This window comes from Seriola dumerili, unplaced genomic scaffold, assembly GCF_002260705.1.
Source record: "Seriola dumerili isolate Sdu_G_001 unplaced genomic scaffold, Sdu_1.0 BDQW01000097.1, whole genome shotgun sequence".
NCBI classification, from domain to species: Eukaryota; Metazoa; Chordata; class Actinopteri; order Carangiformes; family Carangidae; genus Seriola; species Seriola dumerili.
The window spans coordinates 1,029,955-1,174,133 of NW_019174352.1; the positions used below are offsets into that span (position 1 = coordinate 1,029,955).

Consider the following 144,179-nt stretch of genomic DNA (forward strand, 5'->3'; position numbering starts at 1 on the left):
AGTCTGCACAATAGATACCCACGATCTACAGTTCGAATTCTATGTTTCTTGTCTCAGCAACAAATTTATGCAAACATCCTTTGGAAAGCAAGATGAAATTTACATCGGAAGTCACATGTTTTTGGCCTCCATTGTATAATTCTCATTTCCAGTGTTGAGAAAAATGTGCTTTTTACAAATATGTCCTTTTATCCGGCTCTAAACAGTGTTGGCAGGCCTGTATCTCTGAGTCCATCTGTGGGTACAAACACCTGTAACATTGGATGTTAAGATGCTTTTGGGAGAAACGACCCCATTAAGTAATCCCACAGCCCATGCATCTCTGAACGCTGTGACATTACGAGGAACTATTTTAAGCTCCAGTTCACTTTTTACATCCTGAAAATAGTTGCTGCAAAGTCGTATTAGCCGGTCTTCGTGGTGCTCTCTTCCAGGAACTGCACAGAGAAAATAAAGCAGAAGCAAAGCAGAGGACATTATTTTCAGATAATCCTTCGACTAAATCAATCACTGTATTTTTTGTCGGGCTGTTGTGATGTCACATCTTACTATGTTTGACTTTGTCCAACCGTAAAATGGTGAAAAGTAATACCCTTGTAACACCTAGAAGAGACTGATGATATTGTTTCTGTGGATTTAGCCGTTAGCTGCAGCCATATACCAAAATGACCTGTGTGTAGCTACTTCATGTCGCTCGATCAGGGACTGTTTTGGGCTTTATTGTCCGTGACATTCAGCAAAGCTTCTCCTAGATCAGCAACTCCGAGGCTACAGCAAGAGAAATCAGATGCACCGTGGCTGCATCGTGACACCGGTCAACACGTTATTACACATGACTGTTAGTGTTGAAATAAACAACAAAACCTACCTGGCTCATAGTGTGGCTTTATTCAGCGTGACTTGCATGACATAAGAGTATTTTTATGTGTAAAGAGCGCAGTTAAGAGACAACTTCCCATTTCGGCTAAACATCTTTTCCACACACATCTTAGGGTTTCATGTATAGTTTCTGGAAGAATAAGATAGGCTGCATACCTCTAGACTGCAGAGCCTGGCAGTGAAAGGCGTGTGTGAATGTGAGTGTTTTTGTGTATGTGCATATTGCCTGTCCCGTCATACTAGTCATGCATATTTGTTTTTAATTGCTGCTTCCGAATCGCTCTGGCATGAACTCCTGCATTAATTATGACAGGATGAAACAGAGACCAGAATGTACAGAGCAACACTGTGCAGCTCAGGTTACCATTTAGTAACACATACCTTCACATTTCCATTCCAGGGAGCAATCAACGGTGGGGGGGGTGGGGGTGGGGGGTGTCTTTAAGGGTCAGTTCACCGACGTTACAAAAAACATATTTTCTCAACGTACCCTTACAGGTGCCTAACTATGCATTTAGGTTTGGTTTTATTTGTCCAGGTTGTGAGATATTCGTTTGAATTAATGGAGGTGAATGGAATCTAATTTGTGGCGTTCACAGAAAAGGTAAATGACATTTTAAATATTCAACAGCGGAAATATGTCCCAGTGACTGAGGATAATCCACAGTGGATGGTTTTCTGCGAAGCTATTTTCTAGAAACAGTGAGGTGTGTGGACTATCAAGAGTATTGGACCCTCCATTCACATCTATTATATTGGGGCTGGGGAAGTAATACATTTACAGTTACAAACTTTCAGTTGCTGGTTATTTTAAAAGCTGCATTTTCCAGCATTTTTAGACTTGATATGCAACTATTTGACAACTTTTAGGCCAAAAAAGATAATATTGTGGTTGGTGCTCAGGGTGTATTTAGCTTTGATACACAGCCCTGTAAAGGACCCAGTTTTTAACACCAGAATATTATTCCTCACATTGTGGGGGTGGGTTTGAAAAAGAATTCAAATCTTAATTTTGGGGAATATAGGTGGCAAAGCAAGGAAGCAGGGAGATAGAGGGATACATTTGAGATCTAACTGCTAGTTCCAATGAACTTTGAATGCCATCATAAATAAGAAAGCTTTAAGGGGCCTATTTATAAGTTTTGCTATTGCTACACAGCTAATGTTAGCATTAACAGCTGTTTACTTACCCGTCATAAAAATACTGAGTTCAGCATCAAACTTCATTCCTTTATTCACCAAGAGCTGTCTACAGTGATGGAGAGCAATGCTAATGTTAACTCGTGTTTTGCTTCTATTTGTATTACTTCTTTTCTTCAGCTAAAGTTAACATGCTAACCAGCTAGCTCCGACACAGTTGGACCATCCCGCCACTTTCCGATACCAAGTCACTGTAGTGTCTCATCTACCCTGAAGACATAGCACTGCTCAGAGGACGCTCGTGGCAAGATTGGTAAGTAAACAGCTGCTAATGCTAACGCTGGCTATGTAGGAATAGCAAAACTTACTAATAGCTCCTTTAAAATGCTCAGAAAAAATAAAAATTTTAATGTCTACAAGTCAATGGGCAAACTCCATCTGCTGATGAAGATCATGTGATATGATTGACAGTTTTTAAACAGCTACTTTTGGACTTTGTTTTGCAAACTTCTCTTCCCAAGCTTAAGTATGAATTTTTCAATTTCAAGTTGGGAAAAATAATTCGTAGAAAATTTACTTAATATAATGTTAAAAATCAAATGAATTAAAAACATTGGGGGTTGTACTTTGTGGGGGCTTGACTACAGCAGTGCTGACACATATATTAAAAACTTCAGCTTTCTATGGGTCTAGATACGTCTAGATGTAATTGTTTCTAGCTGTGTCATGATCAGTTTCATGATATTTCTACCCTTTAAGACATATTCTTCATCTCAAACACCAGTGCTCAACTTAAAGCTCAACCTCTCTCTAGCTGTAACATAGTTTTTTCAGCTGGTTCTCGTTTCCACATCAAGTGTCAGATCATGTCACTAACTGTCTTCATCAAGTCAAACCTACTTCAGTCATCGTCTCTGCAGAGAATTCCAGACATTTCTACAGACAAAGGTTATGATTTTGTGCCAGTTTTCCTTGTACAGTGATGATTATGCCACACCCTGTTGTTCTGTGCTTGGCATGTATAGCACTATCAGAGCCTGTGTCCACAGACTAAGCCTTGAATCTACAGCACTTACTTCCACCTGGGGAAATGATCTTCTGAGCACAGAGAAAAGGGCTCAAATGCAGCAAGTGTTTACCCAACAGACCCTGAGTGTCATGAGCATCAGTGGGGGAATTCCTGAAAAGTGTGTGTAAGTAGAAAAATGCAAACAAGAGGAAAAGTATTTTCCTGAAAAGATACAGCAAGAAGTCTACATTTGCATGTGAACAATGCTTAAAAATTGGCAGTTGAAACATTTGAAATAGCCAAAATACTGAAAGAAGACTGAGGGAAAAGCTGGAGTGGCAGTTTCTGAAGGAGGCAGTTAAAATAGAAGCACAGGAAAAAGTTTCAGTTTAAATGTGTAAGCGCTGAATTAAAGGTCCAATATTTTACACTTTTCCAAGAGGCTCTGAGCTTATCTTTTGATTGGCTGACTGTTTCTGAGTGACTGAATAAAGATAAAGCAGATTTCAAGTAAACACTAAGAGAAACTAAATCCTGCAAGGCTGGATGGTGGGTCGGTGTGACATCACAAAGTTACGGACAGTCCTGACAGCTTGTTTTAAGGCTCAGTTTCTGAATACAGGCCGTAAGCATTTATCTGTGGACTGAGTGCTTTTTCACAGTGTGAATATAGAACCTAGACCTGCTTTATAATAAAAATAGACGCGGAAATCTCACTTCAGACAACAAGGGACCTTTAAGTTGAAGTGTTAATACGAAGGGAAGCATTGAAAAAGCTGAAGTTCAGTCATTCAGTTGAAGTTCAAGTGGAAGTTGAATTGAGGTGGAAGTCAAGAATTTTTCTTTGCTCAGTTCAGTTCAAAGATTCACTCACTATGTCATTTGATCACTCTCTTCCTAAGCTAAGTGGTTGTCATCACTGTTCATATGCAACTCAGTAGGTGAGCACATTGGACATTATCAGTATATTCCTGACAAATGGTGCAAGACTTTAGGGAATAAACAAATGTTTTTCTGTTCACTACATATTCTAATATAATCTAAATATTAGCCTGTGATGTGTTTTGTATAGTTGCAGTAACATCACAGCGAATACCTGTGAATACATCCAGCAAAGCCTGATCCAAACTTTGACACTGTCATGTGCAGGTAAGACATTTTCCCCAAGGGACCGTCTCACAGCTCAGTCTGCCTGCTGATCTCCGTCTCATGTAAATGTGTCAGTCAATATGCCTGCTGTCATCCGACACCGCCCGTTTCATCTCTACACTGACTGGTTTTTAAATCAATCCAGGTTCTTGTTAACCGTTTGTTGAATTCATCAGTAGCTGCATTCACTGTAACGCCTCATGAGTCAGTCCACTTTCCGTCCATGTCAATGCTTGAATATTTGAGTGATCCACGCTGGCAGCTGACACCCACTTTCTCCCATGTATTCAGTGGCAGATTGCGGTTCAGTTACGCTGTCATGTTCATTTGATATCAATAGTCTCCTCTCCTCTCCGCTTTCTCTCTCTCTGTCTCTTATTTTCTCCTGATCAGCCTCTACGAGCAACAGGTTTTCACATGTTGACCCTCCAGTGACCCGTAATGTCAACTTAACCATTTTGTGCACATGAATTTATGTTTTAAAAGATTATGTGTGAGATGAGAAGATCACTCTCACTCTGTTTGAGTCAGGGTGAGATCAGTTTAGTTTAGCATAAAGACTGGGAGCAGGGAGAAAATTGTTCTTATAAATCTGTTTATGCCATGCATAAATATAATATATGACATATACTTCCCTATATCAAGAGTGATGTTGCCTTAAATGTCACCTATAAGGGATTATATTATTACCACATTAATACATCCTCTGGATTTGTGAAGCTATAAGTTCATAGCATATATGGAATACCCATAGAAAAATCTGTATATGTACATATATTAGAAATATCTGTATGATACATTTTCATATGGTATAGCATGTTACAACCATATATGTTAATGATATAAATTTAATTTATTTATGCAGGTTTATTAAAAAATACATATAAAATTCTTCCAGCTTACTGTATATATGTTTTTCTTATTAAATTTCTCATCTAATTATCTTATCTAATTTCTTTTCTTATTAAATTTTTAACACGTCTGTCTTCAAATTCTGGGTAAATGGTGTCAGACTTTTGGACCTGACTGTATATAATATCAACATATATTACAGACTTTGGGTTGGATAAATATTTATGTAAATTTAAGCTTACATACATACATACATGAACTAGACATATATGTCAATATATGAAATTGTTCCAATTTCTAAAAGGTTTCATGTATAAATTTTTACATATGTATTTTATATGTACATATATTTCATATATGGAATTCAATATATACATGAGATACATTGTGTAATTGGTCATCTTTACAGCGCTTACATACGCTTTAAAAGGCACAGGGAAGAAAAGTGCTGGAGGTGAGAACTGCAGGTGCTGAAAGTAGGCTGTACCCAGTAGGCTTGACATGCAGGTGGAAAAGGTTCACAGAGAACAGAGTTCATCAGCTTAGATTCAAGTCAGTTACAGTGGATACTAGTAGTGACCAGTTTTCACGGAGGGAGAAAAACTCCATGATTTATATAATCGTCTTAAACCACTACTTCAGCATAATCCACCTCTCTGCTGTAAAAAGAGGTATGCTCAGTATTTCCAAAAACAATTATCGTAACCAAAATACAGCTAAACTCAGATTCTATTTCAGTTGGCTCTCGTTTTTATTCCCAAAGTGAAAACCGGTCAATCGACGTGCGTCCAAACTGACCACAGCCGCAGAAAAAACACACGTATCTCAAACAAAACAAACTATTGTACAAGCAAGTGAGCAAAAAAAAAGAAATGCTGTAATATATATGTGTGTGTGTGTGTGTGTGTGTGTGTGTGTGTGTGTGCGTGCGTGCGTGTGTGTGTGTGTGTCACCTCCTGGTGCCATGCTTGGCATAGGCAGTGTGAGACCATTCCTTTTACTCAAAACACTGCAATTTATGTAACTTGACATTTAGGCTGCAGGGGATACTTTCAGTGTGTGTGTGTGTGTGTGTGTGTGTGCGTGCGCGTGCGTGCGTGTGTGTGTCACCTCCTGGTGCCATGCTTGGCATAGGCAGTGTGAGACCATTCCTTTTACTCAAAACACTGCAATTTATGTAACTTGACATTTAGGCTGCAGGGGATACTTTCAGTGTGTGTGTGTGTGTGGTGTGTGTGTGTGTGTGTGTGTGTGTGTGTGTGAGAAAGAAAGAGAAAGAGAGAGAGAGAGAGACAAAGAGAGAGAGAGAGAGAGAGACAGACAAAGAGAGAGAATGAGGTAAATGGAGACAAACAAAGAGACAGGATGAGAGAGCGATACGGTTAGGTTATGCAACCTTGGTAGAGTATTTTGCTTGTTTGTTTGTGAGTGTGTGTGTGTGTGTTAGACCCCCTGGTGCTGTGTTGGCAGAAACAGTGTGGGGTGGTATGAGGCCAGTTAGTAGCAGCTGCTCACATCTTTCTACCAAAAACACTGCACTTTATATAACCAGGCCTGGAAAACACATGCTGCAGGGAAAACATGGAGTGAGTGAGTGTGTGTGTGTGTGTGTGTGCGTGTGTGTGTGCGTGCATGTGTGAATCGGTTCAGTGGTAATGTTATTTAACCAGCAGCTTATAAGCATTATCTGTATATATGAGTGCATTAGTGCATTAATGGCCTTTGTGTGCACTTTACAATAATGCGCTTTAATATCTGAGATGCTTAAGAGTTTTAATTAACTGTCTTCATGAGCTCCTAATGACCACAGTCAGCCACAGATGTCTGAGCCAGTGTCAAGTCTTTGCCGTGCATACACAGTTTTTTGATGTTGTTACTCTAGTTTAAAGAAGAAAAAAAATTAAGTAAGAAAGAACAGCCTGTTCTTAAATAATTCAGTACATGCGCGGCAGACTAGAAAAAAAAAAAAGGGTGTCTCCTTTCTTTTAAAGCAGTCTGACAATATAATAAACCCTTTAAAACTTTATGTCTAAATTTAGAAGACTCTATCCAAAAAATATTAAAGCGTTAAAACAATTCCAGTTGAATAAATTAATCTAATGCTCGGTGAACTTTAGTTGAACAATCTTCCACACCCACTAACCTCTAAACCTGTCTAAAGTCAAAACAGGACAAGAGCTGCTGTTAAGTCATATTAAGTTATATATTTTATTTATGTCTTCAGTGCAGGAGTTTTAAATTACATCCAGTTCTTCCAAGTGATACAGAGGAAGTAACTTCTCTGACCAATAAGTTGTGGCCTCAAAGAAAGAGAGAGGTCTGAGTTAATGATTAGTGTAAGATAAATTTTAATTTCATGCCTTTTGAGATAGTATGAGTCACATACCTTTGCTCAGCGTGGTGTATCCTAAGGTGTTGGCATGGAGCCAATGTGAATGATCTACCACAGACACATTTAGTTGATGTTAGTTAAGATATTCTTTTGAATTATGGGCTAATCTCACCTGCTCGTAGTGACAAACCCACAGGCGATTAATCAGCAAACTCTGCAGCTCCCCTCAGCTCTATGGTTTTGTGCAGTCACTATTTTCAGTTTTGGGGCCAAATGCACTGTTTTAGTTCAGTCTCAAAGTCTGGGTGTTGTTTCCAGCCACTGCAGGCAGCTGTTGTCAGTGAAAAAGCTTTGATAAACCTACTGTTCACTACCTCATCAGCATTAAAGTGTTAGCAACTAGCCAGGAGCGAATCCCAGCTGACATTGGGTGAGGGTGGGGTACACCATGGACAATCTCAGGGCTGACATATGGAGACGAAAAAACCCATTCACGCTCACATTCACACCTACTTCAGTTAACTTAAACCTGACCTGCACGTCTTTGGACTGTGGGAGGAAGCTGGAGTAGCCGGGGGGAAACTCACACAGACGCGGGGAGAACATGCAAAGTCCACAGAGAAAGACTCCAGAACCCTGTCAGTTCAATAAAAAACAAAAAAATTCAAATTAGGGCTGCCATCTTAATTATTGAGTAATTCTCTGTAATAATCTATAAAATGTGAGAAAATGATGGACAAATGCCAAAATGATGCCTTCAAATAACTTGTTGTGAGTCATCAACAGTCCACAACCAACAACATTCAATATTCAATGATATCAAAGAGAGAAAAGCAGCAAATCAGATCAGAGAACAAGTTATTTCTGATTCATTTTCCATTTACTGACTAAACCATTAAACGTTTCACCTTCAATACAAATGGACTTATGTTCGCTGTACATCACAATAGCGACAAGAAGCTCTGATATAAAACAAGTCATGTGTGTTTCCTAGAGCTCTTGGTCACGCCCGCATGTTTACGCGTGAGTTGTGTCAGTGTTTTATGTCTTTGTACCAAGGTGTGAGCATGTATGCAGAGACACGCCAGTATCTGCGTATCCATGGTTTTATGTGTGTGGGTGATTAGAGAGGCACGGCAGCGTAAGAGTGATGCAACGTTGTTACGTATGAATGAGCTGCAAACCTCCTGATGAAAAACTGCTAAAAGACAAAAGAACAACACAACAAATACAGAGGCTTACACCCAAACAGCAAACTGAAGAAATGAGTTTCCCTGAGAGCTTCAGGCTGAGGACGTGAATACACAAACAGCTGTCCAGCTTAGACCAAATAGTGTGTGTGTGCGTGTGTGTGCGAGTGTGTGCGAGTGTGTGCGAGTGTGTGCGTGTGTGTGCGTGCATGTGCAGCTGTGTGTTCAGTTAATCCCTGGTGAGACCTCGCAGACATGCAAGACTGAATGTGTGTTTGTGTTTGTGTGTGTGTCTGTGTGTGTGTGTGTGTGTGTGTGTGTGTGTGTGTGTGTGTGTAGTGTTTGTGATCCGGGATGAGACTGTCACATCACGGGTTTGTGTGTCCTCCAAATCACACACACATAAATATATACACACACACACACACACACACACACACACACACACACACACACACACACACACACACACACACACACACACACACACACACACACACACACACACATCTGGCGTCATTGGCATTATTTTAACAACAATACAAGCAACTCATCATCGGTCGGATTAAGAACTTAAAAATAGACAGGAGACGTTCTGGTGGCTCGGCCTGTTTGTGCTCATAATCTGTTACGTTACCTAGTGAACTTTCTGGTCATGTCACAACAGCTCTGGCGCGAGACGTGGCTGGAGGGACGTCTGTCTGCCCTCGCACCTTGAACAGGTAATCCTCATCAAGAAATGTGTGATTTAAAGCAAAACGAGACAGTAAAAAAACAACAACAAAAAAAAAACATTCAATTTGATACAGCAGTGATTTCATTTGCCCTTTTAAGCTGTTTGTGTGTGTTGCCAACACTCAGGGACAACCGTGGGTCACACAGCTGGTGACAGATGTAGCTTAATTTTGTTGTTGTATATTTAATACACCTCATGAGCAGTTAATCCGCTGCTAAAGTGAAACTAAATGAAGGCATTTAACAGAATTTATTATGACAATATTGGAAAACACAGGAGATACTGTGTTTATTTTCTATGGCCTGATTGATATTATGTGTCATGTACTCATCTCTTATGCCGGTGGCAGTGGCGTCTTAACCAACGTCTAATCTCATCTTAAAGAAGTAGAAATTAGTCTCATTGGTATCTGTACAGTTACAAGAACACAGACAACAAAAACATTGTTACTCAGGGATTGTTTGATCCAAGTTATGGAAGCCCAGTGATGACAATATCAACTCAAATCATTCAATCAAAATTTTACATGCCATGTGTGAGTACAGTGTAAATCACAAAGTTAAATAAAAAAAATAAAAAAAGTTTGAAAAAGTTTGAAAAAGTAGGATTTCTGCCAAAATTCAAATAAAAACTCAACTGTAAAAACCCAGTTAGAAACCTGCTGTAATTATGATAAAAATGAAATGTGAATTGCATTTTTTATAGAAAGCTGAAATTCCAAATTTAAACTTGCACCTGGTTGTTGGCCTTTTGAATTATGCTCTGATTTAAGTGCAAGTGAAATTTAAAATGAAATGGAAATGGCAGAATACATTTTTATATGAATAAGTACAGGTTTGTTATCCATCATAACTACTGATCATAATTTAATGGCTAATCTTTCATCGAGGCCAACAGACCAGTGTTTCCCAGCAGGCAAATTTCTGAACTATGCAGTCATATCTGCTGTCACGGCTCCAACCGTGAGCCAGCTCTTCCCTGTGTCTCCCTGTGTTGTCTCCTGTGTGTCTCCACCCCTTTGGTTTGTGTGTGTGTAGGTGCTGTAGGCGTAGCTTACCTTACCTTGCTCTGGCAACTATCCACACCTGTAACCCCAGCAACCACAGCATAAATACTCCAGTTTCAACTCCACTCGTTGCCTGATTGTTCCGCCAACCCTCTTGATAATTATATTTATTTTACACTTCTCCTGTGTTTTATTTGAAGTGTTGATCCATGAGAAGATATATTTGTGCTTTTAAGAACCAAAAACCATCTCAGTGTAGTTTTACATCTCGGCTCTCAGGCTTCTCTCTGGAGCTCTGGCAACAACAAGTGAGTCAGTGGTCAGTGAGCCAATCAGAAGAGAGGAGACTCTGAGCCTCTCTTCTGATTGGCTGACTGTTTTCTGAGTGATAGAATAAAATATAATAAAATATAGCAGATTTTAAGTAAACACTCAGAGAAACCAAATCCTGCAAGGTAGAACGGTGGGTCCAGGTGGGCGGGGCTTGGGGCATGGCTTAGAGAGGCGACTGCTTTGTTGTGACATCACAAAGTTTCTTAACACAGGCTGTGTGCATTTCTCTGTGGACTGAGCGCTTTGATACTTTCACAGTATTAATATAGAACCTAGACCTGCTTTATAATCATAGAAGACATGGACATCTACCTTTATACAATATGGGATCTTTAATTACTCGGATGCTCTGTTTACTCGAGTAACTCTTTGTGTTTATTACCTTTTTAACCTTTCCTGCTGCCCGTCTTGCTGCCTGCCTCAATATGCCATCCACCGCCTGTGACCTCCAGTGTTGGACCATAATCTGTTCCACCATGCCATCAACCCACTGCCATCTGTTCCAGTTGCCGCCTGGGCATCTCCAGTCTTCCACTCAGCTCTCTACAGGCCTCCAGTCAGTCAGTCAGTCAGCCCTCTCCCGCTTCAGCCCATTCCCCAAAAAAGCCTCACAACCCCAACAAACTCACTTCCCTCATTAAACAAAAAAAAAGTTTCTAACATGTTTCCGAGTTCAATTTCAACTTTTGGGCCCAGAAAAAAATCAATAAGTCCTCTAACCTGAACAACCAGTTTCAGTAGTTTTTTTTTTCAACCCTCTGATATGACTCATACGAGTATCTCTTGAAGTCTTGAAAAAATTACTGAGAGGTCCAATCTGCACAGCATAAGCAACTGTTTCTTAGAGAGGTCCCGTATACTGACTATTAACTACAACTATTTTAGATAGATCAATAGAGAAAAAGTCATAAAAAAAACATTACAAATATATTTTCAAGAGTCATTTGTTTTCTTGGGGCATTGAAAGTCTGCACTAATTTCCATGGTAAACCATCCAGTAGTTTTTGAGATACTTCATTTTGAACCGAAGAAATGGCCGGACTGGGGGCTGCTCAGCATCCGAGGCTTAAAAATCCAGCACCCAGACAAAAGCTTCTGCAGGAGCATAAACTCCTGTATCGTTGTGCATTGACCACATCATATTAGATCCCCCTTCATCATTAACCTTTTATCACAGCTTACGTAGAGCACTGACCCCTGAGTAACAAGTCACTTAGCTCATGATTTATTGAGCTTGTCAGTGATATTATTTATTTAAATGGGTTTTTTCACCCCAGGGCAGAATGTGTCTAAATCCACATCCTCTATAAAATCTACCAATACTGACAACTGAGCAAGAGACTCAGATCATAAATAATGAAGCAGAAACAGCTCGTAGGGCCAGAGCTGCTGTTCTGCCATGTCAGTCTGCATTAAGGCAGCGGCTGATGAGGCCAGCAAGGATGGAATATAATCATACATTTTAACTAAGACATTCACAATGTAGTGACAACAGTCGTGAGCAAGTCAAAATGCATTAGCGGGCAAGTAAGAGGCCAAGAGACAAAAAGAAAAGTAGGGGCGCATATGATTTTTTTTTAACAGCATATATAATTTGAGTCTCAGTATAAAAATACAGTTTAAAACCCCATAAAAAACAAACCTCCTTCCTGCTGCAGTGTCTCTGGGTAAGAAATGGGATCCTCTGCAGCTCCAGGGTTGGTGCAGTTACTGCTGTCACTGCCTGTGTTTCGGTAGTACACACTAGAAAGTGACAGGGAACAAGGAAGAGGATGAAATACAAATCAGGATATGAACTTGATTAAAGCCTATGATGCTGTGTATCTGACACATCTGCTGTACCATCAAGATGTTTATTTAAAGGCCTTGAAATCCTATTTTCTAAAGTAGTCTCTCTCTATCAGCGATGGTCCTACATGAATGCACAATTTTCTAATATAACAAAACCTGAAATCTGTGTTTTCAACCTTGCTTTTCTCACTGGTTTGAAGTTTGCTGCCGTCCATTTGAAAATCCATTTTGAAATGCAAAACAAAAACGGGAAGAAACGAGAAACTAGCATCAAAGAAGGTGCCAAGATGCAACAAAAATCTCATAAACACTTTAAAAGTCTGTCACAACATATTAATCAATGACAGTCAAATGATATGATGGAGATGCTGAGAATATTTCTATCGAAAGTTACACCATGTGATTACACCAATTCCATCATTAGCCGTCAACACCACAACTGAGAGAGAAGGTCGTACACGTTCAGCACTCATTCAAACGCACTCGTACAGCGGTAGGTCCTGAGTCAACCACATAAGTATGAATTCACAGAGAAGTACACGTGCTAATGTGACTGATATTTGGTTATTGGTTAGCGGTAGCCTGTGTTTTCATGCATTTTACATAATGTTTTTTGACGAGACCAGAGAACAGGTGTGCACTTGCTGGAATTCGTTAATGTTGCCAACTTGCAACGTTATTTAATAAATGCTACGGGCAAATTAATAACAATAACAGGAACAAGCTTTTCCAGTTGCGATAAAGCGAACCGCCCCTCATAAAAAGGGATCAAACTATGCAATTTCTGCTAGGTAACGGTGGATTCAACATAATTTGTTTGTCACAAATAGTTTTTTTCCCCCAGAGTCTGGGACGCCACATTCAAACACAAAGTCTTACATGAGTGTGACCTTGACCTTTGACCTTTAGCCACCAAAAGTTTTGTGCTTCATAGTTTCATTTTGTGCTATACTTAGACAATTGAACTGCTCTGGCACATTTGATCTGAAACCTCTGTTAGTCTTGTTGAATGTTTGACAGAGCCAGGCTAAGCTTGGTTATGCTAAGCTAGGTTAACGTCTTTCTGACTTCAGCTCTGTACTTCACTCTTGGAAAGAAAGGAAGTAAGAGGCGTACCAAAAAATGTTGAACTATTTCTTTGAGTTTTGATTGGACAGGAAAAACCTCACTTGGGTTGATAAAATGTGGGTACCTTTTTACATAAACGATCTGTCCAATCAAAATGCAGCTTTAAATACATACATATAAATAATTAATAACACAACTGTCTTTGTATTGGGTTGTATTGGATGGAGTGAGATAGAGAGTGAGAGTGAGAGTGTGAAAGCACATTATACACAAGACACTGTGATTTATAGTGGAAGGGGAGGGAGTCGGGCCTTGACGTTTACGAACTTGATGAGCCGGTTCTGTTCTGTTCTATGTCACTTCAATCATTTCTCCGGCTCTGTTCCTGCACTCGTCTGCAAGTCAATTAAGGCAAGCGCCAGCAGGGAGGGCGGAGAGATGATCAATATTTTACAAAAGCAGCTCAGCCAGACAGACAGAGTGGCAGTGATGTCAGAGACAAAAAGACGGAGACTAAAAAGCTCCAGAGACAAAGACCGTCTGAGTCTGCGTGAGAAAGAAATCAAATAGGTTTGAAGGTCTATAGTTATTCTAGATTTATTAGACTTGAGCTACGGGTTTCTATATGTCATCGGAATCTAAAGAGCTGAGTCAAAGTTGTCAACATCATGCATGTGACTTGACTGCTGTTACTGTACATGAGTGTAAGAGTGGAGCTGATTTTGTGAAGTTAAAAAAAAGTGAACTTCAACTCTGACTTGATTCATTTTTCATCAGATCTTTAACTCATTGAGTTTAAAATTCTGACCTTTGGTTATAATGACTCACTGATATGTAGGAAAAGGATGTGATCGCTCTTATGGGGTGAGCATGAAATTCCCATTAAAAGGCCAAAGTCAACAATGTCTTTACAACATTCCTACTGTCTGTGGGTGTCAGGGCTGCCCAAACTTTTGCATACAGCTGTATATGTGAATATGCTTGGTGTTTGGTTTGCCTTTATTATATGAATTTACTTCGGACCGTTCACGACTGGCACTATAATAAAATTATATTTAATCAACAAACTAAAAAAAAAAAAAAAAAAATCGTTTAAGTTTTCTTTATTTTTCTGCAGTGAATTTGTTGGATATGGATTTTTTTCCCCAAACTTTTAGATTTATTGCACTTTTTGCACAACAATAAAACTGTATGACTTAAAGTAATGGAACATTATTTGTACTCACTTGCACAACTTAGAGGATCATCCAGCAGCTTGTGAAATTCTTACTCTTCCATCTGAGTGCGACACAAAAACAGCAGAGAGCGAGAGGGACGTGTAGTTTAGGTGACGATGTTAAAGGCTAAAGGCTCTCTGTTTCAGAACGGTGTGGTCATGTGTCAGAGGCAGAGGGAGCACAATCGGATGAAGTGCTGGTGCATCATCTGTTGGAAAAACAAGAGATGAAAGACAAAGAAGCATATTGGAAATCTGGCATCAAACATGAGAACAGTTTATCTGATGTTGTCCTGACATCAGTACCGTCACAGAGGAAGTGCACTCATCTATTTTAGTCGTTAGTTTTCCAGATGGGTAGGGCCGGGTCAAGTGGAGTGGAACAGTACGCATTACCATCAGCCTAATAGTCAGGAACAGATTTGTGATGAAAAAAACAAAACAAAAAGAACCAACAAAATCCTGTAGAATTAATTAAATGTCTTTGCCTCAGCAGCTTTTAAAGCGTCAGTTCACCCAAATCACATAAAAAATATTTTCTCACTTGTGTCTCCAGGTATTTAGCCATGAGATAGTTTCACTTATACAGTATATGCTGAGGTTTTAAAATACCTGTCTCATATTGGGACTATTTCTTCAGTAGGAAGTCCATCTAAATAAAACAGCTCAAAGCGAGGCCGGTGGGTTATCGAAAGTCACTAACTCAATATTTTTCAATGTTGTGAGAACTGCAAACAAATTCCATTCATCACCATTGCACTGCAGATCTCAGAACAGCATTTAAAGCCAAAACTGCCCGAATGGCTAAAGATAGCTGAAGTTAAGTTCTGGAAATTTTGGCGAAACAAACCCTTTTTTGTGAGGATGATAATAATAATAATAATAATAATAATAACTATTTATATAGAAAACTTGCCAAACAAAGACATGAAAGCAAAAAGAATGATAAATAAAAGTAAAAATAATACAGAAGTAATAAGTGAGGTGAAAACATAACTGCACTAAAACACAAAAATAAAACATAAAACAATAAAAGGGTTCAAGAGAATGAAATTCTGAAAGAGAAATGTGTGTTTGTCACAGAGATTTGAATGAGGAAACAGCCTGAAATCCTCCCACAGGTCATTCCAGGATCGAGGGGCCCTGACTCCATAGAGAGTGCATTCAGGCTCATAAGGGATTAGCATGTCTGACATATAATCAGGGGCCAACCTCAAGCTTGCCTTAAAAGTAATCATTAGAGTTTTAAAATCAGTTTTTACCAGCACAGGGATGCTACAAATGGTTTTATGTGGATTCTTTTCATGGATTTAGTGAGTAGTCCTGTTGCAGCTTTCTGGATTGGCTTGGATAGAGTGTATTGGCTAAAACACAAATACAGCAAGTTACAGTAATCGAACTAGGATGGAATGAAAGCATGGACAGTTTCCAACTTCTTTATGGATAAAAAATATCACATTTTTGAAATGTTTTACAAAGGTGGAGCATTAGTTTGGTATCAAAGAGAACACCTAGATTTCTGCAATTATTTCTAATGCAAGAGGACAGAGGAACCGAGTGGGGGTTAAGGTACTCACTGAAAAAGGCTGGACCTATGTAAAAGGTTCAGATTTATCTGACATGTAAAACAGGATTGTATTTGTGTCGTGTTGTTTAAGTCAAAAGAAAAAAAAAAGGAAACATATGGTGCTACTGAATGATTTGAGGTAACATACATATATATATACACATATATATAATACACCAAATAATAATAGAATAGTAAGGGGCCGAAGACTGAGCCTTGAGGCACTCAATTTCCACAGAGAATGTCAATCAGAAATGTTGGACTAAATCCAATCTGAAACTGTACCTGATATGTCAACCCAATGCTTAAGATGTTCAGTTAAATTCATATTGTGACAAGCTGCAGTGAGATTTAAAGGCAACAAAATACATGTTTGGCCACAGTCGGCTGCTAAAAGAATATCATTAAGAACTTAAGAGGTGAGTCAGTCTCAGCTGTGGCCTGCCCTCAAACCAGACGGAAAATAATCAAAGAGCTTGTTGCCATTCATATAATCAATGAGCTGCTCAGCAACTAATTTTTTTAAGCCCTTGGCCAAGGAGGGGAAGTTTAGATATTCGACAAAATGGACAGGTCAAGAGGTGGCTTTTTGAGAAGAACTTAAACTAATGCTGATTTAAAATATTCAGGCACTAGACCAGATGAGAGTGAGGAGTTTATAGTGGCTAGAATAAGTGAAACGATTGAATGAAAAATGAGTTGGAGGAATGTCGAGTGAACAGGAGCATGATTTCATTGGATTATACTTAAGTACCCTGACCTTAAATACTACTATGGTTCAGGATATGCTATAACAAAGGTCAGGAAGAGTCTGGGAGGGAGGGAGGTGTAATTGCATTCCAAACAACCTGAACCTTATTAGAAAAAAATGTTAGAAATACTTCACATTTCTCAACTGAGGGCTCAATAAAAAAAAGTAGGGGAGGGTTTGTAGTGTGGCTAAGAATGTCAGAGAGGTGTCTGAAGTCTTCATGCTATAATCTTCAGGCGATCGATCAGTCTTACAAGGTGAGTGGAAACGTTTTTTTTAGCCCTCCATTTGCACTCTGCTTTATGACTGATGTCTATCTTTTTCTAGTTTCAAATACAATTACATGTATCTGTTTTAAACCTCATCACTCAAACTGTGATAATACTCGTGGCTTTGATTTTACAGATAGTTACACAAACAGCGTTTCAGTGTGTTTGCAGCTGTGTTTATCGGTTTGGTCGGGTTGTTCCTGCACTGGTCAGAGTTGTGATGGGAGGCATGGCTGCCGCGCTCCACCCAGCGCAGTAATGTTAACCTCTGGATTAAACATCAACCAGGAGTCAACACACACTGCCCGAAGCTGCCTTGACCTCACGTTCCTCACACCTGTCAGAGGCAAACAGACCTGCTAGTGTCAGGGAGAAGAATATGACATTTACCAGGTCTGTGAACGCCTGTGTGTGTGAGGTATTCTGTGGAAAACAGGGACCACAGCAGACAAGATAGCATGGCATCCTTTTCTCACCAGACTCAGAGAGACGAATACTCCCACAAGGAAAAGAGCTGACAGGTTACAGCACTCTGTGTGTGTGTGTGTGAACACTAAAATGAGTTCCCACAGGTGGGTGGCATCTGAGCTGAGTGCCGAGAACTTGTCATTCATATTCCACTAGAATTAAGAGATAGGTGCATCATTACCTGTCTTGCACACGCACGCACGCACGCACGCACACGCACACACACATGCACATGCACACGCACACACAGTTATTTCCATAACCTTCATTCATTCAGCAGATAAAATGTTCTCCTTTTCCCCTGGGCTAATTGTAGGAATATTTGGTGGTTAAGGCTCCAACCCTCCGTACAAGTCTTGTTGAGGAACAGAAGTAATTTGGGATCCTGTGAAATTTAAGAAACATGCCTCTAATTAAAAGCGAAGACACTTCACGTCTGTAAATAAAGTCTCAGTGTTTAGCTTAATGTTGTCATGCCACAGTGTAATATGAGCCAGATGAGGAAGTTGATTAAAATTGGATAAGAAGGAGCTTGTGGTTGAAAGAATGAAAAGCTGTTTGATTGCTATCAGATTTGAGATAAATAGATTTTTAGGAAGAAGAAAAACAAAAAGCTGCCTGTGCCGATTTTAAAATGTGATTTTAATTACACATTTAGAGATCTACTTTTACTTTGAAATTGTGGCACCAGACTACTCTGGACAAGAAAACAAGCCCACCCTTTTACAATCAAGCTAGCAGGGTGGGTCCTCATCATGCACAGAGGTCAGGGCTGGGCTGGTTTACAGCATATACTGCAGCCTCAGATTTGGTACCTACTTACACAACAACACCATTTATTATCCAGAAAGGCGAGCGACATGCTGTTGTGGCCGGTTACAACCACATTAGTGAGACAAGCTCTGATTAGCACAAACAGGCTCATTCACTGTTTGAAAAATAATCACCGGGTGAGAAAAATGCAACTCAAATGACCTGAGTTACAAAAAGAAAGAAAAAACCCCAAAAGAAATCATAAAATTAGTTCATTTGTACAACTGCCAGTAAATCCCATGAAAAGACCAAAACCAACCATGTGTTAGTTCATCACTTAAAGGAGCTATGTGAAAGTTTTGCTATTGGTACATAGCTAAGGTTAGCATAAACAGCTGTTTACTTATCAGAAATACGTTGTGAGTTCAGCCTCAAACTTCATTCTTTTACCCACCAAGGGCTGTCTACTTCAGTGGAAAGCAGCTCCAATGTTAACTCTTTTCTCTATCACGTCTTTTCTTTTACTGAAGTTAGCATGCTAACCAGCTAGCCCTGTTCCAACTCCTCACTTTCTGATAGTGACTCCCTGTAGCCTCCAATCTGCCCTGAACACGCAGCGCTGCTCAGAAGGCGTATTAAAACTTCTCATCTTGTAAACACAACAATGGCCGAAGCTCTTGCCTTGTGACAATAACCACAACCCGCTCCCGGCAAGAAAGCATGTTCGTGACAGGAAGGAACACTCCTCATCCTCTTTGTAGATAACAGCTTACAGCGACCCACAGGATTGTGTAATTTGGACTTTGTGAACCTAAGTAAAACAAATGTAAAGGTGTGACAAATTTAAAGGAATAGTTTTTGGGAAAATGCTTGTTTGCTTTCCTGCGGAGAAATACTGAAGATGAGAAGATTGATACCACTCTCTTGTCTGTACGCTAAAAATAAAGCTACAGCCAGTAGTGGGTTAGCTTAGCTTAGCATAAATACTGGAAACAGGGAAAAAGTTAGCCTGGCTCTGCCCAAAGGTAAAAATATGCTTACTGGCATGGCGACACCTCTAAAACTCACTACTTAAGACGTTATATCTTCATTTAATCCATATAAAAACTGTGGTTTCATAGAGGGTGGAGTACTGGAGTATTTATTTTCAGGGAGCAGCGACAGGCAACCTGTGAGGACAAGAAATCAGTCAAATAAGAGTCCGCCACAGAACTACCTGTAAAAATCCAACTTGTTGTTCTTTCATATCAGTTTGTCTATAGATTAAACAAACTAAATATGATGTGTTATTGAGCTTTAGAGATACTAGTAGGTGCAGTTTGTTACCTTTTGACACAGTCAGGTCGTTTCCCCGTCTCCAGTCATTTATGCTAAGCTGTAGCTTCATGTTTAGCGTACAGACATGAGACTGGTATCAATCTTCTCATCTAACTCTTGGCAAGAAAGCAAATAAGTGTATTGCCAAAAATGTTGAACTATTCCTTTAACTTTTGGTCCAAAGAAATCACCTGTACTGTAACTTGCTTCCACTGAACCAAACACACATCCATCATCAGTACATGTTACTTATCTCTGGAGGAATGAAATACAGCACAATGAGTGACTTTACAGATGATGCTAAACACATGCTACACACGCTATGGCAAGGCTGCACATCTGGACAAGCATGCAGTGTAGGCCACGTACTGTATCTGTGTGCATGAGAGAGTGACCAGGCGATAGGGCGAGCAGCACACAGGATGTTCACTCTGACTCCAGCCTCATCATCTTCGTCACCAACAGATGAATAGAGGGAAACAGATGCTGCCTTTCGCTTTCCTGTCTGCCACTTCCTATTACCTCTGCAGCGTGGGTGTTTATATAAGACATGTGTGAGTGTGTAACGCATTTTGACTTTCCTTTTCTGCTCTCGTCAGCAGCTGGAAACGTTGGTGTGTGTGTGTGAGAAAGGGTACGCCAGACCCAATTTTCCTGTTTCAATTTTTTATTTCTAATTGAGCCAAATGTGTGTATGTGATTATTCTGACATGACCTCCTGCTTGGTGAATCACTTCTCCCTTTTATCTCTAAGCAGGTCATCCATATTCCACGCTCTTAAACCTGGCATCACTTAACTCAGCAGTTGAATAGTAATTTAATCTTTTTTTTTCTGATCCCTTTTACCTCAATAAACCAGGAGCTGTGTCAGCTGCTCTGTTTTAACTTAGCCTTGTTATAATGTAATTGTTAATTAAGGGGAAATGCATGCATCACTAAATTAAAGTGGGCTGCATGACACAAACTAGGTCTTACATAGAGATGATGTGTTACTAAATATTTACACCAAGTGACTGCCAGAAGGATCTGTTTGGTAACGAACTGAATTAACAGAAGGAGCAAATGTTTGCCTGCTAATTAATATATGACTAGTTACATTGGAGAGGGAATGGGATCAACACACAATTACTGTTAACTATTAATGTAAATATAAAATATTTTTATTTTATTTTTAATTACAAATGTTACGTCAATAACGCAAGACAAACCAAGGTCGGGTAGGTTAGCTTAGCTGGATATTTCCCCCTCAACTACACTGTAAGAACACTACATACTGCACAAAACACACACATTTCTCCAGCACATATAAATAAAACAAAGTCATACTTTTACACAGATTTTGGATTATTATCAGTATGGTCCCTAATGTTTCAGTTGACAGACTGGTCCAGTACGTGTTGGAGCTCTTTCAGATAATTTCTCCAGTGTTCCTCTTTTCTCACCTGCCTAAACCAACATGTTTCAACAGTTTTCAGTCAGACATTTTAATGCTGAGATAGATAAGCACTATAGTTACAAATCTAACTCTCATTACTTGTGTTTAACTTGTGTGTTTTACAGGCCACCTTGATTGACGGCGGTGATTCAGAGCTGTTGAAACAGTAGCAGAGCCAATGAAGAATGACAGCACAGGAGGAAAGTTTAAATTTGTCACAAACACTGATCAACGCTGTAAACTATTACTTTACAAATAGCAGAGGTAGTGCGCGTGAGTGGAGTGTGGGGATTGGGGTGAGGACTGAATGTGACTTTACCAAAGTACATCACAGATTTTTCACAGGTTGTTTTGGGGTCTGGAGGACAGAGGTATTGGATTTTCTCAGGAAAAAGGAATGTAATTTGTTGGTCAGTAAATACTGTACCTCCAAGACTTAGGACTGCTGCTTGTTAAACTGAGTAATGAAAGTACTTGTAACTTGCAAAATAAAAGGTAATATGTTGATTATATTTTAAGTAACTTGACCAACACTGCTGCTGATTGCATTTCTTTAGGTTTAATGCTGCCACCTGCTTTACTATATCACTTGTTTGAATCTATCCAGCAGTCACAGAGAACTCTGGGATGACTTCACACACAGACCTTGTGATGATTTACAAATAGCTGGTCAATCCAAGCAATCCAAAATACAGCCACAGAGCTTACATTGCCTGTTTAATGCAGCTTTAAGTCTGGCATCTTAACAATATTTTTCACAATCAGAGCTTAACCAGGTTATTCATACTAAGTTCTGATGTTGTCATACATCGACTCCAAACTGTGGCTTGAAAGACCGGCATTAGAATGATCCATGAAGAGCCAGAGTCACCTCAAATCAATTTCTTGGTTCAGTTTTATCTTTCCACTCTGTATTTCTGTGTCTTATCATGACAACATTTGAACTGAACAGAATGGAAAATGAGACACTCTGAGATTAGCTGCTCATCCACTGTGTTGCAGGGACATCACATTTACAGGGACTCTCCTCCACTTTCCCTTGGAATGAAAGAATGTGATGGTAGATTAGCTCAACAGGCAGGATGTTAGGAAACAGGTGGCAATCATTAACCTCAGGGTCCTGTCCAGCTATGGATAAGAATCCTCTCACTTAAATTTTCCTCCTGTCTAGCAGTGGAACTGTTATTAATTCCTTCCCATCCATATATTTGTCCTATAACTACCTCTTTTTCTTTTACTCTGCCAATCTAATGTGGCATATTTTGTGCACATACAGGTTTAGAGTGGTACAATGTGGCTGTGAGAAGGTGATGGATGCTAAACAAACTGCATTTCCTATTCATGATACCGTAAATCAATGTAAGTGGACTTTGCAGAAAGGCTGAAACAAAAAACTTTTGGGTTCACAAATTCAAATTCTAAGTGCCCATGGTTTCCAGTCACTCATATCAACTTGTTGTTCTTAGATCATGTGACTGACAGGTTGGAATATGATAGGACAGTGGTCTAAGACTCCATCAGGCTCAATTGCTTATCCTTGGAAATTAGATGTTAATGTTTAAATTATTCTTCTTCCATTCAAATAGCCCCTTTAACTGTTGCATGTTTCATTTAGCTTGGTTGGACCTGCCAAATGTTCAGGAATCCTTGCATTTTATGTCAAACAGGAAGAATTCAGCTAGACAAGTGTTAGACTAAAGAAACAAATATAATTTAATATTTTTGGAGTATTTGGTGAAAAAGCAAGGTACTTTGTAACTGATGACTAATTCCTCAGTTCATGACATAACTTTCCACCGAATTTTACTGTGATCTGCTAAGTGCTTTTTGAGACCTCAAGACAAGCAAGCAAACAGACAGTAACAAAAACGTCACTTCCATGCCAGAGCTAATGATGACATGTTATGTGCCTTGTATCCTTCAGCCCCCTTGCATGTCCAAACAGCAATTTTCATGATTCTTCATGTGAAGCATCACAAAGGCAAAACATTTGTCATTGCGACAAATCCTCCTGGAAAAGAAATATCACTTACAACACTGAAAATTTACTCTTGTTGATCATTAGGCTTTAAAAAAAAAGCTACAAACAGGTAGTTCTACTTGATGTGTTTTTGTAGTGTTAAGACCTTGTAAAAAATATACTAATCCTCAACGGAGGATAACAGTATTTTTAGGGACTTAAAGGAAATGTGAGAAAAACATGTGAATGTTAATGTTTGACTGAAATGAGACCTTTCTGTTTTGTTTTACATAAACCTTGCCTTAAAATAGACCCAGTTTCCTGTAAATCCAGTTACAAAATACACATTGCAACAAATTTAAATCTCTAAGTACAAGGTTAAAGCTTAATGTTTCTCATACACTGATTTCATAATGTGATGCACTGAAACTGTGCAAGCGAAATGAGCAGAGGTATGCGACCCCTGTGTCCACCCCCACATTTCTGGCCAGGTTGTGCAGTTTGTCTTTGATCCTGAACTACCAGGTCAAACCATTACAAGGTCAGAGTCCACTGTGTACAATCCACAGCTTTTAATAGGTCACTACTGAAATACCTCACACTGGAAAGAGAGATAGGAGATGAAAAAAAAATGAGTTAAAAGGAAAAGGAAGTTGTAAGAAAAGGGAGAAAATGTTCCATTAACCTGTTTCTTCTTCAGTGTTCACCTGTTCTTTTGTGTAACAGCCTGTATCACTGAGCCAAGTATCAGTGTGTTCTTGTTTCAACCCACACCCTCCCTCTATCTGCTGTAAATCCACTTAACTGTGCTTTCTCTCCTGGCATTACAGATTGATACTAATATTGAATCCAGCTCTCAAATCATGACACTGCAGATGAGTGTTAATGAACAGGGAGACACTTGGATTCACAGATAATACACACAACAGTGGGGACAGTTTGAACATAATGTAATTGTTTCAACACAAGCAGTGACATCACAGTGTGTCTTATCTAAACTAGTATCAACACCAATCATATGTTGAAAACTAACACACAAGCATGCGAAGTAAAAGAATAAGTCCTCTTACCTTAAAAAGAAAATCGTGTCTTCTGGAGGCAGGATGCATTCAAAGTGATGAGACTGTCTGACTTACTAAAAAAAGTAAAAAAATCTCAATTTGATCTTGAGACTTCCTATCTCAGAAATGTACAGATATGAGAGGACTGGAAAACATAACAAGGTTTTGGAGTTCCTGGTGAGTTCTGAGATCAGTCAGTCCGAGCTGCCACAGTAGTAAACAAAAGTATGTTTTTATCCACCATCATTGATTTATTTCCAAATGTCAAATTCAGAAATAAAAACTTAAAATTGAAAAAATGTTTCACTCTTGGCCCCTGAAAAACTGACTCATTATGCAGAGACAGAGACAAAAACACACACACACACACACACACACACACACACACACACACACACACACACACACACAGGGGGATGTCACCAAACTCATACTTTAAGCAAAGTAACAGTCCAAATGTCCAGGAAGACGTCCTCCTAAATAAATAACAAGTCTCCGTTTAAAAGTAAAATATCAATATTTTATTAGTGCAACTATATGAGACAATAAAAAGAGTCGGACTTATCCATTCATGGGTCAAGTGGAAAAATAGGCAGCACTAGCTCAGCACAAAGTAATATCAAACAGTTTCAGGTCTACATGCACATGCATATGTGCACGCACACACACATACAGTGTACTACTTAAAACAATCAGCAGGTTTCAGATTCTGGCTTTAAAGCTCGACATAACCTAGTCTACACAATCTGGGTCACATCAGATGATCTGCAGCTTAAACCAATACAGGTTTACACAGGTGTTTACTGACGTCCCCACATGACCTGTGCACCGATTTCATTTCGGGTTTTTGTGTGAGCTAGTTACTTATCTAGGTCCCAGAACAAACAAGATCATGTGATTTACATAACTAACTAAAGTGGTTTCATAATGTAAACATGTAATAATGTAAACATGTAGTGGATTTTATCCCTTCACCTCTTCAGGGTCAGATCAGCGTCGACTCCCGGACATTCCTGACTGGGACACTGATCTGATGTCTGGACGACAACTCCCTGAAAGAGAAAGATGGGGAAGAGGACAAATAAATGAAAAGCTTCAGACACAGAGCACAAAAGCAACTTGACACCAAAATTCTTAACATCTTTCCAGGTCCTGTATATTCCACATAATTTCTTCGAAACTTTCCTCATAATTTCCTAAGAATTAGCTGTAAATTACTATGATATTTAAAAAAAACAATTTGGTACTAAGTTTAAGGAAAATAGAGAAAGTATTTATTGATGTAAGTACACAGAGGAGGTATCTGCAGGCAGTAATGCAGAGTAAAGCACAGACAGTAATGCATTTTTCTCTTGATTCATTTAGTTACTGGTTACTGTTTCCCACATTAGTCTCAGATAATATCGTCACTCCTAACCACACAACTGTTCCTCTGAAACTGAACCAAGACTCTTTTGATGATCTGCCAAAACCAGTTAATACTAGATGATAAACCACAAACATTTTTGAACACACCCGTCGCCTGCTTAACTGATTTCAGCAGTAAGACAACAGCAATGTGGCATCACATTAAAACAACCTGAAAGAAGACACAACTATACTCAATATGTTTGGGAACAAAATAGATTTAAGCTCTGAAATACTTCAGAGGCCACGTGTCCTTCCCTTCTTCTCATCTCCTTGTTTTAGAAAACAGGCACAGTTCCTTTTCCTATAAGTCAGACAAAGAGTTGATTATAAGCTAAAAGCTCTAATCGTGAAGTGTGAGTTGGTGTGTCTGCTTGCAGAACTCTGATTGAGACCATGGGCTATAAAAGATCTGCACAATGCACCATAGATCAAACATTTTCTGTAACATTACACACATATGACAGCTTTTTTTGGACTCAGTGTGACCTCATCTTTACTGTCAGAGCTGCTTTACTCTGCGCCGTAAACCACTTACAGCACAGCCTGCCTTCATTCCACAAGACAAACACCGCTTCTGTTCTTCAGATTAAAATGTCTGACTTAGACTGTGAGGGTGTGTGAGGGAGCACATGAGGCTGAGAGAAAGATATGAGTGTGTCTGTGGGAGTATGTCTCTTTTTGAGTGTGTGTTGTTTGGCCTGGTTTTTATTGTGTGTTGGAGTCAGTGTGTGTGTGCAGTGATTACCCTGAGCAGGTTAGCTACGGTGGCTTTAGCTGCATGTGACTGGAGACAGACCCAACCTGGTGGTAAACAGCCATTCACTGTGGCCTGCCCTCAGTCTGGCCGTCCCACAATACAAGTCTCTGGAGGTAATTCAATGGAAGAATTGACACTATGGTAATGGTGCTCCTTGACACTGGCCCCCATGACACAAGCGTATGGCCAAGTCTGTCATTGCCAGTAAGCAACACAAGTCTATGGAGCAACCAGCGAGGTGGGCCCCACGCCATTCAGTCCACAGCCTTTAAATGAACCTGAATAATCACTTTTCTGCCAAAAGAAGGTCTGTGAAAAACGAAGGTGTATGTGACATAACAGACAGCCTCCAAGGAAGCAGAACAGCACAAAAAAGACATATGGCTCAAACAAAACCCAAAGATGACCATTTGGAGAATAGTATACACCCTGCCACCCACATAGAAATGCTATTAAAAAAAGACACCTTTGTCACCACCACAATGAAATGGTCTCACACAATCACTGGGGCAGGACCTGCATGGATAAGGACCTGTTCAGTGTGTGCATACTGGCATGATGCAGGAGTTGTTTCCCTCATTTTATGTGGAAACCTGCACTTGTAAAAACAAAGTCCATCTGTCCCTGCAAACATCTACCTTTCATCTCCATTCATTGCATTTCACTAGTCATTAAAAACTTTATAATTTCAATTAAGTAAATTACAGTTATTACCCTTAAGTTGATATATTTTATGTTGTTTAAGGGAGTTGTGCAGCCAGAATTAGACTCTAATTTAATTTAGTCTGACACACTTATTTTGCCATTAAATTGACATTTTTCAATCAATTTTACACTGAACGCAAATTACGGTAACACTTGTAATTTCATAATAAATTCCTAGGAACTGTGCAATTTGGTACTAATTATAAGTTATTAATTTCATTCAGTTTAGTCAGCTGTTTTGAGTTAATAAGCAGCAGCAAGTATATATGCATTCATTATTCAATTATTACTTTAAACTTCATCTTTATCTGTTGTGGTTTGTCTGTCTGCATGTAGACATACAGTATTTCACGTTTTGCATGCTCGGGCTGACCAGCTATACACAGACTCTCCTGGTTACATTATACAATAAATCACAATTAATTCATTTTAGGTGTTTTACCAATGGGACCAACAAAATCAAGTGTTACCAATTATAAAAAGTTCACCTTCAGCTCACAGTTTGTGAGCTCACTATTTCAGCTGCACGTCAGATACAGTAATCAACAGATAACAAGAGGCACTCCCAGAGGAATATGACCATCCTGTTTACACGATAGCATTCATACAAACTACATCTTGAAGATTTTGTCCACCGATTCATTTCTGGGCTGTGACAACATTTGATAACAATCATAAACCACAGATACAGTTCAGCTTCAGCTCTACCGAGGTTGGAGCCACAGTTCCTGTCTGCGATGCATCTGTCAAAAACATCCTCAAACCTGACCCCTCCAAAGGAAAACAATGTAGATGATATCATTTATGTCTATCAGGGACTGCTAAAAGTGAGCACAATAAGCTCTCTTGACATGTTGGGGCCTGACAGACAGACTTGTGTAACCCCAACTGGCCACACATTTGTCTGATGTAGAGTTCCCTATACAGTGGTTTCGCCCCCTGTCATATACAATTGCTTAGTTAATATAGTTTCCATTCATAATGGGCCATAATGGAACTACTAAAACATTTAGACTGGGTGTCGAGTTGGGAGCATGCTACACTGGGGTGGGAATAATTTACACTGAGGTGGCTGAGTAACAGTCAGGTGAATGGAGCTCTGTCTCTCTTGCACACACACACACACACACACACACACACACACACACACACACACACACACACACACACACACACACACACACAGTTATGTGAAGTCTATTGTGTGCCTGCTACAGGAATGGGAAAGTGTTAGCCAGGTAACATCAGTCAGGTGAACTGAGCTCAGGTTGCTTCTGTTTCTCAGAGGCTTTGTGAGAGTGTGTGCACACATACAATCAGGGTACATAAAAGTAAATGGTTACACACACAAAAGATGTACAACATGTACATCACATACAAAAACATACATATTCTGTACATGCATACACATGTATAAATATCCATAAACAGGTGTGGGCAGCACACGCAAAAACACACAAACACCTGAACAAAGGGAATGATTATTACCTCTCTGCTCCAGCAGACATACATCATCTATAATTTAAAATCAATTACACTGTAACAGGAGGCCATAATGTGCTGCAGCAGGAAAACCATTTCCTTAGCAATGAGTCAGTAGCTCTTTTTACACAGGAATCACACTATATTGCCGACAAGGTGACCCTGAAGCTGAAGCAAACAAAGGCAGCATATGCAAACAGCTCTTCCCGAATCAGTGTGACGTCAACATGTCAGTGTCTACTGTGATGTACAACATACACATCTGAGCATAAAGATGTTACTTTCAAACCACAATGGCTGATGAACTGAGTGTGGAGGTGCTTTTATTAGCTGCGCACATTTTGACTACTCTTCAAACACAAGTAAAATTGCTGTGTGCTATCTACAACATGTTGATGCATAGCTTTGATGCTAACTTCTTCAGACATTTTTAAGTCCCCCAGTGGCGAATCGCACACTTAACATGTTATCAAAATGTCACACCCATGTTCCCTGATGTTGGCTTTCCCTTTTACGCAGATGTTGATTCAGAGATTTTACTTTTCAGGAGAAAATAATTTTTTTGGGTGGCGGGTGGCTGATTTATGCATACATGCGGATTCGGATGACATGAGAGCCGGTCGATGCATCACGAATGGCTACATAAAATCAGAAGATGAAATCAGATGCTACTTTTACCTCAACTGCTGTCAACCAAGTGGCACAACAAGAGACTGAAGAGAAAATGATTTAAGGTGAGGGCTGAACTCTAACATCTTCTGTGAAACACACGAGAGAGGGGGAAGCGGCTGGAAATGTATACGACCGGGAAGAGAAAGAGGAGGAGAGCTTTTTTGATGTTTTGTCAAAGCTTTCTGACCTGGCATGTGTTTTTATTAATGTTCTGACAACTCAGTGACAAGCTCCTTCCTCAAATAGAGACAACAGACTCAGCCATTCACCACAAACCTTTACAGCCCCATCTCCCCCATCCTGTCCTCAGCAGGTGTTCATAGTAGGACACAGCAGATATCAGATACAATCTTTGATACGGGCTATAGGAAGTACTGGGAAGTTACTAAAGACTTCTAGCATGACAGTTCATTTAAAGCAAGTGGAATGTAGATCAGGGTAGGAACAGAGTGATTGCTTCCGATGTCCCTTTACAGAGGTCTGGGGGAATTCCTGTATTATCACAGTGGGTAAACAAAGAGGTGGTCTTTTGGTAAAATCAATTTGAATTTCTTTTTGCTGATCAGTTTTGCCTGCCACATATAAATCACATATCTAATTCATTGGATTTTCTATTGATAATATTTGACATGTTGTAGTTGGTGCTCTTTGTCTGTCCAGTCAATGAAGCCATTGCTGTCACTACCAACTTGCAGTTGTTCTATTTAATCCAAACAAACTTTTGCACTAAAGGGGAATGAAAGTCTATAAATACAGCGACAAAGGCACTAAGACAAAGCAACAACCAATAGGAAAATTCCAAAACTTGGACAGCCAACCAATGGTTTAAACTTATCACTCAGTCACGCCGTATTCAGCTGACCAATGGTTGATCACTCAGTCAGTAAGTCAGCTACATTCCTCTTATAAGGTTTATAAGATCATTCTGGCATATTCCTCAAACTGGAACATAAACAACAATGGATATGGGAAGTTGTGGTGAGAAGAGAGGTCAGGTGTTGGGCTGTTGGTGATGAGTTTACAGAAGTAGTGACAGCCTTCATTTCAATACTGGTCAACAACATCATGCCCCTGGTGACTGTACAGTCACTTCAGAAACAGAAACTCTGGCTGCTGGTGATTCAGGACTTGCTGTGAGGGATGTGAAGGAATACAAGGCAGTATCAACAGACATACGGTCAAGATGGCTTAGCGGACTCCAACCTTGCAATACACTGCACATATAGACGAAGATGTGACACATAAATCAGTCAAACAAAACATCCTCATTCCCAGTGCATCAGAGGATTAGGCATTGTCCTTTATCCTGGCTTTGTTGACTTTTATACTTTTAATCTTGAGGTCTTTTACCCTACAGTCATTAACTTTGACCTTTTCCATTCACTGCAGTGACTTGCATTCAAACAGCCCTTTCATTAAGATTTTAGATATGCAGCAACTTATGACATGTGTCTTGGTGAAAACTCAGCATGTATACTTTTCCAGTTTTTCCAGACTGACAGTTCCTTTTTACACTGGAAAAACAACAACGAACATACCTCACAAAGTAATTTATTTTAAGTCTATTCAATTCATCACTTCCCTTCACTGCAGGCATGGGGGGGGGGGGCCTCTCCATTCAGCTTTTAGAAAAATGGTGAGGTGTGGTCCATTCATGGTTCACTCACTTTTACATTTATACCTGCTAGCTTTTGTTCACCTTTCTAGATAAACAGAAAGGCGTGGGCCAAAACTGCCATTCACTTTTGCAGTGCCTCTGCCTTGCATCTGACCCCTCAGTGGAAAACTTTACCCACAGAAATTGTGTACATGCGCAGGCTTTACTAGAATTATGTGATAAGCATAATAAGGCTTAACCAAAGTGGTCATGTTTGAATCAAATTAGAAATACTGAGGTTTAAACTGTCGTAAAGAGCTTAAGAATTCCCTGTAGGGTATATGATGATGATTTATTAGAAGAGCTACAGTATAACAAGAGGTTACATTGGTTTTGAACTGATAAATCAAAACATAAAAAGAGGATTTGGAAAAATGGACATTTAGACTGCAAACTGTAGTTGATGTATGGGCAGAAACTAAATGGGAAATTAAGTTCAGCCAGAGTTCAAACAGCTAATTCACCTGTACTATTGTATTTCTCTTGCAAACCTTCAAGTCTTAGGGTTGAAACAAAGTTGTAGAGCGTGTGTGTTTCTGTAGGGCTTAAGGCTGACGCTTTGATCAAACAAACACCATGGTGTGGGATATCATCGAGCCTTGGCCTTTTCACTAGTGTGTGACCTGAAGAATGCAATCATTCACATGGGTAAAACCTGCTGCAGTTACAGTCATCTCAAACACACACACGCACCAAACAGCAGCCGGGCATCGCTGAGAAATCTGGAGTGATGTAATGAATCATTAAGATTAGAGTGGTGTTGTGTGTCAGGGGAACAAAATTGAAAAAAAAAAAAAAAGGAGCACTTGGACATTACAGGGCAGTGATGATATAGACTGTTATTATCAATTAAACCAGCCACATTTCATAGCAGCTGAGCATGACATGATTACTGCTTACTTGTTTTATGTCACAGGAATAACAAACAAGTTGAGACCAGACATAAGCAAGTTTTTAAAAGGAACGTCTGTTGTGCCTGTCACATTACGCAACTAGTTTTAAGAACACTGTGTACCACACACTGTGTTTTAATATAATTAAATTGCCAGTGCGACAGAGACAATTACACCCTGTCTTCAGGAAAACACAAATGAAAATACAAACACATGTTATATCTTTAGTTTCTGCCTTAATAAAATCTAAATGCTGACAAACTGCAGACAGGAAGGTCTGGAGGGTACGACCAATCAGGTGCCAGTATCTTAGTTAGAAAAGGTTGTCAAATATGCAGTAAGGTAATTAGGCCTTACCTGTGCATTATATCTAATGAGTATCAATAAACATACTAATTGTAGAGACAAAAAGCAGGAGTGGTGATACAAGATTAAATCCTAAATACGTCTGGACAGCATGTCATGGATCAAAGGAGCTCTGAGGACATTGTACTGTCTTTTTTAGAAGGAACTCTTTATACCAGTGTATGACGTACATTACACACTAGATGTTAAGTGAGTGAACTGAATTATTTTATTTAGTCTGAACTGAAGGCCATGGAATGTACTATAAATTATGTAAAGTGTTTATTCATTTATCACTATTTTTGTAGTTACATGTTATTAAACAGTGAATGAGAACATCAATCATGTGCAGTGTGAAAGGACCTTAAAGAGATTATATAATACAAGGAGAAAACATTGTCAGTATATTGCTGCTTTTTATGATTTTAATATTAAACTACTAGATCAAACAGTGATTAAAGCCATGCATGATTTGTTTCTGGTTGTTAGGGGAATGAAGGAGTCACTGAACTGGTCTAAGCACCCAACACCGCAGTAAGGCTTCCACTGTCCCTTTGTTTCTTTAAATAGGATGAGCTGTGTGTGTGTGTGTTTGATCAGTCATCCGTCCCGTATCCTCACTACCCTGTTACATAACACCACTACACCTGCATCTTAACAGTTCCTTTAACAATGGCAGAGGTGGTGCATGTGTGTATATAGCATATCCATGAATGTGCTTATATTTGCCTGAATGATTTAAAACTATTCATGTATATGACCACAGCCGGGATTTATTTTGCATTGTGTTTCATCACATTTGGCACGCACAACATAAATGCACATCAGCACACACATGAACAAGCAGGTTAAAAAAACACATGATCTCATTATGAATGTCACTAATGTTAATATGAACTGAAAGTGTGCACATGTACGTAAAATGTGCACACACACGCACGCACACACACACACACGCACACACACTTCCCCAGGGAGAGGAGATGAGAGGTGAGTACAGGACAGGAGAGTGGCTCCCACACTGCTGAACATACAGTCAGTAACACCAGTGGATCAGATGACAAGCTTCAGCCAACACACACTCCTATTCACACACAAGCTCATGCAGTATGCACAGACTTGAATCACTTTTTTTTTTTAAAGCCCATACACTTCTTGCACACTGCAGGGTCACATATGTTCTGATGCTCTACCTTGGGAAAACCTATGGCTCTAATTGTTTCAGTGACTTTATCCGTTAATACCTGAGCATAATGATCAACTTCTACAAACAACTAGTTACCCTTGCAGCCTTGGCCAGGTGGAGTAATATACACACACACATACAAGGTTTATAAGACATAAGACAACAGTACTCATGTCTAGATATTGAGCCAGCATTTCTTAGCCAGATTATTCCCAAAGCAGAGGTCTCAATTACAAGCTATTAAAGCCCATGAGCATATCTGACTTATTATACTGTAATACAAAGGAGATTAACTTTGCACATACTGTTTCTGTGAAAGGATGCCACAGAGAGACAGTATGCGTGTGCGTGTGTGTGAAAAACAATTTTTGCCATTATTGTTTGTTTCATGTATCAATTTGAAGAATGTTAAAAGAGCAGCTGCAAAAATATACAAGATATAAAATACATGCAGCAAGAAGCATGCAATTTAAAATGTTCTTTATGTTGGGAGAGTACAAGTTTGTGTTCAGTTGTAAAAGACTGCACGTGTGTCTCTTTGGCAGAATACTGGTTGAGCTAGTTACCTGTGCACTGTCATCTGGAAAACGTGTTTTCCTCCCTGCTAGCCTGTCTATCAATGTGCTGTGCACTCAGCAAGTATTCAGCCCCCTCACTTTTTTCACATTTTATGTTGCAGCTTTATGCTAAAAATCATTTAAATTAATCTTTTCCCTCATCAGTCTACACATAGTACCCCATGATGACAAAGCAAAAACTGAATTTTTTATTGAAAGTGAAATATTCTGTTTGTAGACTAAGTGTGTTAAGATTCAATTGAATCTAAAAATCATAAAATAGCTATAGAATGCACGCTGTACTACTTCACCTAACCTAACAGGTTCAAGTCTGACATATGCACAGTAAATGGTTACTGGTTATGGTTTAATTCAAGTCTAATAAGATTCTAATAAAGAAAAGAAATAATTGAGTTGAAAAGCCAAATAACAGCATCCAACTTATCTACTTGCTTTTTTGTTTTCCTTCAGTAATTGTCCTTGACAGCGATAATACAAATAATTACTAATGGATGCATCGCATAAAGACTTCCATCCTTTTCCTGCAGGTATCCTACGTTTACTGTAAAAAAAAAAAAATGAATCCCTGTCACCTCTCTTCGCTTCTGTACTTTGAATGAACTTCAAACACTTCTCCTGATGTGACCTCCTGTATAAATCACAAAGAGAGGAAAAGTAATTCCAGGCTGTGTGTGTCAGGGCAAGCAGATACTGTCCATCACTAAGGTGGTGAAGACAGGAGAGCTTAGCTCATCTTCCTGTACATGTCAGTTGCATTTCCTTATTTCCCACACATAGAAGGAACAAGTGCACATCACTGACTACTCTGTAAATATATATTCCCTAAAAGGCATGTGTATATATAAACAAGTTGTCCTGTTAGTAGTAGAGATGTGTGTACCTCCCATGAGATTATTGGGAGGGGCATATTGTGGAGAAGGTGTGTAACTTACTAAACAGGAAACTACAGGTCTATTTTAGTGCTGTGGTGTACCCACCCTGCCCTGCTGTAAAATACTATGGAAAACACAACAGGATGGGTTATCTCTCTCTGTCTCTCTGTCACTCATACACACTCATCTCATAAACCCATTAGAAAGACCATAAACACATCAGTGTGATCCATTTACCATTAGTCTTTACACACAGGAAAAACACAAACCAGAGAGTCTGATAATCACATGAGAATGTGAGAAGCTTTTGTTTCAAACTTTCATCATAGTAAAAAATATTATGACTAGAACATGGTTATCAGTGGTGAACTGCCCAGCCTTGCTTTAACAATACTAGTGTGGTGACAGGTTGTTTTTCAGCTGAGCAAATGAATACAATGATTTTTTTTTTTCTAACCATGGTGCTGTTTACCTACACTGTATTTCCAAATATCACACATTGGCAAAAACCTTGACAGGTTTCAGTTACCACTGTGCAGTGTCTTCTGTGGAATGGGCATGGATCAAATGTTTAGCATTACATAAAAAACTTACTTCTTACTAATTGACACAACAGATGCTGATCAGCTCACTTGGAATTTTATGGTTTAACAAAAGCTGAAAGGAAACTAGCAGTTCCTGTTGCAGCTGTTGGATTGATCAGTGGGAAGATGTTTGATGTGGGGCGTCACTGTCTGTAAAATAAACACACTTCCTACAAGCAGATCCTCAAACCAGATTAACACAGATTTACATGTTGCTCGTTTGATAGTGTGAAACTTGATATGGTCTGTGATGTGGTTTTCTCTGCTTAATATACTTACTTTGAGCCGGACCACAGCTTTCTGCGACATCCGTCATCAGTCAATAAAAGGGCTTATTTGGCAAGTTTGATCTCGTTAATTACCAGCAAGGTTCTTCCAACTTCCTACCTACTTTGACAATTCAGCTAATCCATTGAAAACTCCAACAAATGTATTTTATATGACTTAGCAAAAATAGATTTGACAGAATAACGATTTTTGTGATTTTACTAAGACAAAAAAATTATTATTTTTTGTATAATTTCAAAAATGCTTTTCTGTATTGTGTGAATAAATAACGTGTATACACCAATATAAACAATGTGTTTTCATCAACTACAATATTATAAAATTCCCTCAAGTCACTTATTAGTGTATAAATTATTCATGCTAGATATATAGAGCTAGAACAGCACAACTAGTTCCATGTCTGGCTAAGCCATAAGCCAGTGTAAAGGTACAGACAGATACAGATGGGAGCAGATTACAGTTCCTGGGATATGAGCTGAGATTCATCTGTTTGATGAGCTTTTACACTCAATACATATGAGCATTTTATGGTTTTGAATGATTTGTATTGTTTCATGTAGCATCTTCAGTTTTAATAACTATGTTTTGTGGGCCTTCACTTAATCTGAGCAATGCACACATTAGTATGCAGCACAAGCATTTGAGGTTCAGTGATGCATTAAGTCAAAAATCACAGCAAGTCTTTGAAAATATAATATAGGATAAATTTGTTTAGTCCCAGCGGGCGGAGATTAAAATGAAAACGGCAAACTAGTATTGGAATTAAATTGTTAATTTCTTGCCCTCGGGCTGTGTGGGTTGTGCTTAATACTTACGACTGTCACCACTTTCAAGGAACCTCCTGTTCTGGTTCCAGAATCTGTCATGTGGAATTACAGAGCTTACATGAAGTGGGGTGAGTGACATGGATGGGTAGAACAGGTCCCATGATGGCTGCCTGCCTGCCTACTCAACTTGTTGGCTTATTCTTGTTCTTCAACTTCTGGCAGTGTCATGTGGGACTTTGTCCAGTTCACACAGCACTTACTTATCTATTTGACAGTGTTGGATAAAATTCATTCACTTACTTGATGAAAGCCATCCTGGTTGTGTTTTGCTGCTTGTGTTGCTCGTCGCTTTGAGAGGGACTGGATGATGGAGGAGTTGAAGACGGGATGGAGGACAGTGGAGGAAGGGTAGAGGAACGGAGCGATGAAGGGAGGATAGAGGAGGAAGCAGGGGTCTTGCTTGATGAGTTCTTTCCATTTCGTAAAAGACGGAGGGACTTGACTCTGATGTTGTGGTTACTATGATGACGGGCCACCTTGCCAACGGGTCCAGTGCCTGCCCTCTTGAAGGTTTGCTCTGATCTGGAAACAAAAAGACACAAATTTATAATTAAACTTTGTAAATGTTGATAAAATCATTCATCAATTGAAGGGTAACTGGACAAGCAATAAAGGCATGATACGTAATAAATGTATCAGATTATAAATTGATTTATACAGTAGCTACCCAAATAAAAGAAAAAAATCACCTACACAATTCAGTTTTTAAAAGGAAATATCTGCTGATGATTTTGAAATCACTCCTACATTTATCTTTGCATTTCCTATAGGTGCCACGCCACCATGGGATGTAACAAGAACTTGAGCCAGCAAGGACCTCAACGTTTGGGCGGTGAATAACGTCTGTGCTCTTGAAACTTTCTAGAAATATATTTTTTTTGTATACTCTTCTTTTTTCCGTAAGATGGAGCACCTTTCGCTGCAGTTGTATTTGTATTGATGATATGGATAATATGCATAAAGAGACTTAAATATAGAAACGTATCACATCCAAATTTCGGCCATGTTAAATGTTTCCGAATTCAAACCCCACGAATGAATAAAGAAACAACAGCAATAACAGGAGAACAATATGTTTCCCTCCATCATCACCTCCCAGAGTGTTGTGATACGCTCTTTATCCTCAGGTGCAGGCCTACCATTATACCACCTGCATAGTGGCTACTGCATTGCGGAGCAGGGATGGGGGTAGGGTAACGCTCAGCAAAACACACAAGAGGATGGGAGCATTGCTAATTCTGTAAGAATCTGAAGCAGGAAATGATAAAGAACAGGCACTGATGCAGCATGTATTTTGAATTCACGAAGATGCAATGTGCTGTATTTCATGTACAAGGTAAAGGAGTCCCTCTTCAGTTGCTCCTTGTTAAGAGCTTATTAAGTTCACTACACCAACCACTCTAAGGTTGGCAGGCTTCCACCTATATATAGTGTTACATGTAAATGAATGCACACTATACACACACACAATGATGCATAACAAGTCTGGATAAAAAATACCTAGTATCAAAACTACTATGCTGAAGTACAACAATGCTTCAAATTCAATTCATTCACAACTATTCTTTGTTGCAATATGTAAGAAAACTATTAAGTATTATAAAGTCCCATCAATTAAAAGGATGGCAGGACAACACACAACACAAATTGCTCCTCTGTTATTATACTTTATATACAGTGGTGGGCTATTTGGCCTACGTTCAGGGGCTGGGATTAAGAGATTCATGGGAAGGTGTGTGAGGACATATATAGTTGCATGTTTTATCAAACAAAAAACATATTATACAATAGCTGAGTTTGTAATATATGGAGGTAAAACATGAGAGAGAAATGTATTTCTTAATGCTGAAATGATGCTGATCCAAGGACTTAAAGAACATCTCAAGGCTGACTTTGGGTCCTGCTCTGAAGATACAAACTATCAAAGAGTACAGCGTGCATATGAACCTGCTGAGGCAGGAAGAAGAGCAGGGGGAATTCTGAGAGACAAATGCCACAGAGGAACGTAGAGCATTCCTACTATTGTTTGAATGTTCTCCTCCTGTTGCTCGCTTCATGTTTTGTCTGCTGGTTTCTTAACAAATTCAACATGTCTGACAAATAATTCAAGACAAGATTCCTCAGTGACAAAGACATAGAGACAGCCAGGATACTTAGACAATACAGTACACAAGAGATATGTCACATGGTCATGGTATAATGTCAAGTCACCGTGGTATTCAGGTAGTGTGACCCTTAAGGCTAAGTAAGGGCACCAACCCCTGAACTTTGACCCCTCCAAAGCAGGACCTACTTAGCCAAGTCAGATATGATCTGAGTTCTCAACATGATTTCATTCTTTGATGTTTGCTGTGGCGGCCATGTTAGCTCTCAAATCCTGCTCCCACCCATCTCAAATAAATGCAAGGCAATGCAAACGGAGTAAAATATTTATTTTAGTCTAATTTAGTTTTAAATAAATATGAGCTCTGCCTAGTTGAGCAGAGCTCAGTGTTATCCTGTTTACCAGGAAAACCACATTTAAATTAGTAATGAAAGACAAGACCAAAGTTTAAATGTTTAAATGCCTGCGCAGGATTCTTTCCAGATAAGTAACACAGCTAAATGATTGTATGACCATGGGAAGTATACTGTAAGTTAACTTATCTACATCAATACATCAAATGTAAAAAGTTACTTTATATAGTTTGGTGTCAAACAGTGGATCCCCACTGTTCCTGTTTCTTTGCCCTGGAGAAAACAGAACGGTGATGTAAACTTTGGTCATTTGAAAGATTTTAGAAAAACCTTCAAACAAAACAATGTTAAAATGGACTTGGAACATTTTTAATGACTGCAAACAGACTTTAAAACATAGTAGAAAGTAAAAGAATAAAACAAAAACTGGATCACGCTTAAATTATGCATAATTTTGCAGTGAGTGTAGTCTGCAGGGGATTTTCCTCACTGTCTTTGTTTTCCCAACATTTCATTTCACACTGGGTCGGTGTGACCGCAAGTCATTTATGACCCTCTCTGCTCTGGAGTCCAGGTTTATTTTGGTTGATTTTTATTTGTGAACGCCCCACATCGGCCTTTTCAAATGCTGTTTTCAGCTAGAATCTACAGGACATACTTTATACATAAAGTTATTTTACTACAAACAAAACATGATCAGTGTATTCATGATAAATACAGGGACTCCAGAGGACTAAATAAACCATAGAATTACATTTATATGACTTTTGGGAACAATATTATTAGATCAGATGTAGTAATATTTCTGTAAAATATTAAACATAGCACAAGTCTTAACTGAAGGTGCACAAGATTAAAAACACCTTGTGAATTTAAATACACATCTTTCTCCACCCTCAAAGATTCCTGTAATGAATAGATTAATTAATTGTGATCTCTAAGTTGTTGAGGAGATTCTTCATAGATTAGTCAATTAAAAGTAATTTTCCCTTGTTCTGCAAAGCTACGGATGTAAGATAGTAACAATAATAACAAAATAAGTAATATCCACATAAAAAAGCAAGGATTAAAGTCTCGAAATATCTTGTCATTCTATACTTGTGCACTGTCGGACATTAAGCAGTTGGCAGCAGAATTCACCTTCAGATGAAACTGATGAAAAAATGTATCAGGGAATTCACTGTGAGAAGAAGGAGGAAGTGTCACTCCAATTTCGATGGCCATTATTTAAGGTTTCAACAGGAAAATAAATTTTAAAATTCATCAGTGATACAGATTCACATGCCATCATTTAAACTGTAGTTATGAGCAACAGGGGAAAGACAGGTCATGTTAGCCTCCGACTTATGATCCTGAGTCAGATATTGGGAAATTCTGTCAGAGAAAATTGGCAAAACCTAGTGAAAAGAACTACAGATATATGTCAACAAATTCACCGCCGCTGGCTGTTACATCAAAATAAAATCCGTTATTAACCCTCATACAATCCATTCAGATAATTTCCTGGAGCTACCTGCTGATTGTTTGTATCTGGTTTCACTTGATAATGAGCTGCTACAAATACGTAGGACAACAAAAGTAGTTAATTTAGGCTGTTCATCTTGAAATAATGTATGCAACCACATTATCCAAAATGCGTATTGGTGTTTGAATGAGCAGGATAATCAAGTTAAACTTTTTCAGTTTTTAACCTCTCCCTCCCTTGTATTTCACCTCTCGCTCAACTTGTCTTGATGATCATCATGTTTGGTTTAATTCTTGTTAAAATTATGTGAGTTCTCAACACCTGACAGAGAGCATTGTCCAGTTCCACCCTCAACCAGTAATTTGTCACCTAATTACAATAATCCTTCTGGTGACCCCTGACGACCCTGCTGACCCTCAGCCTGGTTAAAACAACCTAAACCACTTGACACAAAGTCTAAAAAGGTGAGGAATGACAAGTATGCTTGAAACAAGCACACACACATGCATACACACGAAGGAAGAGCGCGCGCGCGCACACACACACACACACACACACACACACACACACACACACACACACACACACACACACACACACACACATACACACACACACAGATGCATGCATGCATACACACACACACACACACACGCACAGCACTAACACGAGCCTTTTGTTTGCAACAGTGTGCTTGTCAGAGGAAAAAGCAACATTACAATGAGAGGATTAGGAGACTATTATGAAATTCTATGTGCTGCTGGAAGACCAGCTGGTTTTGTTGCAAAGAATCAATACCTGAAGACATCATGAAAAAGCAAAGCTTTCAGCTGGTATATAAATGAATTCAGCAGAAGATGAATTTGTCACACACCTTAAACCGATATATAGATACATGTGAGGTGAATGAGGTGGGCAAACAAAATGTGACAAACAGGATGTAAGGAAGAGGGCAAGAGTAAAATAACTTATCTTTCCAACTTTTTCATTTTATGCATTTACATTATATTTGCATGAAAATAGACAAGCTAAAACAGGCACTTTTGGACAGGCAGGTTCAAATACGTGTGTGCCATATTATGTATTGTTAATTGTTTTGCATGTGCGAGCTCATTTGTTTGCATATGTGCTTTCAAGTACATATGAGGAAAATCTCTAATATGGTAGGAGAAAATTCCCTAAATGATGAAAGAGAAGTTTATCGAATAAGCCCCATAAAAAGAAGAGGTAAAGTGATACACTTTCTGTGGGAATGCCCTGCAGAAAACTCTTTGGTTACAAATGCCCTCACAGAGATCCTTCAGGTTGATGTTCCTATATATCCTATGGTTTTTACACTAGGAGACAAAATACTTGAGTAATCTGTAAGGAAAAATGCATGAGTAAAGGCATGCCATGTTTTGTTTGCCAAGTTTAACCTTTGTCCTCACCTGTCAGATTTCCCACAACCAGCTGTATCTGTCACAGTGACATCACCACTATTCCCCTGCCCTACCGGCTGCTGGGCTCTGCCTTTCTGCTGGCTCTGCCTCCTGGATCTGATCTGAAGGTGGAGGAAACACAGGGAAGGTGAAGCACCTGGATGAGAGCAAAGGCAGATTTCTATGTGACTGGAACCCAGATGACTGGATGCTCGATCATAGTGAGGAGGTGTGTCTTGTTTCACAGTCACCACTCTCCTTAGTTTGTGTGATTAACCAGCATCAATGAGGGGTCGTTGAAAGGATGTGTTTTAATCACTTTTTGGATTTAACCTAGTGTGTGTGATGGCAAATTGGAGGTATACATAAGAGGCTTACTTTCAATCCCACTTATTTCTCTTGAAAAGAAAATAGCACACTGCATTTCTTTATTTGCTCTTTAGTTTTTTTTATGTGGGCCCAGAAATTATACTGATATTTACATAATGCCAGAATATGATGATGGAAGGGGAGTAAAATTAGAAATGTGAAAAGGAAAAACACAAAAGAGGAGAAAATATCTGGATTAAAATTTGCACCATCTTTTCCCAAAACCAAACCTCCTTGCTTTAGTCAGAGTAAGCCAGCAGAGTTGAAGGGGAGGCATGACGGAAGTTAGTTAGTGTTTTCCCCACTGATTTGGCTCATTTATCCACACACTCAGTAGTTGCAACAGTAGCAGTGACAGTGCCAATGGAGCCAGTTAAGGTGGCTATTTACTCCTTCTCAGAATCATAACACAGAGACATGACACATACAGATGGGCAACAAATTGAAGGAAAAACCAACATAAAGTGTCTTAGTAAGGTATTAGACCATTATGTACCACCAGACCAGCATCACTGGAGGGATGATCACTGCTCTTCCAAAACAAATCACCTCATTTGGTGTTTTGATGATGGTGGTCGAGAGTGCTGTCTAACACATCAGTCCAAAATCTCCCATAGATGTTCAATTGGGTTGCGATCTGGCGATTGTGAAGGCCGTACCATATGATTCACATCATTTTCATACTTCTCAAACCATTCAGTGAGCCCTCAAGCCCCATGGGTGAGGGGATTGTCATCCTGGAAGAGACCACTCCCATCAGGATAGAAATGTTTAATTCGTGTTTTCATTCATCTGCTCCCCACCTGTGGAACAAGCTTCCTGACTACATGAGGTCTGCTAAAATAGTCAGCTTGTTTAAATCTGGTCTTAAAACATTATTGATTTCTATGGCTTTCCAATAAATGATATACGTACGTAACCTCAAGCCATGAAGACAAAAAAAAATAACTACAACAAAATAACTTTTAAATGACATGACTGATGGATCAGAATGAATTCAAACCAATGCAATGAAAAGAATAACTGGTCATGTGGTGCTCATTTAGGTGCATGTTTTCGAGAGGTTCATTGTTGGCCATTTGATCTTTTGGACGAGTTGTTGTGGCTAGTAAAAATGCCAACTGTTGCTACAGCCCAACAACAGAGGCCTGCTTTTACAGTTTACTGCTGCACTAAAAAGTCAATCTTTACCTGAGCTTGTGTCAGTGAAGCTGAGGTCCGACTCCTGAAAACTCGTCCAGGTGCAGGACTACGCTGTCTGGGCTTGGCTTGTGTTTGTGAAATCTTCTCTTCAGCCCTCTGACGGCCCATTGGATCTAACAGGTACCGCTGGGCCAGACGCATCACCCGAGTCAGGACACTTTTAGCCCCTGCAACTGTGTCTGCGGGTACAAAAACAATGATTCAATATCTTTTTTACGGAGAATGACATTTAAGGTGGTATAAAAATGCAAATACTCCAACTTATTATAATCACATTCTCTTTATGTAGACATTCAAGGCCTGAGCACCACTCAATTACAAAATCCTGGGGAAAACCCTGTGATGATACTCTGGCGCATGTTGGAGTACCAAAATAAGTTATCATTCCATTACAGGCATACCCCTATTGAAATGCTTGCGTGTGTGTGTGTGTGTGTGTGTGTGTACGTGTGTTTTGCTGTGTGAATGTGTCCTTGTTATACACAAATGAATGTTATCAGTGGCTCACCATATTTACTCAGGGGGCAGAATCTGCCTGCTTAGGCAAGCTGTGAACACAAAGACCCACTTATACAATGTAGTGTCTGTGTTTGTGTGCAAGCACACTCATGCATACGATCACAGACACAGACACTGAAGCCATATCTCATGTTTATAACACAAGGAGTGCATGAGATTTAAACAGTGATTTACTATGTATTGTGTATTGGAAGGAGAAGTAATATGCTGTCCCACTTAAGAACATGAAGGGAAATCTAACTTCAATCTAACTTGATTTAACAACATGACGTTTTCTGGCAACTCTTGGCATCATCGTAGGGGTAACCTATGAAGGAAAATTGTCAAAATAACACCAGCATATCAAAATACATTTGCCTCTTTTTTTCTGAGTTCAAAACTATCAGCAAATCACACTAACGTCTGCTAACAAGATTCTACAGCCATGCTAGCGGCTCTGTGAGGCTTTACTTAGGCACAACAGGACATCAGGGTAAGCGCTAATGTAGAGAGCAACCATGCTAACATGCTGATGCTTAGCAGGTATAATGGTTACCATGTTCAGCACTTTTGTTTGCATTTGGTCACAAACTGAAATGTTGACCTGCTGATGACACTAGATAAAAAGTCAGAGGATCACCAAATGTATTATTCATGAATGGAACATGAATGGCTGAATCAAATTTCAGGGCAATCCATCCATTAGTTGTCAAGAATTCTTATTGAAAAGTATAATATCAAACTCATGGTGCCGCTAGTGGAAAAGTCAGAGGATCATCAGACTCTAAAGTTGCATTCATCCTCTTGATAACATATATATATGTACAAAATTTTATGGTGAAGAATAAGTCCTGAATTTATAATCTGAGCACCATGAATATGAGTAGAAAAGTTCATGCCATTCCATCCAATAGTTGTTGATATATTTGACTGAATTTATTAGGCTTCATCCTCTGGGTACCATAAATATCTGTACAAGATTTCATGGCAATCCATCAAACTATTACAATATTTCAGCCTTGACTAAGGAGGTGGGCCATCTGACCATCCCAAGAACCAGGCCAATATTATGGCTAAAAATATTTCTACCATTTTAACACGGACTTTCTATTTTGAAGAGAACAAAGCACATGCACAGTGCCAGCACAGCAAATGTGGCTAAATCAGAATGATCTGTATAAACAGGCATTTCACTTAATTGACTTACCTGGTTTAAAAATAGAGCACAGCTGGCTATCCTTTCTTTACGTGACAGAATTCGTTTAATTTGGCAACAGTGATAAAAGAGCAACAGTCTTGTTCTAACAAAAATTCTTTGACTTGGGGCAACTCTGCAGAAGGTATTTAGTATGTTTGGGCAAGTGGTGTACTCAGTGTACTGGCAAAACTGGAAGCCTGCGCTTGTTGTACAACAGAACTGCACTTCCGTCCGGTTAACATATTGTTAACAAGGTCTTAAGTTACCCAATTACATACAGTTTAGCTCAAAGATTACCAAAGAATATATTGTAACTGAATTATGATTTAATTCCACTGTTAGTCAGGTTTGTACTTTTCTTTAAGACTGCCCTATGCTGAACCTGCTGAATTGATTTAGTACCAGTGACAGCTTTTTATCTCTATTAGCTGGGATCATTCACCAGTCAGGCTAAGATGGATATGGATACGAGAGGTTTAGACCTGTTGTGTAGACTAATGTTGTAATAACACACATTAAAAACAGAGCAAATGCAAATGCACCCATCGAGAAGCATATGATAGACAAACTCACCTTTCTCAGTATTTTTTTCTCCTTCTGATGGCGCTGATACATTTTCTTCCTCTTTACCTCTGATTTGGCTGGAAAGTGTGTCCTTCTGCTTTTCACACTGTTCTAAAAAGGAAACCATCCAAAATTCAATACACAATAATATGGTTTACACTCTTAGGTGTGCAAGAGCAATAGCTCAATTGCAGTTGGAGCCTGTCTTCTGTAGACACATGCGCTAATGAACACATGAATAAAATATTTTTTTAATCAATTCACTTAAAAATGCTCTGTGTACTTTTCTTAAACAATGAACAAAAGTTATGTTTATATTTAGTGTTACTCACTAAATGTGTGTATTAACCCTAACCCAACCTAACAATGTGTTTAATGCATTCCTTTCCTAATAAAGCATTTGCAAAACCTATTTTTTAAGATATTTTTTACTGGCTTCACTACTGCAATTCTTAGTCACCTCCTCTTGTCTACCTGTGAAATAATATGAAGCCATTGGCAGGAATGTAACACACATCACCCACATACACGAACAAAACAGGGACCAATTATACAAACATACAAAACAGGTGCAAAAATGATGCACAGAGTGATACTATAGTGTGAATATTATTACCTAAAGTTTCAGTTAAGTGCAGTTATTCACTTATATGCCTGGAGTTAGATGAAAAGATTGATACCGCTCTCACATCTGTCTGTCTGTCGGGAGCAAGCAGTTGGTTAACTTGGCTTAGTTTAGTTTAGCATAAAGACTGGAAAGTGATAAAAGCTAGCCTGGCACTCACACACACTGTCCAAAGCTGACAAAATCCACTTACCAGCAGCTCTTTAGAAGGTAATAATTCTAATTACCTGTTCTTACACACAATAATCATTCTATTGTTCCTTCTTGCATAACGCCATCTTTTGAATTACATTCCATAATTGTTTTTTTTTTGTCACAGTTAGGCTCTTAAGTCCCTGCCATTTGTGTTCCTCAAGTCAGATTTAACCAGTCAGTGACTGAACCAGAGCTCACAAAACCAAAATCAATTATTTTCAAAAAACCTCTGATCCAGTTTTTTTAATTGTTAGATTTTTCACTGTTCCTGAGTAAGGCTGTGTGAGTTTGGTCATTTTGGGGGGCAGGTGATGCTGACTTCTAATTTTTCTAGTGTATATCAGTACTCAACACAAGCTTCAAGGAAAAGGCTTCCACCAAACAGGAAGAGCCAGTGATAAAGTGCGTCTCCCGGCTTAGCGTGAGGTTTTTGTAGAGTCCTGAGAAGGGTTATCTTTGATGTTAAAACAACTCAATTTCCCAGACACACCCTCCCGCCTCCTATAGCCCATGGCTCTCTCATGCCCCCCCCCCCTCCGACCTATCTCAATCACTGTCAGACATCGGTTAAGGAGAGGTTCCCTTCCACAGCCAAATGCCAACTTCAAAACACTGACTAGTCACAGCATGTCTCCTCTTAGCCACCCAAGGGCTAACTGGATAGGAACATATGGCATTAGCTCATCCACTCTTTTTTAAGGTGGGAAATTAGTCAGGTTTTGTGTGTCTGACATCACCTGTAGACTCTGTTTATGTCCAAATGTAACCCTCTCAGGGTATATGCAAGAATCCTGAAGTTAAATTCAATACCCTTTCAATATATTTTGAGACCTCAACATTTACTATAAATAGATTCTGAGATTGCGAAACTAAACCTTCTTAGTCTGTAACAACTACTATGGAGCACTGCGTCAATACAACAGAAGTCAAACAGGCTGGGAGGGAACAAAGCTCAAGACAATAAATTGAGTGACTGACCCAAAGGCAAGATTTATCAAAAGTAATGACAGTTATAGGCTCTCACACAGACACGCACACAACCAATTCAGCAAACCCTTGGCATACAAATTCTGTTTGATTTATTACCTTTTTATTGATTGAGTTAATTTGTTTTTAATACTTTTTAGCACCCTGCGGAAAACCTGCCTCTTTTAGCAATTCCACCCTTCTTTTAGAAGATTGGTTAAAAAGTCAGAAAATTCATTAAATATTACTTTCATAATATAGCTTTGCTGTATGTTCTGAGTTTCAACTAATGGACCATAAAGACTATGTATTAAGAATATAATCAGCCATAATTATAATGAGCTCACACATTGTAATATTTCTTTTTTTTTTATATATAGTACATGTTAAAAAGCACTAAAAAGTTACATAAACAAACTGAAAAATCTTCAAAGACGAATGTTTTCACAGAGCCAATATATTCAAATGCGTGCGCACACACACACACACACACACACACACACACACACACACACACACACACACACACACACACACACACACACACACACACACACACACACACACACACACACAGATGCATTAACATTGGTGAGCTCACCTGCACAGTGTCTGTATGACTCAGGGTTGTAATGAGAAGGTCTGAATGAGTGTGTGTGTGATTTACTGGCTTTGTGGAGGTATTTCTACCCTTACTGGAGCTGCCACCCAGCAGTCAGAGTTTCATTCTCACACAGAGTCAATACAACTTTTAAAGTGCTTTTGGGAAACTACATTGCACAGTGTGCATAAAAGTCAGCTATCTGATAAAATTTAATAGTTATTTATGAATTTTGTATAGCCCTTGACCAGTGCAAGTTCACGAGGGGCTGCAGACTATCACAGGATGTATTGGGTGGTAGATAGGTACACCCTGGAGCCAGTGGATCTGAAACAGCATTCTTGCTCTGAGCATGCTATCCAATAATAATCTTTATATATCTTTAGAAAACTTATTTATCTTTAAAATAATATATCATTTAAAAAAAAAGAAGAAAATATTTCATGAATGATGATTAGCCAGTAATACAGTAGAAAGGCAGTTACTTGGATTTAACCCTAACCCTATGTATTTGTCTTATTGACCTACCCTACCCTAAGAGGCTAATACAAGATGTTTGGCACCTTTTAACCATAATTGTAACTGGAGAGGCAAATGGGGTATAAAGAGTTCTGCCCTTCACCACAGAATATCTGTTGTGAATGAGTAGTCTAAAGAGCTGGAATAGACCCACAGCAGAGACCACAAGTAAGAGAAGAGAAGACTTTTTAAAGAGCCATGGCAAATTCTGTGTCGCTAACAAGTTTGACGGACGAGTTCAAGGACAGTTAAAATTTAGTGGGAATGTGGCTAGTGGTTAGACCACTGAGTCTGTACAGATAAGGAGGTATTTGCAGGTAGGAGACACAAACAGAAATTTTAGTAGTTAGAACAGTCTGTAATGCACTGCTGATTTCAAATTTTGAAGTTGGATTCTAGAATATAAAATCTCTGTGATCTGAGCGGATTTCAGAATCTTTTACCATTCCTCTGGGTCTAAGTATCTAAAGGGGACTTTTTGTGCTTTTCTCATTTGTATATTGTTGTCATGTTGGATGTTAAACACAACCAACGTATGTTAAAATGCTCCCTATAAGACGTGTGAAGGAATTTCTTCTACACACAAGGTCAGTCACAGGTCACTATGGTTTATCTCTAGTCTAGTGGGTGTGCAGCTGCTCCACTCCCATCAGCAGTAGCCATAGTAACCAAGGTTACAGCAAAGCTGTTATTGATAACAAGTGTTGGAAGATGTAAACATTTGAGGGAGATTTAGAGGTGCCTTAGTGTCCCAGGGACAGATAGTATGCATTGTCCATATGAGGACAAAAGTCAAAGATGATCGTCAACGTGAGTTCAGTAAGACATGAGATTACATTTAAATATCCAATAAAAGTTTCACACATATGAGAGATACAGAATAGCCTTATTGGAAATATTGAGCCAGGTAGAACATGTGGACTTATATACACCCTTTCCATTACATTACATTAGTTAACCTGTTAACGTCTCTTCTCGGTGCATCAAGCAACAACAAATACTTCTGCTTAAGACATCAAGTGTCTTCTGGAAACTCCTTCATCCAGCTCACAAGATTTTCATCACAAGACAAAGGCACAGGTTTCACTCTGCTGTGAAGGCTTTGACCAAAAATTCTTTTCTACTTTCTGGACCCTCTGACACACTGTTGTGGAATGTCAAGGTATCATTAGACACCATTTGATGATGTATGATTTGTATCTTATGGGCCTCATACAGCAGTGCATTTTTGTCTGGACTTTGCATTTCACCAAGGTGACTGGGTTCAGAAACCTCTGCTCCCCTGCCTGCTGGTCAGGACTATCGATTATGCTGCTACTCAAGGGCAGGCAGTTCCAATTTTATTGGTTCAGAGTGGTGATTCAGAACCTCAAACCAAGTACGTCCCTAAAACCTTTTTTCTTTGTGGCTGATTTTCAGTAGCCCACACATCCTGTTAAATAGATGCTTCTTCATTCAATTCAATTTTATCTGGATTTTATCTAGATGGCCCTAATGAAACAGTATAATATACTGTACATCTTACACTCAATCTGCCATGTTTTACATGTTATCTCAGTGACCTGATGAAGCTTATGTTTGATGAGGTGTTCCTGGAATCACCAGACTCTCCTCACAGCATGAGAGACAATCAGAGAAGTAAGCAATCACTGGGTGGGTGTCGTGCTTCAGTCAAGTGATGACCTAGAGACAGCATAGACCCCCCGAAACAAGAATATGAACCTGAAAATGAGCATAATGTTCCTTTTAACTTACTGTAGTGTCAAATACTACGCCCAGAGTTGTTGTGAGTTAAAACTGGCAAATTTTGCCAGACTGAAGACATTTTTTTCATGCTCTACTTCAGTTTACTGGCTTTTGAAATGGTCTTCTTTACTTTGAAAAGTCACATAAATATTTAATTAAACAAGTTATTTAAACTCATTACAATATAACAGAAACTGGCTTAGGATAAAAGAAAGTGCACCAAATTAATGAATCTTGGATCCTGTTCAGCCTTAATTGCTACCATTGTAACATAACCAGCCTGGCCTTTACATTCTAAACAAACAGCAGCTTGTTGTAGCATAGCTTGTTCTGCAGCATTAAGTGAGAAGATCAAGTAACACTACTTTACTGGGTAGAAGGGCAAAATATAACTATCCAGCCTTTTAAATTAATGTTATAGGTGAAACACAGTGGCAAGAAAATCTGTGAACCCTTTGGAAAAACCAGTTTTTCCTGCATTAGCTAGTAATAAAATGTGATCTGATCTTCATCTATGGCACAAGCACAGTTAAACACAATGTCCTTAAGATAATAACACAAAATTATAATCATTTGTGTCTTCAGTGAACACCAATTAAACCCTCACAATGGAGCTCTGCCATATTCTTAGGCTGTCTTTACATTACTCTTGAGGTCATTCCATTGCTTTGCTATTGGAATAAAATCTGTGCTCAGCAGGTGAACAGCCATCCTGATATTATCCTATAAGATGCCTCCATAAACTTTGGAATTCATTTTCCCCTCAATGATGGCGAGCTGTCCAGGCCCAAAGGCAGCAAAGCCCCAAATCACGAAACTCCCTCCACTGTACTTCACCACCAGGTGATGTTTTCATGTTGATACGAAGTGTTGCACGTTCTTCCTAAACAATTCCACAATTATTAATTAATTTGTTGATGTAATTAGCCGAGGGTTCACATACTCTAAGCTACACTGTGAATGTTTGAATAATGTATTCTATCTGGACAAGAGCAACAATAATTTGCGTTGTTAATTAAAATAGGATGTGTTTGTTCATAATTGTAACTTTGATGAAGATCTGACCATAATTCAGTTCTAATGATATATTTGGAATTATTAACAGATTAATGTATCAGTCTTTCCCACTGAGAGCTGTCAGACTACCAAAGTCTACCAAAGATGAGCCTCAGCCTCTCACTCTAAACAGCTGCAGCCAAAATAGAGATTTACACTAATGCTATAATGACAGATGCTAAAACACACACATACTGTGCAGACAAATATACACACACACGCCGTTCTCATACATTGCAGTAATGACAGGGCTGAAGAAATCTTGGCAAAGCCATTGACAATACAACATCACCTGGACTAATTCAGAGGGCAACTGTGGATGAGACTTAATATCCTACATAATACATAAAGATGAGTTATAAGAGCTTAAAAGAGATGTATTGTAAGTTTTAGCTGAGCTAGCACCTGAAGTGCAGTGTTGGTCAGTTGGTTGGTTGACTGGACCAAAGTGGTCCAGGCTGAGATTGTAAAATGTCACAGCTACAATTAGACGGTTGGATTAAAATAACTTTTGTGATTCCTGGACTTTTAAGCTTAGCGCCACAACTAAAATTTGTCCAGTACTTTGGTTTATGATCAAATATCTGCAAAATGAATCACATTCCCATCAGCCTCAGCTGAACTTTATTTTAAACTCTAATTAGCAAATGTCAGCATGCTAAACTAAAAAGGTAAACATGGTAAACATTATAACTGCAAATCACTGACCAAATCTAAGATTATCATTGTCATTGCTAGTGTTTGCACTTAGCTCAAAGCACCAAACAACAAAATTTGTGGCTGAGATACACGTGAGTAGTCACAGGGAAGTGAAGGGACAGTCAACTATTACACTGAGTACCGGCAGTTTCTGACGCTTTCATCAGCAATAATGAAGTGTTTGCAATAACTTTGAAGGCTTCATTTACTTCCAGTAGACAGCTAGAAGTGAACAATTTTCTTAATCACCGAAAAAGGCCTGCTGACTATGTTTACTACCTAAACCTTTTTTAAGCTTTGTAAGAGTTTAGGTTATTCACTGGATCTGAACTGCAAATTTCAATAAAACTAGAAAAATGAGGATGTTCCAAAACTTTTGACCTGAAGTGTATGACATACTGTACATATGCACAAATGATAAACAATAAAACCTTGAACCTCAAACATGAAAAATATAGCTGAACTGACTATATCTCATCAATACACTATGTAATCAACTACAAGCAGGTCATCACAAGGACATGGTCTATTATGTACTCCCTAAATACTATATTTCACTCATTCATAACAGAGGATCAGGTTCCAGTTTGTGTCAGTCTAAGCTGTAATTGTAGGTATAACTGTTGGCCTCAAAGTCTGTTTTAAGTCACACCCAGCAGGCATAACCCACAAACATACACACAAATATATGAAAACAAATTACATGACACAAACGCAGCGAGGTGGTAACATGAAGCCATTAAATTAAAACATATGGTCAAAATCATAACTCGCACACTCAAACAGTTGAGAATGCTGGTGTTGGTGAGCTCAGCTCCGGAGTTCCTCTATGACTCAGGGAAATAATGAGAAGGTATGAATGACAGTGTGTGTTTTACTGCCCACTCTCTCTCTCTGCCTCTCTTTCCCCATCTCTCTCTCTCTCTCTCCCTCCCTCCCTCTGTCAAAGTCAGTTTCAGATAACAGAGTACTCTGCTGATTCCTCAGTGTTCAGGAATTAATGCTGATGACACACAGCCTTTTGAAGGTTGTGTTTTGGTGTATTTGAAGCGTCTGCTGTCCTCTGGGAGTTGGTGGGGCAGCACACCTGTAGTTGGGATTGAATAAGCTCTAATGTAAGGCTGGCCTCAGCAGATCCTGTAGCCTGGGAGCTCACTGACACTGCTCAGTGGCAGCTTTGAAGTGCTGATTATTTACAAAGGGGGAAAATTAGACAGAAAAAACTAAGTAATCGACAAAGAAAATCTCTTGAGGTATGGAAAAAAAAAAAAGAAAAGGGGAAGATAAAGATGGAGACAAATTGAAACATTCTGCTTATACATTAGCTGAATACCTAACAACCAGGAACAGAGAAACAAAAAGATACGATTTGGATTCACACCAGATGTGTTTGTAACTCAAATGTGACAACTGAAAATGAGACCTTCTTTGCTCTCCAGAAGAAACTGTAATAAACTGGAAATGTAATCTGAGCTGAAAACAAAAGACAAGCCAGGAAACATCAGGTTTTATAGGAGTAAGGACAAAAGATGTTAGGCAGCAGTTCTTGAGATTGGAAAACCTTGCATAACATAATAACCCAAGGGCAAACCACAATTTAGACTGATGCCTCTATTAGCGTTTTTTGATGTGTTCTTCAATGGAATAAACACCATAGAAGTTTCATCATGCTGACCTTAGGTTATATGGACTGAGATCAGATTTGTTTTGTCAGGACTGGCACCAGCTTGACCTAAAAAAGAGGACACCTCTGCAGGGCAAAAAAAACAATATTAGTAACCAATCTAGCCTGATTTGAGTGAATACTATGGAAGTGAAAATACAGCAGGCCCATGACTCAGTTAAAAGAGATTACACTTTTATGAAACTTCATGTAAAGCGCAAAATGAGGAGAGGCATCGCGTCATACAGAATATGCCACATATTTAATGACTGACCCAATGTTTAAAACGTCATCTGAACTATGTCTCAATGTTGGGAAAGGAGTTACAAGGGAGTGTTTACAAGTTGGAAAAGTATGCATTTAGTTAGCTAGTAAATTATAGGCTAAGGTTAGCTTCATGTTCACCAGATGAACATGATTTACCAAACAAAGTTTGCACAGAGCTGAAGTTAGCTGAAAGTTTGTACAGACCAGCTGGATCTGTAGCTTCAATGACTTTGATTCAACAGTAATTTAAAGAGCTAACAGCTACATATTTAGCTTGATTAAAAATAAACTGTGGCATTATGACATCCTCATTAAGTAACACAACTTCCCAATGCTTTGGTCCAGCCAAAAAACTCAATTAACACAACAGCATAAAGCATCATTTAGGCATGTAAACACGAACATCAACAAAGTCAGTGAAAGACATGAACAGCAACCACACTGATGGCAGATTCTGTTAACACCTGAAAACATGTCTGAGCCATTATTGCTGAAGTTTACCACTGTTAAACTATAGGCCATGATCTCTTGGTTGGTCTTTAGCACAGAACAATGAACGGCAATGAGAGTTGGTCAAGGTATTTGTTATTTTAGCCAAAGGACTGTGATGAACCTCCAGTCATCCCATGTCCAGTTTCTGGCACACAACACAAAGGACTGTTTAATTTTTAACTGCAGGGTACAGTGTGCAGAAAAAACAAAGGACTCTATAAAAGACAGAGTCTTAGAAGGAGACAGAGAAAGAGATGAGAAGGAAGAGGGTTTCACTTTTCCTCTGAGAAAAATGGTGCAATAATACCCAGGTGTCTCTTGTATTTAGAGATAAACTGATAACTTGACTAAAGGGGGATTAGTGGGACTCCTTTGAGTGAGATAATGACGTTGTCCACACACTTAAGCAGACAAGCACTCACTCAAATATCCACAAATATGTGCACCATCAAAAACACAAATGTTGAGATGAGACTCATTCTAGCCTATACTCTCCAATCTATTCTACTTTTCTAAATTCTAGTTTTCAACCCAGAATTTTCATTATAAAAAATCTCAGTAAAGTCATGAATTCTCTGCAATGAAACTTATTCGTCTGTGCATACTAACACTGCTTCTACACCTAATGCTACAGCTTTTTATTAGTGTGTGTTAGTGGAGCTGGACGCTGAACAAAGGCGTTTGTTTCTTATTCAGTTGGGCTTAACAAGGTTTATCTAGGATGTAGGCAGGAGGTGAGGACATGTAGTCATTTTATCGGTCTAACTCATCGCTAAACATCAAAGATGTTTATAGTTCAAAGCCCTCAGCAACCATGTTCTGATTCCTCCAAACTCACAGAGGTTAAATAAAGGCTATTACAATGGTGAATGAATCAGCATGTTTTATTTGATGTGACTGGGCTGAAGGAACAACTTAGTTTGCTTCTCCGAGAATTAAAGTTTGGATTTTTGTTTTATTGGATATAACAGATCATTTGTGTATTTATTAGGCCATGGTGACTCAGATTGCAACAGGTCTGTAGATTGTGAGTCTAATTTAACATAAATATTCATGTAGCAGGTTGAGAGTGATGAACCAATGTATTTCGCCTATACTAAGACAAAAAGACAGAAAGGGTAAACATGAGCAAAAACACAAGAGAGGATCAAGACAAAAGAGAAGGAAGATAAATATGAAGGCAGAGATTATGAGTGAGAGGAAGGGGATTTCCACAGAGAGGCCGTGGTCCACTTACACAGAAAAACAATTCAGGGAAGAAAGCTCACTCATTTTAACCCCTGTCTATTACATGATCCTTCCAGGATTTGGGCAATACTGTCAGGATGCTCTAAGCCTTGTAACTAATTTCACTGGCACATGTTCACATGTGTCTATCTGCAGAGTTATAGTGGGAAAATAGTTAGCATTCGGTTGGAGGGGAAGGGTTAGAGTTGGAGAAAGTTTAGCGGCCAACAGATGGAGACAAGTAGATAAAGAGGTTAAAGAAACATGGCCAGGAATTACACTCACACACACACACACTTGCTAACTAAAACACCACAAAAAAGATCAACCAGCCTGCTGCATCAACAATCCACTGTCGCAACAATCCTACTTTTAGTTTACCTTTCAGACCCCAGCACCTTCATTCCCTCTCCACCTCTGTTTGTGAGGGTTTGAAGTTTTGTGATACAGACTCACAATGCCAGTATATTTTATATAAACACCTTCAAGGGAATGACCTCAAAAACAAAAAAGTGTGCAATCTGAGACTGCATGCATTCTGTGGATCAGTTGTGGCCAATAATGTGGAGATCTGAACATACACTCCAGTGAAGTTACCTACCTTTTCATGACTGAATGCACTAATTGGCACTGCTCGACCCCAGACAAAGCCGTGTTCTTTTAACACAATAATGTCTTTCTCTGTGTCTGTAATGCATTTATGCAGATGACGATGTAATTTAAATGTAAGACTCATAATAATCATAAACAATAGTAACATACTCCTTAAAGTAAAATATGATTATATTAAAAGGGAAGTCCATTAGTCATTAGGTCCAAGCAGAGCCTCAACCTGTTCAGGTCTCATCATGAATCCAGCAGCTATTTACATGATCTAATCTAGTCTCATGAGAATCAGACCATGAAAGAGCTCAATCATCACTCATGATTATGTTAAAGAATTCAAAGCTATTTTGTTCAAACCACTTGCAAACACCCATGTCCTCAGGAACAGCAGACACACAAACAGAATTACGGTCAAACACCCACGGTCACATACTCATACAATACTTAAGCACCCAAGGGGATCAACATCTCATCTATGTCTTCATTATTCAGGTAGCAGAGAGCAACTTAATCATTCCTGCTGTTTGTTTTTGAGTCTTTGCTGCCTTGAATGTGTGTGTGAAACTGACAGACAGGAAAAGCTCACAGGAGTGTGGTATTAATTGGTGGTTGGAATATTGGAATACACAGTAATCCTGTGTCTGAAGACAATCGGAGAAAAACACAAGGAGTGCACGTGCAAATATTCACCCACACACACAAAGCTCAAAAAAATTAAAAGTCTCTTTAGTGTGTTGGTAAATCAATGGCTAAAGTGTGAGAAGACCACAGGGCATGGGTAGCAGAACAGAAGGAGCAGGGAGGAAATGTGGATTTTAGAAGGGAGGAGGAAAACATAAGGGCAAAAACAAGACAGAAAAGTAGGCAGTGGGTTCAGAAGTGGGCATAAGTTAGGACTGCAAATTTAAGTTAGCAACTGACATCTAGGTTTCTGATAAAATAAATGGAGAATATTTAGAGAAAAAAGATGTCAGTGGAACCCATTTTTGATTCTTGTGGAAAGAAACTTGCAGAACTTTTCATACAGTGTGTTAAAAAGAAAACTACAGTACTAAGTTAGTTTTCCTAGGACTTTTATGAAATCATTCATGGTTGGTGCTTTTTTAAAACAATTGCCAGCCAAAGTATTTGCATTCAGTAATTACCATTCCACAAAGTTGTTTTCATCATTAGTGGCTGAGTCCTGCATTTCCAAAGTTGGATTCAAATTGGCTTCAAATGTACAGGGGGATTCACAGGAAACGATGCATGCAGCCTCCCAGTTTGTCATTTTATCTCACTGATATACTAGTTCACATTAAATGCTTTCAACGCAGGGTGGCTTTTATTATGAAATAGTGACATTGACAGCAGATCAGTTATAAATATTGCAGAGAGTAATGAACAGTCAGGGGCAGGCGCCATCAACCCAATCAACCATTAATAAAATCTTAAGGATTCCATCTTAAAAAAAGTCCTGATCTGTACATTTAAAATACAAGCAAAGACCACGAGAAAAATAGAGAAATTGAAGCACAAAAAAAAGACAAAGAGCTGAATGGTGCGTATAGAGAAAAGGAATTAAATAAAAGAGAAAATAGGATGGGGATGGAAGGAGGGATGTTGGAGAAAGAGAGACATCACAGAGGAAAGGCGCATAATGGAAGGGAGTGGGCCTGTTTGCCCCTGATCCCCACTGACCTGTGAGTTTTGACCCCTACCACACCCTGTCATTCAGAGCCTGCCTCCTAATGCGCCTTAAGGCCTGCTACAAAGTCAAAGTTCACTCCTAGAGTGCAAAGGTCCAACACAGACTCCAGGGGCTAGGGTACATGAAGTTGGATTCTGCGCAATAATAACGCATAATGCAAGACTGGGTAGGGTATCTGCTGACATCATCACAGTTTTAACACTCTTAAGACAACAAGAGTGGGAGAGAGAAAAAGGGAGAACTGATTAAAAACAAAAGAAAAGAGGGCAGAGAGAAGGACTGAGGGGTAAATAGAGGGTAGGGGAGGAGAGTGGGAGCATAAGAAAGGATCCAAAACAGCCAGATCTCTATCTCTATCCTGCAATTACAGCTGACAAAACTAAAATGATGAGGATTCTAAACAGAGTCTGGGGCTTCTAATTTAAACTCCACAAGTTTAATATTTCATTGTGTCAGTTTATGGTGATGGCCTCTGTGACCGCCTTTTAGACCAGCCCTGCAATTTCTCTGTGGGTCGGTGTGTACACTTCTTTGTGTGTGTGATTCTAGAGAATGGCTGTATGCATGCCACCATTTCAATCTGTGCATTTGACTAGATCTGAACTTGTCCCACTTCTTTTTCCTCTCATTAATTTTCTTTGTTTAAGATTTAAAGTGAAATAAAAAATTAAAAACAAAGTTTCTTCACATCTATTTCTCACTTTGTCATGCTATTTCTGACTTATTGTCATCTCCTCTATTCACTCACACTGTCTCTAACTTTTAAAAATGTGCCTTCTTTCCTATGCATGCTTGCCTTTTTATTTTTTCAATGAAAATTCGATGAAAAATGCAAAAGAAAAAATGTGTGCTAGAAAAGTGCTAATTTAAGTGTATGCAAATCATCATAACCTCTTTAACAAATTATGCCCCAGATTTTAATGGAAGTAAACATAATTAAGAAAATCCTATTAATTATTGAGATCACACCTCCTCTGCTTTAGTTTGAGAGCTGAGTTCAGATTACAAACAAAGCTCTTTATTCACATGCATGAACACAAAACAGAGCATGTTTCCCTCTTTTTCTTGCTCGCACACAAACATATACACAGCACGCACACATATACACAACGTTTCTCCTTTTACCTCAACTATATAACAATACACACAGGATCAAGAACAGCCACAGGGGCTCCACAGGGTGTAACAGCAGAATGGGGCAAGAGGAAGAGAGGGTAGTGCTGGAAAACCTATAAGGCAAGAGCTGGAGTGTGTGACCCCACACACACACATACACACGCACACACCCCCACAACCACACACATAGGAAGGCAGGCTGGCAGGAAAGCCTTCAGGGTCCAACCCTAGAGGAAAGTATTCAGGGGCTTGGCAGGATCTGAGCCAACACTGCTTTCCTTTCTTTTCCTTTAAAAAGATTATCTCCTTACCCTCCCATCTCCTCTTCTACCTGCGGCTTCTAATCCCATCATCTTGCACATTTATACACAAATCACAAATAATTCATTCTTCTCCTAATTTTATCTAATTAAGGAGTGCATGTGCAAACAAGTACGGAATCCCTAACCAGATTCTAATTTTATGAGGGAATATGAGGACATGCAAACTGTTGTTCTCTGGCTGTATTCTTGTTCACCTCCCTGAACAAGGTCCCTCTTGCCCGGTCACTCAGTTTGGCAGGACATCCAGCTCTAGTAAGAGTCCTAGTGGTTCCAAACCTCTTCCTTTTTAGAATTTTTGAGGCCACTTTGCACTCAAAGCTCAAATAGTTTTATACCCTTGCCCTGATCTATGCCTCACTGTACTGAGAGTTCCTTCTACTTCAGGACTTTGTCATTGTCCTGACATGTAGCATAAATCGCTGGACCTGATACACAGTTATGTGCCTTTTTTAACTATGTCCAATCAATTCAATTTGCCACAGGGCGACTCCAATCATGTTATAGACACATCTCAACGATGATTAAAGCAAACAGGATGCACTTGAACACAATCTGTGCTGCCACAGCAAAACAAGAACTTTTTTGAGAGATTTGACATTTTGACGTTTTCACTTTGCCATTATAGATTATTGCCTGTAGAATAATAGTAAAAAAAAATTAAATCTAATACAAAATAAAGTGAGCAAAAATTGAAGGGGTCTGAATATTTTCTGAATCCACTGGACAGAAAGTCAACCATCAAGTGACAAAAGCTTCATGAGAAAGATGAATTATGGAACAAATTCTTCTGCTTAATTTTTTCAGTATTATATCATATTTCACACACATTTCCACTTCCTGCAACCTGCTAGTCAAATGGAAGTTAAAAAGGAACTTGGTAAAAATATCTAGGTCATTGGTGGTGGATAGTAGACAAACAAGCTTAACTTATGACCTCTTTGTCCCACAGGAGTTAAAGACAGAGGTTAGTGAAACAGGTCATTTACCTTCACAGACCTACACAAACAGAACCCCTGACCCTCTCATTCTGCTGGAGGCCCGACCGGGTAATTCCAGCTTATACAGAGCGAGGCAGAGGCTCTCCAACTATATTGTATATGTGATAAAAATTAAAGGCCTTCTTGTGCTTCAGTATGCTAAATTAGATGATACAGGTCATATTCACAGGAGAGGTATCTAATGAGATATAGGGGATTAGACCAGGGCTGATCAAGCAGGTGGCATTCCACTTCAAGCAGCAGAAACAAATGGAGTTGGAGAGGGAGAGAGGATTACAACAAACTCACACAGAGGGCAAAGCTTACTAGAAAGCAGGCCCCAACTAAGGGGTCATAAGTAGGCTAAGTGCCTACAGCTAAGAATCCTTATCCAGGTTAGGGAGGTGACATTCTTGCGGGACTAATAGAAGCAATCCAACCTCCACATCAGCCTCAGACCACAAGACCATAATAAAGATGACCCTCATATTTTTCTACAACCTCCATTTAACCTCTACATTGGGCGAGACATGCTTGTGAAATACAGGATTTCTACCATTGGTAACATCTTTTATCGTAAAAAAATATTAGTAGCATTGCAAAGTTTGCAGATCCTATTACTTTTGTTGTAATAACAAGTTGTCATGCAAACACAGGTTCAATTTATGCAACATGACCAGCATCAAAATATCCAATTAACATAATACATACACTCAGTTGCCAGTTTCTCACATAGACCTACCTAAAATGAATCCTACCTTCATGAAAGTTAATATGTATGGAAAGTAATCTGTTACATCTACAATGCAATAATTACTTGATATATTGAGGTTTAGTGACTTGTTATCAATCAAAAATACCTACAAAGAATGTTGAAAGTCATTTATTTCATCTTGAAAGTATTCTATTTCACAGACACTGTTCTATCTTCCAAAGTTCACTTTACTTTGATGCGGAGGCCATTGATTAAAAGGCTTTTAGCTGTGACAAGCCTTGCAAGGTCCAGAAAGTATAACCTCAGCTGAACTTAAAAGACCTTCTCATTTTGGATACTCTGTTTTTGAGTCACTCAACTGTGACCTATGTGTGTGTTCATGACCCCTAGCACCGACCCTTAGGGTGCCAACACTAGTGCTGCAAAGAGAACACTTTTTTGTTTATGTAGGTCATAAACTCCAGATTCTGACCCTTGAAACATTCTTCATCACCTCTCTTGTAACCTGTTTGTTTGTGTATGTGGTCGCTCCAGCTCTGAACTTAGGCTAATTTATTTTGACCTTTGATTTTAACCTGACCTTGCTTGTTTCAACATGGGCTATCTGCTCCATCTTCAATACCCTCAGGGCATGTTCTCAGTTCTTTGTCCAAGTTGTGCAAAAACCTGCACTTTGATCATATCTACCTCAGCTGTTGTGTTTATCTGAAATAGAAATGAAAGCAAAAGCATGAAAGGTGAAAGACATGAAGTCACTAAGTTTGTACTTTGTGCCTGATCCAGATATCATATTGTGTTGTCATTGTTTTCCCAAAGTATTGCACAGATTTTGATGCAGCCTTGCCCCCTGCCCACTCACACTCTCTCTAACTCTCACACACACACACACACACACACACACACACACACACACACACACACACACCACACACCACACACCCCACACACATGAATATACATAAACTACGGCAGTGAATCTGCTGGAGCCAAATAACAGATGGACAGCGAGGTCAGAAATGGTGTGAATAAGGGGATAAAACACAGAGATTTAGAGAACAGATGGGCATAGAGTTCACTGAGGGGAGGGTTAAGAAACACATCCATACAATATGTGATGCAAAACACTAAATACAAATACTATACAATTTTTGCTAAAATATTCAACAGGATTTGATGCTGGCTTCAAGCGTTTCTTTTTCTCTCTTGTCAAAGTGTCAAAAAAAAAAAAAAAAGCCAAATTTGCCACCATATTGATATGCATGCAGTATATGGCCATCCTGCTGATTCTATTACATCAATAAATTACACTGCACAAATCCTACACAGCCAGGACGGTCATTGAAAGCATATACATTATATTATATTATAAATCATCATAAAGTAAAAAATGTATTGAAGTATGAAATCTGCACCGGCAGTAGGAGGTTGTTTGGGGGCACTGAATAAAATGAATGCTGAGTCACTTTACTGCTTGAGCAGTGGGTGAGCAGGAAGAAAATAGTCTAGGTATCATGGGAGCCTGCTGAGGAGAACAGGACTCTGGCATCTGTTATTACACCGGAGGAGTCACGGAAAAAAGGAGACGTAAGAGGGCAGGAAAGGGAATGGAACAAACGAGAGGAGGAATATGACGGAGGGCAGGAAAGGAGGAAAAGGTGAAAAGAAGGTATGAGAGAACTGAATGAAAAGGAAAATTATGGAGGGGCCTGGGTGGACGGGGAGGGGAGAGAAAAGTGTTCAGAGAAAGGGAAAAGAGAAGGAGAGGTGGAAGAAAGGAAAACAAGCAGAGTGCAATAGGGAAGTAGCCTGTATAGAAGGACAGAGGGACACATCTACCTACTCTCTACTTCTCAGCCTGACTCAGCATAACACGAAGTCACTTCAATTCTGCTGACTCAGCCTGGTGTTGGACAGACCCCAGGGACCCCACTGTCACCGCTGAAAGACTCCACAACAATATCATTCAGATCACTGATTCTTACTGGAGCAATGCACCACACTATGCACACAAACCTTTTCACTTCACTTTTGTGTCAAAAACATATATGTAGTCTGAAATTCTGCTGAAATTTCAAAAGAGTCCTGCAGGAATGAGAGCTGAAACCTGGAAAATAGTTCACATTTTTGCACCTCTGGTTTCAAAGTCAATGGTTTTTTTTCATGGATTTTGATTAGATGCCTGAAATAAGGTCTGTGGTTCCCTAGTAAACCCTGCCCCAGCAACTGTTTGTGCCACATCTGTAGAGGACTGTGAAAAGTTCCTGAAGTATTTTGTTGATAAGATCATCAAAGCATCAAAGCATGAATTACTCCTGCTGGCTCACTTCTACCCTCACCTGAGCCTGCACAATCCACCATGCTGTTAGATGTATTTACCCCCATTGCCCTGAGGGATTTGGTTGACATTGTGTCCCACACTAATCTCATGACTTCTAAATTTGATATTCTCCCTTCCAAGCTGTTCAAAGAGACTTTTGGAATCACTGCCCCTTGGCTTCTTTGAATTGTCAGCAAGTCTCTTCCATCTTGTGTGGCCCCAGACTATATTAAACATTATACATTAGAAATGCTACAGAAACAATGCTACAGAATAACATAGTTGAAAAAGACACCTTCATTTCCTCTTGCCTAAACTTAAACATGCAATTCATTATTTATTTATTTATTTATTTATGCAGCAGCAAGACTTCTCACAAACACTTACACCGGCTCCCCATTCAATACAGAATTCAATTTAAGATTCTATTGATTACTTTTAAATCACTAAACGGTCTGGCTCTGCTGTACATATCAGAACTCCTAACCTCCCTATTCTGCACTCAGATCAGAGAAAGGTTGTTAAAAGTTCCACGGTCTGAGAACAAAATGGGACCATGCTGATACTGTCTCAGCTCCAGCACTGTGGAACTCCCCCTCACTATCAGAACAGCTTTGTTTTTATCATTGTTCTCCCAATTTTTTTGATGTTCTTTTGTTTTATTTCTCTTTTCTTGCCAGATAATGGACATGTTTTTTGAGGTCACAGTGACCTTGACTTTTTACCACCAAATTGGAATCACTTAATCTATATATATGTGTGTATATGTGTGTGTGTTACCTACATGCAACCTAAAAATAGATTTAAAAGGTATGATGATGATGAATTTGATATGTTTTGACAGGACATGATGCCATGTCACATTTCTCTATAGTGGTTTCTTCCACCTCATGTCAATTTTATTTCAACAGTCTAATTTGCTTCAAATGCCTTTACAATCTCTACAGCATATGAGACTCCCTATCTTTAGAACCAATTATCTTTCAGCTCTAAATGCCACATAGACAGAAATTTTTTCCAGCACCAGCTATTACAGTGAGCTGCTAACAACATGCATTTGTTTATAGGACGAGAGGCCCTGAACCGTTAACGGGGGAGTGGAATACATGCCACAATATTTGTAAAAACCCCATGACGATGCTGAGTGTCAGTGACAGAGAAAGTGAGTGAAAGTGTATGACAGAAAGAGAGTACAGGAATGTCGGAGAAGCAGCAAATGAATCAGCTTGTTTCCCCAGCTGCCTTGAGGGCTAGACAGTCTGACAGGCCAGCAAATAAGGATGACTCATCCTGACTCACATAGCCCCACACACACACACACACAAACACACAGGTGGGCACACATACACAAACACAGGGTTATGGATTATCCCCACCATAAAACATGCTTTTGTGGATTTCAGTTGCCCTGAAACGAAACTTCTAATGCCCTATCAGATTCTCCTGCCCTTTTCGCAAATACTCTTTCATTAACAAAATTGTTTCTTTCACACACACACACACACACACACACACAAGCAGTCTCTTTCCCCTACTCCTCTTCTTTCTGCCTTTCCAGCTGCATTGACAAACATAGTCCTGCAGCCACTAACTTGTGACTCATCCTTATCGCCTCCTTTTAGGATGCACACACATGTGCACATCCACAATCATGAACACACACATACATGCACATCAGGTCTGCGTTCCATTCTGGCTGTCTTTTGTGAAGATGAGACGCCGGTGGTGACGGGTTTCCAGATCTTGTGGCGGTGATATCTGAACAACCTTCAAAAGGGAAAAGCTCTTTTGATCTGTCAAGTTATAGTAGTCACACACACGCACGCACTCACACAAGCAGTCGGTTACATGAACTTTGTCACCAGTCATTTGGAGGTTAGGATCCCTGTCAATTGATGTCACACCCACAGTAAAAGTTTTTTAAGGGCCATCTCTTGCAAATGAGCCAGAATGTACAAGTATGTGATGGTGATTTCTATAAAAGAATATTAGAACAGACTATAAGACTTGATGGTTTGCTTTAAGTGAGATGTAAGGTGGCAGCTTTTAAATGTGTAGTTCTTTTTAAACATTTACTGATAAGCACATTGTTTCCCCTTGTTGTGATCTAAATATTAAAATGATAAAACTGAAATTAAAAACCTACATGGAAAGATGGTAAATGAAGAAAAAAAATGATAATATGGAGATTTCACAATCTACCAAGACAAATAACCAGCATTTAACAATTCATAAACTGGAGAAAATAAAGGAAGGAGGTGAACAAGGGGTGATTGTTTCCCCTCTTTTGTAACAGGGTTCTCAGGAACAAGCTGGAGATCTCCTCCCTAAGGTCCAACCACCATACACAGTGATGTTAAGACCGGACAACAAAACTGTGTGTAACAGGATCAGCATGGGTGCCACTGAAGGTTAAGTGATGTAGGCTGAATGAGTTACCAGAGTTTGAGCGACTGTGTGCTGAGTGGTCCCCAGTGTCTCTCTGCATTATGAGCTCCTGCTTAAGAACAACTACTTGTGTGTGTGTGTAATGTGTGTGTATATGTCTTTCTAAGGTTGTGTGGACAAATTTTGGTTTGAAACCATCATTGTGAAGACACTGGGCTGTCCTCACAACTTGAAAGGGCTGTTTGAAGGTTAAGACTCGGTTGTAGTTTTAGGGTTAGAATTAGGTTTCGGTTATGGTAACGGGCGGGTGTGTGTGCGTGTGTGTGTTTGTGTTTGTGTTTGGTACCTGCTTTGGATGCATGGTGGGTCTCGTCCATCACCAGACTGTTCATACATTTAAGCTCCCAGTCCTGGACCTCAGTAGCCCACAGGGCAGGGACCAAAACAGTGTACTGGGCCCTGTGGATGGAAGTGGGTAAGGGGGAGAGAGGACGATGGGAAAACAGGTGATATAATTAAAAAAAATTTGAACATTTGAACAAAGTCTCTTAACTCCAACTCCATGCTTGACTTGACCTGAGATTGATAATGATCTTATCTCACTCTCAAAAAGAAAGCTAATACATTTGGATGGAAATGAAACATTGTTCGTAAAGTTTGTCCCAACACTGTTGTATTATTTCCCACAAACATGTTGCACTTGCAGGTTGCTTTGCTTTCACCTCCTGTCCAGTTAATAATGTCAAGCCACCATTTGGTTATTTTCCTCAAATGTTTTGGTTCATTATCTTACTGTAGGATGAACCTCTGACCTGCTGAAATCTCAATAAAAAATGGAAAAATGGGGGTTTTCTAAACCCCTGAGCAGTAGAATCTAAAACACATATCATGTCGAAAAGGTGATCAAACAAAGCAAGTGAGAACCACTGAGTGATCCTCAGTCTGAATGCATTTGAAAATTTTCAAACAGTTGAACGGGAAGGGAAAAAACTAAAGCAGAGAATTTATAGAAGCCAGTCGTGTCAGTGTGAAGTAAACAAATGATTTGTCAACCCCTCTAGCTGAAAGAGGGTGTCAATGTGTCAATGAGGATAAATGAATGAATGAAAGGAGGTATAGAGGAGGAAAGGGGGTGCAGAAAAAAAAGGGAACACAGGGGAGGCTGGATAGCCCGAGAGGTTTATGGGAATTGACTATTGCGAAGGAGGGGAGTAAACAAAAGAGAAAGAGATAGGGCTGGTGGAGGGCACCAAGAAAAACAGTGTGTATGGGAAGTGAGTAGGAGGGGGTATAGAAGGGGAGAAAGAGAGAGACAGGGCTGGGGACACGAGATATGGACTCTGAAGGGGAGACAAAAGGAGGCGCTAAGAGAAAGAGGTAAATGAGTCACAGGGGTAGTGAAGGTTGTGAGTTGTGTGGAAGCTCCTGTTTAAAAATGATGTGTCATAGTTTACTATGAAACAATAACTCAACTGTATATCATCATAAAATTTATTAAAATTTACTTATGGTTTTAATCAGTTTTAAAAAGACTATAAAATTTATTTTTCTTGTAAACAAAATACATCCTGAAGGTTTTTTTAATGGCTGGTTTAATAATTGGTTTAAGCCAGACGGTAAGAAAAATTGCAATGATTGATGACAAAAAATGTAAATTAATGACTTATTAACTGTTGGTGCAGGATTATGAGGACTTTTTTTTTCAGTTTTGTTCCAGATTTTAATTGAGATTATGGCTCAGTTCTGTCATATGTAAGTGGGCATGATTTCCTCTAAACTGGGCTGGAAAAACAAAGGACACACAGGAGAAAGCAACAGCAGCAATATGTTGGAAAAACAGACAGACAGAGAGAGACAGACAGAAACCGTATGAATCCTTCCATAGAGTGAACCTGCTCTTTGACTGGTGATGTGGGGTGTTTTGGGAACCATTGTTGCAACCTGTGACCGAGGTGACAGCTGATTGACAGCCCCATGTAGACAGACAGGCGCATTAGATGGATGAGCCTCTCAACCAATCATTAATCAGAATGGCCTATATGGCTGCATGACAACTCCCATTTATACCATTCACACTGAGTAACAGAGCAGAGATCCTTAAAGAAAATGAAGAGAGGTTCAAGATCTTTCCTCGCTCCCCCTCCTTCATTTCTCTCCCCAATTAGTGTACCATCCTTCTCTAGCTGCTACTCTCTCTGACTCTCCATTCATTTTCCTTTCTTTTACCCAACTAGCTCTCCCCTTCCCTCTTTCTTCAACAGTATCTTCCCAGCGTAAGGGGATCCTGCCCTGGGAGACAGTCAGACCACTTAGTGTTGACTTCTGACCAGGCTTTCATAATGATGCCAAGCAGCCAACAAGGACTTCTCAATGTGACGTGATGGCAAGCTGCCCACTGAACACCAGAGCTAGACAAAATGGGACCGTCAGTACTGCCCTTGATATATGCATATGCAAACAGCAGAGGTGGTTCACACATGGATCAAAATGTGCAGTTTCTTTTCCTGTAGCACAGAAAATATAGATTAATGTTGGAAGCCGTCTGTGTTATTAAGTTCTCACGAAAGCCAGGATTAAAACCTTGCAAATAAACCATTAAATGGTCAGTTAAACAGTCGTTTAACTGTTCTCCACAATAATACTAAAGATTTGTCCTTATAATCCACTTTGAAACTTGTTGGTGCGTACCTAGCACACCTTTTCCTAGCTCATGATAAAGTGCTTTATCACTGCCTGTGACACAGCCATGTTTATGGAAACTGCTCCATTTATCCACCTGCTTTAAAGATCTCTGTCCAAGGTCAAAAAACTTAAGTCCAAGTAATGGGACCTTTTCTACAATGAGAAGCAGACATTAAATTCAAGTAACTGAGGGGAGCTTATCTATTAAAACAAATATGATAAACTGGATTTTAATAATCACTGTGCACCAGTCCGTCACACACTGGCTGTATACACAAACCCAGTGACCCTGCTGAGTTGCCATAACTACAGCTCCATGTCAACAAAACATGTCCGCCAGCATGTGACGTTTATATTGAACATAGTGAAAGAGAGACAGAGGGGTCTGACTGAAAGCAGCGTGGGCTGCCATTGAAGAAACTAATTTAGCATAAAGGATGTTTAATCCAAACATGTACAAAATCAACCACAGCAAAACAATGACACTCTACGTTTCCTGGAATGCTCAGTGTCAAAACATGCCCAGTCCTGATGGGCCGATTGATATTCATGAGCTGCCTGGGGCCCAAATCTATAAACTGAGCTCTCAGCTCTGAGAATTGTGCTGCACATTCTTCAGTAGGACCCATCGTTTTCAGTACATTCATGAGGGTGGTCTGGGACATTATTTAGAGATGTGAGTCTCAGACAACATTTCTCATGTTATTTTTGCTAAACAAAATGTGAAAATGATCAATGTCACGAGACACTCAGAACACACTGTTTATAAGCATAGAAGCAACATTAAGTCAACACACCAGATAGTGTACATTAATAATGCTGACCCATGTACAGCTTCACTTGACTTACACATCAACAGGTACTCTCAGCAGCAGGGGTAACACTGCTCCTTCATCATTCAGCTCCATCAGTCGAGGCTCCAGGAGCTCGATGATGGTCAGAGCGATACGAAACACAGCTGACAGGCCTGAGGAGAAACAGAGGGATTTCCAAACATGCCTGCTGTAATATACATTTATACTTTATTAATATAAAGTAGGTGTAAAAGAGATAACATAGAGATGGGGTGAAAAACACTTATTACTGTGATGTACCAACTAATTTAACCAGTCTGATTAGCATACTAAGCTCTTTCCTGACACTGGACGAAACTGATTTATGCCCATATTAATACAGAAAAGTCACAGTGAAGAAAGAAGTGCTGCCTTGGACATTAAAGACCATTTATTAACCCTATCAAAAGTATCCCTCCTCCCCACTGAGTGAATGTGAGCAAATCTAAAAATAAAATAGCAAAATAATCCACAATAATGTCAGTGCATTTCATCTGCTTGCTTGTATGTGTGTGTGTTTTTGAGTGAGTAAATACCATGGAGAAAAATATGATCCCAGACAGCAAGGACAGAGTCCCAGCAGGGCAAGGAAGTGAAGAGTGTAAGGAACCATGGCATCACAAAGTGGACTGATAAGACTCCCACTGACTCCTGCAGGGAGGTTGGGAAAAACGGGGAGCGTTGATTTTGACATAAACAAACAATGAATTCAAGAGTCGTTTCTCTGCCAGTTTCTGCCAAATAAACTCCTTTACAGACCTCCTAAATGAAATGTTCTTCCATGATGCATGCAATAAACTTAGTGCTATAACTTTAGCGCTTTATACTTTCTGCTAAATGTTGTTACAGACTAATTAACAACCATCAGAGTGTGTTTGTAACATTTCAAATAATTCTTGTGTGTAATTATCACTGCTTGAAACTGTGAACATGTGCCTTGAAAAATAAGATATCATGCATCCCTCATTTTTAAGCCTGGCACTTAGCCTGTGTTTACTCAGATCTGGAGGGTACAGCACAAGTCCAAAAACTTGTTTACAGCTTGCTTGCCTTAACTGTGCTGAACAGCTCTATTACAAAGGAAACGCTGACCTCTGGTCTCTAATAGGCTTTTCTGTAAGAGGGGGAAAGTATTGTGCTGATAATAAGGCTCTGTGGTGTGTGTATGTGTGTGTGTTTTGGCTCCAAAAGGGCAGCTTTGCTTCCAGACCTGCTGAGTCAACGTGAAGTATAACAATCCCTTCAAAGACACAGCAGCATAAATGGTGGCAGTGAATGCATTAGTGTGTGCACACTCTTAGACTGAAGATTTTGAAAGGAGAAAAACGTTTCAACTGCAACATGGCAGAACAAGAAGAAGACTCACTGTTTTCAAAACTGAAATTTAGAAAATCATTCTTGAAATAGACTAAGACTCTACAGCTCAGCTAGCAGCTCTGTGGGACTGAATGTAGGCACAGCAGCACTTTGAGCTAAATGCTAAAATAAGCTGATGGAAATATTATTGGTTATGCTGGTATTTGGTCTTAATTGGTCTTTGGTCTTATTACAATACATCCTGTGGTAGACATGAATATCTGCACCGAATTTCCTGGCAATCCATCTTGCTTTGAGAAATAACTCTCAGCTCAGTTATGTTTAATCAGCACTTTACTCTTTGTTTTTAGTTACCAATACCATTTTCTGAGCAAACCTCATCATAATACCTTGTTCTCTGTAAAATGCAGTGATCAGTTTTTGAAGCAAAACAACATTTGAATCTGTAAAAACCAAACAGCGATCATGTCATTGGGACATTTTCAGACCTTTGCAGATTTTCACAGGACATAACAAACTTATGCTGAACACACATTTCTCATAAAACAAAAAAAGAATAAGGTATATAATAGAATTAGCCCTAATAATAATACAGCTAAACATTTAAGTCTAGACACCGTAGGTCAAAATAAATAAAATACCAGTAGACGTCTCTCAAAATCATACAGACCATTGAACACTTTTTGTAAGCTGATTTTCTTTGGGCAAAAGAAATCCAGCTGAAGCTACATGTCCCATTTCATGAGATGATGTGAAATTTGCTTGTGTGGATCTCACTTTTGTTTTCACTATATAACTAATTGTAAAAGGTGATTTTTGTCTGCAGTGAGAGTCAATAAATGCACTTAGTAAAAATATTGTATTTAAACAGCAAACAAAACAGTAGGGACTGAGGGAGAAATTTCACAACTGTAGGTTTGTGCCTCCCAGTACAACCACTAATATTGCCACCATGACAAGCCTGGAGAGAGTAAATGACAGAAGAGGCCCAACTGATGACAGATATATTACAGTGGCCCCCTCCTTCACAGATGAACTACTCATCACTTGGCCATATATGGCCTTAAACACTAATGCACACACATGCACACACATGCACACACACTTTTCTTGACATCAAGTTTTTTGTTTGGATTTTTTAGAGTATTTTCCATCTGAGGCAAGTCAAATCATCCCAGTGCAAACAGAAGCACCCACATTTCCTCGCAGTGTCAATGTCTAATCATAATCATTACCGTGTTGAAATTCATAACTGCATGTTTCTCAGTCAGTCCGGATTAAAGTATATCATCAGGCTTTCGTTCTATATACAGTACAAACACTGAGTGAAAATCTGAGCTAAAATGAAAATCCAAAGACACTCACCATGTGCTGAGAGAGCTTTGGCTTCCTGTGTTTCAGGAATTGGTCAAACACCTTCACCTGATGTTGGACCCTGATTAGACCACAAATAACAGCATTGTTTAGCATAAAGCAGCTGTTCCACAGATCACCAGCTCCAAGAAAGACTTTGGTAGATAAACTAAATTTTAAACATCAATATATACTATTGTCAAAGGCCTACATGGAAGTGATTTTTTATCATATCTGTATTACTGCAAGATATTAAAATTAAAAACTAAAAAACTAAAATTAAAAAGACCTTACTTTCCCACATCCTAATGTAAAAGCTGTGTTGCAACATGCTGGGCTACTGTTTCTCTGGATTAATATGTCTATTTACACTCATAACATATGGTAAAGATTTCTTCATGAATTTGATGACACACACCTTAAAAAAAATAAAATAAACTTTTTTCCTGATTTTCATTCATTTTACACAAATCACTGAATGTTGGGTTTTAAAAGTACATACTAAGTACTTCTTAAATCTCCTATATTATCAGTTTACAGATAGATATTATTTCATCATTATATATTGTGAGCCCATTCTTACTTGGTGAGGCTGAGGTCAAACAGTTCAGCCAGATATCTGGGTTTATCCAACAGGGCGGTCAAAGCCCAAAATGCCTCCTCCTCTCCCAACTGCATCAGCAGCACAGCAGCTATGTAGGACATCCCTGTGACAAACACACACACACACACACACACACACAAAACACATCAATACTGCATTTCCTACAGGATAAAAATATTTAAGGTACAGGATCTAACATGTTTTATCAAATGCCTGAGACAATGAAAATTGTTTCAGAAACAATAGCAGGAGGGTACACTGCTGAGCAGAATGACAGCATGTATCCACACTTTGTACAACAAATTATGGATATCTGCCATTGACTTAACCTCTGAATCTTTCCTCCTAAATTTGATATATATTTCATATGAAAGCGACATACAAGGCAGGACATACTGGGATGCAGAGAGTTAATGCTGTTGACTCTAAAACACGAATTGGAAGGGAAGTTTCATTTTAATTGGATTTTACACTTACTGGTATGCCATGCTGTCACAATTAATGACAGTATTTTCCAGAAACAAAAAGGAAAACATTTCAGAATATTTTTCTGATCTGAACCTAATATTTTAAGAGAAAACATTTACATAATTGCTTTATAAAAAAATAGAAATAAAAAAATAAAAAATTTCAATCAGATTTTAGCATAATTGATTTTTTAATTCAATTCCCTCCATCAAATACTTTAAATAAACTCTAATATTCCAGATAAAAAAAAAGGTAATTAGTCCTAGGTATTTTATGGCATGCAAACTTGTAATTATGTAGAAATTTAGAAAGTCATGTTTCATTTCATTGAGCACAAAGCAGGGAGGCTCCTGCATGATGAAGTCACTCTATAAATTATTGGTCCTCTGCTTCCATCAAGTGGTCACATCAAGTAATGTAGCTATCTGTAGCAAATAACTCCCCAGTTGACTCATGACTGCCTCAGCATTTTAAATAAAACAGTCACTATTCTAGCATTCTAGTACTAGTATTAATATTAGTATTAATAGTATGGTAGTAAGTATTAATACTAGTACTAGACATTCCTTATGTTCATTTTCACCCATGCTTCAATACAGAGAAGCATGTGTTTCTTCATATTTTAGATTTGCCTGACATGTTCACAAGTTCTTCTTTCCTTCCCTGTCAAAGATTTGTCCATCATGTACTTTTAATATTGTTTGATCTTTTGAAAAAGTCGCAATACCAGAAACAGTTTTAAAACCATAGAAAGTGTGTCCTTGGAGTCGGTTACCTTGGCTGTATCCAACCTGTGGGTTGTACTTGGCATAGGCAATGAGGACCCTGAAAAGCTTGGCCTGACCCTCGATGGCTTCTGGGCTCTCCCCCATCAGAGAGCGGTGGGTTGGGAAGGAGCGCTCTATGAAAACAGGTCAAATTAATATGAAGTACATTTCCATTTTCCTCCAACAATAAACCAAAAGTCTATTCCTACCTAGTGTACTCTGATATTTGATTTTCTTTTTCATTTGCATTCATTTCTCAAGTTCAACCCTGATCATTACATAACTTCTACCTTAAACCTAGACATGGTGCAATACTAGAAAAGAAGTGCACTGTATGATGTGGTACCAGAATTGTGGTGTAAGTGACTTTAAATACAACCTCAATTACTGCCTTGGTAAGTGGTTCGGTTGTCAACAGGGCGGCAAAACAATCTTCAACGTACACACAAAGCTTATAATGATATGGCCCTGTTTGAACTCACGCAGGTCCAAGGCAATCTGTCGAAACAATGTGATGTCATCTACAGAGTAGCAGGTATCAGGACAGCTGGAGGACTGCTGATGATTCAAGTCCAGATCATTCTGTGTGTCGCTGAGTGTTGCTATTGCTGAGAGGATGCCGTACTCACTGACACCCAAGTCCACCAGGGGCCCTCGCACCTCTGACAAGCACTTCTGTAGGTGAAAGCACAATATTCCCTTGTTAGAATTAAATTAAGACACAAGTGCTGCTATGAATGAATAAAAGAGTAGGGGGAGGGATTGTCACTCATGACCAGGTTTGGTCATGGACTGGATAAATGTATAAAATCATGGTTTTGGGTCGTGGTGGGGGAAAATTGAGCTTTTCAAAGCACTGAGCCACTATGAAACAGTTGTACTAAAGATGGTTAATTGTTTCAAAGCATTTGCAGTCAAAATTGCGACATCTGCTGGGCAACCACTGCTGCTGATTTTGTATGAAAGACATAATGTCACTGCGAGCCACAACACAAGTGTTCTCACTGCTGCCACACTTCAGCTTTGAGAGATACTGTGTTGAGTAGTTTGTCTTGAGCAAAAAATAACAAGTTGTGGGAATGCCCTCTTTCACTGGTTGTTCTAGTGCACTATGATAATGCACTTGTGAATTCAAACTAGGGCTGCAACTAACACTCGTCTTCCCAATCAAATCTGCAGATCAATCAATTAATTGTTTCATCAGAAAATAGTGAAAAATAACTCAGGCCAAGGTCACATATTAAAATTGTTCATTTTGTATGACCAACAGTCTGAAGCCCAAAGATGTTCAATTTACACCGATATAAAAGAGAAAGGTTCCTCTTGACTAATAGATTAATTGTTTGCAGTAATACAACAAAAAAACAGCAAATCCTCAAAACTGAGAGGCTGAAACAAGGAAATGTTTGTCATTTTTTGTTTGTTTTTGCTTAACAATTGACTGAAACAATTAATTATCAAAGTATTTGTCATTTATTTTTTAGATAAGTGATTAATCAACTAATCATTTCAGCTCTAAATTGCAGACTGAATTCCCATCTGCAACCCATAGTAGGTGATTTTACAATTTTGACATTAATGATACAGAGATGGCTGTTGAAAATATTTTTTTTGGTATTTTGGCATTTGAATATTGTATTGCTAATTTAATTGTGGAAATCACTCCCTCAACTAATGTATGTATTTTTTAAAGTAACACAAAAGCAATCGTAAAATATTAAGTGGCACTGTTTAAAAAATATTTTGTTTTGACTCCCAGCCTCACAGCATAATCCTACAAGTGTGTACTACTCGAAGCAATGTTACTCACATAAAGATGACAAGTCTTTTCTTTCCAGTGCACATCTCATTGTATTTTACCTGGTAGTTGAAGTCACTGCTTTCTCTCAGACTTTCAGTGTTGAGAAGACACTTCCACACTCTGCCTCGCAGGCTCGGAGGAATACCCATTCTGATAAATCGCTCAATCTGAAAACACAACAAGAGAGTGAAAAGGCTGCATGTTTAAACAATTACTGTGTGGTAAAACATTACAGCCAATGATTATAACTTTTTTGTAGTTTCTCACCTGGCTCTTGCAAATAAAGCTGGCTCCATTCCAGTAGCTGAGCAGCTCACACAGCTCTTTGACCCTCAGTGAGCTCAGCTGGGGGTAGCTGACAAAGACAACACAACACAGTGAGCCTGGACTGATTCATCACTTTTTGGAATCAGGCAGATATTGGCATTTTCTGTAAAAACAAACACTGGCCATTGAGTGTTTAACATCTGATTCCAAGAAGGATGATCATCAATGACTTCAACCGGCCTGAGTTAATGCATCTCTGCTGATGTGATTCAATTTATCATGTGCTCCCTGAGCAAGCACCTGCTGATGTGATTTAATACTGATTCTAGTATTGATATTTTTCACAGTGCTATTGTGTTTATTTACATGTGACCAGTGAAATCCTTACAGTATGGTGTGAGAAATATCAATTCATTATTTCACAAATTTTACAAGCAAAAGTGCCAAACATTTGACAGTTTCAAGTTATTAGATGTTCGAATTTGCTGCTCTACTTTGTCTCACATTATTGTCAATTGAATATGTTCACGCTTTGGACTGGTGGTTGAACAAAACAAGACATCTCAAGACGTCACCTTGTGTTCTGGGATACTGTGATTGGCATTTCTCAGTATTTTCTGAGGTTTATTTATTTACTTTTTGTTTTGTTTTGCAGGTCAAATGATTCATAAAGAAAATAATGGGCAGATTAATTGATAATGAAAATAATTGTTGCTTGCTGCTCTAGTTTCCAGTATTGAAAAGCTACAATTGGACCTACCAGAACTATTTAATCCAAATAAAGGAAATAATTTGTGTTGCTTTGTCAATAGAGAAATTTACATTACGCATAATAAATGCCGTTTTGTTGGTTTGTCTACTCTGAAAACAAAGATATTCTTATTTATCTATTCATTTTGTTTTATTTTTGAAGTCTTTAATTTAACTTAATCCATCCATCACCGAACAATAATTGGAACAATGTTGGCAATGACTTTTCATATCTTAAACTTACGGTACATGAGTAACCAACATGTTGTCAACACTTGAGACACTTCAAATGACACGAACTGATAAACATTTTCAGTTATTCTAACACACCAAAAAAAATGACAAGCAAGTGTCCACAAACGCTTAAACCAGTTTAAACCTGCAAAGCACTGACGTTACCACCATTTAACTGACGTTTTCTGTCATTAATTAACGTTTACAAGTGAATGAAAAGAGTTACATGAAACATTATCCGTCTAACAGTACCAGATTTGTTTAAAGTCAACAGTTTCAAACGTCTCAAGAACTTTAAATGCCCTGAGCTATGACATAAAGTTCAAGGTAACGCTAAGTAGCTATCGTTAGTTTCATGCTAACTAGTTTTCAGAAGGTAGCAACTGTAACGTCACGCTGTCCCGCACCTGTAGTCATGACATCGATGATGAAGTTTTTGGTCCTTTCTTTTGGTAAGAATAGCAAAACCGAATTCATCGAAACGCAAATTCTCACTGCGTCTTCTGTTTGTTGAGCTTCTCCTACTGGCGTTGCTACTGCTTCTCTTCCTCATGGTTATAAAAAAGACAGTTGTTTGAACACAGGTTCTCTCGTTTCAAAAATCACAGCAGACAACGGTGGCCAGTTGGTGAGTCGCTGCTGTCAAACTCAACGGTCGCACTAGTCTAGAACCGCCCCTTTCTTACGTCACTACCAACTGAAAATGGGCGGGATGAATCAAAGACGTTTAAACAAAGAAGAGTGGACTTGAGATCATCGCACTGGGATCTCCCTGGTGACGGTGGTCACGTGACATAGCATCAAAACAGAACTTAATTTTTTAACATTTCAAGTAACATGATAAGTAAATTCTTATTCATAAACTTGTTTTAAGCTCAGAGTTTTACATTTTTCTCTATATCCACTCTGATGATGCCACTAAAAATTTTAAATGATACATCACTCTTGGTGAGTCATACAAATACTTATAGGAAACTGTACTGCTATACTGCCCCACCATCATTTAAGCAGTATCAGAGTGCTGCTTTATGACTATGACGTAGTTTGAGCTCATCACTGCTCTCTGTATACATCCTGTAAGAAGGAATAATGATCTCATGATGTTCATCTACAAGGTACTGTTAAAGCTTCCAAACCACATCACATCTCATTTAAATCTTACAGCTACACAATAGATACTTAACTTAAATAATGCTTGTATTCTCTGAACTTTTTGGAACTAGTAACAGATAGTTTATTATATGTCCCTATATGAAATATGCAAAATGTTTAGTACACTGTGTGTGCATATGCAGGTGCAGCTAGATGACAGGTGTGTACAGGTTTGCACAGTATGTAGGTCATTAACACTTTTTAGTTGTCCAGACGGTGTTTAGTAAGCAACCAGAACATGTCGATTATCACAAGTAAAATCAAGTTGTCACAAAAACTAAGCTTTCTGAGAAATTCCCAACTGTACATCACATCTGGACCAGCATACGATAGCCTTTCTTATTGTGAATATTTTCATTCATTAGGCCAATTTAATGAAAATAAACTTGAGACTTGAATGCCCTTTATTATGGTGATACAAAGTATAAAGTCTACGCATAAAATGCCTTTGGGTGGACATGATCTTTATGTCTGTAATGATTAACAGCAATAAAGGTAGCATCCATTGCCAGCAAAGGATCACTATACTGAAAAACAGTACATTATAAACTACTCATCAGATGATACCGTTTCTAAACTGATGCTTTTATAAGTGATGTGTATTGCTGAATATTTTTTTTGAGTGATAACATGTGTTTTGAAGGATGAACATTGCAAATTATCTTCATTCTGCCACGACTTGGTCATTTCTGCGTGTTTCCACTTTGTATATCGTCTGGTAACCGTCGTCCCAGGCGTACAGCTGTTTCTCTCCGGGGTGGTAGTGGATGCTGCTGTGGCTGGTGTAGCGCTTTGGGAAGAACATCACAGGACTCTCATCGCTGCAGATACATGGAACGGAAAAGAGAAAATGTTTAATTAGTTAGCAAACAGGTTCAGTTGAGAAAGAAATTATATGATTCATAAGTCTAAAATTAGAGAAACCATTGCTGATAATTGATAAATTTATTTTCATGGTGTGTCTATGTGAACTTTAACCTTGTTTCCTGTTTTTCACAGTGTGTGTAGGCTATATCCAGTCTATATGTTTTGTGTTTGTCTGTGTATAAACCAACCTGTGGATAGAATCATGGATGTCATAGAGACACTGTATGGTGGAACGTCCTCCATAGCGTGTGTTGTAGACCACGTAGAGGGTCCCACATATAAGGAACGCACCTTCAGCATCACGACTTTTACATTGTGTATCCCAGGTATAGTCTACTGCCAAAGTTCCTGAGGTATAGAAAGAAAACAAAAGTACTAAGTATAGATTAGGTTACTTATATATGATTGTATATGTATATGTGCGGTAATCTCTACCTTTATCCAGTTTGGTAATAACCAGGTTTCCTCCATACTCAGGGTCAGCATGGATGACCCAGAGGCCGAGTTCATCCACAGCGAGGTCCAGATAGGTGTTGGGGTTCAGACTGTAGACTGGGAGGCGACCTGCTCCTGGCAGAAGTGTGCTATCCACCACTGTACCATTCACCAGGTCTACCTTTATGTGATGGAAACCATTGGAAACAGACTCATTCATAAATGCTCATCATGTTTTTATTTTTTATAAGCTGTGCCAGGTATCTTTGTCACCACAGAACTGCATATGTGCAAACACATGCAAACAAGACAATGACATTTCACTTTGAACCATATACGTCAACGATGTGAACGATGTCAGCAACTAGAGATGTCTGTACAAAATAGTTGTTGAGATATTTCATATAATCCTGATACAATCCTGGTTAAAATGCTATAGTTAGGCTCTGTGAAGGTGGCGCTATACAGTACTTTAAGTTCTGCAGTAGAATAAAATGTTCCACTGCATTTTATTCTATTTTATTTTTTTGAATTCTATTTTCCCCCAGTAAACGTCTGTAGCAGTTACATCTGCTCCAAAACACTCAATGTATCTTGAGAAAAAGTCAGCTCAGTTTACTGGAACAAAATTGTTTCTTTTGGCATTCTTAGCTTACTGACCTCAGCTAACACAGAGCAGCAAAGGAAATAGGACAAAAATCAACTCCCCAGTGACAAAGATCCTTGACGTGATCTGAAGTCAGTCTCTAAAGCTGCACAGCAAGTCTACTAAACACAGCTATGAAATCAGAGTCTCACATCTGAGGCTGGAGATCAGCAGTTATAAACTGTACTCAGCAACTGTTGCCAAGTAACATGAACCCTCGCAGTGATTGTTGGATACTCTTTTTTATTTTACAAAATGGCAGAAATCAACATGAAACGTATACTGGATGGGAACATGAATGTACAGTATTAAGCTCTGACTCACCTTCAGTATCTGGTTGGGTGTATCTGCCTTATGGTAGTAGAGGAATCCATTGAAGACCACATGACCTGTCCCCTGCCACTCAGCAGGCAGCTGCACCACTTTTGCTGGGGGGGTGATGGTCCTCTCTGTGAAGCTTTGCAGAGAAACATACTCCAGCAGAGTGTTGTTACGAATTCCACTGAGCAGGTAGACCTGAAGGATTCACATGTGTGACCAGCTCACTTGCAAGTAAGAACAGTATTGTAAAACTCAGCCTATACTTTCCATTCTTAGTTGAAATATAGTGATATACTGATATTCTTAAATTGTGGTGTTGATGCAATTGGCATCTGCATCTTCTTCCACAGGAATAGAAAAAAAATGTCCTACTAAACTATGAAAAGGAGTTTTTACCTTAAAGTTTCAGTTGTATTGTGTGGATTTTTCTCTATTTTACTAAATTGATATAATAAACATAATCACAACACCCCCAAATTTACATCGAAATATAACTCTAAAGCATTATCAGTTATTTATATTATATATATTTATTATTATTTAGAAGCTGTAAACACATCTTTCACACTTCATGTTAAGCTGATTTGGCTAATAAGCTGCAGCTATCGAGTAAACATGGAACAACATTAACATTCTTTTGGAGTGTGTTTCTGGCCTTTTGACAAATGTAAGTCAAATATTTACTCTACCTCAAGCTTTATTTTGGTCACCACTCCTTGATGGAAATATCTACCTCTTTAGCAGTGCTCAATGCTAGGTGCTCCACCAGTTTAATGCTACAATTTACCACATAGCCCCTAACTTAGAGTATGCTCTTTAGTCTTATACACAGTTAGTGTATAGTGGGTTTTTTTTTTTTTTTTTGCATTGATAAGTACCTGCTGCATCTGGAAACAGGACTGATTAAAGTGATGAGAGTGAACCAAAACAGTAAAGTTACAGGCTGTAAAACCAAAACGATTAGCTGAAAAATGTTAAAAATGCTTGGCAGAGTTGTGTGGTATGGCAAAAATGGCAATAATTCTCTATGGATTTGTAGTCCCACTTTCACACAAAAATTTTCATTGGTGCAGCTTGAAAGAATGGATGTGCTGATCCAGGGTGAATTAGCCCCAAAAAAAATAATTTTGAGTGTCATGAGAAAATGTTCAGTGATCGCTCATCAGCAGCCAATATAAGATAAGCACACTCTGCTGCGAAGAAAGAAAAGCAGCTGTCTACTGTAAACATTACATTATTAGTGTAATCATCTTCAAAAAAGAACAAACCTTAGCTGATCGGTCTGAGGGATCCTTGAACCAGGAACCATAGGTGTCTCCTGCCTTCTTCACAATCTTGAGAGACTTGATTTGACTCAGGGCTGTGTTGCAATCTGTATGTGAATCCCAGAGAACACAATGAATTAATTTTTATTGAACTGAAGCACAAAATACTGTACATTCTGTGTATTTCTGTTTGTCTGGCTTGGATTATGTCTTTTCAACTTTAATATTTTGTTCTTTTACTTTTTTCTTCTCTTGCATTCTCCTCCTCTGATACCTAAGTTTTGACCACTGGACGGATAAATGCTATAATCATAATCAGTGCCACACAAACACAAAGACACACACACACACACTGTACACTTTACTTCCTACCATTCTCCACTTTGATCTTGGCTTTCTTTTTTATCTGGTCCAGTTCTGCAGCCTTAATCTGTTGCTCCAGCAGAGCCTCCTCCATCTCGATGTCGGTCTGGGTGGGGATTTTGTTTTCAAGATACTCCAACTCTCTTTCCATACGGTCTACACGCACAGACACGCTGTCCACCTGGCTCTTCACCTCTGATCTGTGGAGCAAAACACAATTTCATGTACACTCTTGTTAAATTGTCCATTAAGGATAACTGTTAAAAGAAGGTCTTTCAAACAGGCCTACCTCAGAACACTGAGAGAGGACAGATAACTCCTCAGTTCAGAGGAGAGGTCATAGGTCTTCTGGGTGAAGGTCACTGTGTTTTGCTCACATTGATTCAGACGCTCCTGATTTCATTGACACAAGAAAACAGTTATGAATGAAGAGGAAATAACACATTCTTCCTCTTATAAATGGAAAGGTGAATTCATTCAATAAAACAAAACCTTGCTTAAATCAGTACAGTTTTGCTGCTAGAGGCTTTCTTGGTCCACTATGACTACTGATTTATGGTGGCTAATCTTAGCTAATGCTAGCAAACTTAAGTCAAGCAAATGACTTTAGAATTCATATAAGCAATACAACACAACCTTGCTCGACTCATGCACTGAGCTTTCTGTACTGCTACAGCCTTACTAGGTCTGTTATACTACATTTTAGCATTTAACATCAAATAATTATAACTAATTACTATCACTAATTTCTTTATTCAGAAAAAAACAAGAAATTCTCTTATTAAACTGAACTTTTGAAAGAAGAAATAACACACTGTTCCTCTTACAAATGTAGCCTTAAGTCCAGCTCATAAGCAATAAGAAACGCCCTTGCTCAATTTAATACCTTCAGGTGTTTGCTAGCTTATAGTGGCTAATGATATCTAATATTTGTGCTACAGTTACACTACACCTTCAGGAAAAGTCTGGTTTAAAAGCATGAATCACTAACGTTAGTGATATGAAGTGTCTGAGAGCTTTCTGAAATTAAGTACAATATAGCACCTTACCTACTTTATCTCTACAGATCTGACTAACATATTTTCTATCTGTTGACTCAGCCAGATACCCATAACAAGAACACATTATCAGCCAGACAGCTAAGAGGATGCCAACAATATTGCAGCCAGATGATCTGAGTGTGGTGAGAACATAGTGCATTCTCAAATGTGTTAATCTGCTCAGTTTAAAGTCTGATGTTTCTAACAGCAAGAGAAGTAATCTTAATTTATACACAGCAGCACAAAACAGTAGAATATACTCTATATGTAAAGTCATGTATACTTAGCATTGCAATAGGCAATAGTAATGAGCCACCTACCTCCATCTGAGCCAATCTCCTCTCCAGGTACTGGATTATAAAGGCATCCTGGGATGAACCCTGGCTCTGGACTGAAGCCACAGTCAGACACAGAGATAAGAGAAGGGCAGGAACCACTCTGCCTGACATTACTGTAGCACTTCTGTCAATAACCTAGCACTCACAATTTTGCAGTAATAAAAGGCCCTGTCAGTGATGATGAGACGTTGCCCAGTATTTCTTTCTGTAGTGCTCCTGCAGCGTACAACAAAACACTCCAAACGAAAGAAAGAGATCAATCCATGTGGCTTCAGTCAATCTTGCTGTGTTGAAAGGAATCCTTGATGCTCCTTTAGTAGCTGAATATTACTTTTCCTCCTGCTGTGTTCAGAAAGAGTTTTCGTCCTGTTTGAGTTGTGGCTCCAGAACTTTCTGCCTTGTTTCTTTAATCAGTCGTTGCTCCAATGTCTTTTGGATCCAAGTGAGCCTCACCCACAGTCCCTCCCAGCCCCTTTCTCTCCAAGTCTCTCTGCGTGTCTCTCTCCCACCCTTCCCCTCGCTGCAGTTTGTGCATTTGAGGTATGAGAGAGAAAACCAACAGGAGGGGGGGAGAGAGAGAGACAGTGAGAGCTTGAAACAACCAAGACAGTTCATACCCTGTTGGTCAATCCTCTAGTTTTAGATTGTAATACTCTCCAGATGGCCCACTGACACGTCCTCAATTCTCACACGGAGCAGAAGCTGTTCAATAAAAATTGTTAATTTGTTTATATAAAGTAATGGGATGAGCACTACATGATCCTGTGTGACACACTGACATTCCTAAGTAGAAAAAACGACATTTCATTATAGAACACACTCAGTCTAGAAGTATTTTGTTAGACACAAAGAGTGTCCATTGGCAGGATTACAGGTTTTATTTTGATCCCATAGTCCCAAAGCATGCATTATACAGCTGCATTGTAATTTATTTCCTCCTAATTCTAGACCATGATATAAAAGACGTGTTATTATCTAATATCATCATAAACTCCCAAAGTAATAGTTATTCTGATCAGACTGAAGACATGAAGGGATATCTGACTCTGTAAATCCACAGTCTGAACATTTTGGCAGCGTGGTGTCCGGCCTTATTACTATTCCTGGTGATCCAGGTAATATTCTGACTGATTTATGTCCAAAAGTTGCCAGTGCCATCATGGGAAATTTGTGGTTAACTGCTGTTTTTATCTCCATCTGGTGCTTTTTAGAGCCACCTGGGCCTGTTTCCTGGGCGTTTTTTTGTTTTTTTTTGTTGTGGTGACAGACAACATCTGGTTGTCAGCCTTCAACACTGTACTGAATCTGGTGCATATTAAGCTCAGAGCTTCAATTGGAATAGCAACTGCTTGTGAACAACATAAGTGTAATAGAAAATAGGAGACTAACATGGTAACAAAGAATCAGAGATCTCATCTTCTTAACATTTTCTGTTCCGATCTTCAGTATTTTATCTTTTATCTTTTATCTTCTAAGACTCTGCATATATATCAAGTTGCTACCATAAGATGGCGCCATATCACAACAAGAATACGACCACATCACATACTACAATCTTACAACAGTAGGCCTTACCACATCACCCTCAACACAGCCGCCCACTGCACCCCACCACTTTACCTGTGGTCTGTAATTATAGCCTACTGCTAAATCCTCTGTTGGGTGCAGTGGTTATAATAAGGCAGCAGGAAAGCAAGAGGGAACTATGAGCCTAGTTCACAAGCTGAAATGTAATCTGCTGCTGTGGTTTCAAACCTTTTTGGCTTGGATCCCTTCAGAACAAAGCCGTGTGACTCTAAGTCACAGGTTTAATGCTGTATGAACAGTTTGAATAAAGTGATTTTCCCTTCTCAAACAGTTTGATCTGAATACTCTTTAATGGAATGAAGGGATAAAACTCTCCTCTACATCACAAGATAAAATGGATGAGTCAGTGGTGGAGGAAGTCGTCAGATCATATTGCTACTCAAGTAAATGTAGCAAGCTCCTGGTCGACCTGGGGAAGCAGCTGAAGTTCCCGGACATCGTTGCAGCTACCACACTAGGGCAGACATATTAACCAATGTCTGGGTTAACTAAGCAAGTGGTGTTGCTGGAGTTGACTGTTCCCCCTGGGAATACCGGATAGAGCAAGCCCAGGAAGAAAGGAGAAGGAGAAGGAGAAATGGGTGAAAGGTTTGCTGTGAACCAGTGAAAGTGGGATGATTGCTCAGGTCCAACATGTCACAGCAAATCTTTATGATACTGTAAATGCCAAATCTGTAAATCTGTGACCATCTCAAAAGAGAAAAATAAAGTCTATTCCCGCATTAAGGTACAAATAGCTTTGTGTTATGTTTCCATTTAAAGAGGCTTTCACAGTAAAATACCTGTATGCTGGTTCACTGTTTACCCCACTAGAAAGCATTCATTTCAAGGACTAGGTACCGTAGGGAGAGTTGAGGTAAGGTAGGGATTTTACCTTGTTTCAGGGTGATCGCATTACTCTTAACCACCCACTATGTAACCTTCTAGCTGTGCGCTAGCTGTGCACATGTGGACACACATGCCCCAACTGCACATACACACACACAATGAGATGTAACCTCATGAAAGATTCATTATAATTTGTGGAGGAGAGGAGACCTATAAAATATCCATAGTGTCTCAGCAAGACATCCGACTGGTTTCACATTCAGCACTGACAGGGGTAATCCCCAGAGCTTTGTGCATGTGCATGTGTGTGTGTGTGTGTGTATGTAGGTTTGTGTATGATTTTGTATTTATGAGTGTGTTTACAGTATGTTTGATTGATATTTACTGTATACCTTTCTGTTTTTAGTTGTGTTATCTGTGTGTGCACATGTACAATTGACCTTTCATCTTTGGTGGTATGCATGTGTTTATCTGTTATCATGAGGTTTTACATGTGTTCACATTTACTTGATGTCTGCATGAAACTGTATTTGTGTATGTATAGATAATCCTCTGTGTGTGTTCATGTAAGAGTGTGTGTGAGATAATATGCTTGTGTGCACTAGTATGTGAGTGTGTGTATGTGTGTTCGTGTGTGCTGAGAGACTGATGCCAGCTTCCCACCACCCTCTGTCTCTTGACCTTTCCTGCCAGTCTTTGTGTTTGGCAGATGATGAGGTTTTAATGCCAGCCAGTGCAGACAGGTTCTGCGTAAAGACAGCTGACTCTGTAGAGGCTGAATGGTGTGGGGGGACAGGAAGTGAAAAAAGACATATGTCCACCATATCACTCATAGTCCTCAAAACTGGTTCCTTATATATTTCTTTACTCAAGTGAATTCAATAGATTTTTTTTTAATAAAAAGAAGGATTTCAGGTGATGCTGCCCTCCAGTGGACATTTTAGAGACTGACGCAGATGTGTTTTTGCACTTTATGGAGTGAACCCACATCTGTTTACTTCCCTTTGTATTTTCCTTTGACTCTCCAATCACACTTCCTCTAAAATGTGAATCCCATTCACTCTGAGAACAGGTTAAGAATGGCTAATTCTAGTTGTAAACTTTCCTCCTTGATATATTAGCCACCAAATACAGTGAATTTGTAACTTATCCATCACCAATACAGACAGCAACTTTCTGACCTTGTATTATAGTACAAGTGAGTGAGGTAAACCTGTCAGCTTTAACGGGTATCTGACACAGCATTAGTCAAAAATGTATAAGGATGGCAGATAGCCCCTGCCTGAGCTGAAGAAGTAAAAATTATGTAATGTAGCAAGGGGAGATGTCAAAAGAAATCATGATAACATCTTTCAAACAGGAAAAAAGAACAGTGGTTGCAAGAACGCACAAAGTTAAATAAATAACCATCATGTCAAGAAAACAACACCATAAGGAACAGCCTCAAAAAGGCTGTCAATATCAAACAACACCTCTGTCAGTGGTGAAACAAAAGTCTGAGCTTTAGAGAATTGGTATTTACAACAGGGGTATTAGATTGATTTAAAATGCTTGCAGCCCAAACGTGGGCTCTGCAAACACAGAGCAGGGGATGTGGCTGCAAACAGCCTATGAATCTGGTGGATCCTGCTGTTAGCTGCTTTGGCAGGCCCTCCCAAAGCGGGGTGTGACACAGGGAGGTGGGAGTTGGACTGACTGTGTGGGTGCTGGGGCTGTAAACACACTACAGGAAAAGAGCTATATATATATGGAAACCATAAGGGCTGGTGGTGGGATGACATTAGGGTTGGGGTCTGCTATTAACATAGGAGGCAGGCCCAAGATCACCACTGGGAGCGGATCAAGCTGCCAGAGGAGGAATTGGACAGCAAACAGGGCTAGGGTTGGCTGCCTCCACTTGGGTTTGGATTGTGTTGTTAAAGTTTCACAGCATCTGGGCTGGTGGATTGTGACATTTTGCTGAAGCACGTTCCGTAAAATTTAGTGAGCTTCAGGCAAAGCCTTAAAAAGGTAACTAGTTATTTTTTCTGCCACTCTCCTGACGTATTTATCTTTCAAGCCCAAAGCTGTGGCCGTTACCTCTAGTCTATCCAGCAGTTAGAGGCTGATGTGAAACAAAAATCACTCCAGTGTTGGCTGACGAATTCCATCGTGAGTATGTTAGCATGCTGATGTTAGCAATTAGCTGATAGCACCACTAAGCACAGTCCCACAGAGCCACTAGCCCGGCTAGAGTCTGAGTCCTGTTTCTACTGTCTCCCTGCTATTCTTCTCTTACTCACATCTCCTCGTCCTATTCTGTATAAATCCTCTCGTATTTCCCATCATACAGCAACATGTACAATATCTGCTCTGTGCCAAAGTGTCCCCTTGTTCCTCACATTGTTTCACAATTTCTCTCTGACCTTCCCTTTCTATTCTCTCCCTCACTCCTTCACTTCATTTCTCTCTCTCTCTCTCTCTGTGGGTTGTCTGACTTCCCATGGTTCCACTCTTAAAAATTTCATTACCAGGACGCTCCCTGGTGCTGCAAGTCAAGGTGAATGCCATGTCAACCCTGGTATAGAAATTAATTAGGTTTAATTCAAGTACAACGCACTGCTACCTCACAGTAGCATTCCCATTGTCAGGAACTTCATTAGTCTCATCTGTAATTGCATTAGCGGGTATGTTTTGCATACAAGTCATAAATATATTGAAAAATGTCAAACCTTGTAAAGAACTGGATCAAACTCAATAAGACCAAAACTAAGTTGTATAAGCAATTGCATGCAAAAATATCACATGTGTAATTGTCATGTGAGTCAACATACTGTAGCTTTAAGATGCAAGATACTGTATATAGTTTCTCCTCTCTTCCTGTACCTATGCGCTTCATTGTTTTGAAAGTAAGACGAATACAAAGAACATATTACAACCACAAATAAATAAATAAAAATCACCACATACAAAAGAACAAGTACATAAAACAAAATCGGACACAAACATTAACTCAGACAGAAATACCTGTAGTGAACTCAATTGACTGGACATGATTTGGAAAGGCATACACTTGTCTATATAAGGTCTATACAGCTGACAGAACACATGTCAGAACAAAAACCAGATGTGCAAAACATGTCACATCATATACAAGAAGACTCAGGTCTGTAATTACTGCCAAATGTGGCTCAACTAAGTGCTGAGTAAAGGGTCTGAATATTTATGTCAATGTGATATTTCAGTTTTTCCTTTTTAATAGATTTGCAAAAAATCTTTGCTCTGTCATTATGGAGTATTTAGTGTAGATTGATGAGAGGAAAAATAAATGAATAAATGATTTTAGCACAAGGCTGCAACAAACCAAAATGTGTAAAAAGGGAAGGCATTGGATAAAATAAACACAATGATTAAATATATTTTGCCCCAAAAATGGTTTATACTAGAATTTAGCCATATAATTTGCTGCAGAATTTCACTCTTACTATTTGGGGGAATAGACTGACTGGATTACTTCTCTTAAAGAGGCAGATAGATTAAAAAAAAACATGTTAGTGCTAACTGAGCTGAATCTGTATGAGAGGGCTATTAAAACGTTCCCTTATATGTTATAGTACCAAAGACATGAACAACACAGAACAACACTCTGTTCAGTTCAAGATTTGCATATGTCTGATAATTCGGTTTCAAACCAGAGTTCCAACATACCAAGTAAAGCTATTATTTTGGACTCAGTAGGACACATGATTGTTTCATCTACATACACTGAAATTGTTTTATCGTATATTCTCAAGCCCTTCTACATCCCACTATCATGGTCATTATAAATAGATATGGGGACAGTGGACATCCTTGTTTTATTATTCTTAAAAAGGGCACAGCTTCAACCCCAACCCTAAAACTTGTAGTGTTCCCTGGTGTGAAGGAGATTACTGCAGAAAAAAAAAGTTCCTCCTGTGAAATCAAATCCTCGCATGTCTGCTTCTGTGTACAACTTAACCTTTTTAATAATTTTGTGGAAACATTTTTAAAAGGGCAAAGCTGAAGCGCTGAGGAGTCATGAAGAGGTTGTAAATCAACTGTTGTATACCTGTAACATAAATCTCCATGAGAAATTCAAGTTTGTACATGTGTAGAGAAGCAAATCTACAAACTGTGGAGTTATATGTGAACATCACTTTACAAGCTCAAAGTCTTTTTCACCCTTATTTGAGCACTAAGTAATAAAAAATAATAAATAATGCAGCTTTAAAGAAAAACCTCACATTTCCCCATAATACACTATTAACTTTGAGCAATAACGTGCCATATGCTGAAAGGAGTATTATGAGTAGCTCCTTGTCGCCAGAATAATTATCGCCTGAGGCATTTCAACCGAATCAGAAACACACAAACACAAATATAGCCTAGTTGTTAACACCAGGCAGAGGACAGAAGGCATACACCTTCTTTGAAATGTTACTCATTTGGTACTTGTCTAAAAAAAGTCACCAATGGAATCATTTGTCTTTGAAGTTTAATATTTCAATGCAGCCATCTGTTAGTCCAGACACAGAGTAAATAATGAAACAGACTGAAAGATGTGTCACCTTACTTTATTATACATTACTCATGTAAAAAAAACTTTACCTATGTTAGCCAAGTAGGTATTATCTGCACACAGCCCAAGGGAAAGGTCTGCCTGCAAGGCTGAACTCAGGTTAAAGAAAGACTCTCGTTAACAAGACGCTGCCTCCAGAGCTGTCCCAATGAAACCAGATGACCTGTATTGCACATTTAAATGTCATCAATCATTATACTATTTGCTCTGACTTATTATCTGCATACATGTGGCCCGCCTCACGTGAACCATGTCTTTTTCCACATCAATAAGGCAATTTCTCCCTATTGGAAGCCTCTTGAAACACTGTGGTGCTAAAATCACAGGAGATTCTGTCACATTACAAGTAGTCATATATCTGTGAGCAGCCTCTTTTTACATTATCCCTGCCTAAATCATGTTACTACACCTCACTCCCCCCCCCCCCCCCCCCCCTTTTGTTTTCTCCATCCATTTCCCCAAATGTGAGAAGGTTTGAAGCAACACCTCCAGTCTACAGAGAGCAGGCTCTAAAAGCACAGGAAACATCAGATATGCATTAGGAGTGGACAGAATTATGTCACACGGCTATTAATATTAGAAACTCTGTGCACCGTGCAGTGCCTTGGACTTACTGTCAGAAACTGTGTTTAATCAGTTGATAAACAAATAAAAAAAGAGACATGATGAAACACAGAGCAGAGACTGTGCTGTACGTTTTACATGACGAGTGGAATTTGTGTTTTGTAGTGGAGGAGCTCTGAAGAACAAAGAATTCACCGCTGTGATGAAGGACATTAGTTGCTATAGAGATTAGAGTGGGGTGCATAGGTGTACAGGTGAAGCAATGTATTCGTAAGGTCACAACACACACACTCACACAAAAGCAGCCACGAGGATGGACAGAAACACACAAGCCTGAGCTTCAGTGGGTGACCTTTTCAGCTGCAGAACATTGTGGGAGACAAAACACCTTCTTCTGCAGAGGAAAAAAAGGTTGCTTCAGTGGTTCGACATGTCATTGAGGAAACAGAAAGCTTTTTTTTTTTCTCTCACCTTACAGAACACCTACTTGCTTTCATTTCACCAAAAGTTTTCGCTGAAATATTGTGCAATCTTTACATACCACTCTGTTAAAAATTTTTCCCATCAGTCCTCACAGAAATAATTGCACAACTGAACTGATGACAGGTAAGAACACAGCATCATTATTAAAACATGCCTCACAAAAAAACTAAGATTCTGCTGACATGCCAACGTCTCTGTGAGGCTGTACATTAGCGCAGCAGTGCTTTTTAGCTAACCGCTAACATAAGCATGCTGAAATGCTTAAAGTGACAATACAAACCTAAACAGTCTAGGAGGTAGAATGTCATGGACCCCTCTTAGTTTAGCATGTTAGCATGCTAACTTTGGCTCATGAGCATTTGACATAATGCAATGAGCCCTGCTGGGATTTATATAAAGTCACCCACAAGGATGATAAAGTTGTGAGTTGCCCTGCACCAAATTAATAAGAGAGCCCCTGAGAACATAAAAACAATCTTACATATTTTGTTCTGTGTATATTTTCTTCAGGACCTTTTCCAAATAGCAAAGTCAAACTTCTCTACTCAACTCCTCCAGTATTGTCTGACAGCCTCAAGATTTTGTGTGTGTGCCAGAAAAGGTACAGATGTTGAAGTAGCATCTGATAATCATGCTGAACATGGGCCAGATTTGGGCCGTGGAACCAAACATGTACTGGGCCAGAAGAAAACAATCTGATATAGTTTTTCTGTGAAATGAATGATTCTTTTGCAGTTTGTTTGCACTTGAGTTCAGTTTTTTCCTGCAAATAAAGTGGTTTTGATAATCTGGCAAAGTCAGCTTGTTCTTGTACCTTGTTCCCAGATCTTAGAAATTACTTTGGTGAGGGCAACATTAATAAAATAAATAGGAATGAGGGTGAAAAATCAAAGCTGTCCTGAATGATCCTTTAAGGTTCTGAGATACAGATGTATACAGGGAGGTGTAGTATTTCCATTAATTCAATTGTTACTCTGGGCAAAGAACATCTGTGTGTATATAAAGTACAGGTGCTCTTTCTTCCTTACAGTCACATTTTAAGCTATTAAAGCTATTAAATCTATAAGGGAGCATGTTTCTACAAGATAATGCAATAATTTATGTATTCATAACCGCATTATGTGCCTCTGCAGACATGCACTGTATGACTGTTAGCTTAATAGGCTGGTTACTGTATAAATAGCAACATGGAAGCACACAGAGCCACAGCCATTCACTTCCATTTCTTGAATGCATATAGCTCCACGAGGGTCTGCTACTGTATCTCAGCCATCGCAGCACTCCCAGTAAAGTGCTACTGTCAGGAGTTCATTTCCACTGTGGATATGCAGGAAACCACACCCTGCTAATGAGCAAATGCTCTTATTCATTCAAGGACAAACAACCACACGATCAGCAGGGAATGCAAGCTCACTGAAGTGTGCTGTGCATCCAGGTGTAGCCATTGATCCCTTCTGAGAACAGATGTTCTTTTAGTTTTATGAACTGAAGTCAAAAAACATAAATTCTAAAAAATGCTGTTTGCTCTATTGTATTGTTTCAGGTAAGTTTGTCCGAAACCTATTGGCATTACGCAGAGAATATAATGAAATGGCATATTCACTGTAAAAGGGAAAATGTGGCAACGGAACATTCACAGGAACATTAGGTGCTATGAGATTTCTTGACCTTCCCTCTTTAATAGGTGAGCTGCTTTCTATTCTCTAATCTTCTCTCAAATCGAAAACTGAAAAGTGGCCCATTCATTTTCCTCATATTCTAATCAACTGTCTCTCCATAATCAACTTTATTCCTCTCCATTCACATTTCTGCAACACCCCTTCTAACCTCTCTAACCTCAGTGCTGGATCTTATTTTCTATTTACCACATTAAAACAGCTGGATTGTATCTTCTGTTTCATTACACCTCTTGTGTTTATTTGATACCAGTTACCATTCAAACACTAATTACCTCCACCAAGGAGGTCATGTTTTCATCCGTGTTCTTGATGATATTTATAGAAAGGCACCATGAATGTAAGTTTGTTTACACAGATACTGAATGAATCAAAGAAGCTTTCCAACATGACAATGATCCCAAACACAAAAATCACACAGGAGTTTTTAAAGAAGAGAGAAGTGGCCCCTGACTTGAATGTAATAGAAAACCTTTGCAGTATTTCAAAGTGGAAAGTACAGCAACAAAACCCCTGCAGCAAAGATCAGCTGAAAATAATCATCTGTGAAGAACGGCAGATCATCCATGCAGGATCAAATCTGCCATCGAAAATAAAGGTACACAAACAAAATATAACCAAAATAAAAACACTGAACCTCTCTAAGTGATGTGTTTACTGACTTTTGTTGCAGCTAGCTTTTTAATATGGACTTTTCATTCTAGTAAATTAGTCAAACATTGGTGTTTTTCGAATTAATTGGCTTCATTCTTCTTATAGGCTTTGACTAAATACAAATAAAACGGTTTTAAATGGACAGGATTTGTAATTACTTAATTTTTAGTGGCATTGCCGAGGCGTGTGCTGTCAGACTGTTTCTGCTGCTAGAGCAGACACTAGGAGAAGAGAGAGGAGAAGAAAAGTAGATAATGCCTAATAAGGTCTGTCTGACTGAAATGCATTAATAATGATGTGAAATATTTAACAGTGTATGAATTATCTTTCTTAGAGAAGGCAACAAGAGAATGGTTTTTAAATCCAAATATATGAATAATAAAAGTGGAAAAGCATCAACAATGTCAGGAATGCTGTTGGGAATGAATGAAACTGCACAATTAAAATGCAGCTAGTTATGTGGTGTGATACACTCTCCCTCTGTTTGTTACAAGCTGTGTTTTATAAGTGGAGAGGACACATGGAGCGTCTGGAACAGCAAAACCATTTGACTGATGTATAAAAATATCTTGTAAAAAAAAAAAAAAGTGCTCGTTATTATTTGGTTTTCACAGCCCACAACTTTCTGTTTCTGTTCAGGCTCACTGCACATTTCCAGCTGATAAATCTCTGATAAACCCACTGTGCATGACCTTCCTAACATCACACGGTGGATAGGAAGCAGATTTCTGTCTTGGATCATTTCGCACAGTGACTGCTGGACACTTTCTGCAGTTCATGTTGACTCACCCCAAACGGCAAATGCACCAACTGTACATTAGCTGAAGGATAGCTGGATGCTCCAACTGTGTCTGCTGGAGTGTGTCTATGTGTTTGTGTTCATCTCAGATTGACTGAACTCAGTAGGCACCAGAGACTCTCGTTCTTTTCTGCATGGTCATTTCCCACCAGTCCACACTGATATCTTTATGTAAATCTTATTCATAAAGCCCTGGGTTACAGGGAAATATTTTGCCCAAACTGAAACATTTTCAACTGGACATGTTTGCATCTAATCTGTCAGTTCATTTTGTATGCATGTATGTTGTTGCCTCTAAAAGTCCCTTTGTGCTCTGACTGAACACAATGTAAGAAGCATACTGCACAACTGAGACGTCCCTGAATCTGTGTGTGTCATCTCTATAAGTCATCTCAACATTTCTCTCTCCTCTCTTTTAATTTGGTTTCCCAGATTCTTACTTTAGGTTAGTTAGCGGTTGCATGGCAACTGAGTACATAGTCCATAGTGCTGCAAACAGAGCTGACATCTTTGTTAGCAGTGATGCTAAAGAAGCTTTTATATAACCACAGTTAAGCTCTGTGACACTACGTCAGGCAGATGGCATGACAACACGGATGACCTGAGAAAAATGCAGCTTATATTGGTCGAAATTTCAACTTAACCGTGGATGCTGTCTTCAGTTCTCTGCACTGCTCACTGCCTCCCTCCATACAAATCAACAGGTCTATGTGGTGATGTTGTTTCTCTTTATTACTACCGACAAATACCAGACAAGACCAAAACCAGCAAGTGTCATGGAAACCACAACCTTAACTGTGTGTTTATTACTGTAACCATGACGATGAAGATCCTCCAACCTCAACAAAGTAGTTACTTCAACCCAAACCATGATCCAACCAGGTGGCTTTAGTGCCCAAACCTAACCGAACCACCAGCATTTCATAACCCCACCTGCATGTTTATTATTGTCACCATGACAACGAAGGTCCAGTATGCCTGCTGTAGGTAGGGGTGCTAATTCAGGAAGCGTTATATGGGTCACCTATACGTTTGATTTGTTTGGACGACTTGTTGCTATTAAATCGGTACAGAAAACTTCAAGAATGAAAATGTCAGGTTAAATTAATCAGGTTAAGTTAAATGAAATGGCAATTCAGTCTAATTATCAGGCTGAAAACCAACATTATATGCAAGTCTGTACCTGAAAGATCATGTTAGCTGCTAGAGCTCATGCAGCGGAAACTATGATGATGTTAATGCAAATATGCTCTTAAGATATTATACGCATTATGCATACAAACCCCGCCTCACACTGAACATGTGTTTGTTGGTAAGCACTTAAGGTTGTACAAAACATAAAGTCATAAAACACATAAGAGACAACAAAAAGCCGCCCTGAGAGAAATTCATGAATGTTATCATTTTCATACAGAAAGCAGAAATCTCTTTCATTACTGTAAAAAATAAAGTGTGACAGTATTTACAGTATGTAATATGCTCATTAGTCATTCTTGCATGGTCACGTGCCCACGAGCAAGGCATACAGTATGCTAAATTATTAATTATGTTTTAATTTAGAGAGTGCTTTCCAGATAACGGAAGGAAGTCTTTACTCTGAGTGTATACATGTCATAAAAAAAGCCCTAAAATTCTTGCACACACTGTTAAAAGATTTAAATGGTTTAAAAGCACTTGGCTTACAGTTTCACATGTTCTTATATGAGATAGATAACATGTGTGGCAGGGAATATACTGAAGTCTCACCAATGAAATATACACGCTAAGAAACAAGAAACAGTTAATACTATGAATTTAGAGAGGATATATTTTCGAGCACCAAATTTCTGTAGGATCAGGAGGATGTCAGCGATCATGTTGGTCCTCGACTGGATAAACTGACAGAACAACAAACAGTAACTACACGATGTCATAAGGTTATCCACGAAAGAAGACCAAGTCGACTCGAGTCCCGTGAAGCCTAATGAAGAGAAGTAGGAGTGGACGATCACAAAGGAGAACAGTGCTGGAGAGAAAGGCAGCACAGGAAGAAACTGACTGCACAGACTTAGAGATAGTTCTATTGTATTAGACCAGACTCAAAGCAGATGTCTTGGATCAGTCAGAGAATGGCTAATAGGAAAATCTAATTCAAATCCTCCCCAGATTACATTATATATTCACTCCAGGCCATAAAAAACAACCTTTCAATTCGCAGGGTGTGGCAGGCAGAGGATATAATGTCTGGATGAGCTGTAGCTTTTCCCAGAAATGGTAAATTATATCTATAAAAAAGCATTCTAGCTTCATTCTAATGAATTCTCTGGTTTATTGGGCTGAATTGTAACTGACAAGTAAATGATTCTATTTACTTTACAGATTATATGCTGTGGCCACTAATCAAAAACGTTTTTGAGAGTGACCACTGAACTTTGTATTTTTCACACTCTTTTACACACACACATGCACACACAAGACATGAGCAGAAAGATCGTTCAATAGCTATTGAATGGATATTCAGTGGCTATTGTCCAAATCAGTCTGAGGGGATAAAAGGAGGCATTGATGGCTTTTGATCGCTGTGAAGGTCATCTCATACGGACAGGAGGACTATCTCTTGGAGGATAAATTTGAAAGATCTCTATAAAAAGGTAACTATACATCAATCTCCGTAGGACAATGTGCTGTAGTCACTGGTTTTCTTAAAGGTGTTGATGCCATAGGTGTACCTGCCAGCAAGGAATAACTTGCTTTCAGCATTTTTTTGTAGCGTTAAAGCAGTTAAAATGATAAGGTAGGCTCTTTCCGAATACCTTCTCTTGACATGACTGTTTAGCTAAATTTCTACAATGTTTTTACGATTTACTATATCTCACATAAACCTAAAATTTCCAAATAAGCTAATATTTAAAGTATTTTCATATTAAAGATTGATTAAACTGTAAAACGAAGGGGGGAGTTCACAGTGAAAAAACTATAGATTTATTATCACCAGGCTCTGCAGTTCCTTTTAGCATCCTTTTGTTGTTTCTTTTTAGCATGTTTCAGCTCATTCTTTTGTTTTTCTGACCCGCAACCAAACTGTCATCAGCCTCATTTCCAGTTTCCAGATAATTTCTGTGAAAAACTCAGATGAACCCATCGTACAGTAACTATTTAGCACTAAACAGCAGAAATACAAAGTCAGTGACTGGCTAGTGAATGTAGTTTCAATGTAGCTTCAAAACACATCGGTACGGCCCTTTAATTGCTTAATTTTCATTTCAACTTCATTTCAACTTCTAAGGCAGGAAAGACCCAGGATGTTCCCAGATGAGCAACAATTATTGGGATGTTGTGAATCTCTTTCAGTGGTCAGAAGTGTTCAGAAAAAGAAAATTTGACCATCAGCATATTCACTCCTTAAGGTGGAATAGAAAACTCTCTAGACTCTATTCATTTTGTTTATGTAGAGTCTGTGGAGGTCTCTGTATACCATCCTTCTGTATTTGCAATATATTTCCTCATTATAGACAGAAACATATATTTACCTTGGGGAACTGCTGTTGTACTGCTGTGATTTAAAACTTTCATTTTCTCTAACTTTGCATTTTATTTTCCCACTGACAGCCGCTAGAAAATGTGCATTGAAATGATAGAAAACATGACATGCATAAAAGTTTTGATCCATATAGAGCAGTGCAACAGTTTTCTCTCATTTATCATTTGCTGCTGAATTCCCCTTTAATAATTTAATGCCCCCAGTGCTGACCAAGGGCATTAACGTGGCACACAGCACTTTACTGTAACACTAACCTAACTGAAGAGGAGGATGGCAGCATTGTGTGTGTATGTATGACCAATGTTTTTGATGTTTCACACTCAGGGATCATATACTCAATGATTTCTAGAGTTCCTGAGTTACTCTACTTTGAATGAACCAACTTTGTGCCGAATCGGTGCTATAACAGTGTCAGTCAAACAGAAAGTTCAGCTGTTTTATTAGATAATAACTCGCGATCATTACTCTCGCTGCTCAAACATCAGTTTGGTAACAAAAACAAAACAAACAAAGAAAAAAATGCTCTACATAATAATAATGTGTGTGTTACAGGCTCCCTCTGTCATTGCTCCATCAAGTTAACTCAAGCCTCTGTGTCTGTATTCCCGTGCTCCCCCTGCAGGCATCAGCCACAGGTTTGGTGTGTGATGTCACCATCATACAGAAATGCTTCTGTAAAAAAAAATCAGCTTTGCAAATGTGTTTCAAGGAAAGTCCACAGGGCAACTTTAACAGCGAAAGAGCCACAGATTTTAAAGTATTTTTTGGGGCAATTTACACCTTTTTATAGACAGTAGAGAGACACGACAAAAGGTCCCTGACTAGACCCGAACCAGTACTGTGACCCATGGTGAGTAATAGTCAGTGTCCCAAGTTATGCGGGTGCCCCACCTCAGGAGGTGGTGGAGACCGAAACAGAGCCAGAGTGAATATATATATATATATATACGTATTCATCAGGTTGGCAAATGCACAACTCCAAAAGAATGATAATGTTGATCCATGTCTGCTGGATGGAGGCAATTACTGCAATGTTAAAAAACATAAAAAAAATCCATTCATGCAGCAGAGAGGCAGATTATTATTTGTTTATTTATAGTCAACCTGAGCAGCTGCATCACAAGTCTCCTATCAACAGCTCCACTTGACAGTTGGCTGTGCACAAATAATGCATTTGCTCATCTGCTGGAGGATTGGAGGACTGTGTCAGGAGCCCTCCTGCCAAAATGATAAAATAGGTCACAAGTCGGGGCACTTCAAACAGCCCATATCAGCGATTTGCTGGTGCCGCTATTGGCTGAACAAAGAAATATCAGCAGTGAAGTTAGGTCAACTAAAGCTACTTTAACAAAGCCAACATGCTGTGAGTATTGCACTTTGTGGCTCTCCAGTCAACAACACTACTAACACTCACAATTCACCAAGGTAAAATCTACATATTTGCTCTTACAGTTTAGCAATGCCTTTTTTTCTAAATTTACTGCAGTTCCAAAGCTGTATATGAAGATCAAACTACATTTTTTTTATGACTTCCACAAAAGGAGAAAACAAGAAAGAGTTGTAAGAGACTCATTATTTTTCTGCTTTATTTCTGTGTGTATGTTTCCATGCTTATGCCAAGGTGCACAACAACACAACTGGTTATTTAGGCCATTTCCACATAGAGACGGTAAAAACCAACAAGCAGCTCCGTGTCCGTTTCTCCTCAGTTCATCCGCCCTGCCAGGTTGTATTTAAAAGGAAGACAACACAGTCTGCCTGTTGGACGTGAGCTCGCCCCTGTCTCTCTAACGCAGCCTTTCTTCCATCCTAACATATTCAAAGCACAATGAGAAAAATATAAAGCACTGTTTCTATACAAGAGTTTAAAATCCACTGTTTGTTTATGTTTCGGCTGCATGTGCATACACAGCCACATCTTTCTCCTGGACTCTTTGCTAAGAAGCTTGAGTTGCTGAGTTGCTCCATTATTTTATTGTGCTGCCTCTTCAGTCACAGGGGCTATTGTGAACTAACCAGGTCTTCTTTTGTATATTCCAAGTAAATGACTATAAGAATTCTTACTGTAATGTGAAAGACTTCTCATACAGCACCAGGCTTTTGGAAAATGTCTCATTTGTAAGCAAATCTCTTACCAGTGATTTTACTGAGGAAATGACTTAAAAACTCCAGATTGACGTGATTAACCTCCTGCCCTGGTACCTCCTAAGATTATATACTGGAATACTACCGAACCTCAGATTGCTTGTAGTAATTAGATTAAATACATTAATTTAGGAGCTTTCAACATATTAGCACAAACCAGCAAAAGGAAAGTCTGAAAACTGTATTTGGAAACAGCAACCTTACGTAAGACTAACCCCGTCCTGACCACTGATCAGCCCTCGAGTCACAGGGTTTAAGATGCCGACTATGAAGCAGTGTCCCCAGTTTGAGTCTGGCTGTGGATCTTTGTTGCAGCTCCCTCATTTCCTGCCATCTCTCTACTGGTGCCTGCCTCCTAGAAATTACATTTATATACAAACTAATTTGTTTTGCCGGTTACATTACGAGGGAAACATAATGCAGGGATATGTTCTGAATTATGCTGGGACCTGGAGTCCCACAAGTGGTTAGGTTCAGGGAAACAAAGGCTTGTTGGTTGAGGTTATGGGAAAAGGTTGTGGTTTCAGTTAAATGTTAATAAAATCAGCAGGTCATGTCTCATTCTTCAAGTCACCTTTGACCTGTTTAATATTAAACCAGGACCACGATCTTCCCCTACTCTTTAACCAAAGTGCTGTGAGGGCCTAAACTTAACCATTCAACATGTTAATCGTGCTTTAGTTGCTACAGGTTGATGTCTGTATCAACAATTTGCAACGTAACATAAGTTCATTAAAAACATTTTCCTGGCATCATCATCATGTTTCCATCAAAACATATTCACTGATGCAAATTAGTAGTATATAAATGTAACTTCTACTTCTACAACCCTCTTTAAAATCCTTATCATGCGACTTGATTGCACCAGTGGTGCCTCGTCCAAAACAGGCAATAAACGAAAACAAACCAGTTGACACAGATTAAGCGTGGAGGAGATTTCAGGGGCAGTTTTTGATCCATCTCTAATGGAGACCATTACTCTGTCTGTGTATTATGTCATCTGTGGCTCGAGGATGAGCGGTGAAACGTCTTCAAGTATCTACAACCAAGTCCAGTTACCATGGATTCAACCTTTATTGGATAACCATGACCTGGATGACTGAGACTCATGAAAATATAAAAATGCCTCATCTTGTTAATTGCTGTGTGTCTAGGTGACCAAGGGCCTCTGACAAAACTCAACTTTTTATTTTAGGAGGCTATTTAAACTTTATATTATGTGCTTTGTAATATGTCAGCGAGCCTTTGTTGATGTTTGCTGCGTCTCTGGTAAAAGCTCCAGACTGATGAATGGTTAGAAAAGGTCTAAGCGTCGCCCCACACTATTTTATCTCCATTGTAAAAAAACAAATTAACTCTGACTTTTTCTCCCTCACATCTTTCTCTCTCCCATCTCACATCCTGCTGTCAAATGCCAAGGCCTTGAAACACTCACTTGTTTGTTCATGGAGCGCCTTGACTCTTGCCCTCCTCTAAATACTGCCTCACTGTTCTCTTCTTCAGCCCTTTCTCTTCTGTACCGCCTTCCCTTCCTCAGTGATACCACATGAACAGATAAAATGAAGACATCAGCAAATAAATCACATGAAAATACACATTCTCCTGTATTTTCCTGTGAATATACCGGAGAATCCGTTTTCCGTTCACACACAGTGAGCTGAGGTAGCACTGGCACTTGTGACTGAGAGGTTTTATATAAAGTATCTGACTACAAGGGGGTTTGAGACAACAGAGCCGCCCTGTTCAATTTAATTAGTATGCAGATTGGACTCAAGGCTGTGTCCCCAGATGTGTTTCATTGATTTTCTTTATGGGAGGTGATGTGAAGCAAACACACACAAAGAGCTGGAAAACAGATGACGGTGTATATCTTCTCTGAGCGCGTCGAGGTTTTGAGTGTTCACTGGGCGAACAGCAGCTGCTCTGGGACCAGTTTAGACCCCAGACCATGGTGAAATTTCTGTCGTCATACCATCTGACCAGTGATTAACTGCTCACTGATGAAAATTGTGTCCATACTCTGCTTCATTTATGTGGGAAGTGTCACGGTTTGATTGTGTTCTTCCTTTATGTGGTCGTTAGTTGAGGGTATTTGATGTGGGGCTTTGTCAGGTAGTTATGTAGAGATAGATAGATAGATAGATAGATAGATAGATAGATAGATAGATAGATAGATAGATAGATAGAAAGGTTCTTGCACGCCATAACATCTTAATTGGTGATGGTCCGTAGGATCAAAATCTCTTGACTTGGCTTGACTTTTTCATTTCTACACACAGAAATGAAAAACCTGCACAAACTTGAATTTCTCTTGCACATTTATTTTACAGGTTTATAAATGTTAATTTAAAACTACAAACCTTGGAATTATGTGTAAACATCACTTTACAAGCTCAAAATCCTTTTGACCGATGCTTTCATTAAACATCTGATTACGATCTATCTTTTCTTTTCCCAGACAACATGAGTAAGAGTAAGGGGAATAACTTTTAGAAGTTCAGTTCCGACATTAACAATTTAGCTTGTGTCAGCTAGCTAATAGCTTTCCATAAATTAACAGCAACAAATGGATGAATCACAACAATGGGACTCTAAATTCCAATTCAATTTCAATTTGATATCACGGACTCTCGCTCTCTCGCTGCTCCCTCACCCACACACATCATTTATTGGTGGCACTGATCAGGGATCACATGAACGCTACAACAGCTTGGTGCGCCGTCTGTATGATGGAAGGGGAGGCTGACGGACGATTTCAGTGTAATTTCAGTTTGACTTCAGCTGCCATTAGAGGACAGACCCTGTGGAGGCTATTTCCACTGACTGCTTACTGATGTAGTTACACTACGGCAGGAGTAAAGGTTACGTCTGTGTCTCATAAAGATTTATATCTTCTGGCCAGACACCTGCACCATCTGGATAGGATGTGTCTCCAACCTCCTCAGTGTTTGGTTTGAGCTACTTGATTTTGAATGCTACTTGGATGCATTTACATTTCTACACTATCTTTTTAGAGATCAGACACCTATCAGCTCCACCCAAGGTGCATCAAGTGAGTAGGTGTAATTATTACTGGATTTGTTTGTCCTTTAACAGTCTTAAGGCAGCAAGGACCTTTTGTTATTTACCAAAATACACATGCAAAAAGGCACTTATATGTTGCACCTGCCAATAAGGTCGAGCACTGGGAGAAATCAATCCAGTCTCAAGACTCATGTCAGCTCCACCATGTTTCCCAAATTTGAATTCACCGGCTCCAAAAAACTAACAACGCTTCAGGCACGTAGCCGGCCACCAACGTTGGTTTTGATATTTGGTTGAATGTCGGTTTGTTGACGTCAGATGACCAAAATTCAATGTCTAATGCCAACGTCAAGTTGATGTAGAACAGACGACAGATGATGTTGTTAGGTAACCAACGTCTCACACCAACTCCATCTTGACATATAAAATACCACCAGTCTATTTGTGAGTAAAACCCAACGTCTGTCACAATGTCATTTAGCCAACATTGGGTTTTTTTTTATGTCAACTTGATTTTGTTTCAACCAAAACGTGACGCCTGTCTAACGTCTTGCTGATGTTACATTGGCGCCTGCTGGGGACAGGTACACCCAGGTCCAGGAAACACCTATGAGTGACATCACACTCGTCCACAAGCTCGCCATTTTGTAGTGCTGTCCGAATGCAGTGAGAATTGTTATACCCTATATAGTGGACTCATAGTATCCCACAATGCATCAGGAAAATTAGTGCACAACCGATGGTTACTAACCAAGTAATATACACCATCATGCATCGCGATGATGTTTTTCAACTTCACCGATGAGCTCCCTGGATCGTGAGAAGGGAGCAGTGGATGAGTGAGTGATTCCAGACATAACCTATGTTTTTCTACAGTCTGTGTTAAAGGGGTATTTAGTCAATACGTGAACTCTGTTGGCCTCAGTTACAGTCCAGGTACAGTTCAACATTGACTTCTGAAGTTCTAGTAATTGCAGGCTGTTTGCTCAAGGCTCAGATGTAAATGTAAATAGAGGTACTGAGAGAAAAAAACTCTACTAAAGTACAGCAGATACTAAGGTAAGATATTAAGGTTACCATTTTGAGCCGGGAAATAGTGAAATCACACTGATTAAAAAGTATAGTAAAAAGCCCTTCAACCTCAGTCAGGAGTGGATATGTGGATTTCTGAGAAGCATTTAAAAACAGTGCAACCGGTGTGGAGGCTGAACAGATGCCCCCTGTTCCTCTGAGGCAGCTGGGCTGGCTCCTAGCCTGGCTGCATCCTCCCAAATAATGCCAAATCAAAAGTACCCACATCCAAAAGACACACACACACACACACACACACACACACACACACACACACACACACACACACAGATGACCCAATGTGTCCACATGCACACTTTAGTGCAAAGGCTGTCAATCACCTACAATGAACACATAAACACTCACGTGTGTACAGAGATGCGAACAAACACAAGGGCAGAGGCACCCACACACACACTCCCCCACACACACACACACACACACACACACACACACACACACACACACACACACACACACACACACACACACACAGCGATGGTTTTAAAGCAGCAGCGCCGCATCATCATGCAGCAATTTCTTTTTGATGATGTACTGATATTTTGGAGCTGCTGACCACTAAAGCTGACAGGATTACATCATCTGGCTCATAAGCAGATAACATCTTGAGCGATCATTTCAGTGGAAGAGCTGCTTTTATTGCACATTATGGTTTGCCAGATCACACGGTGGCATCAGTGTGCGTGCGTGCGCTGGTAGGGGAGGTAATACGTCTTCATGCTGAGGTATTTAGCATTGAAAAAAAACTCCCCATGACCCCAGTTTGTTTGGAAAAAATCAAAGGGTGAGTGAGCGGTGTCACATGGGAGCACTTTCAAAAGCAGCTGCACTCTCATCTCCTCTTTACACTGACATGTCAGCATCAGCAGCATCAGTTGTAGTCAAGATAATGACACGTCCTCTCCCTTAACATGATCTGTCACTTGATCTCTGAGAATAAAACTGTTTTTTTAATCAGATAGTGAAAAAAAATGTAATAATCCCGTGTCATTATAAAGGCCTCGTCAGTTGGCGAGCTGCATTAAGAACTGTGAATGAATCACATTTCCTCTAATGAGTCCTTTGTGGATCTGCTAAAGAGATCACACACAACTGGATCCAGTTCAGGAGAGACTAATGATGGTGCTGCTGGTGCTGGATCTGAAACACTATGAGATTTTTACCCGCGACAAAAAAAAAAAATCCTTTTTGCTCAAGTGAAATTATTGTTTTAAAAAGATAAAACAACAACTTTTCATCTGGTTGTCATGGTTACCTGGAGTGGAGCAGAGCTCACCTCTGACCCTTGTCTGACCCGTATGAGCCTGAGATGAGTGTTATACACGCGTGATTGAGCTGGTATCACAGAAAAAGGTCGTGTTCTTTGTCAGATCTGACAGCAGCGACCAAGCGTCGGATAGAGCGCGTCCTGATGCTGATACGTAAACTTCAATCAGTTATAAGATGCGTCCCAATTCAGGGGCTGCATCCTCCAGAGGACGCGGCCTACGAAGGAGTGGCCCTTCGTGGCCGCCGTAGACCATGAAGGCGCGTCACCAGCTGTTCCCGCCCTTAATGTTGTGACCTTGACATCACATAACTTTTTTTTTTCACTAAAACTTGAGGTTTTAAGGCCCTTGGTTTTAACAGTTGTACCGTTAGCTGTTGAACTGATACTTCTGTCTGTATAAAAGCATACAGCTGCTTTACCAGACTCTTTCTTGGTTGGAGATGTGTGACTTTGAATTTCTGCTCTGCGTAATTATTCCATCAATTGTTCATATATAAATATTGATTGTGCAGCAATAAGTAAATGTTTTTAGAGGAAAACAAAGCTGCTAAAAAGGTAACACACCTCACTTCTGAGGACCCTACTCTCTCCATATTGTCTCTGGGGTCAGTTTGGTAATCAGCCTCTTCTATATGCAGCTGCCAAGGATATTAAAAGCTTCATAGGGAGAGTTATTTTTATGTTGCTTGGAGCTATTTGTTGATGGGGCTTAAAGGTCCTCTCCTAATACTTCACAAACACAGACAAAGAGAGAGAGACTGAGGTATAGGGAGGCCGTTATTAGCTCCTTCAGCAGGGCTTTAATGTGACATTTATCTGTCGTGCTCGCCCTTCATTACTTCCATCAGTAAAGGTCAGGCTCGTGTATGTGGGCCCCTCTCAGGTGTTTGGGCCCCTTACACTGTTTAAACATCTGATACCCGGCAGCACAGAGGATATTACTTCATTACTCATGAGTTCACCTGGTGAGAGGAATCAGATCTTTCACATTACTCATTAGACAAAAGAGAAGATGGGTAGGTGGGGGTGTGGGGTGTGTGTGTGTGTGTGGGGTGTGTGTGTGTGTGTGTGGGGGGGGGGGGATTTCATGACATTTTCATAGTCTTCTGTTAAATGGGTGAAGCAAAGAAATCTTCACTGGCTTTTCCTCAGAGGACTTCTGTGAGGCTGCTCTTTGGATAGCAGGTGGTGGTGATGCTGCTGTGGGTGTGATGGAGGCAGAACTTCCTGTCTGTCTCTCTGTATCCCTGTGCATTGAGAAAAAAAAAAAAAAAAAACTGAGCGCAGTGAAAGCCGAGCATTCATTCACGGACCTTGTTGACTGGCGCTGCTGAAACCTGGAGGCTCAGAAGTGATTCAGCGGAGCAGAGGGAGAGAGAGAGAGAAGCAGAGAGCAAAGAAAGAAAAGAAAGGAAAGAAGAGGAGGAAAGAGAGGAAGGGAAAAAAAAAGAAGAGGAGGAGGAGGAGAGCGAGAGCTGCGCGCTGCTTTGGAGCCGTTATTTCACTGCTGAACAACACAACCATGCAAACACAGAGGTTTTTTATAAAAGTTCTCCCTGTCAGCTGAAACCTTCCTCTACTAAACAACCGTCCAAACTCTGACTAACTCGGATTTCAGTGGATTTCGCGGATGCATCGCGCGCGCCGGACCTTTCCAGGGGTGTAGCAGCCGCGGTGCTTCTCGTGCGCCTTTGCGCTGGTGGAGGCTGTGTGTGTGTGTGTGTGTGTGTGTGTGTGTGTGTGTGTGTGTGTGTGTGTGTGTGTGTGTGAGAGAGTGTGCGTGAGAGGTGGTGGAGGATCAGCCGGAGTGGCCGACCAGTCAGAAGGATGCTGGAGGGCAATGCCTGCAGAAAGAGAGGATGAGATTTGTCGAAAGGCGCTGGAACTGCTGTCGGACCTGTGCTCCAGGGGAGAGGTGCAGGACGACAACTGCCTGGATTTCATCTACTACTTCAGGGACCTGGCCAGACCGCGCTACACCGACTCAGGTCAGGCTCCACAGTCTTCTGTCTGAGAGTTTAAGGCTGAGTTTTGAGTGAGTGTGAGGCTGAGTAAGACGAATTTATCTTGGGGAGGAAGATTGAGCAGACTTTAATCCCCATTTAGCATTTTTATTCATCAGCTATGAGGCATCTCCACTTTTAAACTTTTCCAAACAGGAATTAAACAAAAAAATGTGGAATTTAACTGATAAACAACTAATTTTGATCCTATTCTGTTCTTGCAATGCAATCTTTCCACTTGCTTTGAAAAGGGTGCCACTAATTGTCAGATTTAAATGATGATTCCTTTACATTAAAGTGTGTGTGGAGACATTAACAGATGATTTGCTTTGTCACTTAATGGCCAGTCTAACAACAAAAGACAAGCCAGGTTTTTTTGCAAGTAAAAAGTGCACGAACACACAGCGCACCGTGATTCACTTGTTGCTTGGCTCCATTAGCACAGACAGAACCCACAAAGTATTACACATCTATACAGTTCGTGTGTATTGGCAAGTCCAGTACAGCATCCAACACTGCTTGAATGTGCTGGTTTGGTTTCTCTTTTAGAGAGAGAGAGAGGGAGAGAGAGAGCCCCACCCGATCATTCCCCTTTACTCTGCTCCCTGACTGCTCCAGCAAAAATAAAAGAGGACCAGTGATCTCTAAACCAGTTATTTTAAACTCCCCAGTTGGCTGGAATTTCTTCAGTGTTGGCAGCAGAGACAATTTTCTGAGTTTGCTGGAAAGGAACGGGTCAAAAAACAATTCTGACTCTCTCTGAAACTCTTTGAAAAGGCTCCGTCTACACTGTAATGTGTTTTAGGACAGAAGAGAAATTTCACTGCAAAACAAATCCTGGGTAGTAGGAATTCTATAGGGACGGAGACCACTTTGCAAAGGCCCTTAAATACCAGAATATTGATGATTTATGATTTATGATTTCACAAATCCAGGCATCTCATTGACTGTATTGAAATCTTCAGTGCCAGTGTGGGTGCATGTGTGTTTGGTGATGCACATACATATCATGCATAGCATTTAGGCTGTTTGATTATATTTGCAATGCATACAGGAACGACAGTATACATATATGCATGTTTGTGGATTTATTTCCTCTTCAAGTGTGTGTGTGTGTGTGTGTGGGGGGGGGGGTGTTTACATGTAAATTGCTGTTTCTTTGTTGCCTTTAAACATGTTACAATTCATCATTAAACATGTATGATGAAGAGGAAGTTCAGGCTACCAGATTGGTTCCCCTGAGGAGCTGTGACCCATTTCCTCTTGTATTAGACTGCTCTAAATGCACGCACACACGGTTTGATCCACAACAAACAACTATTCCTCCGAGCTGAGTGGGAGCGACTGGAGTGGGGGTACTGCTCTCTGGTACTCTGAAGTTTTGTCCATTTCACAATTTTGTAACTGTTTCTAAGAGGCCAGAACCAGCGGAGACACCCAAACAAGTGGTTTCACACTCAATTCTTCTTCTACTTGTACAATAAGAGGCAGATAATGAGCCCACGTGAAACCGCTATGTGAACGGTTTGATCCACCGTAAATGTACAAAATAGTTTTTAGTCATTTGACGTACAAATTAGTGCCAATCCATCCTGAATTAAACATGTAGTAGCAATCTTTCCGGCACGCTATAAAGGTAGATTCACCATGAAAGCAGCTGATGAGCAGCTATGCTGAATGTTGCTAATAGTTTAGCCTTCTGCTAACTGTAGCCAAAGGTTCCCGGCTGTGTTGCTTGTGTCGTGTGTGTTTGCGTATGAAGCTGAGCTTTTTGCACTGTAACTCCCTGGTGACTGAAGACTGTCAGCTCAAGTGTAATATAGAGAATTTTACTTCCTGGTGAAGCACTTACTCAAAGAAAGCAAAATCCATAAAAGCAACTATGATCGATAACCGTTTGCAGGTAAATGTTTGTGTGTGCTCAGTAAGTGTACTCTTACTTCAGACTGAACTTTGTACCTTTGTTCCTAAATTTGTACCTCAAACTATCAGTAGATTTGGATCAAATCACCCATGTGCTCCCGAGGGCCCATTATCTGCCTGTTATGGTACCTCTGTGAAAAACGTACTACTTACTACAACAACAACAACGTACTCCTGAATATACAGCCTGCTCCTGACTGGACCTCCATGATGCCACCAGCTGTTGGTGCACAATCCTAAATCTTTACCTCCAAACTGCCCCTTCGTACCCATCAGTCTTTTATGTACTTTATTTTGCAGTCCGATATCTATATTTCCATAAATGTGCACGTCATAGATCGAGGTCAACAACTCTTCACATTTGGACAAAAACAAGCTGCTATATTTAAGTGCAATTGTTTGTCCCAAAACATTTGGCCACAAATCTGCGAGGACGGGGAATCACTCTACTGACTAATTCAAAGTCATCTGATAATCTCAGGGCTTCAACGCACAGCGCAGCTTCAGTCAATGTCATCACATGCAAAGACAATTATGTTGTAACCTCCGTTTTTACCGCAAAACATGAGGAGGGGCTCTCGGTGAAAACGAATTGGGAATAGACTAGAGGACAACTCTTAAAGTTCCACCATGTTGCTGCCAGTTTTGAGAATTTTTCTTTGTGTTTTTTTATTACTCAAAAACAAGATTTTTGTCCATTTAGATACTTTCCCTTCACCTTGATTAGGCTGATTAGGTTCCACCTTTTTATTCTTACCATGACGAAATAGGCCGCACTTTGAGGTCCGTTTCATAGGTGGACCTTGGGGACTACGGCAGCAGCTGCTGTGCCAACTTTAAAAGGCCGTTCGGTGCTTTCAAGCCTGATAAATGCCGGTAGAAAAAAACGCAGGTGCTGTAGTTAGTGTAGTGGAAATTTTCATATTCGATATTAATCTTCATCAATGTGCTTCTGGTGACTGTCAATGCTCCACCAGGCTTCCTGTCTGACAGTAGCTGCTCGTGGCTGTTAGCTCTAACTACCAGCGTAGTTGGTCACACGCTACGCGGCCACGAAGCCACGTCTCCTACAATCGCTGCTTCACTGTTGCTCTTTTAAACTATGCAAGTAGAAGTAACCTACCCTTGAACTGGGTTGTACTATTAACACGTAGCGCAAGTCTGGGTTAGTAAATACTTTAGTAATATGTAAATTCGTTGCTAGGAAACACCAGTTCTGTTTAATTAAAAGCTCTCGACTAATTAAGAGGGCTAGAGGTATATTTAACTTGTTTGCAAGTCCTTTGTAAATACAGGCTTTGTCTTATTTATATAGTGTATGCTTACATGGAGGAAGTTGTGTGTTTCAAGTTTGTAGTACTCATACAGTTCAGGGCGCTCAAGAGCAGAGACTGTGATTAAACTAACTTACCGGAGTTTTTGTTTTTGAGATATCATTTAAAATCTGTCATCACATCATTTTTAAACAAAATGTTCATCAAGTGTTAGGTCAGGTATGTCAACCATATCCTCGTATATCAACGTACCACATCCCTCTACCAGCTAATGTGAGTGTTGTCAGTGAACTCAGCTGCACAACAGTTCCACCCTGAAGTTACTGAGTGTAACTATTTAGTACCAATTAATCTCTAAGTGAGAGCTAGTGTGGTTTGGTGTAACCCATTTCAATTTAGTGAGGCATAAATCTTCACAGTCAACAAACAAACACATTATACTGTAACGAGGATAACTAGTCACACAGTTTTATCCCAGTAAGAGAATAAAACAAAATTTCCTTCCCCGTCTGCTTCGGCTTCTCCAGCTCAAACTTGCAGTTGGAAACATGCAGGGACCTATTACATTATTACAACATGTTTGTTTTTTTTTTTTGTGCCAGACAACAATGGCCGCCTCTGAATGGAACATGATGGTTTCATATTTTTACCAGAAGAGACGGAGACAAGTCACAGACATGGGAACAATGTTCCATCTGAAAGTTGAAATTCACAAAGCACTTTCATATCTTGGTCTCTAAGATGAGGGATTGATTAAATGGTGGGGGGAAATAGATTAGGTTCCATTACACCCTTGATTGCATTTTGAAAGTATTGTTGCCAGGCAACGTAACGTTATTGGATATTTGATTTAGAAATCGTGGAGCCTCTGGTGGTATTTTTCAATGAGCCCAATAAAGTTAATGTCTCCTCTCTTCTCTTCGCCGTTCCACAACTTTCTCTTGAAAAAGTAGATTTCTCCATGTGTTATCTATGCACCTTCTGTAAAAGTCATTTCCAGGACATTATCTCCGTTCTTCCCCTTAGACCCACGCTGCAGTGCCCTTTCACCCCAGCTACTGTCTCTTATTGACCCACTGCTGACTTGGCTGTTGCAGCTTATTGAACTGTTCTCAGCGCCGGGCTCCTCAGAGGAGGGACGACTGTACTTTGAAGAGTTTAATAAACTGGCTCTATAATCTGGTGCTCACTCTCTGCCAGTAGCAAGCATTGGACGCTGCACAAAACAATAAGTTAGTCATAATCATGGTCTTCCTCTGCTTAATCTTCTCTTAATAATTGTGCTAACCTGCAAGTTGCATAATCTTTTAGATATTAAGAGGTGTAGTTTTTTTTGTGTAAAATAAAATTTCCATTATAGAAATAATCGTTATATTGATTTGAAGTCATATTGCTCAGCCCCAATGCGTCGTCTGGCTTTTTAAATGGTGATTTAAATTAGATGAAGAGGCCATTGTTCTAGTTTGGCCACCATGCATCATGTATCTGATGCGGGTTGAAAGGTTAGAAATGCACATAATCCTTAAAACAACTAAAAGTCTACAGCCATGCTAGCTGCTGTGGTACTTACAGATTAAGGCTAACATCAGCATACTGACATGCTCACAATGACAAAGCTAACATGCTAATGTTTAGCAGGTACAATGCTTACCACGTAAGAGATATTTGAGTTTTGACCACAGACTGACCAACTGAACGACCCACAGTTGCCATGTCTGGAGCCATGCAGCTTACGTGGCCAAACATAATGAAAAGTGGACATTTCACATTCCAGTAGTGTCCTATATCGTTGTAAAGAGATTATGTCAGTCATTTACAGTCATAAATGAAGATACAAAGCTTATGTGTGGGAGAGTTGCTGTCCCAGTGAATCAGCCATTCAGCTGTGACGTTTACACAATTACTGCAGTTTAGTTGCAGGTTAATTTCTGTGTAGGTGTGCTGGACAATAGACAGGAATAAACTGGCATTATAGCGATTGTCTCGGGTTGGCGTCTGCTCTGGGACTGAACAGAGGGTGTGATGGACCTATAATGAACCTCCTTCAGAGGCACATCTCAGTATCCACCCATCACCTCTAATGCTCGCAACCACAGACATGATGCTGCGCTGAGGAAACAAGAATAAAACTAACAATAAAATAGATCAGACTGGCACGTTCGACTGACGGCCTGAAGTTGTAGTGTGGTACGCAGTGATTATTATCATGACATATACAGTTAATAACATAAAAGGGAAGCGCAGAGAAGCTCTCTATGGTAGTCTGTGTTTATACAACCCAGTATTTCGCTGCTTGTGTACAGGTGTGAGCTTCATGTGTCAGAGATATTCATAGCTCTCTCTCCTGTTGTCACGCTGAATGCAGTTGGCCACTGACCTTACCCTTCTGGCCTACATGCACACACAAACACACAGACACACAAACACACAGACACACAAACACACAAACACATGTTAGGCTCAACTGAACGTACAAACACATTTCTGTTAATGAAAAATTAAATAATGCAGGAAAGTTTGCAGCGTTCTCTGATAAACTAATTCATCTTATCTTTCATTTGTCCTGCACTTTAAAAAATAAAAAAAAACACTGCAAAGATGATATTTTTATGTTTTAAGTGAAATTATTACTTACTTATTACTTATTACTGCATGGCCTCTATTTGTGTTATGGTTAAAATTTTTGGAGTCCCCTGGTTGTTCTTGGACTTAGATATGTATTCGACAACTCATCGTGTGCAATAATTAACACGCACCATCTGTGTAATATCCCTTATCTGCTGCTATCTGTTATATTTAATCTAATTGTACATAATATATCTATTATTTATCTTTTTTAAGTATTTGATATTGACATTTTGATGCGTTTTCTTTTCTTTGTACCGTCCACTTTGCTGCTGTAACACTGCAAACGTACCCACTGTGGGATTAATAAAGGACTATCTTTATAGACTTCCTGCCTTCCATTACAGACCGGGACCCGTTTGTGTGTTGAACACCTCTGGAGAGACGGTTCAAGGGTCTTTCTGGAGTTTTTAAAGGTCATCCTTTAGATCAGCTGCTTCCTGGACATCTTGTTTGCTTTATGACCTCATCGTCCAATGCAGCCCAGAAATGAGCGTGCCGGCATCTTTCCAGTTTTTGATTTCTCACAACTGTTTTCCTCTGTTGTTCTTCTTTCACGGAGCCGTTTGGAGTGTGAGTAGCAGTTTGGCATTTGCCAGCTTCGAGCCCAACACGATGATCAACATCGTTGTGTAGATTGGCTGCTTGTCTCTTCCGCTGATAAGTGAAGATGTCTTATGTCTCTTGATGAGCCTCTGGTAGAGCTGACAGAGAGATGCACCTTGGAATCACTTCTAAGCTCTGACGTCCATGTCTCAGAGTGGGAGACTGGCAGATGTAAGCAGTCTTTGAATGCTGCTCGTAACACAGCCTGTAGAGCTCTGCTGCTCTACTCACACACACACACACACACACACACACACACACACACACATCTGTAGGATTGTATTATGCCTGTTTCAACCTTTCACCACTGGCAACCAGTAGTTCTGCATTGATTTCAGCGATTGCATTTAGTTCTGCTCCCGGCCACTTCTCACATTTTTTTTGAAAGCCTTGTCGGCTACAGTGGGTCAAATGTTTACCTCCTCGCTTTACAAAATCTTATCCATCATTTAATCTGATATTGGTTCTTGTTATTCATTAAACAAGTGCAAACATCCTGGGGTTTTGCTTTCAGGAGAAATTCTGAAAGAAGTGAAACATGGACTCTGCTTTGAGATGAGAAATTAAAATCTAAAGTCCAGACTGCTCACTTGCTTGGTAGTTGCAGTAATTCAAATAAAATAATTTGTGCCTGTTGTAAGGGTTTGTGGGTGTTTGATTCGAGTTCAACAAACATTTCCTTTAACTGCAAACTGCAGAGCCGGGCATGTGTTCCAGGGAATTACATTTTCGCTGCTGATGATAATTGGGGCTTCGTACAAAATAAATGAGACAGAGTTTTGACAGACAGGGAGGGAGACCAGAAGGGAGTACGAAAACACGGGACACAATAATTCAGTAATTAGTGTGCTGACATGTATTCCCTTCCTGTCAGCGGAAAGATATCGCGCCTACAAACTGCCTTCAAATACGTTACAGACACGTCTACCGTGTGGCTCCAAGCTTTGTTTCAGCCACGCTAGAGGTGTGGCCCTACGATGCCACTACGATGGTTTTTGGGATCAGCAAAGTCACCTCCTGCCACTACAGCAACAGTAATGAGAGAGGCAGTGGCTGCTCCCACCCTTTTTTCAGCTTAGCCTCCTAAATGTCTGCGCACATCTCTGTACCATATACTGTTATTTTAAGGACTTTAATCCTTCTGGAAGATGTAGCTGAATGGATTTCCTCATTGCTGTTGTTATTGTGTAATTTTATTAGTTGCATCTTGAATGAAATACTGATGTAACTGTTCCCAAATGCAGCTGGTGGGATGTGCACTGCTACTTACTATCAATAATAAGTGCAACTCTGTGTGTAATACAGATTCAGCATTTTCTTCCATTATCTGGCTCTGCACAAATTTAACAAACATCATAAATATGATTTTTTTTTACATTAAAATCCAAACGTTATTTCCTGAGAAACCGCGATGTTAAGGAAAGTGATGAAAAAATAAAATTTAAAAACAGAAATTCATCCAGATCTGCACCAAAATCCAGTGGGTTCTTTTCTGTAGCCCATGCTCCTTCCCTCCATCAAGTTTGGTGCAAATCAGCTCCGTACTTTTTGCGTGATCTTGCTTAAACAAACAAACAGATGGACACAGCTGAAAACATAAGCTCCTTGGCAGAGGAGATAAAAGAGAAAGTCACTGTTTCAGGGATCTGAGCCTTTATCATATCAAAGAGTGTATTGGTGTAAAATGATAAAATAACCCACTGAATTAGCTGCTAGCAGTTCATGTGCTCACTCTAACCACATCTGAACGGAATATGAATCAATGGATTATTCGTGATACTGCTAAAATGATTATTAAGCATGATCTGAAGCTGTGAGAAGAATTTTTAAACTAATTTACAGATTTTTACACTGATTCCTGCTCTATTTGTACAATGTCTGTGTTCTGAGTTAGAACAGTTATACCCCCGAACACACTTTGAAAAGATTGCAAACTCTCTCTCTCTCTCTCTCTCAAAGGTTAATGACTAAGTTCTTCTTCTCTTCGTGCTTGAGAAGTCTCCCAGTCCCTGACAGGAGACAAACGTGATGGTGCGTCTGCATGTGTGAGAGAGAGTGCCTGTCACAATAACACACATGATGAATTAAACATGTGCAACTGGCAGGAACATTTAAATTTCATAGTTAGTGGAGTTGGCTCTTTTGCTGTTTCAGTTGCGACCTTTTGTGAGGTTCAATAGCAATAAGCCTTTCTGCGGTGTAGCTGGATAATCAGGCAGCTTAGAGCATGTTGTTGATTTACACAAGGCCTCATCAAAAGGAGATTTAGTCCGAATCAATAAAAGCAGCCATCTGTGTGTCTGTTCACTTTGGGGTTTTAAGCTTGATTCACTTCAGAGGCAGGAGAGTCCCTCGGCCTCGGCCTTCTATCAGGGAAATCCATTGGCATTGTTGGACTCTGAACTCTCCCACTGATGTGCTTCCTGCTGGCGACACATTCCCTGTGGCTTCAAAAGCTCAGCTGCTTTTATTTTGTATTTTCTACACAACAGCTGGTTGATAGTGTGTGTGTGTGTGTGTGTGTGTGTGTGTTATTGGTGATTGAAACAAGATGCTCTGCGGTGTTCTTCTCACACCTGAACCTATCATCAATGGCAGATCGATAAACCGTGTCCCCACCAGCAACGCCAGGTGTACAATAATCACGGTATGTTGACAATAACTCAGCCCTCAGTATGATATATATATATATACAATCATTAAATCTAATAACCCATAAATGTGCAGTAATTCCGATGTTTTAATTTCATCGTTTTTTTCAGTTAGAGTGAAATGGTATTGAGCTGATTTGGAACCAGTCTGATTATAGGTCGTACATTAACCATGACAATAATGTTTTGTGGAAAACTGACCCTTTTAAGCTAATGGACAATTTAATGACTATTCCATTGTTTAAACATTGTAAGAACAACAGTCACACCCTTAAATTAGAACATGAGGACGTATTTGGTTAATGTTAATGCTTGTGAAATGATGGTTAATTAATGTGGACATGTGTGTGTGTGTTTTTTTTGTACCAAAAGAGTCAAATGAGAAGCGAGTAAGAGCTTTTACAGCTTTACTGACCACTTAGGCTTTGATGTAAGTCACCACTAACACCTCAGTGTTGGACACTTTATACTTTATTCTGTCATCCATATTCACACAAACTCAAGCAACCCCACCACAGACAATTACACTAATCAAAACCCGTCTAACCTTTTTTAATTATAATTGTCGACTTCCTTTAGAGAGGAGTGAGCTCACTGATTATTGGAGCTCCTGAATCCAATTAACTGCCACCAGCTGTACGGGGATTTAGGCCTTGGTGCCTTGATTGCACCCTGCAAGAGGACATGAAAAGCGGAGACACCCTGTGGCTTTAGAAAAGGCTCTAACAAAAGGTAATTGAATGAAGCCACAGGCTCGTCTGGGCTGTTTTGCTCATTTTAAAAGCGAAACTTATCAAAGAAGGAGCAACAGTGTTTTCAACATTTAGTTTTTGACTCCGATATTTAAAAAAAGGAAGGTGGTTTGAAGGGAAAATGGTTCGCTTTGGATGCGAACAGGGTTAATGTAAAGAGAAATTACTAATATCCTGAGCTGTAATTTCATTTAGATACAGAAAAGCTTAATTCTGGGCGTGAAATATTTTCTATTTTTCATGAAACAAATGCATGAACTATTTGGCACATCAAAGCTTAGAGCTGCACAAGCTGCATACTCTCTATCTGTGCCAGCTGAGAACACAAGCCCCGTTCTGTGCCGGGACACAATCACACACACAGTCACACACACACACACACACACACACAATATATCATCTCTCCACCGCTTTCAGTTCCTCCCAGCTGGTGCCCAGTTCAGAGCCGCACACAGGAGAACCTGCCTCATTTCACCGAGGATAGCGCTGACTGTGCTCTAATTCTAATGAACATACTGCACAGCACGCATCACACTCCTTTGGTTTTTATTGTGCTATAATACATCAAATTTACTTCAAAAGAGATGTTACATGCAAATTATTTCGTTATTGAAAATAAGACTTAAAACAACTTAAAGCTGCTCGCACACGCTTCACACACGCTCATGCTTCACACACGCACGCCATAAGCCTTTGGCTACAGTTAGCAGAGGGCTAAACCATTAGCAACACAGTCACTCATCACCTGCTTTCTTGGTGAATCTACCTACACAACCAACCTCTACAACACACTGAGATATTACAGGACAATGAAGTTAGCGGCCAGGAAGTACAGCGAGTTCTCTCCATCACTGAAACGCTTCACCGATATTGACACATGTCCATCTGAAGGGACGTGCCTCTGCATTTGTATAACAGCCAATAGGAACGCTTTTGTCTCTCGGAAAAGACCTGTGATTGGCCAAAGTCTGAAAACTTTAGAGGCAAGACGAGGCGCAGACGTCTAGCCCGCCCTCAGACCATTAGAATTACAATTAGCTTTAAAGAAGGGTATATTTAAAATTTCAATACTAAATCCAGTTTGCATTACATACTGTGCGTGTGAAAGTTTTACATTTGCTCATAATATTCTTGATCTGTTATTGAGTTCTGATGTTTAGATTCCTTTTCGCTCCTCTGATTGATGGTGACTTTATCTGAGGCGTTTCTTTTCCCAAAAGTCATTGAGTTTTCTTCTCTCCTCATCCATCTCTAATAACATTATTCAGAACTCAAAGCTGCACCAATCAATATTTTAGCATCGACGACAGATCAAATGACGTGTGTGTGTGTTATGAAACTGGTCGCTCGTAGTGAGAAACCCAAAGAGAAACCACAGAGGAAGTTGGCGATTTGTTGGTGAACATAATGGGGCATTCAGCAGCTACAGAGACAAATATTTCCCTCAGAAGAAGGAGTGATGGTTTGTATTTATATTCATCAGATGGACGGACGCTAAGTTTGCTCAGTGTCTGCTGGTTGAGTGCTAACATGTTCTGTAGGAAGAGCTGCGTCATCTTCAAATGGTGCAGGTTTAATCACATTTAAAAGCTGGTGAAGTCTCGAAGAATGAAAGCTTCAGTAACACTCGACAGACCAACCGACAGATCCTAATGACACATTTTTCATAATACCCCGTCTGAAATATGCCACCCCTTCTTTAAAGTTGTCCTTGTTGCTAACATGCAGTAGCTGAGGCCAGATCCATTCACTGGATCTCACTGAATCACAGAGCAGAACTGTTGCTGTCTGCGGGCCGACGTGTTCAGTCACGCCGGCCGCACCCTGATAGTTGCCGCTGACAGCTGATGGCATCATGAATGAAAACATGAATTCAATTAGAATACATCCTGAGCGCACTACGTCCGTGTTTACAGCCATCTACTTTGCTGGAATAAGCCATTGATAGTTGTTGCTATGGATACCATTCAACACTAATCATCACCATCATCTTGAGCCATTAAACTGCATGTTGTACACTTTCAGTTGATGATTCTCTGTGTAGATCTTTACACTGGTCGTATAAACAGTGAGCTTCTGGAAGTATTCAGACCCTTCCTTCTACACTTTGACGTGTCGATAAAACTTATATATCAAATTAAAGTGGATTGAATTCACATTTCTGCCAATGAATGGTCTGAATACTTGTGTATTTAAGATATTTTATGTTTTGACCTTTAAATAAATTTCTAAAAATGTGTTTTCACCTCGTCTTAATGGGTTTTTTGTGCGTTTTTTTTTTTTTCCAGTTGGCAACAAATATTTATTTTCTATACTGAGTTAACTTTTTCTGAACTACTCAGTTCTCTGTACTGACATGGAGCTCAACACAACAGTTAATCTAACATTCAAAATGCACCTGGGAAATAATCTTTTTGAAGCCTGATCCATCCCTGGCGGTCCTCTGCAGATCTGTCCACACACCCAGCATTCATTTCATGCAGGAGGGACGTCTGATCATGAGCCTGGTGGTCATAAACAAATAAATAAAGTCCACCTCCATGTGGAAAACAGCTGCTCTGTCGGGATGAGGGATGGAGGGTAAGGTGAAAAAAGAAAAGTGACACTCTCTGACTGGAAGAGAAAATATTAACAAAATATTCTGGATTCTGCCTCAGTTTTCCTCTCTCCCCCGATCCTCTCCCTCACCTGGCTTTCATAGAGGTCATCAAAGAATGAAATGCAGCGCTCACTGTTGGATGGCCCTATCAGGGCTTTCTGCATTTTTACCAGCTGCAACAGCAGGGCTGGTATTGTGTTCACCTCTGTGTGTGGCTGTCATCATGGTACAATGTGGTCCTGGGGCGACATACTGTAACAGGAGCTACCTTATAGCTGGTTCTGCCACATATAGAGTCACGAAACTGCACAGGTGTGTGTTGAGATCTAAATGAAGGCTGAGTCTGTAGATAGGTGCGGTCGGGTCGGAACGTCAACGCAGCTGCTGTGATCCCATCGAAAGTTGGTCTCTAGTTATTCTGTCATTTATTCTAAGATGTAGACGTGGCAGTATGTAATAAAGTGTGGTCTGGTTTAAAGTCATTTTCTGTTTTTTAAGCTTTGAATGTAAATTCAACAGTTTTGAAAATAGTTTGAATCACTCACAAAACAGGCTGTAAGTGCACAGAGCTTTAGAGGTCATCGAGTTTCTGTGAGAAAACTCCTCGTGAATTTGAAAGACGAGAGAATGCATTTTCTGTCAAAGCAGTGACAGTGATCCATATGTAGCACCCGCCGCTCTACAGTACGCCTCAGATGCTGTAAGCTAACTGATGGGGTGGTTTAGGGTTCGTTTTGCATTAAGGTTGCTACCCCCGGAGTTTTACCTGTATTGAGTGCACTAATAGTACGAAAGAACTGTCCAGCACTGTCCGCTTGTGCCTATAAACTTATTGTAGTTTGATTAACTGACCCCAGACAACTTTAAGTTTGGAAACACAACAAAGAGTTGCCCTTTAAAGTTGACATTAAAAACCAAAAATATAAAAATATAGTCCATAAATATCACAAATTAGAACCCTTTAAAATAAATGCACAGAAGCCTAAATAAACAGTTCTTCAAAAATTAAACCAAAATTATATTTACATAAATAAGTAAATTACTTAGCCGAATATAAATATAATTGAAAAACTAGTCAAATAGCTCTAAAACACACACACACACACACACACACACACACACACACACACACACACACACAATAAAGTGGAAGAAATAAAACCGCTGCAGGCCTGGGTGATGCTCGGGGGTGGTGCGGCAGACAGAATCCTCTCCTCGGCGGACGCCCACGAAGAAGAACCAGTCAACACCAACGGCAGCGGAGACTCTCCGTCCTCGGGCGAACTCGGCCTTTCCCGGTCCGGCGCGCGGTTCTCTGACTTGCAGTTCACTTGTACCTGAACACGCACCTGCACAAACACTCGCCCCATTAAACTGTTTTAACGAGGAAACGTGTGCAGTCTAGTTTAGGTGGCGCGCTTCTCTTTCCTTGGCTTTCTCTCCTGCCTTCCCCCCTCTGACCTCCCACTTCCGCACCCCCTGCCAATCACCACAGGTGACACCATGTGTACTCTCGCGACACTTAACTTTTTACCATCAGTAACTACGATATCCCACATCACATTTAAACTCTTAGTTTATGACTGAAGTATCTTAATTTCTCACTCAGATTTGTCTCTTAATTAAAACAAATTTTACCTTCACTTTCATTTCTTAGGTTTCTAGGACTCTTCACATCTTCAGAAAAAATAAATACACATAGTTTACTGTGTGTGTGTGTGTGTGTGTGTGTGTGATCAATCAAAGACCTGTAGTTTCATGTTAAAGACTGTAAATTCATTTTCTTTTGAACTGAAGGCGTCCGTAAATGAGCTCCTCTCAGACAGGCCGAAGCGCTCTCCATTGTCCCATTAAGAGACTTTCTCATCTCTGTTAGCAGGAGAGACTAATAAACACCTAGGAAAACACTGTTCCAACCGCTGAAAAGACACAGTGACACTCCAAAAATTCAGACATCCCTTCTCTGTTTTGGGCCTGATTCAGAAGAAACCAGCAAGAAAAAGAAAGCTGGAGAAGCAGTGATGGAGAAGGATACGGAGAGCACAGTCATCCCTCTAACTCTTCCTCTCTGAAAGCATCTTACCTCAGCAGATAGTGTAAGCCAGGCTTTTAGTTGAGTTTGTGAAAGGCTGTTTCACGAGAAAGACGGATCCACTATCGACGAACACTATCTGTCCGACTACAACCCGCTATTAGCCGGCAGTTAAAGGGAGAAACTCTCTCCTCTGCTAATGGATAACAACACTGTTGTCCTTTGGTCTCAAATGTCTCTACATCATCCCTCGAGTGTGGTCATGGATACACAGTATGCATGGTCCAGACATAAGGAGAGAGAAAGACGAGCCCATAACATCTGTAAAGGAGAGAATGTGTAAATAGAAGCGCTTCATTTTTAACACCATAAAACGTTAGGTATTGTTCCTCCCTCAGCTCTCAAACTCAACTCTTCATGTCATTGACTCTACCTCCTCCAACATGTTGACATGACTGCATCACATCATCTCAGAACTCACTGTCACATTCATGAAACAAGTTTGAGATTGTTTTCTTTTGGCTTTAGCATTGTCATGCTGGAAGAAGCCATTAGAGGATGGTAAACTGAGGCCATAAAGGGATGCACACGGTCAGCAACAATTGTGATTAAGGAGCTCAAAGTGTGCCAAGAAAACATTCCCCCTCACCAAGACACCACCATTACCTTACCATCCGACCAGGCTACGTCCGGTGTTGGTGAGCCTGTGTCCACTGCAGTCTCAGATTTCTGCTCTTGGCTGAACAGGAGAGGAACCTGACGTGGTCCTCTGCTGTCGTAGCCCAGGTTTGACGTGTTGTGTCTCAGAAGCCTTTCTGCTCACCGCAGTAATAAAGGAGTGGTTATCTGAGTTCGCGTAGCCTTTTTCTGCGAGCTCCAACCAGCCTGTTCATTCTCCTGTGACCTCTCTCATCAACAAGGTATTTCCATCCACAGAACTGCAGCTTAATGGATGTTTTTCTGTTTTTCACACCGTTCTGAGTAAAAACTCTGGTCTGTCGTGTGTGAAAATCCCAGGAGATCAGCAGTTTCAGGAAACACTCAAACTAGCCCGTCTGGCACCAACAGTCAGATTACATTTTTACCCCAGGACTCTGCCAGTAGTTGTAATCAAAACAAGAGCAAAGCCCCGTCTGCCCTTTGACACTTTGGCATCTATTCAATTAATCGCTGAGCGTCGGAGCTGGAACTGACATCGATCAGATTGGCGACAGTGAACCAAAACAGTAACGTCTGTTTAAGTTTTGATCATATGCAAGTTAACATGTAGCCTACACCCCTTGTCACTGTGATAGGGATTGAAGTTTACTTGAGTTTGAACTAAAGTCTGGTGGTAGACATAAAGTAAAGACACCCAATCACATCTGAGGCTCGAGGTGACTTGTTTTGTTTTTCTCCTTTTGTTCACCGTCTTTGAGATGCTTTGCAAAGCTTGAGATGAAAAGAAAAATGAAAGTGACATACCTTCACAGAAAAAGAAAACAACAATTAACATACAAAAAGGATTCTGACAAACTCCCTGTAAACACTAGTCCCTAAAAAGCCGAATCGCTTTTTGTCTCCAGTGATTATTCTTTCTTCTTGAAGGCTGTTTAGAATTTTACTGCTGTTATGTTGCGTTTCAGCGCCTCATCATCAAGGTAATGAGTTCCTGTCTCTAATTGTTGATATAGTTGGATAATCCATGGGAGTAATTAATTTTTTTTTCTTTAACTTTTGCCTACAGTGAGGAAATGTTATTCTTTTTCCTTCTCATCTCGCATCCTGAACAAACACAGTCAGTCCTCCCAGGGGAGACAGGTTTGTCTCTGCCAGACTCTTTCACTGGCAAAGCTGTGCTCACTGTTCAATGAGTGTATGTCTCTCTCTCTCTCTCTCTCTCCTCCATCTCTAGATGTATCGGTGAGCCTGTTGTCCCTGCTGGTGACCACCTGTGGTCTGGCTCTCTTCAGCGTCTCCCTCTTTGTCTCATGGAAGCTGTGCTGGGTGCCACTGAGCGGCCGTTTCCTCCCGGATGTCCTCAAGGGGGCGCACTTCCTGGGAGGAGACCAGCAGCCCGTGCTCACAGAGGTAAAGACGAGGAAATGTTAACACCATCAAAAGTGCTGTTAACATTTAATTTGTTAGAAAACTAATTAATATTTTTGTAATAGAACTGAACATGATTTAAAGTTAAGTATTGATCCTTCAGATTATGTTTTTGCATTTTGCCTTCATTAGTTTACACAATAAAGATGCATTATTGTAGACGAAGGTTATCACATGCACTAAGGTCTCTAGAAAGTCCCCAGGATTGAACCTGGGTTGTTATGGTTATAGGGTTTACAGAGGGTGTAATCTCCTTTAAGAAATCAACAGCAGGGGAGGGGATGATACAATACGTCAATCAAACTGCGACTTTAGGACACAATTTACACCCGGCATTAACATGTGATAGATAAACTGAAACAACTCAGCGTACGGTTTAAATGCAGAACGCATTGTGATCACTGCTAGCTTAAGCTGCCCGTCAGAAGCTACATGAAGTAGTTGTGCCGATCCTCTAACTCTCAGCAGGAAAGTGAATAAGCCTATTTCCCCAAAATGTTGAACTCTTCTTTAGGGGATGTTACATCTGAGCTGCGATAACTGCACCACACAAAACTGCGACCATGGATGTGTGGCTGTGGCGCTACAGGAACAAGCCTGCAGCACACAATGTTTCGTGTAGTTAAAATCTCTCCAGTATAAAATGATAAGACAAAGGAGAGAGTGTTAAGAATTCAAACCCTGATGCGCTGACAGCATCTCCCCTTGCAGCCCAAACTTGGATTATTGTGACACTGAAAACTGCTTTTTATCTTTGTCATGACTCCAAAGCAGTATGGCTGCCAGAGCGTAGGTGATACAAAATAATAATAATAATTTCTCGTCTGCCCAGCTGTCTTAAAGAAAATTTCACCAAGGCACCATATATAAGTTAGCATTTCTGAAACAGTATTCGTAGTAATGTCAACACTGGTGTCTGTTGTGCAGGTGGACGGGGAGGAAAGGGAGTACAGCGAGGATGGCTGTGTGAAGGAGCCGTCAGGGCTGCCTTCAGCCGTGGCTGTCCCAGAGTCAACCCTAAAGATAAGCCACACGTCGCCTGACATCCCACTGGAGACCCAGACCAAGGTGGAGAAAAACCAGGTCCACACTCTGGCCAGGGACAGGGTCCAGAGACAGATTACTGAGCCTACCTCGTCTGTACGGTCAGCACACATCAATCCCTGAATCTACTGACAGTATAATACATCAGGAACACGGTGGTTTCAGCATTTGCCATCACAGCAACAAGAACTCAAGAGTAAAAAGGTTTTGAATGATTTCATGTGCTTCATCTTTTGTTACAGACACAACTCCATCCGTCGTCAGATGAACTTGTCCAATCCGGACTTCAACCCCGCTCAGTTCCAGCGCCAGGAGTCTCTGTCTGGTTTGGGCCGAATCAAACCGGAACTTTACAAGCAGCGTTCGGTGGACGCTGAAGACGGGCGTCACACCGACAGCTGCGGGCGTCTCAATTTCATCCTCAAGTTTGACTTTGACCTTGAGCAGCTGATTGTGAAGATCCACAAGGCCCAGGACCTTCCCGCCAAGGACTTCTCAGGGACCTCCGATCCGTACGTCAAGATCTACCTACTGCCCGACCGCAAAACCAAGCACCAGACCAAGGTGCACCGCAAGACACTCAACCCAGTGTTTGATGAGGTGTTTCTCTTTCCCGTGGCGTACGCTGAGCTGTCAGGCCGAAAGCTGCATTTCAGCGTGTACGACTTTGACAGGTTCTCGCGCCATGATTTGATAGGCCAAGTGGTGGTGGACAACTTCCTGGATCTTGCCGACTTTCCCCGGGAGACAAAACTGTGCCGAGACATACAATATGTAACCTCGGTGAGATACCAACTTTCATCCATTTCTTAATATTCTGTCACTGTCTTTCTCCTCTAAATGTCTTTGAAACTTTACATCATTTACATCACAGATTTTTGCAGCATATTTCCATTTCGTAGGTCGACAAGGGCAAAAGTATCTGCACCAGCCTAAATCACATGTCTTTTCCTCAGCCTGGCCAAAATCAAACAATCAAGAGAGCAAGAAACTCTGTAAAACCCTGTTACAACAGCAGCTGGAAGGAGATATGTCAGTGGACTTGTATCTCATTTCCCATCCAAGTGGAACTCATCTGTGGTTTCAAGAGGCAGAGACATAGAAATATACTTAGACTCAGTTAATGTTTAATGAAAGCAGTAGGAAACACTTGGGGGTAGTGACCCAGATCTACACTGACATAAGACAGGGGATGGATTGCCAGAGATACAGCGACATTGTCTATATTACATTATTCACTTGGATAAATCTAAAGTGTTGGTGCACTGAGTAACTCAGTAAGGGAGTCAGATCTTCCTAGTCAGGGAAATCCTCATGGTTTGCCTGTCTTGTTGAGTGAGGATTGCAGGCTTGTGTGGCTCCATTTGGGATAGAAATATACCTTTTTCTGGTTTATGAGCAGTTACAACAAGGCCAAGCAGGGAGACAGCACATTTATCAAGTCAGAGGACAGTGTATAGTGCTTTTGACTCTGATTACAATTACTTTGTGGAGAGAGAATTTACAGGATTATATAGTTTGTGCATGACGTGCAACATTTCAACCTAAGTCACATTTTCAAAAACTAAAACTACTAGCACAGGGTCAGACTGGGATAATAACAAACCATTTATACTGCAATACTTTTATTAGGAGCACAGTGTTTTTTGTTTAAAGCTTGACAGTGGTAAAGTACACAGAATATAGCTAATGAGATGTCGAAAACACAAGACGAGGTCAAAGCCAAGTATATGGCTGAACTGTGTCGTAGGCCATTAGCATTCTGCCTAGTGTCAGCCGGTTTCAGCCCTTCATCTATTTGCTTCTCTCCTATTCTCTGCCCCCCCCCCCCCCCCCCCCCCCCCCCCCCCCCCCACACCCATTCGGCTTTCGGCTGACCAATGGTGGAACTATGATCACTCAGTCAGTCAGTCAGCGACATTCACGATTATGTGGCCCTGCTGTGTTGCTCCAACCAAAAAATAAACCTCTCATCAGAGGTGTAGTGGGGTGTATATAAGAGGTCAAGACTCCAGTGAAACTTGCAGTATAGAGAATAACTTGGCCTGTGGTCTTCATCGTGGTCATCATCATTCAACATATTATAAACATACCAGCCAAGAGGTTTTTTTAGGTTTGCCTAACAATAGATACTGCCTCTTAAACAACACTTTACTAAGTGCTACATATGATCACTGAAGAATTAGAATTATAGAAGCACATAAATAAGGGATTTTTAAATATTTAAGAACATAAAAAACATCTCTATAAAAACTTAATATCTGAAAAATCCTCATTCATGCCTGCTGAAAAGAAGAAGCTCTTTCCATTAGTACAGTGGTTAAAAGGCTTTTTGTGTAGGGCAGTTAATGCAGCTTCCACACTTGAAATTGCTTTGAAGAGGATAAGATGTAAACGACTCTATCAGTGTCCGTCTCGCAGAGCAGAGCTGCAGCCAATCATGTTATATGTGATCTGTGGTTTTTACTGCACATGCTACTAGTTTGTGTCCTGCTTGCTTTTCCTTACGCCACACAGGTGAATTTAACCTGAGGAAATCTGGTCTGATCTAAGGACACCGCTGCACCACTGTCTCCCATATCCAAGTATCACTCTATTGCATACAGGGCAATGTTTTAATGCTTCGTAGTGGTGACTTTACATTCAATATGCTCTGCAAATATCCCAGCAACAAACATGCAAAAAGAGTGTTTGTTTTGTACCTGTCCTTTCCTCAGAGCTCTCACTGAACTGCTCCTCATGATCAACATGATGCTTTATTCCCTCTGATGAACTAGAAGCACTTCCTCCTTTGGTTGTGTGTGTGTGTATGTGTGTGTGTGTGTGTGTGTGTGTGTATTTGTTTGTTTGTTTGTTTGTTTGTACTACTAACAGTGTAATAGATCATTCAGCCTTGGAAAAGACTCGTTCCCTGGTGTCTAATCCTTTTATTACAAAATGCATTTGTGAACACAATAAGACCTTGTAAAAGAACAGATGCTCAACTTAGGTAGACAAGTGAGTCAACACCAAGGAGACAAGGTTCGGTGAAATTTTGCAGCTGTAAGCAATTTGCATAAAGAAATGAGGCCAGCTGTCTTAACTGCTCTCTTTGTGATACTGTTGGGATGGAGGAATGAGTTACATGTGTCCTTACAGAAACAACTCTGAGGTTGTATTATGCTTCACTTTCAGAATATCTTTGTATCTACTACATGGATTTATTCAAAGTTTCATTCATGCTTTTGTGGTTTTCAGACGGTATCCTTATAACTTGGGTCAGTTTTTAAACTTGTCCAGTTCTTTGGTTTATGATCAAATACCTGCAAAACTGATGCATTCCCATCAGCCTCAGATGTAACTTGTGTTTAGAGCTAATTATCAAATGTTAGCATGCTAACAAGCTAAACACCCATGTTGAATTATACCTGATAAACATCAGTATTTGTCATCGTGAGCATGTTCACATTTATCTCAAAGCACTGCAATGCTAAATGCTAATAAAATCCAACGCTAACACAATTGCAATGGATTCAACAAATGTTAAGGACCTATTATCAGTGTATATAAGCTTTACACTCACAATATGAAACTAAAGTTGTAGTAGTTGCACTATTACTGAATATATACAGTATTTATGAAGCTATGTCACTTGCCTCTGTTAGGAAACTCATAAAAAATTGTACAAAAGGACTTGAAATTCAGCGTATCACAGAGAGTGTTTCAGGAACCCGCCCCTGCTGTCTGGAGCGTGGCCACTGCTCCTCCTTGTTTTTGGGAGACGCTTTGAAACTTACATAGAGAACACAGCTGATGCTCATCAAGTAATTAGTTTCAAAGCCAGAAACTGATCTTTAGCTGGGTCAGCACTAAATCACTTCTGGCCTGTTATTATTATTAATTATTAACACACACACACACACACACTTATGTCGTTTGTTCACAAATATTGTTTTAACACCTTTCAGACTCTAACAGCATCTAAGCTAAATAAGGTCAGTATAAATGGGTTAGAAGCTCCTCTGTGGCGTCTGACTGGTGAACTATAGCTGTCCTGTCTCCTGAGTCCGACACTGAGGGGTCCACTCTCTAAATATAATCCCTTATTAATCATACATTTACCCATCATAGACTGCAATGAACAATGCAAACTACTGGACCTCTCCAGCTCAGGATATGTTGTGTTTACCTTGATCACCTCTGAAATACTTTTTCTTCCAAAGCAAAAAAAAAAGTTTTCACCAATTCACTTTTTTGTTACTTGAATAAATAACATGTGGAAGATAATATTTTAAAATAAATATTATACTTTGGTTCTTAAGGCTGATTGTAAATAATGTGAACAGGCATTTTTTTCTATTATTTTTGTAACAGATTAAAAATGTGTAATGTAGCTGATTAACATATTATAACTATAACTTGTGATATCAGTTTAGCCATCCACGTGTAAACACAATCCTCTGAGTGGAGAGAACTGTCATTATCTGCTTCTTCTCCCACTACATTTCATTAATATACAATATACAATTTGCAAAAGCAAATACGTTTTGAAGGAAACTTTATTTTGATTTCTATGATCATAATGAGGAAATGTTGTCAATTTATTTATTCTCCAAGTCGCAAATAATGTTGATACTGAACTTAGTGAGCACCACTTGAAGTGACTGCAGCATTATTAAACTATTCATGGTTATGTTTAGGTCCACAGTGACTTGAGACCAAAACCAGGATCCTTAACCAAAGTCCTTGTATGACAAAAACCACGGACGAGACTCTGGGTGTGAACCTCCATCATGACTTGTGGCCATCCTCATTCCTGTAGCATCAGCTCCTCCTCTGTCCCCTTCAGTCTTATATCAATACGTTTACATTGACAGGTGAATATATAAGATAACAGATCATTTGATTAAGCTATTTCCATTAAGTGTTTGATAATTAGATAACAGAGATGAGGACTCGAGTTTGTGACTTCACATCGACTCATCCTCAAAAGATTTGAGACTAAAATCCGGACTGGAGATTGGGGACTCGTCTCTGTTCACCCATTATTTTTTTGGGGGCAGATCCTGGATCATTTACTATGTCTTTGAAATTTTTTTTCTTTCTATGAAGTCCGGTGTATGTCGGGCAAGCGAGTGACTAATCGTGAGGCACTGGAAGATTCCTGGTGGGCCGTCGCGCTGGTTGCTGGACAGCGAGGGTGAGAGGGGGAGGGGGGGATGGAGATAGAGATGGATAGCGCTGTGTGCGGTAATCAGCCCAGTGGAGCAGGCCGCACTGTGGATCTGTGTGGCCGCCGTCTCCCTCGTGTCTTGGAGCGTCTCTATTAGAGAAGGCTAAAACTTAGAGGAAATGGGGACAGATGGTTGGTTTCAGGTGCAATTTTCACCTCAAGTACCAGAAGTAGTGAAGAAATAAGAAATATAATCTGTTTCTTGCAGTTTTTTTTTTTTTTTTACTCCTTTGCTTTTGCATTTGCTTCTTTTACAGTGAAACTGACCCCACCTTGTTTACAACATTTGACCGAGGCATTTACCATATGTGCAGATACAAAAGTGAACATTTGCTGTTTGCGTTTCTTTCACCTGATTTGTGTGTGTGTGTGTGTGTGTGTGTGTGTGTTAGTTAGTGTGTTTATTTCCCAGCATTTTGCATCTGTGAGGGAGATCTAAAGAAATTCCTCTCTCTCTCTCTCTCTCTCTCTCTCTCTCTCACTGGCCCCAGCAGAACTAGGTTACCTCCCTTGGGATTGGGGGGGTGGGGGGTGGGGGGACCGTGCACTGGTCCAGTCTCCAATCTGTGTGCATTAATCATGGCTGCCGGCACAGAACGAGCCTCTAGCCATCCCTGACCATATGCGCCGGACTGTAATGTACACGTATATTTCTGTGCTGCATGCTTATAGAAAAATAAATGAGGTTCACATTAAAAGGTCAGTCATTGGAGCATTCGCACAGCCCTTATATAGTCTACGCTGCTTGAACTTGTTACTATATATACAGTATGTAATCAAGCAAGTTGATTAGTGTGTTTACAGATTTAAAATTGACACATTCCTTTAGTGAGTTTGCCACGGTGAGATTCCTCTTCTGTGTGCATTCATGTTGAAGCTATAGAGTCTCACTCTTAATCCACACACCATTAATTACTGAAACTAAAATTAAAATCTTCCTCTGGAACCTGTATGTACCTCTGCTGGCTCAGACTGAATCTTGACTCTGCCCTGCGTCCGTCCTTCGCTCTGCAGTAGCATAATGCTTCTATAGCGCCACCTAAGAACAGCATGGCCCCACCCGTCAGAGCGGCAAAGTGTGCACACGCCCCAGAAAAAAATCCACAGCAGCGACACATGTGACAGCATATCCAGGCCGTCACCAACTACAGGACAACATCACCTGCTTGTGTCAGTGTCGCCTTCCTTCCTGATGCGCTCGACAACTTTTACTCTCGGTTTGAGACGCGAAACGATGACGACCCCTCCTCAGTACCCAGCGACGCTACTGGACTGATATGAGTTTTTTGTTTGCAGTTAGCTGTTAGCAGCTACAGTAGTGTAACAACTACAGCCCGATAGGTAGTAACTACATCAACAAACAGTCAATGGGCTAGAATCTCATTTTTCACAAAGACACATGGATGAATTTCCCTCTGGTGTTATAAGGCCTTTGTACCAGTTCAGGGGAAGCTTGTGTATTGGACATATGTCAAGAGATTCAATTTGCTTTTGGACATCTATCACATTATTACATGTGCGTTCCTGCCTTCTGTCTCCTCAGCTGAAGATCTTCTGGAGACAAAGACGATGAAGACTTTAAAGACACTGTTACCTGCAGCTCCTGCAGGGCGAGTCAATACTATCGACTGCAGTCTGGTTGGCCTGTAATTAGGACCTTGATAAATGGGGTCAGCATGTGTATACACAGTGTGAGTGTTTATGTGTTGTGTGTGTGTGTGTGTGTGTGGTTAATTCAGTAAAGGAGGTTCCCGTTTCCCAACATTGATAAATGGAGCCATATAACAAGCACTTGTCCTCCCATTTGCCCTTATTGACTACGTGAGAAATATGATTCTCCAGATGCTTACGGTCAATTGAGTCAGTGGGAGATCCTGGACATATTAGAGAGGTGAACAGGCATAGAACCTGTACACAGATGCGTACTCTGGTTTAGCTCTATCTTTCTTTAAAAACTGCAACCCAAAACTATTTTCAATTAAAAATATAAAATAATAATAATTGTGAACTATGAACTAATTAAATTTAATCTGTATGAACTGAACTTTTTGCCCACTTGCTCCTTTCTGCTGAAACCAATCTGATCTGATTATAATCGGTTTAAAAGCCCAATCAGAATAAAAATCCTCCATATAAAACACCTCAATCAGAGTAAACATTTCACCACACAATCAGTTGCAGTGCAGTAGTTTAAACGGATCAAAGGAAAAATTGTACCGTGTACTACTTTACCAAACCAAGGGTCGGCAAGTAAGTTTGGCCTCGGGCCAATTAACATGAGAAGCTCCAAAACATTAGCTCCTGTAAAGCAATGGAAGAGATTTCTAAGTAGTGACTGCAGGTTTAATGAGGTTCATCGTGACATTAGTTAAAGCATAGAAGCTGTAGATGCTTCTCAGCAGAGGGTTTTCCAATAATCACACTCACATTTCCAAATTAACAACTTTTGAAATGCTGACATCAGACTCTTTCTCTTTGGTACAAATGTCTACGTACAGTACGTTAAACAATAGATGCAAACCTAGGTTGAAGTGAGGAACATGCATGAGACAGACTTTTAAATTTGCAGTCTTGAAACATGTTTTCTCAAGGCTGCAGCCTATTCAGTCTCATCTGTACTTCAACCAATCAGCTAAAGCCAGGCAGTTTTTGTACTGACTCACTGTTTTTTACTGAGAGTTATGAAGGATCCTTCGGCCTAACCTGATTCTGCCAGAGTACATTCATCCATACAGCTAAAGTTCAGCCTGGGCAGTGATTTATTTACTTCCACCATGTTCACCCAGGCAGATATACTGTACTGTTGATTGGCCCTGGTGTAACAGGATCTCCGATGTTTAAGTGAGCTGAACAAATTCTCATGCCTGCTTTTTGTCCTCATGATACTAAGTCAGCTATTTGCAGTTTCCTTTAAAAGACCACAAAACCCACCATGCCGGTGCACACACTTGTTCATGACCTCGTGGGTGTGTGTCATAAGAACTGACGAGAAAATCTCTGCAAGAAAATAAAAAATATTAGATAAATAAAATCATAACATAACAACACCTGTTGCTGAACAGATTCATATTTTCTTTTCTCCTCTTACTAACTGCACCTCACATCACATAATATAATATTGGAAAACATTCATGAAAATTATTTGCAAAGCTAAACAACAAGAACCTGTAACCAGTTTACCGTGGATACAGTCCCTGCGATGAGAACATTAGTATCACAAGTGCACGAACCAGCCTGAGAGTAGTGTATTTCAGTTCCAGTAACCACAGAAGAATCACTCTCAGCACCGCTGCCAAAGTTTGTGCGAGAGCAAAAAGTGTAGATTGTGTACTGCAGAATAGAAAAGGTTATCTGACACGTCTTGTATCTGTACACATTTATACTGGTAGGTAAACGTCTGGCTGGGCAGTGGGTGACTTGACTGCAGATTCTTCCTCCGGACATGTGATTTGTGGTTGTTATGCATTCGGACAGAGACAGTAGCTGACTGAGGTTTTTATATACGGCTCTGTTTGATTTGAATTATTGCTGCTTTAATCGACACAAATGACTAAATTGAAAGCATGAATTAGTGCACTTATTTCTTTGAATCCAAGACACCTCAGAATTTTATTTTATTTTACTGGAATACGTGTTTTCATGACGTGGATTTGAGCCATTTTAAAGTCGCAGTCTGATTTAGGGACAGCGGTGCACTTACAATTTTCTGTTAGTTAGAAATAGTCTAGTACATTAAGTTTTATACACTAACTGCATAAACATTTATACTATATAGTGCCAGGTTTGTAGTGATGACGCCATGATGTCATTAGGATCCAGTGTCTTTGGAACAAGTCAGGAACCTTCAGTTTCTCCTGCTTTCATTTAAGCTGTTCTTTTTGAATAAGTGCCAACTTTGTGCAATACTAAACTGTTTGAATACTCTTTAATTACCTATTTAATTCAGTATAATTCATTCAAATAAACAAAGCCATTGCTGTAAAAATAAAAATCTTTATTTCTTCACTCCTCTGCTTCACAGCAAAAAGGGAAATAACTTTACGGGTTCGAGACTAAAGGAGTGTGTGTTTACATCCCACAGCAAAACAGCATAAATATCATTTTCTGTCAGAAGCATAAGGGGAATCATCACGATGTATTGGGAAACAGCACCGTCACTGTCTCCAATTGTTTAATAAAGGTTTAATGTAGCAGCTAATTTCACAGCGACAGAAGCTAAACATAGCACTTTCGAGAAGCCCCTGCACAAACACACACACACACACACACACACACACACACACACACACACACAAAGACGGAGAAAGAGAAAGGCAGAGGAGTGAGACAGAGTTAGACTGAGTCAGTGATTGTTAAAGACGCAACAAGAGCGAGGCTGGTGGATGAAGCCTGGCTGATCCTGAGGGAGAGAAGGTGCTAGTGGTGTAATTGGAGAAGATGGACTGTCCACACTCTCTCTCTGCTTTATTGGAGCGCTTTAGAGCACCGGTCTAATTTCATTGACTGAGAACAAGTGACCATAATCCTGACCGCAGGCTTGATTTGAGTGCTCATAAGAGTAGTGATCGGCACTCTATAGTCTGAAAACTTAAGTGTGCTCCACGATTCTGTGTGTGTGTGTGTGTGTGTGTGTGTTATGGGAGAAGGTTATCACATTATCTGTGGAGAGCTAAAGGGCTTGCCAGTCTACAGCCTTGTGTACATGCCGGCCTGTTTAGTGTGTGCATGCCTGCGCTTGTGCCAAAATTCATATGAGTGTTACACCTCGGAGACATCATAAGCTGTACATCATTAACACCCGGGGCTCTAAGCAGCGGCGATGATGCAGTGTCAGAGGTGGATTCTGCCTCAGCAACACGTGTGATGAATCAACTCATCACGCAGTCAGACTGTCACGGATCCCGGACAACACTCTTTGTGTGTGTGTGTGTGTGTGTGTGTGCATATGTGTGAGTCTATGTGTGTTAACATGCTCGCGGGCGTGTAGATGCTGTCTTCCATGATGAATCATCTCATTTTGTTCAATTTGATTTTCAGCGATTTTTGAACAGAACACCCAGAGCAGCAGCGTTCTACTGTGTGTGTGTGTGTGTGTGTGTGTGTGTGTGTGTGTGTGTGTGTGGTTGTGTGTGTGTGTGTTGCCTGTATAACCTGACTCCAATTAATCTTAATCAGCATGAGACAGAGCACTTATTGATGTTTGAATGAAATAATGATTTTCCAGTATAACCACTACATCTGACCTTTAACTAGGCTTTCTATCTAATAGGCTGCTACTGACAAAGACAAAATACAAAATCATTAACATCCTGTGTATTAATCACTGATTGGGCAGAATGAATTAAGACACATCAGATGTTAACCTGCATTGCAACAGTGAAACATAAAGCAGCTGAATTGAGAGCAGGAAGAGAGTGTTTGTTATATTATGAGAGCTCTAACTGAATTCAATGACTTGTATTTGCAGATGCTGAAACAGCTGGAACAACATCTGCCATTTGCCATTTTCCTTTAAGATTCCTCATTGTGATGAAGTATCCAAACTTTAGGACAAATTTGACTCATAAATGATCTTAAACCTCCAGTTTAAGATCTTGTAAGAGGGAGCTCTGTGTCAGCGCAGTGTGTGAAAGAAAACATAAAACTGGAGATCAGAGTTTCCCCTGTAAGAAACCTTGTGCACTTGTATAAGCGCATCACTCGCTCCTCACACCTTCACGTTATTTTCAGATGTGTTAATTGGGGAAAGAGCCTCGCATGTGCATGAATGTAAATGAAGTTGTGAAAGCAAGGGTTGTATTCTCTTAGGAAAACAACATGAAACAAATCATCCTAAACCAGGTTGCACATATCGTTGAAATGCTCGGCGCATGACAACCCTGTAACATGAAACATGCTGATGAACAGTGAGTCATGCCATTGCTGCACATTGCAGATGTGATTAGAGAGATTGCCATGGAGGTGTCACAGGCTTGATCCACGTCTGAGGTGCAAAGACTTGTATCATTCCCTTAACATATTACATATAATGTGCCATCTGTTAAATCCACCCAAAAAACTGATTAAAACCTTTAACTACTTTGGTTTAATTGCTTAATCATGATCCTTAAGCAAAATTGATTTTCTCAAGCTTTTTATCACAAGTCCAAAGTCCAACACTTCTTGCTCAGTTCTATGTTGTTTGATTCTGAATGTGACTTTTCTTGAGCAAATGTGAGCAACATTTGTTGTAGCTTATAAAGAAGTCTAAAGTTGTTGGGTCTGATGCTACTTAAAGGCACGCTATGAAGAGTTTGTCCGTTTTTGCAAGTTGTTCCAGGATTTCCTGTTATGTCATGCACACGTGCAAGCGTGCACTTACGTGTGCACGAGAGCGAAGCAAGGCAATAGACTTTACTGCCACCAGCTGTGCAACTGATCTGCAGTCATTGGTGGAAACGCACCAAGACTTGTATGTGCCAGCTAATGACAGGGAGAGAGAAAACTGCTTGTTTCCCAACATGGATGTAAACCAGGGAACAATTTTGCCTTGAGGCTAACAGCAGTACTGCAACTATTGTTTTGGTTTGTATTCATTAGTTTTCTTTGTGGCAGGGGTCATGTTCCAGAGTTGTGCTTTTCATAACATTGAATCACTTCTTAAATCACTCAGCCTTCTATCCTTGTGATGTTACAACATAAAAACTCCTACAACTAAATCTTTTCGATTTGGTAGGAAAAGCTGAGACCATGAAAGACAGCTGACAAATCAAAGGAAAACCTTAACAAATGAGTGGATGAACACAGCAAATGCAGTTGCCCCTTACTAAAAGACTTATGTTGGTTTTTCCTTTAATCTGTCACCTGTCCGTATAGACAGTGCAGAGAAATCATTTTCTACTAATGACTGTCAAGTGATGCATCATTATCTTCTGCTTTTCCAGGAGACGTATTATAGCAAATGAAGATTTGACTGTGATTTAAAGTCTGTTATTAAAATGATAAATTAACAATCTAACAGTACTGCTATAAAAATGTAATATCTTGATTTGCAGGACAATGTGGACCTGGGAGAGCTGATGTTCTCATTGTGCTATCTCCCCACGGCGGGCAGGCTCACCATCACCATGATCAAAGCCAGAAATCTCAAAGCCATGGACATCACTGGAGCCTCAGGTGGGTGCTGACTGACAATGTAGTGTTTCTGCTGTGAGGTGGGGTAGTCAAATGTGCACACGAGTCGTTGCGAGTGCTTTATTGTTCTGAGTGAAAGCACTACGTTACCTTCTCCTACCCCTAGATCCGTATGTGAAAGTGTCCCTGATGTGTGAAGGCCGGAGGCTGAAGAAGAGGAAGACGTCAACCAAGCGTAACACTCTGAACCCAGTGTACAATGAGGCCATTGTGTTTGATGTTCCTCCTGAGAACATCGACCAGATCAGCCTGCTCATAGCCGTCATGGACTACGATCGGTTAGTGAGCTACATGCACGCAGTATATCAACTTCATCTGCAGAACATTAACTGATGCAACACTCTGGTGTCTCCGTGTGTTATCCTTGGCTGTCCTGCAGGGTTGGACATAATGAAGTGATCGGAGTCTGCAGGGTGGGCAATGAGGCTGAGAGTCTGGGACGAGACCACTGGAGTGAAATGCTAACGTATCCACGGAAACCCATCGCACACTGGCACCCGCTCATAGAGGTACACTGTGTATTGGTACAATATTTGTCTATAGATGGTTTAAACTAAGCATCTGAAAACAAGAGGAAAGAGGTGAGACTAGACTTACTGGGGAAACAAGGCAGTCTTCAGCCATGCTAGCATCTTGGTACAGCGGCGCTTTGAGCTAAATGCTAATGTCAATATCAAGATGCTGATGTTTAGCAGGTAATATTTCCGATGTTTACCATATTAGTTTAGTGTATAAGGATGCTAACATTGGACAAGTAGCACTAAACGCAAGGTACAGCTGAGGCTGATGGGAGTTTAACTGGTGCTTCATCATCGACCAAAGTACTAGAGTCTAGTACTTGAGTTATTGTTGATTATGGCACATTGATCAACAAGAAAATTAAGACATTTCACTCAAATGTGAATCCGTATTAGATGAAAAGTAAGAGGATTGTAAATAGCAAGTAATAGTATTCATCCTCTGGGGACCATGAATGTCTGTACATGATCTCATGACAACCATCCGACCATGCCACTTAAACTTAGGGATATAAGCGACATGAAGGCAGGTTTGTTATGAGTAATAAGTGTTCAGCTTTTAATGTAGGAGAGGTAAAAGCCTGATGTATCTGTAATTGCTTTAATTTCCAATGTAAGAAAGCAGAAACACAGACGTGACCTCTGAATCACCAGCCACATGTTCCATTTATATAAATAGAAAAAGACCGTTCAGACCGATGATCAGACCAAGAAATCAGAACATATATGTGAAACCATAAGTGTGTAAGAATATTTAACAGGCAAATACACAAAAAGCAGTGGTCATTTCAATGAGACACGTCCATACAATGGAGTGTACAGAAGCTTCTCTGAACTAAAAAAGAAGCTTAAAAGAACAAACTTTATAAATATAATTGAATTGAATCTAAATGATGTTTCATATTCCACGTTCCCATGTTATGTTTTCCATTTTGAGGTACAGTAAAAAAGAGAAAAGAAATAAAACAATTACATAACAAAAATGACTGCATAACCCTGATGTGTACTTGACTTGTTTTGCTTTGATTGCCACAACAGAGGCACCTAGCTTACAGAGAGAGAGAGAGAGAGAGAGAGAGAGAGAGAGACAGAGAGAGACAGAGGCGGCTAAATTCACTGAGCTGTTTCTATTTCTGAATTCTCAGCCCACACTCATTAAAAAAAAACAGAGCATGTTAAAACAGATGCTGGACTGATTCATGTAAATTCATATGGACTTGTCAAAGCTAAATCTATTGGTATTCAGCTGAGGGGGTCAGAAGATAAAACGCTTCAAAAATGGATTGCTGTCCGGGTAAATGTAACGCCTAGCATCAGCTATGACACGCATTAGCATCTGCCAGCTAATGTGTGTCTTTTCTCTCTTTTGAAGGATTTGAATATTCACTTTAGCTTTACATACAGATGTGATGGCATATTTATCATTCCTAAAATGTAAAGGACACCAGCTAGCTGGAAGCTAACTCGTTAGCTGTTAAGATTGGTCGTCATGCCTTCTCTCAACATCGTTATTTTTTATTCTGGTGATGCTCATTAGGAGAGAGCCTAAGGACCCCGTGATTGTTATTTCACCTCTAATGAACATGTCATTGATTTTCTTCAGCTACCCAAATGACATTTCCATCTGAAATCAGGCCGACTAATGTATAATGAGCATCTGTGTAGATTATTTTACCACCCAGACGACTGACTAAAGTTACATGTGCTGCTTTGAAAACAGTGGCAGCTACAAGTGTTTTATTTACCAGAGAAATTTCAACTCACACTGTGAAAAATCACAAGAGAAAAAGAAGCAGAAAGATAACCCAGTTTCCCAGTCGATTTTCAGAATTTAAAAGGATTATGAGCAGCGTTTATATAACATGAATATTTGTTTTATATTAACAGAGTAGTGAGGAACATTTTGACAAAAATACAGATTTTCAAGTGTAAACAAAACACAGTCACACACATTCATTTGGAGACATAACTAAATGGAAAGCTGAAGCAGAAGTTCAGACTGAATCTAAACCGCAGATCTGAATATTGTGGAGCTGCGCCGAGGCCATCTCTGCTTTCAGGTGCTTTACATCAGGGATGTTGCTTCCTTTTCATGGAACCCGTCGAATGTCAACGACACCAAGGGAACTGTGAACTGAGGGCAGGTTCCTCTCTGAACGTTGTTCTCATGTTGTCGGCTACGATTGAGCCGGAGTAGCTGTTGTAGTAAGTTAGTAATCCTCATGGATTTTGTTGTGTTTTTGAAAAGTCTGTTACGACTTAAGTCACCCTGTTATTTCATTCAGTTGCATTTTGACACCAGGATTCTTCTTCCACTTCTCCCAGGTAACCACTCAGTGTTTTACTGGAGTAAATGAAGCACTAGTTGTCACACTGTGTTTACCGGAGGCAATATTTGTGGGAGGTCAGTGACCCTGATATTGCCAACAGTGGTGAAGCTAGAAGAGCTCTCCTACTGTCTGAAGGGCCATTTGTGTAGCACTAAAACACACACACACACACACACACACACACACTGAGGCTCTGTCAGACAGTCTCCAGTAGCAGTGTCATATCTGAGGCCATTAGCAGCAGCAGGGCCTGAGATCCAGCAGGCTAATGGCTTATCTGTGTTTCTTTAAAAACATCTACACAGAAGCCCTGAGGAGACCTGGCCTAGTGCACACGTCTCTCTCTCTCACACACACACACACACACACACACACACACACACACACACACACACACACACACACACACACACACACACACACACACACACACAATAATGCACATATACTCTATGTATCTACAGTGATATGCACAAATCAAGTATTCACACATAAAAAAAGAGATTAAATTGAACAAATCAATCCAAACACATGCAACATTCTGTCCATGCACACTTAACACATACACATACTCTCTCTCTCTGGCGCACACACACACACACACACACACACACACACACACACACACACACACACACACACTCACAAGTTTCTTATCCACTTTAGGCTTTTATGGCTTATCTAAAGTGTTGGAGAAAAACCTCGCTGACCCTCTGACCACAGACTGAGAGCATTAATAATTCACCAGCTTGATCTCTTCAACCAGGGCTGTAAACACACACACACACACACACACACACACACACACACACACACACACACACACGACAAAGACCAACAACAAAATTGCTCTCGAATTCTCCAGAGTCACTTCAAGCCAGTTCTGATGCTACTGAGTGGAAAGCAAAGGGAGAGCTGAGTTGGCTCCACTTTGTCACATGAATGAATGAGTGAATAAGAGAGAGGCGCACCGCAGGGTGCCGCTCCCATGACGCAAGGTTAGTGTGATCCAAAGCCATCATTGAGTTCATATCTCTGGATTTTCACTCCCACAGGGCTGGCTCACATTAAAACATATCGTCATGGTAACCTGCTCCAGGGTGGGTTCAGTTCAGATCAGATCAAAATCATGAATCAACTTTCAGAAAAAAAAGAGAAAGAAAAGCGTTTCAGCAGAATCCTGATATGGGGAAAAATAGCAGGTAACCATGGATACTATCATTTTGATTACACCACTTCTCACTGGAAGTGGTTTAGTATAGCTAATAGACCTTTTTCACTCACAGTTGAGGCGGCTATCTTAGCTTTTATTTGACCTCCTCTGTTGGAGTATAAACTGCTTCTCAGAAGAGGAATGGTTTTGAAAACGTTTTACGAGACAAGAGTCGATGGTACAAATATGTATTTGTAACAAAATGTGCGAACTTATTGTCCCGTTAACCAACTCAAAGCGCTCACAAACTGACACTTAGCAAGCTCATTACTTTGAAGAGCTTCTTCCCCTCTGTAATGAAACTCTTTATTGAATGAAATGATGCATAATCCTGAGAACAAAAGTGCAAGGAGGTAGGAAACAGATCAGCGCAGAGAAAATGGATAGACGCTGAGGGAGCTGTTACGACTGACTAGCGCCAGCATCAGTTGATGGTTTACTTGAAGCTGCAGTCACCGTTTGGTTTTTTTTGCCACTAGGAGGCAGCCAAACGAGCTGTAAACACAACTTTCATCAGCCGTATACTTGCAACTTAAGAGAGTAAAAATAAAAAGTTTTTAAAAAGTTGTCAACTGTGAAAACCAAAACAATCAGCTGAAAGACACTAAAAGGCTGAGCAGATCAGACCTCTGTGGGTGTGTTACAATAAACGACCTCTTTGACATTACATTAGACCCAGTGCTGATATAAAAATATTAATTAGTACAGTTGTAAGTGTTGCCAACTCCTATTTAAGTTATGTGCAACTACTTGACATGCAGTGGAGCTCAGTCCTTTGGGGGCCCAGTGGTCTCTGGCTCACCCACTTTACCAGTTGCTAAATCCAGACTTGTCTCACACTCACAACCACCTCGGCGGTGATTTCCAGGTACAATAGGTGTCTCCAGGACCACATGTTGCCCTGACGACGCACACACACAGGGTGAAAACAATCCCAGCGGCTGGGAAACATAAGCTAAGGTTTTCTTTCAATTCACTTTTTCTCTCACTTCTGTCTGTAACTAACTGGATCATCTTCTCTCCCTCTGTCTCTGTGGTCGTCCAGTGGGTCGGACAGGGAGCGACAGGGAGCGGAAGCCAAGGAGGATCCACCAACTCACTGAAGACCCCACCATCACCATGACCGCACACACACACACACACACACACCCATACACTCACACAAACACTGACACACACACACACAGAGCCTCGGAGTGGTAGAATGATGGAGGATGGACTTGCAGAGAGTCCTAAGACGAGAGGCTAAGACGTAAAGTACAAGGTGTGACTAACAAGTGACTACAGTAGTAGTAGCATCAGCTATAAGCCATTACTCAAACTGACGTGTCATTAGATTGAACTAGGCTTTCGTGTGCTTAAGACTGCTGCAAAGGCTAATCCCCACTTCTTACTTCCTCATGTGTCTTCACAACAAAAAAAAAAAAAACACTTAACGACATTCCAGCTGAACTACTACAGTACTTTCATTCATCATTTTGAGTTGTTATTGACAGTATTAACAGGTTGAGATTATCTAACAGGTGAAGCTTTTATAGCAAATTTTGCAGTTTGTGGACCAAAATCATTCATTTTTGAAGTGAATGTGTGAAGCTGTGACTTGTGATTCGTGTGCGTGATCAGCTATCATTGATACAGTAAGAGTTAGACAGGCATGGCTACGGAATTGGAAACGTCACGTGACAGCGCGTACCTGTTCAGATCAACAAAGGTTCAGCTCTTTAGTTGTTGCGTTGGGACATTGAAGCCTCTCATTGTCTATAAGGTATGTGGCCGAAGACCAGGACAGGGGCGTGGATAAAGGAGATTTTCTCAGTGTAAACCTCAGTTTTACCGCTATGGGTGACTTCCTTGCAGAACTCTTCCTGTAATGATGTAAACCGAAGAGGATTCGCTCCAACAACGTGTAAAGCAGCTGACAGATGGAACATACAGTGTTTTATTTACTGCATGTTAAATTGTCATACTTTGTTAACGGGGTGTGGTCAAAATAAAAGAAACAGTTGTTATCAGTGTTGGTGGTGGCGGCCATGACGGGCCTGTTTTGGTTGTTGGTAAAAAAAAAAAGAGCCTCCTCCAAGGCAACATCACTGCTAATCTCTAAGTATGATGTTAATGATTCTCAGTGATATTCTGGGCCTTCTGGTTTGTTATAACCTGGGTATTATTTTGTAGTTTTGGCCATTGTTCCCGCTGTGATCACCAGACTGTACTCAGCTAAGTTCATTTTTAGTTAGTTTGAGGATATTTGATTGAACATGGGAATATTTGCCCATGTGAACACAATATTAGCTGTAATACTTAAGGTCTTACAATTAGATTCTGAAATTACAAGACAGGGACAAAATATTTCCTTATACCTCGGTTAACGATGTATTTAAAGCTGCATTAATTGTTGTTGTTTTTTTTTGGCCGCCTGAGGGCAGCACAACAGGTTGTAACCAAAACGATGGTTTGTTATTGCAGGGTGGGCGGGGTCAGTGGGTAATCATAACCAATATAAATAATGGC

At 39.9% G+C, this 144,179-nt stretch overlaps 4 protein-coding genes across 5 annotated transcripts in view; 2 read left to right on the top strand and 2 right to left on the bottom strand.

The window, feature by feature from the left end:
* The window catches only part of LOC111222519 (ras association domain-containing protein 10-like), a 4,627-nt gene extending 3,760 nt beyond the window's left edge, over nucleotides 1-867 (top strand). The window contains exon 1 of the mRNA XM_022746280.1: nucleotides 1-867. This exon is cut by the window's left edge and continues 3,760 nt beyond it. The gene's annotated coding sequence lies outside the window, so the exon portion shown is untranslated.
* A 23,977-nt stretch (nucleotides 868-24,844) lies between these two features.
* On the bottom strand, nucleotides 24,845-77,530 carry LOC111222473 (TBC1 domain family member 8B-like). Its single transcript, XM_022746209.1, has 16 exons — nucleotides 77,385-77,530; nucleotides 75,994-76,081; nucleotides 75,786-75,893; nucleotides 74,408-74,600; nucleotides 73,934-74,059; nucleotides 72,670-72,793; nucleotides 72,099-72,168; nucleotides 69,953-70,067; nucleotides 69,433-69,550; nucleotides 66,248-66,360; nucleotides 45,723-45,824; nucleotides 43,442-43,632; nucleotides 41,891-42,003; nucleotides 36,779-37,060; nucleotides 36,527-36,570; nucleotides 24,845-25,334 (listed from the first exon to the last, which is right to left on the bottom strand). The coding sequence occupies exons 1-16, from the start codon at nucleotides 77,528-77,530 to the stop codon at nucleotides 25,273-25,275; spliced, it is 1,995 nt and encodes a 664-aa protein (XP_022601930.1). The 3' UTR covers nucleotides 24,845-25,272.
* A 985-nt stretch (nucleotides 77,531-78,515) lies between these two features.
* olfml1 (olfactomedin like 1) lies at nucleotides 78,516-83,875 on the bottom strand. Its single transcript, XM_022746261.1, has 8 exons — nucleotides 83,387-83,875; nucleotides 82,316-82,419; nucleotides 82,036-82,226; nucleotides 81,667-81,770; nucleotides 80,402-80,593; nucleotides 79,432-79,612; nucleotides 79,185-79,344; nucleotides 78,516-78,950 (listed from the first exon to the last, which is right to left on the bottom strand). The coding sequence occupies exons 1-8, from the start codon at nucleotides 83,513-83,515 to the stop codon at nucleotides 78,794-78,796; spliced, it is 1,218 nt and encodes a 405-aa protein (XP_022601982.1). The 5' UTR covers nucleotides 83,516-83,875; the 3' UTR covers nucleotides 78,516-78,793.
* A 23,568-nt stretch (nucleotides 83,876-107,443) lies between these two features.
* On the top strand, nucleotides 107,444-143,014 carry syt9 (synaptotagmin 9). Of its 2 annotated transcripts, none has more exons than XM_022746248.1 (8): nucleotides 107,444-107,613; nucleotides 123,985-124,160; nucleotides 125,106-125,323; nucleotides 125,465-126,005; nucleotides 137,469-137,589; nucleotides 137,714-137,885; nucleotides 137,987-138,123; nucleotides 142,730-143,014. In XM_022746248.1, exons 1-8 carry the CDS (start codon nucleotides 107,466-107,468, stop codon nucleotides 142,789-142,791), a joined length of 1,575 nt encoding a protein of 524 aa, XP_022601969.1. In that variant the 5' UTR covers nucleotides 107,444-107,465; the 3' UTR covers nucleotides 142,792-143,014. The 2 variants fall into 2 exon arrangements, with proteins under 2 accessions (XP_022601969.1, XP_022601968.1); XM_022746247.1 differs by having other exon boundaries at nucleotides 137,987-138,116; nucleotides 142,714-143,014.
* The last annotated feature ends 1,165 nt before the right edge of the window (nucleotides 143,015-144,179 follow it).

Coding starts and splice junctions, on each gene's coding strand:
- olfml1 (XM_022746261.1), bottom strand. CDS start 83,515: ATGTCAGGCAGAGTGGTTCCTGCCCTTCTCTTATCTCTGTGTCTGACT. Junction 82,420..83,386: donor GGAGATTGGCTCAGATGGAG/GTAGGTGGCTCA, acceptor CAATGAAATCAG/GAGCGTCTGAATCAATGTGA. Junction 79,345..79,431: donor TATTACCAAACTGGATAAAG/GTAGAGATTACC, acceptor TCTATACCTCAG/GAACTTTGGCAGTAGACTAT.
- LOC111222473 (XM_022746209.1), bottom strand. CDS start 77,530: ATGAGGAAGAGAAGCAGTAGCAACGCCAGTAGGAGAAGCTCAACAAAC. Junction 74,601..75,785: donor GCAGTGACTTCAACTACCAG/GTAAAATACAAT, acceptor TTTCACCTACAG/AAGTGCTTGTCAGAGGTGCG. Junction 45,825..66,247: donor CCACCATGCATCCAAAGCAG/GTACCAAACACA, acceptor TTTCCTTTTTAG/AACAGTGTGAAAAGCAGAAG.
- syt9 (XM_022746247.1), top strand. CDS start 107,466: ATGCCTGCAGAAAGAGAGGATGAGATTTGTCGAAAGGCGCTGGAACTG. Junction 137,590..137,713: donor GGACATCACTGGAGCCTCAG/GTGGGTGCTGAC, acceptor TCCTACCCCTAG/ATCCGTATGTGAAAGTGTCC. Junction 137,886..137,986: donor GCCGTCATGGACTACGATCG/GTTAGTGAGCTA, acceptor GCTGTCCTGCAG/GGTTGGACATAATGAAGTGA.